Source organism: Rana temporaria, chromosome 1 (genome assembly GCF_905171775.1).
Source record: "Rana temporaria chromosome 1, aRanTem1.1, whole genome shotgun sequence".
Classification (NCBI taxonomy): domain Eukaryota; kingdom Metazoa; phylum Chordata; class Amphibia; order Anura; family Ranidae; genus Rana; species Rana temporaria.
This window is the reverse complement of record NC_053489.1, coordinates 531,052,444-531,196,622: the sequence shown is the minus strand read 5'-3', so window position 1 is coordinate 531,196,622 and position 144,179 is coordinate 531,052,444. Positions and strand designations below refer to the sequence as shown.

Below are 144,179 nucleotides of genomic sequence, written 5' to 3'. Positions count from 1 at the left end.
CATGCTGATTTTTTGTAAGTGTTTTAAAGTCTATATAGTTAATTCTTAGAAGGTGTCTCTCTCTTTGCTTTTATCTACATGTTTTGGAGTGTGCTTCTGCTACCCTGAAGAGACCAGCCCTGAGTTGTGGACTGTTGCATCTCCACCGCTGGATATCATCCAATTTGCCAGGCTTGTGCCTTTCCCTGGCCCGCACCTATATCAATATTACAGACTAAGGTCTTCTGGCATCATTTGAACTACAGTTTGCGCCAGAACTACCCCCAGGTGTAAGAGGGCACTTTGATTTGAACAGTTTATGTAAGGAGGCACTCTGATGGGGCAAATAATGCAATTCGTATAAGTGTGTACCCTGATGAGGACAACTGATGTAAGGGGCATTTTGATGGGCACAGTTGATGTAAGGGGATGCTCTCATGGGGACAATTGATGTAAGGGGACGCTCTCCTGCGGACAATTGATGTAAGGGGACGCACTCATGGGGACAATTGATGTAAGGGGACACTCTGATAAGGATATCTGATATAAGGGGGCACGGGTTCTGTTTACTCATCCTACTCTAATGACAGCCAAATACATGCTAGCATTTCCTGTTCACTCCTGCACTGCCTTTGCACTACCTGTCAGACATTACTTTTGGGTTGGTGACTCGTGGTAAAAAAGAAGAACTACATTGCATCTGAGCACCACAAACCAAGGACTTTATTGAATTTATAATTCAAAGCAACTCACATATCCATCCATGTTTTATTTAGTGGAAAAACACCCCCTAGCAGTTCTGGCCATGGCCATCTTGCATAAGGACAGATGATTCATGTAGCAGCTATTTTCTAGAATTCATCCGTCCTTAGCTCAGGAATGCAGGCAGGAGGGTGTGCTTAGCTGAGAAAACCCATCCTCCCCTCCTGGAGAATCCTAGGATGTACAACATGATTTGCCTACTCCTGCAAACCAGAAACTAAGTAAAGAAATAATAAAAAAAAAAAATTTAAACAAGTAAATATGATATATTTTCCTATCTATTTACTAATGCAAGCAGCATAAGGATTAAAAATAGTCAATGTTGATTGAGAGAGTGAAGTTCTGCTTTAATGTACAACTTACTATAGATTTCATAGTGTTGTGCACAAAGCATCCACCGATTTGGGCAGAAACAGTGGCGGTGCGTCCATAGTGGGCGCAGGAGCACCGCCCCCTCTCACAGTGGCAACAATTGATGGGCACAGTGGCGACAATTGATGGTACAGTGGTGACAATTGATGGGCACAGTGGCCACGTTTGATGGCACAGTGGCAACAATTGATGGGCACAGTGACTGCATTTGATGGCACAGTGGTGACAATTGATGGCACAGTGGCGACAATTGATGGGCACAGTGGCTGCATTTGATGGCACAGTGGCGACAATTGATGGCACAGTGGCGACAATTGATGGGCACAGTGGCTGCGTTTGATGGCACAGTGGCGACAAATGATGGTCACAGTGAGGCTGCAATTGATGTGCTTGCGCCCCCCCCAAAAATGTTGAGCACCAGCCACTACTGGGCACAAATGTAAATATTCTTGGTCATTTAGACATCTGGTGTGTGCTCTTTTTTGCTTAGGAACTTAAAGAGGAAGTAAACCCTTTACTTCCTCTTTGTTTCCCTGTAAAGTTAAAGCATAATTAGCTACTATGCATCGCATAGTAGCCTATTATGTGTCACTTACCTGAAACCGAAGCCTGCGATGTCCCCTATTTCCTTGCCTCCTCAAAGCGCAGAGGAGGCAGGGCTCTGTGGAGTAGCCCTGGCAATAGCAGTGGCCTGTACAATGGGACAGTGCCATCCAGTGGAATAGAAAATCTGCTCCCTTTAACTCTCTGCCCTTACACATGGATACAATCCTACTTTGCTGTTGTCTTGCCTCTTCCTCACTTTCCTCCTCATCATCCCCACCTACCTCATCGCTGGAACCCAATTGACAATGGGCCCCATCTGCAGTGACATCACTGCGTCATGCTGTTCCCTGTCTGATACTCCCTCCATCTATGTTCCTGGCACTCTCTTTGTCATCCTCAATATCTGTTATGTGTAATTCTTATGCATTCTTATGCAAGAAGTGACTGATTGTGTACTGAAATCATTTTGCTGACTCTTATGCCAGTTTGTAGGGCTATGGAGGGATTAGCAAAAGAGGAGGAGGAAGAAGATTACACATTTACAGTAGTTGCAGAAAATTAGCTGCTCTGCACTTGGGATTAATAGGAAGAAAAAGGCTTTGACATCCACTCCTCCATCTGCTCTGGCTGTATAGCATGGCCTCCCCCAGACAGAATAGGTCATGGTAAGGGATGAGCTTCGTATTCGAGTCGAACATCGTATGTTCGATCGTTCGTCAAATTACGTATGTTTTGGGCCGTTCGCGCCAAATTAGAGTGGTGTTTCATGGCCCATAATTCACTGCGGCATCGGAGTGGATTGCTGGCTGATGATTGGCCAAGCATGCACTATGACCCGCATGCTTGGCCAATCACAGCTTGCAAAAAACGGAGAGCCATAATTGGCCAAAGCCAGGGTGGCTTTGGCCAATTATGGCTCAGGGGGTTTAGTACACGCCCCACACTATAAAAGGCCGCCTGCAGGTCGGCCTTGTGTAGTGTGTTGCGGTGGTTAAGAGAGAGAAGACAGAGAGAGAGAGAGTGTAATTTTTAGTAGGTAGATAGAGCAGGCAGGAAGGCAGGCTAGTCAGTTAAAGTTACAGTGTGTAGAGGATATATATGCATCCCAGGTGTTGTATATATATGTATACACTGTATAGTTTAGCTAGATCCGCACTTCCTAATTTACTGGCAGGCAGGTGATTGTGCTAGCTGCAGTATTCTCACATGGTGTACTGCCTGTGTCCTCTGCAGTGTGCACCTAAAGCTGCGTGGTGTGTACTGCCTGTGTCCTCTGCAGTGTGCACCTAAAGCTACGTGGTGTGTACTGCCTGTGTCCTCTGCAGTGTGCACCTAAAGCTACGTGGTGTGTGTACTGCCCGTGTCCTCTGCAGTGTGCACCTAAAGCTACGTGGTGTGTGTACTGCCCGTGTCCTCTGCAGTGTGCACCTAAAGCTACGTGGTGTGTACTGCCTGTGTCCTCTGCAGTGTGCACCTAAAGCTACGTGGTGTGTGTACTGCCCATGTCCTCTGCAGTGTGCACCTAAAGCTACGTGGTGTGTACTGCCTGTGTCCTCTGCAGTGTGCACCTAAAGCTACGTGGTGTGTGTACTGCCCATGTCCTCTGCAGTGTGCACCTAAAGCTACGTGGTGTGTGTACTGTCTGTGTCTGTGCTATTTTTCTCAATGATTTTCATCCATATTGCAGGGACCAGACTTTACATTAACCACTAGAGTACCGGGCCATCGTCAAATGACGGCTCCACGGTGACTCTGAAAATTCAACAGGACGTCAATTGACGTCCTGTATTCTTGCGGCCACTGGGGGGCGCGCGAGCGCGCCGGCGGCGGCGCGTCCCCGAGATGCCGATGCGCGTGCCTGGCGGTCGCGATGTCCGCCAGGCACTCGGAATCGGCGGCTAGAGGGACAAGACGTGGAGCTCTGTGTGTAAACACAGAGCTCCACGTCCTGTCAGGGGAGAGAGGAGACCGATCTGTGTCCCTTGTACATAGGGACATAGATCGGTCACCTCCCCCAGTCACCCCCCTTCCCCCACAGTTAGAACACAATTTAGGTATACATATTAACCCCTCCCTCACCCCCTAGTGTTAACCCCTTGAATGCCAGTCACATTTATACAGTAATTAGTGCATATTTATTGCATTAATCGCTGTATAAATGTGAATGGCGCCAAAAACGTGTCAAAAGTGTCCGATGTGTTCGCCGCAATGTCACGGTGACAGTAAAAAAATCGCAAATCGCCACCAATACTAGTAAAAAAATTAATAAAATAAAAATGCCATAAATCTATCAGCTATTTTGTAAACGCTATAACTTTTGCGCAAACCAATCAATATATGATCATTGCGATTTTTTTTACCAAAAATATGTAGAAGAATACATATCGGCCTAAACTGAGGAAAAAAAACGTTTTTTTTTTTTAAAATTGTGATATTTATTAAATAAAAAAGTAGAAAATAGTGTTTTTTTTTTAAATTGTCACTCTTCTTTTGTTTATAGCGCAAAAAATAAAAACCGCAGAGGTGATCAAATACCACCAAAAGAAAGCTCTATTTGTGGGAACAAAATGATAAAAAAATTGTTTGGGTACAGTGTAGCACGACCGCAATTGTCATTCAAAGTGCGACAGTGCTGAAAGCTGAAAATTGGCTTGGGCAGGAAGGGGCGTAAGTGCCCGGTATGGAAGTGGTTAAAGCCGCAAGCAGTTTTAAATTACTTTTTTCTTATAGTAATCTCATTTTGTGCAAAGACAGTTCTAAACACTTGCCACTTCACAGGCATACTATAGACACCCAGCAGGTATGATATTTAAAGGAATTTTTCTTTTTTCTTTTTCACTTTAAGCATCATTAAAATCACTGCTCCAGAAAAAACAACCGTTTCTAAAACTTTTTTTTCCATTGATACATGTTCCCTGGGGCAAGACCCGGGTTCTCAAAGATGCTTTACGACAATAACTTGCATATTAGGCTTTAAAATGAGCACTTTTGAATTCGAACGTTCGAGTCCCATAGACGTCAATGGGGTTCTAAATGTTCGCGTGAACGGTCGGTCCGTTCGAAGGTTCTGGTGCGAACCGAACAGGGGGGTGTTTCGGCTCATCCCTAGTCATGGCTGCATTGTCCTGCAGGACCTGCTTACCACTAATTTTGTATGGGAAAACTCTGCCTACCCTTTAGGTCTGTCTGCCATTTTAAATATCAGGAATTGCCTAACTTTAATGTCAGATATTGCAATAGAGGGAATAAGGATGTGGCGTTTTGGTGTATACTTTACTGTATGGGTATGAGGTGATGTGCTTGCAAACATAGGGCAACTTTGCCTGTGCCAGTAAAAAGCTCAAGCTGCTGCTCTTGACGTAATGTAAAAAAGGCTCTAATAAAGTTAAATAACCTTTTAAAATTGTTCCCTCTCCCCACCTACTACCTCTGCTGCTTAACCTGCGTTAAAAGGATGTGTATACCTATGTTATACTTACATATTTGCTATCCACTCCGCTCTGTTAGACAGGATTTAAACTTAAATAAAGTAAAATATACCTTTGCAAAAAAATAAACACACCCCATCTAATTTTTTTGTTTTTTTATTTTTTATCTAGCAGAAATAAAAAAATATGACATATAGAAGATAAAACACAAAACAGCAAGTGGGGAGAGGGGTGCAACAGTTAGAAACTTGCTGATACAAACAAAAAGTTAGACCAAATAACGACTGTTGGGTCTATGCATTGTTAAAATGGGGAAACATACTAATATGTAGCCCATCATGCTACAAATCACAGAAATGTAGCATAATACAGCAATGTGTACTGCACTGTATAGTAGTAACTACCTCTCCCTGCAGCTCACTGTATCTACTCCAACATACACTGGCAAATGGCTGTCAGGAACCCTGCCTTTTATAGAGAGGGGGTTGACACATAACAAAGCCCCATTATTACCTATTCTTAGCCACTTTACCTAAGTACAAACAAATGGCAGCTACCCCAACCTATAACTGGCCTTTGCATGGAAGGACGGCGCATGTCAAAAAACAACAAAAAACAACAATTCCCGGCTCACCTACTCGCCAGCTTGCAACAAAACAAACTGTCCTGTCTAACAGTTCACATTAAAACCAGGGGTTTCATTTGTACTGCAGTCCTTACATTTTCAGAGTCTCCAAAGTTGGAGTACATTTATAACAAAGGGTAGATTGAGGACAGGTATGCCTGGAGGGAACCCACACTTTTTTAAAGGTATAGGGATGCTGTGTTTCCAGTGCCTGCCTGTTTCCTGCCATTGATTTATCAATTGTTATATATGTGCTCCAACTTTGGAGACTCTCAAAATGTATAGTTTTAGGACTGCAGTACGGTAAGGTGCTGTGAAGTGGCCCTGCAGCTTACACATATATTTGCAAATGTGTGCAAACTAATCCCCCGGTTTTACTGTGAACTGTTAGATAGGATGATTCGGTTTGTTGCAGGCTGGCTGGTAATTTTTCTTTGTTGTTTTTTTTTTTTTTTGACCTTACCTAAGTTCAAGGGCCGGAAAGTGCATTATTGGTATAGGAGCGAATGGCCATATTAGTTCACTATTTCCACAAACTGTAAACAAGTTGGGTTCACCTCAAACCCATGATTAACCCAAACCTGAAGTTCCTCTCTAATGCCCTGCATCATCCAACACCCCCTCCTGCGAGTCCAGGCAATTAACACACACTGGCTCGGGCTAACAGTACACATCAACATGACACATTATTCTGTAAGAGAGGACGGACCCTTGTTATCACATGACTGCCTTGAAGACTATAAGGTTTAATGTTTTTAAAAAGAGATCTTAAAAATAAAAAGTAGATGCAAGGGGTTGGCCCCAATTGCCCATGGTAGTAAGGAGGAGAAGCCTTGTCGAAGCTTCAAATCACAGCTTGTAAAGCGAACATTCTTTGTTCCTTTAGTAAATCAACCAAATTGACTCTAAAAAACTGACAGAAATATGAATTCTTGCCCACTGTATTAAAAGCTTAAAAAAAAAAACATTTTGGCTGAAACTGAACATTAGGCATGTGACACGAACTAAACTTCTTTGAAAACATTTCTTACAATTAATTAACGCTCAATAGCAAGTTCATGTTTTGATAAAAAAATAAAAATGAAATCAATGTTACTACATGCTATGAATTATTGTTCTCTGTTATTTTTTTCCACTGCTTAAGTATGTTTGAATATATTTTTATTGAAAGACTACTCCTACAAAAAGTTTCAATGTACTGTACATATCTTAATTATCTGATTTCTAGGGGAACTAACTATGAATCTCTGAAGTATTTATGTCTATGTAGCACCCTCTAGTGTAGAGTGCTAGGTGTACATAGTTAGTGTTTAGTGTAGGTAAATTTTAGCCTGGCTAGGAGCCAGGCTGGGTTGAATCTGGGTCAGGGTGACAGACTCAGGGAGGCTGGTTGACTCATCAGCTAGCACCTCTGGTACTTCCCCCTACTTTCTGGAACATTGGAGAAGCTTATAGAAGAATGGGAGGGAGGTTAGGAGGAACTGCCTGGAGTATTGTGGAGGGCCCCAGCCAATCCCCAGCAAATGGGCTTACAGGGGGGAGGCACCTCTTAAAGACTCATGCCAGCAAGGGGGAGTCGGGTGGAAGCTGGAGGTGGAGTGCTGAGGAGGCTGTATGTAGCCCTTGAGGATGCCCCCTAGTCTGGGGGAGGGTGACCTCTGGCCTGGGGCTCAGGTGCTGGAGGAATCCTTTACCAACACACAAAGGAGTCCTGTTCTGGATGCACGGTAGCAGGTGTGAGGACAGTGGGATAGAGTCAGCACGTCCAGGAGATCTCCATGGAGAAGACAGCCAGGTGGCTGGTGAGTGTGCAGTCTGGAAGGACTGTAAAGAAGTTGCCAGGTGGGCACATAAAAAGGGCAGCTGCAGCCAGGCATGGTTTGCTACACAACCCAAGGGCCTTAAAGGTCCTGCCTGTAAAGAGCTATTGGTATAAGATCTGAATATTGCCTTTTTGCCAGATCAATTATCAGTGTGCCAGCTAGGATTCTGCAAACAAGTGTGATGGAAGAATCTGAGGAGTGTGTATACAGACTGTATATAGGAGAATTGACCCTGAAGAGTTCTTGAAAGTCAAGTGGGCATCCCATAATATCACTATTCCCTATCCAAGTTTAAGTTCCTCAATAAAAACACAAAAAACAAGCACCGGACTTTTCTCTGACTCTGGAAGCCTGTAATGATTTGGTGTGCCTGGCTGTGCAGATTGGAGGATCCCTATTCACCAGCGGCTTCTACGTGGGGTGCACTACATCTATGAAAAATCAGGAAAAACAATTCAGTGCACTAATGTGAGTGCAGGATAACCTAAGCTGTATGCAAAGCTGTGTTGTTAAAAGGGCGGAAGGGAAGGGGTTAACAGTCTCCATGGATGGGAACAAAAATTAGCAGCAGAGTGTCAGTGAACAGTAATTGAAAAGTGACTCCTGGTGAGAATTCAGTTCCTTGAAAAATCGGAGAGTCTGTAGCCTAAGTATTTTACCACAGGGAAATGTAACTGACACAAAACAGGAGGCAGCACGCCGAAAGGTAGAAAAACCTTTACGAGAAATACAAAAGAAAGAAAAAAAAGCAGCGCCAACCTAAGAGCAGTAGTGTTATCACACGTTTTTAATTTTAGTAGAAATGCACTCACTCTGAGTAGAAAAAAAACAGACACATCAATAATGTTTCAAATGAAAGCCTTTAGGCCAGAGTCGTGCAATCCAGACTTAGTTCCATTGTTTTTGTTTTTTAATTATTTATATGGTGGAATAATATCAAAAGCAAGGTTGGGGGATAGCCTAAAGCAATTGCTTACAGATCAACTTTTAGTAGTTCTCCCAGACTGCCTAGTAGTTCCAGTTTACTGTGTATGACCTGATTGCCTTGGAACTGGTGTGTTGCCTAAAAGTCGAAGAGGACCATTGCAGAAGAAGGTTGACATAGATGCCCATCAAAGTAAGTCCAAAGATGGCAGATTTTGGGAACTGCAATTCGGCTGACATAGCTTCCTGTAGGCTACCAATTCAGCCCCAGAATGATTTACCTCCTTAATGACCAGGCCAATTTTTGGGATACAGCACTGCATTATTTTAACTGAAAATTGCGCGGTCGTACGACGCTGTACCCAAACAAAATTGATGTTGTTTTTCTCCCACAAATGGAGATTTCTTTTGGTTGTATTTGATCACCTCTGCGGTTTTTATTGTTTGCACTATAAACAAAAAAAGACAGACAATTCAAAAAATATATATATATTTTTTTCTATTTATGCTATAATACATATCAAAAAAAAAAATATATAAAAAAAACGATTTATTCAGTTTAGGCCAATATGTATTCTTCTACATATTTTTGGTAAAAAAACAAAAACAATAATCATATATTGATTGGTTTGCGCAAAAGTTATAGCGCCTACAAAATAGGGGATAGATTTATTAAATTCTTTTATTTTTTTATTACTAATAATGACGGTGATCAGCGATTTTTAGCGGGACTGCGACATTGTGATGGACAGATCAGACACCTAACTGACATGTTTGACACCTTTTTGGGAACCAGTGACATTAATACAGTGATCAGTGCTAAAAATATGCACTGACATTGTACTAATGACACTAGCAGGAAAGGGGTTAACATCAGGGGGCGATCAAGGGGTTAAATGTGTTCCGTGTTTGTGATTACTAACTGTATGGGGGGCTGTGTGACTAGGGAAACACACAGATCTGTCTTCCTGCTTAGCAGGAAGACAGATCTCAGTGTCATCCTCTGACAGAACAGAGATCTGCCTTGTTTACTTTGGCAGATCCCCGTTCTGTCTTTGCAGGGATTAATCGTGGGTGGCCGGTGGACATTGAGTCCACCGGACCCGCTGACTGGCTCCCCGCTGGCCAATTAGAGCGCACTGGCGCCCACGAATGCTAGTGCATGAATCGCCGTACCAGTACGTCAATTTGCGCAGCCGAGCCTCCTTGCCGCAGTACATCTGCGGAGGGTGGTCGGCAAGTAGTTACATTTTCTTGAAGTACAACTAAAGGCTCCTGTATGACAGTCTAAACAAGTACTAAAACCAGTTACTACTCAAAGACCTCTGCACTGCTCCCAGCAACAGCCTCCCACATAACAAGAAATTTCAACATGCATCTCAAGATGGACTCTTGGCTTACAATATCTAGCAGAGACATGGCCTTGGTATGGAGCATTTGATGGAACAAGACCCTAGTGTAACACTCCCTCAGAAGCCGCTTAGTAGATTGGGTTTTCTGTTCTTCTGCCTCAACTCTGAGAACCTCAGCCCCACTGACATAAAACAATGGTTACTGAACTGCTACTGGGAGCACAAATGGATACCCTGCACACAACTAAGGTTCAGTATCTAAAAACAAAATCAGATTGGTTAGTGGTAAATGATTCACTCTATATGAATGGCAACGATGAAATTTAAGGCTCCTAAAAGAGGTACCTCTTACTATGGGCAAAGGGCAATGTTCTTGTGAAAAGCTATCTGAATAAGCAGTCCCTAGTTCTTCAGCTGGCTAACGTTGGAGCTCATTCTTTATGGTGGTGCATATGAGTACAGTCCCAATAAAGTCTGCATGCAGTAAATAATGCTGCTAGTTAGATGGCCTGTCCCTATGTGATTTGTCTCTGCCAGCAGCAACAGATTCATGGCAGCAGTGTCCTCTTACCAGGCCCAATCATGCAGCAGCAGGGATCCTGCTATTCAGATGTCAGCTCACTTCTGGATCTGCTTGGAATGACTCCAGTCCACAGCACACAGTCACAGGCAGTTTGATGTGCACACATGGGCTGTGATGTGCACACCTCGGTCTCCTCCAGACAAAAATAAAGTCCCTCTGTATTCAGAAAAAGCAACTCTCTTTCCTTTATACCTGTCTTGCATTGGAAATTGTACTTCAATGGTCCATAGACTGCCATAGTAAAGTTTCTTGCGAGAACTTCATCCCCCATTATTTAATTCTGTCAAACATCAAGTCTCTTGAGCTCCTTCTGTTTGTCATCTCCCCCTGGTGGATGGAAACAAGGTAGTGTTAACCTATTCCGCTGAAGTCCTTTGGGAGCACAGAGGGCACTGCAGCACAGTGTCCTTTATTACTCTCTGTCTATTGCCAAGCATCCGGCTAAACTAGCAATAGAAACAGGGAGTATTTTCTCACCATCGTCCCCAAATGGTCCTACAAGTCATTGGATGAGTCAGTACAATTTTGTCCAAAAAAAATCAAATTAACAGTTTCAGGTGGATTTTCCAAATTGGCACATTTACTGCCTTGCCCAACAACTCCTGACATTTGGGGCCCTTAGCGTCAACGGGGCCCGAGATATCCCTTTGAGGCCAGTGTCACATAGTAGTTTTACACTCCACTCTTGGACAATCATGGTTCTCCGCAGAGCAATCGTTCAGGTTGCCCTTCACATAAAGTCTGCCATGCAATGAACACCATGCCAAATCCTGAAACTTTAAATGGATTCTCTTTAAATTGACCAAACGCAGACCCTCTATCATAACAGGGCCTGGGCAATCCCTCTAGGCCTGTGGCTCGCTAAAGGCAGATTCAACAGCCCTCCTCTTCAGGGCCTTTCTAAGAAGAGACTTAACTTCCTCCGCCATCACTTGCCACTGCTGAAGCATTTTCAGGCATGGAGCAACGTAAGTCGGAAACTCACCGTGTCAAACCCTCAGGCTTTTCACTGGCCCACCATCCTCCCAACTGTGCAGAAAAGGCCTAAATCCGAACTGAAATATACCAACCCACCCAGGTGGTTCCTCTGCCAGAAAGTTACCAAAATTCTGTTTCAAAAATATCAGAGAAAAAAATACCACCAGGTTGACCATACCTAGGCCTTCCATCCACCTATGAAGGTAGGTTACAGACCTCTTAACAGTATTCAGTTTGTTACCCCATGACGGTTGGAGGAAACAGCTGTAGATTCTCGCGTAGAGAGACACTGGCAAAACACAGAGAAAGCTGACATACAGAAATACTGGGATCAGGTAGGTTTTAATATGGTCAATCCTTTCCCTGTAAGAGAGTTTCCAATCCTTCTAGCTGGCAACCTTGGCATTGGCATCTTGTAGCCTGCTTATCCAATTTGTGAGGCCATAATTGCCAGGACAAAATGATGCCTAAAGCTTTATTTCCAGCGGGGCTTTGGGAAGACGTCCAGAATCTCGAAGCCATTGCTTTCCTCTCCCATCCAGAAAACCTCACTCTTATCCTGATTTATCTTTGAGCCAGATGCCTCAATATACTGCTTTACCACCGAGACTACCTCCTCCGCCTCCTCTGTCCCAGAGATGAAAACAGACACTCATCAACATAAGCCATGACCCTCAGAGGAGGCTCACCAGGAATGCCCAAAGGCACTCCATACAACGGTCTGCTTTCTAAACTCCTGATGAAGGGATCAATTGCAAAGGCGTATAGCAAAGGACTCAAAGGACACCCCTGATGCACACCCGAGTCAACCTCAAAAGGCCGTCCGAACCAAACATTCACAAGCATGAAGCTTTCAGCCCCTCTGTACAAGGTCTTCAGCCAATCAATAAATCTCCCCTCCAGGCCATACTTGCCAAGAAGCAACCATAGGTACTTATGATTGACCTGATCAAAAGCTTTAGCCTGATCCAACGCCAGCAAGTACTTTCTCCAGCCGGCAGCCCTGCAGTGCTCCAGGGCCTTCTGGACAGCTAACACTGCTGAAAAAGTGATTCTACTCTGAACATAACAGTGCAGGTGGCTGGAAAGTAGATTGCCCACTACAGACGATAAACGGCTTCTTTTTTTTTTTTTGCCAATATCTTCCTATCAACATTGAGAAGGCTAATGAGCCGCCAATTCAAAATTTTCAAAGAATCTTTACTCTTTGACAGAAGAATCACAGCAGATTGTTGCATGAAGGAAGAGAGCGAACACTCTCTCAGACAGCCATTAAAAACCTTAACCAAATACGGGGCCAGTGTAACCTTAAGGTGCTTATAAAACGTGTCTGTCCATCCATCTGGTCCAGGTTACTTCCTAATGGAAAGCCTATCAATAGCCTTAACCACCTCATCTGCTGTGATGTCCTCTGTCAAACTCACAAGAGAACTGCCATTTCCCAGTCATAGAATAGAATCCAGAAAACTTGAAATACCTGCAAGATTAAGGTCTCTCCCACCCAGGAGGTCAGCATAATACTGTAGCACCATCTAGTGTGCTAGAATAGATTTGTGTTAGTGTAGGAAAATTGTTCAGGCCTGGCTGGCAGCCAAGCCTGTGTTTTTGTTTTTTATCTGGGCCTGGGCATAGGCTCAGGGAGGGCTGGATGACTCACAGGCAGCACTTCTGGGACCTCCCCCTACTTCTGGAACTTGCTGGAAACTTCCAAAAGAATGAGAGTGGAGGTGAAGAGGATTGCCTGGAGTATTCATGAGGGCCCTGACCAATCCCCAACAGATGGGTTGGCAGCGGGCAGGCCCCCTAAAAAAAAACTGGGTTTAACCCTCCCTCAACTCTATAATTTAAAATAATAAAAAAAGTTTGATGTAAACGCTACTACTATAAAAGCGAAATAGCTACGCTGTAAAAGCAAAATAATTTCAACAGCACCATCATAGGGGCAGCAGGGAAGCCGCAAGTGTAAAAAAAAATGGTGGTAATAAAAAGCCATGGTGTACACTGCTCTGACTATCGCAGTGCATATATTATTTATATTTGTGCGCTTATGGGACCCAGCAATGCAAGTGTACCATAGTGATCTATCTCTGCTCAGTTCCATTCCTTTACTAGGCACTCAGTGAAAAGCCTCTACTGTATTAGGAAATAAACTACAGTGCGTTTTTACTCTAATTCTCTATAATAAAAAATTGTGTTGGTGCCGAACAGATCCCAAATGACAATCTGATACACACTATACAATTTTCTGTAGATTTTTTTTCCTTCAGATTTACTAAAACCATATAATATGAAGTCAAACCTTTAAGCCTCGTACACACGATCAGTCCATCCGATGAGAACGGTCTGAAGGACAGTTGTCATAGGTTAACTGATAAAGTTGACTGATGGTCTGTCGCGCCTACACACCATCGGTTAAAAAAACGATCATGTCAGAACGCGGTGACATAAAACACAACGACATGCTGAAAAAAACGAAGTTCAATGCTTCCAAGCATGCGTCGACTTGATTCTGAGCATGCGTGGATTTTTAACCGATGGTCGTGCCTACTAACGATCGGTTTTGTCCTATCGGTTAGGAATCCATTGGTTAAATTTAAAACAAGTTGGCTTTTTTTTAACCGATGGTTAAATAACCTATGGGGCCTACACACGATCGGTTTTGACCGATGAAAACGTTCCATCAGACCGTTATCCTCTGGTTAACCGATCGTGTGTACGAGGCCTAAGGCCCCGTACACACGTCCGAGAAACTCGACGGGCAAAACACATCGTTTTGCTTGTCGAGTTTCTTGTGAAGCCGCCGAGGATCTCGGCGAGCCAAGTTTCCTTATTGACTAACGAGGAAATAGAGAACATGTTCTCTATTTGGCCCGACGAGATCCTTGTCGGTTTCCTCGGCCAAAAGTGTACACACGACCGGGTTTCTAGGCAGAATACGGCTCTGATCGAGTTTCTGGCTGAATTCTGCTGAGAAACTCGGTCGTGTGTACGGGGCCTGAGAGTTTCAATTTGTATGCAATCAGGCAGGCCATTGCACTGCATGGTTTTGATAAATCTAAAGGAAACCAGACAACAAACGTTGTATAATGTGTATGGGGTCTAAGTGGTTAAATTGTAACATTTCTATTGTGGGTAAATTTCAAAACAAGGAAATGCGTTTGAAAGCAAGCATGGCAAAACATTCAGCGTCTGTTTATAAAGGTTGCAAATACAAGGATGGAAACAAATGATGTCCATCTGCCTTGTTAAATTCTAATTGAGGAACTGTATTTGATTATATGTATTGTTCAGTAAAGGAACACATAGATTATGCATGTGCTGTTTAGCTTATGTCTTTTTATTCGATTTTCCAGGTCAATATGTTTTGTTTGCTTGTTGTGTCTATTTATGTGAGGTCCATGTGACTGCTTCCCACATCATTTCCCAGGACTTGTGATTGCTAACATGTGTGTAAAGGGTGCAGATGTTTGGTTTGTTGCTTCCTATGTTTTATAAGAGTTGCACATGATGATTTCAAGCAAAACATTTCAGACATATCCTCCCCCAACTCTCTTGTTATCAGTAGTTTGTCCTCAGCTGTCAAGCATTAACTGGAGCTTTACAAATATATAGATTATCCAGTGCTGCTTCCGTTGACATTGACAAAATGTTTTTATTCTTTCACTTCCCTTGGTGTATACTGAATACAAATTACTACTATTTCTGTCTGCAGCGATTACGAGGCACATGCTTCACAAAGTTTGGGCACTGGAACCAGAAATCATGGGTCATACAGTCTACCTGACGGGGCCCCCTTCAGCTCCAACCCTGGCCCCGCCCATTATCCCTCCTTCAGTCCCACCCTGGCTCCGCCCCTGGCCCCTCCCCAGATGCCATATTGTGCTGCAGACAGTGCCACCCATTCCAAGCCACCTGCCAATGCCATAATGTGCTGCAGACAATGCCACCCATGATGCTAATGCCATAACACATTTGCTGCCTGCTGACAGTGACACCCATGCCGCCAATGCCATATTGTGCTGTAGACAGTGCTCACTATGTCGCCAATGGCATAATGCCATTGGTGGCATGGGTGGCACTGTCTCTGCAGGCAGCACATGCGTTATGGCATTAACGTCGTGGGTGGCACTGTCTGCAGCACATTACAGCATTGGCGGCATGGGTGGCACTGTCTCTGCAGGCAGCACATGCGTTATGGCCCATAGGGTGGACGGTGGAGGTTGGTTTGGGGGGGCTGCGGTTAAACATCTGTTAGGTGCTGGAAAATGTTAAGGGACCCTGATCGGTATCGGTCATTTTTTTTTTGTTCAGGTTGCCGGGCCCCCCTGCTGGCCAGGCCCGGTACAACTGGGCCAGTTGTACTGGCCTATCAGCGGCCCTGACTGGAACATGTGTGACCAGGTCCCTCTTGAAATAAGCTACATATTGAGTCGCATTATTGGTGGTATACTGTTGATTGACTATCAGTGTAGCACCCTCTAGTTTGCTTAGTTGTTAGTGTAGAACTGTTAGTATAGGAAATTTTACTTTAGCTCAGGTCTAAGGCTAAGGTGTGAATATGGGTCAGGGTTCAGTGACTCAGGGCTGGATGACCTATCCTAGCAACCTCACTGGTGTCTACTCCTGTTTTCTGGGACATTGAAGAATGTTCTAGACATAGTGGGTGGAGGCTAGGAGAAGGTGCTGGGATATTTATTAGAACCTCAGCCAATCCCCAGTAAAGGGTTGGCAAGGGGCAGGCCACCTCATAAATAGGCATGCTTCACGCCAGCAGGGGCAGTCGGATGGAAGATTGAGGAGATTAAGTGCTGAAAAGGCTGTCAATTGCCCTTGTGGGTGTCCCCTAGTCTGGGGGGGGGGGGGACTTTAGGCCAGGGTTTGGGTGCTGGAAGGATCCTGCCAAAACACACAGAGGAAGTCCTTCCTGGAGGCACAAGAGCAAGAAGAGAGGACAGCAGGAGCAGGTCAGCACGTCTGGGAGATCTCCTGAGAGTCACACGGGTGGGCTACTGAGTGCTAGTAACTACAGGAGGAATAGTACAACATGGACACGGGGGCCTCGGGTCCCTGCCTGTAATGGGCTAATCCAGCTAGGTTCTGCAAGCAAGTGTGTGCTGGAGGAAGAAGAGAAGCTGTATATAGAGACTGTATATAGGAGGTTGTCCCTGAAGTTGTTGAAGTCAAGTGGGCATCCCTTAACCTCCCATCCCTATCCAAGTTATTACCCTCAATAAATAAAAAGTCACAGACTGTTCTCTGTCTCAGGAGGGCCTGTGAAAATTTGGTGTGCCTGGCTGTGCAGGGTGGGGGATCCCAGATTAATTGCGGCTCCTTAGGGGGTGCGCTCAGTAAGTTTTTCTTTAGCTGGCAATACACGGTAAGATTTCTGCAGGGCTGAAAGAGAAATAATGTGATTCCCCCATCCACGCTAAACCGCATGAATGGACAGATCTGCAGTGTTGGTTATTGTACTCTGACAACCAGCACTGTTGGCTGTCAGAATACCGGAACAGTGGTTGCATCTGATTGGATGAGGGTACTGTTCCGCTAAGAATTCACTGCCCTGCTCCTTTGAAAAAAAATGATGGAAATACTAACTTTTTTTGAGCCATGTGGTAAGGCAAATCACTGGTTACCATCATGTAATCATTTTAAACTTTTACACCCCATTCACACTTATGCAACTTGTCATTCGACTTCGGGCATCATAGTCACATGGCAAGTCATACCCCATGTTTTCCAGTGATAACTATTCATATACACTATATTAACAAAAGTATTGGGACTTCTACCTTTACATGCACATGAACTTTATTGGCATCCTAGTCTAAAGCCCCGTACACACGGTCAGACTTTTACCGAACCAACTTCAAAATCCGGAACTTTTCGCATTTGTCCGACCGTGTGTACGTTGCATCGGACCAACTTTTTTTGGCTTTCATCGGACAAAAAGTTGGGTCTGTGAACTGACCAACTTTACGTCAACAAAAGTCCGATGGTGCAAAGTCCGACCGTGTGTACAGAAAACAATCGGACTTTTGGACAAAGTAAAAATGTGCATGCTCAGAAGTAAAAAGCAGCCGGAAGCCTTCTGTCTAGTAAAACTAGCGTTCGTATTTGAAAAAGCACATTCGTGACGCGGCAAGTTTCGAAATCTAGAAAGCACTCACACAAAACGTCAACTAACTCTAGAGTAGCTGAAGGAACGCAACGGGTGACGTCGGAGAATTGAACTTCCTCTTTAAACGCTCGGCAGTATGTTGAAACGTCACTATGTTTGTGTTGGTTGCCGAAAAAGTCAGAGCGTGTGTATGCTATGGGTGTGATCGGACAAATCAATTAGGACAAAAATCCAAGGGAAATTTTGTTGGATGTCCGACCGTGTGTACGAGCCTTTAGTCTGTAGGGTTCATTATTGAGTTGGCCCACCCTTTTCAGCTATAACAGCTTTAACTCTTCTGGGAAGGCTGTCCACAAGGTTTAGGAGTGTGTCTATGGGAATGTTTGACCATTCTTCCAGAAGCGTATTTGTGGGGTCAGACACTGATGGGGATGAGAAGGCCTGGCTCCAAGTCTCTAATTCATCCCAAAGGTGTTCTCTCAGGTTGAGGTCAGGACTCTGTGCAGGCCAGTCAAGTTCCTCCAACCCGAACTCGGTCATCCATGTCTTTATGGACCTTGCTTTGTGCACTGGTGCGCAGTCATGTTAGAATAAGCAGGGGCCATCCCCAAACTGTTCCCACAAAGTTGGGAGCATGAAATTGTCCAAAATGTCTTGGTATGCTGACGCCTTAAGAGTTGTCTTTACTGAAACTAGGGACCAAGCTCAACCCCTGAAAAACAAACTCACACCGTAAACCCTCCTCCACCAAAAGATTTGGACCAGTGGGTGGGCCAACTTAAACCTTACGGACTAAGACTGGGATGCCATTAAAGTTCATGTGCGTGTAAAGGTAGGTGTCCCAATACTTTTGGTAATATAGTGTATGTGCGATCTCAAAGTATTCATGCACTACTTTGTCTGACTTTCATGTAACTTAAGGGCCATAGACTTCAATGTTACCCTCAAAAGTTGCATGATAGCTGTACCTCAGTGGGTCCAACTTTGTAGAGTGACAAGTCACATCCAAGTTACACCCATCCAAAGTTGCATCAAAGTTGCACCAAAGTTTAAATCCAAAGTTATGTGACTTTGGAGTGAATGGAGCCTAATGCATTTGTAGAAAGTTGGATCTGACTTCTGCACTCAACATATTGTGACCAACGCTATATTTACACTAGCCTGCACAATAAAACGCAGCATTTTACCATGCGGGCAACTGTCAGCGTGAACATTGTCTGAGCTTTGGCAGGGAGCTGTGCAATGCAAATTTCAGCACGCACTACTTACTTTTTTTAAACTTTATTTGAAGTGTCACATACTGTAGGTACACTTCGTATTGCACTTCGTATTGCAGTACAGTGCTGTGTGGTGACATGCGGTGATATCCAGAGTGCTGTAAGAAAGGAATTTATTCACATTGCACCACACATTATACCAGCCTTGTGGTTTGAACTGAGCACAATGACAACAATTGTTTACTATGTGCCCAGCAGTGGCCTGTGTTTATCCAGTGTGGAAAAACGTAGGTCAAAACAGATAGTGTGAACAAACCTTTAATTAAAGGGATTGTAGAGGTAAAAAATGTTTTCCCTAAATAGCTTCCTTTACCTTAGTGCAGTCCTCCTTCATTTACCTCATCCTTCAATTTTGCTTTTAAATGTCCTTATTTCTTCTGAGAAATCCTCACTTCCTGTTCTTCTGTCTGTAACTCCACACAGTAATGCGACACTTTGTCCCTGGTGTGGAGAAAGCCTCTTGAGGGGGGAGGGGGCAAGCAGGAGTGTCAGGACGCTCTCTACTTTGCAGATATAGAAAGGAGCTGTGTGTTAGTGGGCATCCTGACACTCCTGCTCGCCCCCTCCCCCCTCAAGAGGCTTTCTCCACACCAGGGAGAAAGCCTTGCATTACTGTGTGGAATTACAGACAGAATAACAGGAAGTGAGGATTTCTCAGAAGAAATAAGGACATTTAAAAGCAAAATGGAAGGATGAGGTAAGTGAAGGAGGACTGCACTAAGGTAAAGGAAGCTATTTAGGAAAAATAAATTGTACCTTTACAACCCCTTTAATTATTAAACCTTAATTTTAAACACTAGCTGTTTATTTAAATGCATTTATTATCATCAATAATTCCTTTATTTTATTTATTTTTTATTACGCTTTTGTAAACTTTTACGGACATGTATATTTAGCTGCAGGATTCCAAAGGTTTTTCAATGGCCATTCAACATTTTTGAATGCTTGTGGCTTTTTCTTGTAAAAACTTTTTTGTGGCTTTGTACAAGAACAATTACATTTTTAAATAAGGTCTACTAATAGAATCTTCATCTAGGCATACAGTATAGTAAGCTTTTCTTCCCACGCTGCAGACATTAACAGGAGCCAATGCCATGGAGGAGCATGACACAGAATACACGGGTCTGTTGTGTGAAAACAGTGCCTAGGGCATGCAAATGATGAATGTTTTATTCCTAGTTTATTACTATAAAACCACCCACGTTTTGGCACTGCTTTCATTTTCCATCATTGAGATATCATGACCAAGGTGGGCATGGCTAAACAGGGTGGTGGTTTGGGGTTTTGGTACATACATGAAATGATGCTCAACATTTTCATTTGTGAAAGCTTTGTTATAGTATCTCTGGACTGTTATAGAGAACCTATACAGAGAAACTGAAATAAACATCTGTATATTTTCATATCCTATGAAAAGAAGATCCTTTATGTACAAAGTTTCGTTTTTAAAGTTTTAAAGCATAAGGAGCATTGGGGTTTATTTACTAAAACTGGAGAGTGCAAAATCTGGTGCAGATGTGTATGATAGCCAATCAGCTTCTAACTTCAGCTTGTTCAATTAAGCTTTGACAAAAAAAAGTGGAAGATGATTTGTTTCTTTGCAGAACTGAACCAGATTTTGCACTCTCTAGGTTTAACCACTTAAGGACCGCCTCCTGCACATTTACGTCGGCAGATTGGCACGGCTGGGCACAAGCACGTACATGTACGTCCTCTTTAGGTGCCCAACCGTGGGTCGCTGGTGCGCGCTCGCGGCACACGCCCACGACCCGGTCCGAAGCACCGCGGCCGCGGGACCCTTGGACCCAATCGCCGCTGGAGTCCCGCGATCGGTCCCCGGAGCTGAAGAACAAGGAGAGATGTGTGTCGCCGCCGTCGATAAACACTTATTGTGATTTTTTTTACCAAAAATAGAATATGTATCGGCCTAAACTGAGGAAAAAAAACTTTTTTTTATATATATTTTTGGGGGATATTTATTATAGCAAAAAGGAAAAAATATTTTATTTTCAAAATTTTCGCTCTATTTTTGTTTATAGTGCAAAAAATAAAAACCGCAGAGGTGATCAAATACCACCAAAAGAAAGCTCTATTTGTGGGAAAAAAAAGACTACAATTTTGTTTGGGAGTCACGCCGCACGACCGCGCAATTGTCAGTTAAAGCAACGCAGTGCCGAATCGCAAAAACTGTCCGGGTCCTTTACCTGCCTAAAGGTCCGGGTCTTAAGTGGTTATTAAATCAACCCTATTGTGACTACAAGAAGAAAAATAATGAATCTTTATGATGGTGGGCAGCTACAAGCTAAAGCATCCTTTTCGAGGACTTGAGCATTTCTTGGTTGTAAAACATATAGAAATAGAGTTTGGGGATACAGTTAGCTGACCTGTCTCTGTGAGTGTTTTTCTACTTTAGAAGAGGCACATGCAAATGATGTTGTAAAGCGCTGTGTAAACTGTTGTCGCTATATAAATCCTGTACAATAATAATGCAAATCAACTATTATGACTAGTCTAACATTCCGCATTTATCAACTAAATCTAAACATGTTAAAACAAATTTTCCCATCAGTGAAACTTGATAAATGGATAGACAACATAGACCTTTGGTTGCTGACATTATTTACTGTTATGCCTAAGTATATATATTTTTTTCATATACAGCTTTAAATGAGGATTGTCTTTTAGACATAATTTCAGTGTAAGCCATCTACAAAAATACATTTATAGTTGAAGAATGTCCAGAATTTGGGAACAGACCAGCAATAATGTAGTAGTGAAAAACATTGGCGCCATAATGTCAAGGGGAAGAGGCAGAGGCACAAGTAGAACCTTCAAGTGCAAGAAACCTTAAAGGGGCCCCCTGACCCACAGCCAGGAACCCCCATGGTGGCGGAATGCCAGGGCCCGGTCACAAGTGCGAACTTTGCAATCCTGGTAGTCTACCACGGGTGTCAGTAGTTTTTTATTTTTGTTATTTTTTTTACCATTTTATCTATTTACAATTATATATTTTTTTTCTAGGAGCCCCATAAGGGGGGTTTGGTGTAATATCAGGGGTCTAAACAGACCTCTGATGTTTCACCTTTGAGGCAGAAAAAGGAGGTTGAGGACACAGCCCTCAATCTCCATCCCTGCAGCCTCAGCAGTAAAGAATGAATGGACAAAAAAGCTATGTACAGAGTTTCCCGTTCATTCACAAACTGAAGCATAGTAAACAGTTTACTATGCCTTGGTTAGAAATGAACAGAGAGTTACTAAACGGTACAGATCATCAACTTTATTATCACCAAGGCCTCGTACACACGATAGGATAGCCAGAGGACAATGGTCTGAAGGACCGTTGTCTTAGGTTAACCTATGAAGCTGACTGATGGTCCGTCGTGTGTACACACCATCAGTTAAAAAAACGATTGTGTCAGAACGCGGTGACGTAAAACACAACTACAATGAAGTTTCTTCCATGCAGATTTCTCTCCATCCAGGAGAACAGTGAGCAGCAGACTAGTGACATCACCAAATTTTACAGGCAGCAGAACCCCTTAGATCAGGGGTGTCCAAACTTTTTTCAAAGAGGGCCAGATTTGATGAAGTGAACATGCGTGTGGGCCGACCATTTTGACTGACATTTTTTGAACCATTTAAATTCGATCTAAGTGTGTTCGTCCGAGCACTAATACACTACTCAACAAGAAATCTCTTGCCTTTGTGGCTGTGTGTGAGTAAAGAGAAGAGTTTAGGTGTATTATTAATTGGCATATAACACACTTTAAGAGGGAAGTTTCAGGAAAAAATAAATTTAAATAAAGAACTGTGAAGCAAAATAAGGGTCAGTGCCCATCTGCAGCCTCACAAGTGCCCACCATTGCCATGAATGTAGCCTCACCATTGCCAGGAATGCACCCACCATTGCCAGGAATGCACTCACCATTACCAGGAATGCAGCACCATTGCCAGGAATGCAGCACCATTACCAGGAATGCAGCACCATTGCCAGGAATGCACTCACGAGCGCCAAAGATTAATTACAGGAAAATCTCTTGTTTACACAGTGGCCTCTTTAATAGAAAGACCCGCCTCCTTTGATGAACAGAACAGTCGTCCACTGACAGCGTGGGCACTTTCTATTACAGAGGCCGCCCATAAACAAGAAATTCTCCTGTGTGTGTATGGTGCTCGTCCCGCCTCCTCCCTGTCCCGTTCCAAGGCATATACATCTTTGTGGCCCCAGCGCTGGGAGATCGTCTGGGGCCACAAAAGATATATATGTCCAAGTAACCAGGTGGGCCGTTCAAAACCGTAACGCGGGCCACGATTGGCCTGCGGGCCGGACTTTGGACATGCCTGCCTTAGATGATCTCAAACTGCAGATATACCAGGGGTCAAGTCCTGGGGAAAAAAGTGTGGGAACTCCCACCCAAGATCCACTCCCCCACCAGATATACAGCCCTGAGATATACAGTTATTAGATTGAAGGCACAGGTAGAAAGTGCACTGATATCTTTTATAAGTACTGCTTAGAAACAATTAACAGTTCTAGATGAAAATTTCTCTTTTTGGGTTGCTTTAAGTTACTTGCAAAATGTATGATTTTCCTAAGTCTATAAATGACAGTTTACTTAGTCATTGTGTGTTTCCTTTAATGTGTGCTATTTTCATTAAGATTCCAGGGGATAGTTTTAGGCAATCGTCCATATTTTATTGCTTCAGTAAGCGTGTTGAGTTCAGGAATAGAAAACTTGACCATTATACCATTTTTGATGTTTCCAGAGACCACAAATAGAAGAGCGTGAGAACATTTTCATTAGTGCACTGCAAAAGATCTGTCTGTCCTGGGAAACGTAGGCTGGATATACCCGGCACCTGGGAAACAGGCCAAAAGTTGCTAATGTTAACCACAGAGGATTTCATTCCCCACTCCCTTTAATCCAAAGAGGGCGATGATTGTGTTTCTTATGCTGGAATGTGATATAAAGACTCTGATATGATTTACATAGAAAATCTTGTAATCGCTTAGCTCACTATGTGGGGACAAAAACTGTGATGTTTGGTAAAATCTGTACATGCCTATAGTAAGTAAAATAAACAGTCCAACTGCAGTCAAAAATAACATACCAATCCGTTGTGTTTAAAAACACTCATAAATCACAGTAACATTCTAGAGAATAATGACCCTTTTTCTAGTGCCAGTGATAGCTCAGACACACACTATAAAAACAGCACTTAGACAATAGTAAATACATACACTGGGCAAGAAAACTGAGACATGTGGCCTAAACATGGCTTTGTCCAAGGACAACATATACCATATATGGCAAATAAAAGGCATGTTAAGCCAATGAAGCTCTGCCAATGGTATCTCATGTTTTATTAATGCATTACAATTATCTGATTAAAGTGGTTATGCAGAAAACTGAATGATGCTTGCCCAAATTTCTCTTATGGTGGGAATCCCTTTTATCTCAAATCTTGGGTTTTGAAGGTTCATGGCCCTGTGTGAGGTTAGACTACTCTCTTAATTTTCCTGAAAAAACATAGCAATACAAAAATAATGATAATTACATAACCTATACAATTGCTACATAAGCCATATTTTAATGTTGCCAACATTTCAAAACATTTTTTAGGGACACATTTTTCCAGACATCTCAAGTCTCCTGCGAGCCGCGGGAGTCTCCCGCATTTGGCTACGGGCTCCCGGACACCCGCGAGTGCAGGGCGATCCCCCATTTGGGTCTGTCACTCAGCCACACAGGGCTAGCGCTCCCGCTAGACGGCCGCCTAGTGGCGTACTGCTGCCTAGCTTGCAGGCCGACTCGGGTGGATCATCATGCGAGTGTGGCATGTCAGTGTGCGGGGCCCGGTGGCGGCCACGGCTCTGCCGGGATAGTACTACCTCTGTGTGTTCTGAACTCTGTGCATTGCTGCTGACCGTGCGGTGGGCACACTTCACGGTTCATCTGACCAGCACTGTCTGTGTCTGCCAATTGGATTGGAGGTGACACCGTCGACCGGCCAGACCCCGGCAATGCCCATCACGATTACAATTGAGGCCATGAATAAGCACTAACCAAGTGTGAAACGCGTCGGCTGTTTTTGATTCCTGCCGTCCATCCGTCCTTTGCTACTTTCCACGATTACAATCGGGCTGTTTCCTGTGTGCCCAGTGACACTTGCCGTGACAGCCAATGAGGTGCCCACCTCATCATGAAGTTGTTCCCTCCTCCAGTCCCACCCACAATGGAGCAGAGGAGCCTGCGCAGTGCCTTGGCTGGCTGTCCGCACTGTGGATTGGAGGCTCAGGCTGGAGCAGAGAAGAAGGTACAGACAGTCTGGTGTGTAAGTGTCAGTGTGGCCTGTAATTGGTACAATCTCATGTGTGTAACACAGTGGGGGTTATTTACAAAAGGCAAATCCACTTTGCACTACAACAAGTGCACTGAAAGTGCACTTGGAAGTGCAGGCGCATTAGATCTGTGGGGCATATGCAAGGAAAAAAAAAACAGCATTTTAGCTTGCACATGATTGTATGATAAAATCAGCAGAGCTTCTTCTCATTTCCGATCTTGCCCTCAGATCTACAGCGACTGCACTTCCAAGTACACTTTCAGTGCAAAAGTGGATTTGCCTTTAGTAAATAACCCCCATTGTGTCCTGAAATAATTGCTGCCTGGCTCAAGCTGTAGATAAACAGTCTGCAGCTGCAGCAATCATATGCAGACTTCACAGTAGTATAATGGCATCATATACATATTTATTATAGCAGCCCTCAAAATTTCCACTCGCCTACTAGCATTTGGCGAGTGGATTTAAGCTGGGGGCGAGTGATGACAGGGATGCATGACCAATCTCCCTCCAATCTGTGCCTACACTTAGAGTCCCGATGAGATTGGCGGCCGAAGAGGAAAGGTGCATGCTCGGGAAAAGTAGTCTGGTGAGTCGTGCACAGGCAGAGCAGTACACAGGTGCTCTCCTTACAATCCTCATTAAGCCATGGGACCTAACAGTATGACCTCTCTGAGCCTGCCCCCCTTCCCCCCGACCAATGTAGCTGGAGAGCAGGGAGCAGGGAGCAGGAAGTAATGAGTGAGGTGGAGGATTGCGAAAATTACCACTCCGGTGCAGCGCTCACTGAAAGTTGCCCTGACATGAGAGCGGTAGCCTTCCAGTTTGTGCAGTTTTCTTCTCCTTGTGCTCCATGTAAGTGTCCACCAGTTCAGCCTGAGCACTGGTCTCAATGTGTCTCAATGTGTGCTGTGCGCTGTCAGTGTGCGCTGTGCTATGGTGTTAATGGCTGTGCAGTTGTGTGGATCTCAGCGCTGGATTGTACTCCCTCCCACTGTGCTGCAGCTCCTCTCCTCACTGCCAGCCTGAATAAAAGGGGGAAGTGGGGACATGCAAGTGTGGAGCCGCACACACAGGCTCTGATGATGAATAGGAGAGAGAGAGAGAGGGTGGATGGATGGATGGATGGGAGTTGCAGAAGAGACAGCAAGAGAATGGGGAAGAGACCCAGTTCTAGTGCCCTGTCCCTCTGGTCTGCCCCCAGTGCCCTGTCCCTCTGGTCTGCCCCCAGTGCCCTGTTCCATTTTGTTAACTTTGTTGTTGGTAATATTTAATTGTGTAACTTGATTCTGCATAAAACATTTAACAGTGTCATTCTATGAGATAATCTACGAGGGCGTGTTTACAGGTGCAATTAGGCGCAGGGCAGTGTATGAATTAGGTGGGGCAACTGGTGGAGAGTAACTCTTAAAGCCTGGCTAGTAGCTCAGGACTTGAAATTTTGAGCCCTGTATTATAGTATGAAAAAATATTGGACACTGTATTGTGGGAAACATTGGCAAAACCGAAGGCATACTGCAAGCAAGTACACATAGATAATATCCACCCTCCAGCCCTCCACAATAGTCCCACTGCTAGGAGATAAAACAAGGACATTGGGCACACCGGCGGATCCAGGGGGGGGGGGGCAACAGGGAAATTCCAGGCCATGCACAGTGGGGCTTCATTCATATACAAAAGTGGGGCTGCATTCATATACAAAGTGGGGCTGCATTCATATACAAAGTGGGGCTGCATTAATATACAAGTGGGGCTGCATTAATATACAAGTGGGGCTGCATTCATAGACAAAAGTGGGGCTGCATTAATATACACAGGTGGGGCTGCATTAATATACAAAAGTGGGGCTGCATTAATATACAAAAGTGGGGCTGCATTAATATACAAGTGGGGCTGCATTAATATACAAGTGGGGCTGCATTCATAGACAAAAGTGGGACTGCATTCATAGACAAAAGTGGGACTGCATTCATAGACAAAGTGGGACTGCATTCATAGACAAAAGTGGGGCTGCATTCATAGACAAAAGTGGGGCTGCATTAATATACAAAAGTGGGCTGCATTAATATACAAAAGTGGGGCTACATTAATATACAAACGTGGGGCTGCATTCATATACAAAGTGGGGCTGCATTAAAGTGGAGTTCCACCCATAAATATAACATTACATCAGTAGTTTTAAAAAAAAATCATAAGTCCTTTACGAATTTTTTTTTTTTTTAGAGTTTAGTGTTGTTGCTAGGCAGAATAGTTAATCTTCCCACTTCCTGCACCTAGGTGCTTAATGCTTCCTAACCTACACCACACAGACTCCTGGGAATGTAGTGGGTGTAACTTTCCAGGAGTCTGTGCACTCCCCAGTCTCAAAAAATCATGTGACTTTGACAGCACAGGTGCTGAAACCTGATCTGACATTGCTTGTGCAGCACTGAGCATGTGCGAGATCTGCAAGGCTGAAATCCAGGAAGTCATACAGTCTGGCTTCATGATGCCCACACTTAAGATGGCCCCAGTCAATTTCTATTTTATAAAGTGTCTAAATGCTGTAACAACCTAACAAAACGGACCTTAGTTTACAGACTAACTTTACTAGAATACATTAGGCTTGTGTATTACAGGGGTATTTATATTTAAAAAGTGACATTGTGGCCGGAACTCCGCTTTAATATACAAAAGTGGGGCTGCATTAATATACAAAAGTGGGGCTGCATTCATAGACAAAAGTGGGGCTGCATTTATATACAAAAGTGGGACTGCATTTATATACAAAAGTGGGGCTGCATTCATATACAAAAGTGGGACTGAATTTATATATACAGTGGGACTGAATTTATATACAAAAGTGGGACTGCATTTATATATACAGTGGGACTGAATTTATATACAAAAGTGGGACTGAATTTATATAAAAAAGTGGGGCTGCATTCATATACAAAAGTGGGACTGAATTTATATACAAAAGTGGGACTGCATTTATATACAAAAGTGGGGCTGCGTTCATATATACAGTGGGGCTGCATTCATATGTACAGTGAGGCTGCAATGATGGGCACTGATGAGGCTGCATTGATCTCTTGTACCATTTCTTCAGTCTCTGACCATCTCTTGCACCATGTCTCCAGTCTCTGACCATCCCTTGTACCATGACCATCCCTTGTACCACGTCTGCAGTCTCTGACCATCTCCTGTATCATGCCTGCATTCTCTGACCATCTCTTGTACCACGTCTGCAGTCTCTGACCATCTCTTGTACCACGTCTGCAGTCTCTGACCACCTCTTGTACCATGTCCAATCGTCTACAAACTATGGGATAGATTTATGGCATTTATATTTAAATATTTTTTACTAGTAATGGCGGCGATCATTGATTTTTTAGCGGTACTGCAACATTGCAGCGGACACACCGGACACCTAATTGAGTTCTGTAAGCAACACCTTATTTTCTGGCAGTGCCCCTCCCGAGACTAGACTCCGCCCTTGATTGGGCAGTGGCAGACATAGTTATTAAAGTCCCCTTGGTAAGCAACATTAATAATCCAGCCTTTGTGGGTACTTAACCCACCTATGCGCACAGAGTAGAAAAGTGTGTGATGTCAGAAGTAAAATTATATAAGGAGCGGTGTGGCATTCCGGACCCTTGGCCCCAGCATCCAGACCCCTGGCCCCAGCAGCCGGACCCCTGGCCCCAGCAGCCGGACCCCTGGCCCCAGCAGCTGGACCCTTGGCCCCAGCATCTGAACCCTTGGGCCCCAGCAGCCGGACCACAGGCCCCAGCAGCCCAGCTCCAGCAGCCAGACCCTTGGCCCCAGCAGCCAGACCCTAGCAGCCAGACCCCAGGACCACCAGCCCAGCAGTTGTGTGATCAGGCTGCATTTCATGGGCACTGGTAAGGCTGCATTTCATGGGCACTGATATAGCTGCATTTAATTGGAACTGATATGGCTGCATTTAGATGGCACTGGTAAGGCTGCATTTTATTGGGAAGGGAAGAGGGGGTCTTTACCGGCGCAAAGCGTCACCTGCCTAAAATTATTTTTTTCAGGTTGGGATGTCTGTTTTTCTGTGTGTCCAGAAAGCTGCTGTAGGCGGAGCATGAACTTTAATTAGGGGTGGGGCATTTATGTAATATAGATGTGGTTTTACAAGAAGGTTAATCATGTGCTTTTATCAGGGATCTGACAGTAATGAAATAGTTAATCATGTCCGGCCACCAAGAATCTGCTAGCAATAAAAGGGTTAATAATATCTCTCACCACCAGTCATCTTCAGCATGAACCAGCCAAGATTCGGGAACGGTGTCCCGCCCCCCCAACGCCAGGACGGCTTGCGCATGATTGGATGATAAAATCAGCAAAGCTTCCCCTCATTTCAGATCTTCCCCTAAGATCTACAGCAAGTGCACTTGCAGAGCATTTGTAGTGCAAAGTGGATTTGCCTATAAATCCCAATAGGAGTTATTTACAAAAGGCAAATCCACTTTGCACTACAAGTACAAACTACAAGTGCAAAGTGCACTTGAAATTGCACTGAAAGTGCACTTGGAAGTGCAGTCGCTTTAAATCTGAGGAGTAGATCTGAAATGAGAGGAAGCTCTGCTGATTTTATTATCCAATCATGTGTAAGCTAAAATGCTGTTTTTTATTTTTCTTGCATGTCCCCCTCAGATTTACAGCGACTGCACTTCCAAGTGCACTTTTAGTGCAATTTTAAGTGCACTTTGCACTTGTAGTTTGCACTTGTAGTGCAAAGGGGATTTGCCTTTAGTAAATAGCGCCCACTGTTTCTGCAGGAGGAATTTCCCTGTCAGCGCTGTCTGTGCTCATGGGAGAATCGTGCAAATTTCTTTCCTGCAACCCGTGGCAGCAGGAAATAAATTTGCACCGTCTATGGCCAATCTTAGGCTAGTAAGATCTTTAATGGCTAGAGACATGATTAACCCTTGTATTGCTAGCAGGCTGTACATTCCTTTCATTGCTAGCAGATCCCTGGTGGGTGGACATGATTAACTATGTCATTGCTATCAGATCCCTGATGGAAGCACTTCTTCTAGCAGAGCCCTTGTGAAAATGTATGATTAACGCTTTGTTTAGTGCTGGAACTAGGTCATCCAGCTCCCAGGGGAAAGATCCCAAACTATGCCCCCCCCCCCCCCCATTCACCATTCATGATATGCAAGCTTAGGAAATTATATGCCCAGCAGTCACTTGCTTGTCAAAATCACTGCTGTTATCACTACTCCTGTCAGCCATGTAACAAAAGGAAGGTGCCCCCATCCCTACAGTAAACCATTGCACCCAAGGCAGCCGCCTCTCCCGCCCACCCCTTGTCCCAGCCCTGCCTTAGTTTCCCACAGACATGAATAAACCTAAGTACAATAATTTTTCAAGTGTATGTCCACTTAAAATTGTAAGGCTGCTTTCACATTGGGCAGTGGAGGTGCGGTGACGGTATAGCTATTTTTAGCGCCGCTATACCGTCGTATTTACCGCAATATTTGGGCGCTACCGGTGCGATATTAACCCCCGCTAGCGGCCGAAAAAGGGTTAATACCGCCCGCTATGTGCCTCTGCAGAGGCGCATTGCGGGCGGTATTACCGCGGTTTTCCATTGATTTCAATGGGAAGGCGTGGTATAGCAGCGGTAAACATCCCGCTCCTATACCGCTCCAAAGATGCGGCTAGCAGGACTTTTGGAGCGGTCCTGCTACCGCACTGCTTCAGTGTGAAAGCCTTCGGGCTTTCACATTGAAGCCTGCGGGGCATGATTTTTTCATGCGGGATATAGCAGCGCAATTTTTTAGCGCTGTACCGCATGAAAAACGCCTCAATGTGAAAGGGGCCTTAGTTTTTCGTTTTTCACAGACAGAGAAAAATAATCATTCTTCTCAGTAGATTTGGGAAAGGCTAGCAACCCTGTCAGATTTTAATTCCTTTTTCCCTGCTCCAGAAATTCCCCCTTACACACTGTCTGGTCATAACTATTTAACCCAGCTCGAGCACATATCATGTGCTTTGATCAACACAAGATCGGCAGTAAAACACCGATTAGAAATCCACGATTTCTTACTACAAAACGATCTAGACTGCCTCTTTATTACAGAAAGCTGGCTCTCAGACGACTGCAACACCATTCTCGGAGAATTGGTGCCAGAAAACTATCGCATTATAACGGAAAACAGAATAGGGCAAAGAGGAGGAGGCCTGGCGGTGATCCACAAGAATCGCATTACAATCACTAAGCCAGCCCTTCAAAATCCTCTTCCATTCATGGAAACCCTTACTCTTCAACTTCAAACTTCCCCCCAGGAGACTGTTCACATTCTCCTCTGCTATAGGCCACCTGGGCCAAAATCGCAGTTTTTGCCATCATTAACGGAGTTTATATCCACTTATACCCTTAACAGCAAACACCTTTTGCTGCTCGGGGACTTTAATCTGTGGGCCAACTCCGCACAGGATCCCATTGCGGACGCCTGCATTGATCACCTGGAGGGATTAGGGCTACAGCAACTTATATGCGGGCCAACACATGCTTCAGGTCACACACTCGACCTAATTTTCAGACAAAATCTGAAAATAAGCATTTTAGAAAATGAACCATTGCCATGGACAGACCACCATGCAATTAATTTCATAATCTCCAAAATTCCCCCAGTGATAAAAGCACCCAAGCCGGTGACAATACACTGGGCTAGATCTCAGAAGAAGCTCCATTCGGAACTCTTCAAATCTACCTTGGGAAACAGAATCAAAACAATCCATCCACATCAAACAGCCGCAGATACACTGGATGCCATAAACGCAGCCCTGCTACAGTCAGCCGATTTAGTAGCACCGAAACGCAAAGCCTGCATCCGAAAAAGAAAGTCCGGCTGGTTCAACAACCAGCTGTCGCTTCTGAAGCAAGAGCGCAGAAGGGCGGAAGCCGCCTGGAAAAGAAGTCCTGCAGAGGATAACCTCATCATCTACAAGGCAATAACAACACGATATCATAAAGAAATCTTCAAAGCCAAGAAACATCATTTTTCTATGGCGATTAACAGCGCCCTAAACCGCCCCCGCGAACTCTTCAAGATGGTCACCCAGACCATGAACCCAGGATGTCTTGAAGTCCCCAACTCAGACACCCAAGAGTTCTGCAATGAACTATCGGATTTCTTCATCAACAAAATTGAAAGAATCCGGGAAAGCATCATGCAAAACAATACCCCCCTCAACCCCACCGTCAATCAACCACAAAACACCCACAGAAACGCTCTACAATCAACAAAGTTCACTCTGGAACCGATCTCCATCGATACCACAAAAAATATCATTGGTGCTTTGCGGAACAGCACATCGCCCAATGATATCATCCCCACCAAACTGCTGAAGGAATGTGCCGACATCCTGGCACCACCCATCACACAGCTTATAAACCAGTCATTTAAGGAAGGCACAGTGCCATCCCTGTTGAAAGAGGGCACAATCCAGCCCATCTTGAAAAAACCTAACCTGGATCCCAAGGACCCAACTCACCGCCGTCCCATAACAGGCCTAAATGTTCTCTCCAAGATAATGGAGAAAGTAGTGGTACAACAGCTGCAACAGCATCTAGATACCCACAATCTACTGGATCCATTACAATCAGGCTTCCGTCCCGGACACGGGACAGAAACGGCCTTACTCAAAATATGGGACGATGCCCTCGAGGCCGCAGACGAAGGAGAATCTTGTCTCCTGATTCTGCTGGACCTAAGCGCAGCCTTTGACACGGTAGACCACAAACTGTTACTGATGCGACTAGCCAAGGTAGCAGAAGTCGCAGAAGGTGATTTACCATGGTTTTCTTCCTTTCTTGAAAACCGATCACAAACAGTTAAATTGGGTTGTTTCACGTCGGAAAAGCGCACAGTGTCATGTGGAGTCCCCCAAGGATCCCCCCTGTCACCGGTGCTTTTCAACATCTATCTTCGCCCTCTCTTTGATATTATCAGTAGCCAAGAACTACTCTATCACTCTTATGCAGACGATACGCAACTGTATTTTCGCATCTGCAACAAAAAGGATCATCATCTCAGTTTAGAGAAATGTCTCTCTTTGATAGAAAACTGGATGACTAAGAGTTATCTTAAACTCAACAGTTCAAAAACAGAACTCCTTATGTTTCACGCCAGCCGAAAGAGTCAACTGGCAACAACCTGGACACCCCCGCCCATTCTGGGCCAAATCATCACCCCTAGCTCCAAAGTCAAAAGTCTCGGGGTCATCTTCGACACCTTCATGACAATGGACGCACAAATAGGGTCAGTAGTCAGCGGAGCGCACCATCTGTTGCGCCTACTACGCAGACTTATTCCATTTATCCCCAAAGAAGACGTAGCAGTCGTGGTGGGAACAATCGTGAATTCCAGACTGGACTATGCAAATGCCCTTTACCTCGGACTCCCAAAGTACCAAATCTCTCGTCTGCAAGTCGTACAAAATACGGCCGCCAGACTTGTGACTGGGAAAAAAAAATGGGAATCAATCTCACCTTCGTTGAGAACCCTTCACTGGCTGCCAGTAAAAGACAGAATTGCATTTAAAGCACTCTGCCTGACACATAAGTGCATCCATGGGAAGGCTCCGCAATATCTTTGCGACAAGATAGAACCTCACAATTCGAATCGCGTTCTGCGATCCACCGACCAAAATCTGGTCAGGGTACCAAAAACCAAATACAAGTCCAAAGGAGAAAGAAGGTTTGCTTTTCAGGGTCCTAGACTATGGAACGCTTTACCAACCAGCATTCGGTTGGAGGAAAACCACCTGACTTTCAGAAGACGAATCAAAACTCTGCTCTTTTGATGTCATGAGACACGAACAACTAGCGCCCAGAAGCGATTCAGTTCGCATGCGCCGCGCTTTATAAGTTTTTCATTCATTCATTCATTTCATTCATAAAGACAGGGATAATCACCTTAAAGTAGAGCTCAACCCAAAAGGGTTACCTGTCACCACCACCAAGGTTCCCTGGAAGTTTGTCCCCCCTCCTCCTTCCCCCACTGATGCGCAGTAGGGAACCAGTTTCACTGCCGGTTTCCCTTACAAGGAGTGGCAAAAAAATTGGCTGGGATGCTGACATCTCAGGAATCCTGGATAGGTAAGGCCGCGTACACACGATCAGTCTACCCGATGAGAACGGTCCGAAGGACCGTTGTCATCGGTTAACCGATGAAGCTGACTGATGGTTTGATGTGCCTACACACCATTGGTTAATGAACCGATCGTGTCAGAACGCGGTGACGTAAAACACAACGACGTGCTGAAAAAAACGAAGTTCAATGCTTCCAAGCATGCGTCGACTTGATTCTGAGCATGCGCAGGTTTTTAACCGATGCTTTTGCATACTAACGATCGGGTTTGACCTATCGGTTAGGCGTCCATCGGTTCAATTTTAAAGCAAGTTCTCATTTTTTTGACCGGAGGATAACTGACCGATGAACCCAAACCACATTCCAAGCCGAGACACACTTACCCCACTCCACAGATTGCTGATGAGTGTCCTCTTTTTATTGGAATGGTAGTAAAGAAATGATGCGCTTGGAAATAATGGGATAATATAAAAACATTTATTGCTATGACATTTACAGTTTACAATTAGAGTTGAATAAATCTACAGAGCACATCTAAATGCTGTAAGCCTATGCTTGTCTCATAACAAGTACATTCCAGGGACCAACTAGTGAAGCACATTCCGCCTGAGCTGTGACAATATATAAGCCGACATTAGAAATCATTATTACACAATAATGTGCTTTAAACATTTCTTGGTGACACATAGGTTCTACATATATTTGTTTATTGTAGCGCTACATCATCTATCAAGAGATAACAGAAGGATCACACTATGAAGTATACCACTAGTTGTTTTTTAAAGACTCTCCAATTAAAATACTGCTACAAGATGTAGAAACAACAGTATCACGGCATTCAAAATAAAATACAATTTTTTAATGGAAGCTGCTTATTGTATAAGTATTTGGCAACATGAGCAGGAAGACTGTTCAACGGACTTCTGCATAATCTCTTACACCTATATAATTATCATATTAATTATAATGCTTACGTTTTGACATTTATAAGTTAATGAACTTTTATTAAAGGTTTTCATAAGAAACACATAAAAATATATTCTGTATATGTCATGCACATGTGACATGTTTATATATATATATATATAGATCTGTGTAACAAATTAAGTGAATAATATCACAAGAATCATGTTTTATAAATAAAGTTACATTTTAAATGAAAAAAAAAAACAAAACAAAAAAACAAATGGCACAACCTTAGACATAAAAGTAATGTGGACATCTTTCTGTGAGTAGCACCGATAACAAGCTGGGACCCTTTTATAAAATGTGGAATCATTGTAGATATTGAAAACAGCAAACAATTGTATTTGATATTGTTGTTGCTGTGTAGATTTGTATGCAAATCTAATACTGGGAAGATACCTATGAGACAGATCTGTTTTGGCTCCAGTTCTTCAAAAAAAGCTCCACTGTATCAGTACCAAATACAGAAAGGCTTCTTCACAGTAAGAGCTGTGAATATGTGGAATAGACTCCCCCAAGAGCTGGTTCTGTCCAGCTCAGTAGATTGCTTTAAAAGAGGTCATAATTCTTTCCCAAATGTACACAATACAACTGGATACTAATATTTTTAGATAAAGTTGATCCAGGAAATATCCAATTGTCTCTTGGGCCTCGTACACACGACTGAACATGTCTGCTGAAACTGGTCCGTCGGACCAGTTTCCGCGGACATGTTCGGTCGTCTGTACGGCTGACCGGACAATTTTCCGGCGGATCGGACAGGTTTCCAGCTGACAAATGTTTCTTAGCATGCTAAGAAACATGTCCGCTGGAAGCCTGTCCGTCGGACATGTTCGGTCGTCTGTACGACTCACCGGACATGTCCGCTCGGCCGAAAGCCCTCGCATGCGTCGAAGTGATTCGACGCATGCGTCGGAGCATTGGCCTTCCAGGGTCGCGCACGTTGCCGCGGCCACGTCACCGCGCTCGCTGTCCGCGGGAAATTTGGTCTGATGGTATGTACAGCCATCAGACCAAAATCCGCCAGCGGACATGTCCGATGAAAACGGACCGCGGACCGTTTTCATCGGACATGTCCCGTCGTGTGTACGAGGCCTTGGGGGATCAATAATTATATTTTTCCCCTGCTGGAGCAATTTGGATCATCCTTTGCTGTTTTTTGCCTTTCTCTAGATCAGGAGTCTCCAAACTTTTTAAAGGAAGGGCCAGTTTACTGTCCTTCAGGCTTCAGGGGGGCCAGACTGTGGCCAGTGGGAGCAGAAAATGCCCCAACATCAGTGCTTCATCATTAGTTTTAATGGGAGTAATAGTCCCCTATTGTTGACATCAATGGAAGAATAGTGCCACATGTATGGTGTCAGTAGAGGGAATGGTACTCCATCATTGGTGTCAGTTGGTGAAATAGTGTCCCAAGGGCCAGGTAAAGGTAGGCAAAGGGCCACAAATGGCCCCCTGGCCGCAGTTTGGAGACCACTGTTCTAGATCAACTGTGGGTACAGGCAGTCCCTGAGTTACGAGCACCCGAGTTACAAACAACTCCTACTTACGAATGGACAGGGCGCTTGTGCTCGATGCTGGTCCTGGATACCTCCGAGCAGCTATCTTGCAGTGCCAAACACATCCCACACTGCAGTACTGCATGTACTGCATGGCCAAAAGAGCCCCAGATAACATAACTGCATGCCCAGAAATGCCCGAAACATGCCACATCCCTGCACAGGCTGAAGTTACACTTAAAAATGCACTGTTCCAACTTACACAAAAATTCCACTAAAAAACAAACCTACAGTCCCTATTGTGTTCGTCACCGAGGACCGCCTGTAAAGGATTGTGTATATAGGATTGTAGAAAAATGTTTTTCCCTTTTATTGGTTGAACTAGATGGACTTGTGTCTTTTTTCAACCTAACTATGTAACTATGTATGTAATTACGTTAAAGTTTATTAACCAAATAAAAAAATGTGGGTTAATAGGAAAATAGTGTTACCCATAGCCATCAGATGTTTCATATTTCTACTCCTGTTAGAAAAATTACATGGCCTGGTGGTTATGGATAACCATGGATATTATTGAGTATTAAATGGAAACACAGATTTACCTTATTTACTAACAGTTTGTTACAAAAAAGCCTCTAGCCTCAATGGCTGATGTGATCTTGTTGGGTTCTTCAAAAACCATGGCATACAATAAGTAGTATCTATTTTGTCAACACTATCACTGCATTTTGCAATGGCACTATAGGCTTAAAGTTAGGGTAGGCAAGGTCTGAGAGGTACAAACAAATGACAACCACCTCAACCTATTACTGGCCTTTGCAGCAAGGAGCACATAGAAGGATGTCAAAAAACAACAAACAAAAATTCCCTACTCACTTAGGAGATAGCCTGCAACAGACCAAATAAACCCTGTCTAAAGCCTCGTACACGTGACCGAGGAACTCGATGGGCGAAACACATCGTTTTCCTCGTTGAGTTCCTTGTTAGGCTGTCGAGGAACTCGACAAGGCAAGTTTCTCCATTCCCATAAAGGAAAAAGAAGACATGCTCTCTTTTTGGCTCGACGGGATCCTCAACAGTTTCCCTCGTCGAAAAATGTACACACGACCGGTTTCCTCGTCCAAAAAAAAATCCCAGCAAGTTTCTTGCTGGTTTTTGCAGAGAAACTCGGTCGTGTGTACAAGGCCTAACAGTTTGTTGCAGGGTCTGAGAGTTACCTGCTCTTAAAACACCTGCTCACTAACCACCCATTCTTCTGTTAGCTATGTAAACTTTGTCCCTCTTCTTCGACAATTTAGTGCTCCCAGCCTAGTAAGTTTACTTTTAGGTGATGGAGCATTTTGCAAATGCAGTAGAATTGATCAAGGTAGCAGGGATAGGGGAGCCTAGAGAACAAGAATAGGAGTCAAATATTTAGGTTATTTTCAATGTCTATTGGGAGATTTTTCTCTGGGTACTCTTTCTACTGATTTAGAACATTTAATAGGTGTGCAGAGTACAGCATTGGAGGAAGGAGAGGTGGCATAAAGCTAGATTATCTAAACTAAATTTCAGATTTGCATATGAGAGTGCCCTGAATTTCGGGGCTCCTATGGGTACCTGCCTTACACTATAATTAAAGTTATACATGTTTATTATACTTTATACCCACTCATCAATTACTGTATTTATTGGCGTATAACACTCACTTTTTTACGTTGAAAATAGAGAGTAAGATGTGCCTGCGTGTTATACGCAGGGGGCTGTGGAAAGTTTTTTCCCTGAAAAGTCCCTCTTAAAGTTAGGGTGCGTGTTATATGCCGATAAATACGGGAATTGCACTCTTAGAGCCACTTAGCTTTTCACTGCCACACAATTCAAGCTTAAACACCAATTTAAATCCCTTAACTTGTTTCCAGACCAGCTCAGAGCATTCTAGTAATATCAAATTTGCTTTTTTTATCCAAAAAAAAACATTACTTATGTGTAGAAGTCAAAGACTGCAGACCTTACCATTCCATCTTATCAATGGATAGATAGCTTTCCTAGGTGTAATCTTCATACAGGTTTGATTTACAGTATTGGTGGCTCTGTGTCTCCAGGTTCAGAAGACATAAATCCTGACCCTATAGCTCAGCGGTCTCCAGACTGTAGGCAAAGGTTCAGATGTAGTCATGTGCTTGCCTTATCAGGCAGCACTATTCTTTTCACTGATAGGAGACACTGTTGCTCCCACTGACACCAACAATGGGGCATTATTCCTGCCATTGACATCAACAATGGGGTGCTATTTCTCCCAATGGCACCAACAATGGGGCATTATTCCTCCCCATAATACCTAAGATGTACTTTTTACTCCCAGTGACACCAGGACAATTTCCACGTCCACAGGCCACAGTCTTACCCCCCTAAAGTCCCTTCTTCATGGTGTATATAGGATTCATTTGGGGGGGGGGGGTTGCTATGTCTTTTTAGATTATTATCTAAAGTAAGGTTTTACATTTATGAAAATACACCGTAATGATACAGTGGGAAGATACTGAAACCCATTTACCCTAGATCTATTAATAAATAGCATTTTATTTATTTAATTGTTATGCAAATAGCTATCATAATGACGTTTTAGGTCAGCGGCCGTGTGGTCGAATTGACAATGCTTGAAAAACACAGTGGATTTGAATTTTCAAATTTAATAAGGAATCACTTTTTTGGATCTGTAAAACTGGTTCTTGTGTGCAGTTAACATTATTACTGTGAATAACAAGTCATTCATAAGAGAGATGTTTGACTGAAGAAAAATGTCAAATCAAAGGAAGACAAGATTATCATTTACACCAGTATTCATTTTCTACACAATATAGTACATTATAAATGATACAGCAAAATCGTTTATTTCACTTTGTTGAAATGTGAATCAAAATGTGAATCTTCGAGAGTCTTTTTTTGGCGCCATGTCTTGGTCAGCAGATCTCGATCAGAAGCTTCGAGAAAGTAACAGATTCCAGGAATGTCTGATGGAAAGTTTGGTGGAAGATCTTCTCTGGACCGAGGGATACATCTAAACCCTTTGAAATCCTTAAGCAAACTGCAAGAATATTGTAAACAAAAATGTAAATATAAAGCAGCAATGCACAGTTATATCAAATATAAGAATAACATTTTTTCATATATTGTGGCAATATAGCAACAACCAGTGGTGGAATTAACAGAGACCAAACCTATGGCTCTAGTCAAGCATTGCTGAGGGTACAGAACATTCTGTCCCTTTGTTAGTTTATTATCTCTTCTAAAGCTTACATAAAGTGGACACACAGCTACTGTGATAAAACAAGAGGTTTGTAGACTCTTGTCAGCGATCCGATTCTGCAAATCCCTGTATGGTAATAAAAATAGAGTTGTGTATCTTTGCCACTGCCTATTTTCCATCTATGTTTAGGAATTAGAAGGAATTTTTATATTTCTAGGTGGATAGCATGTCTTTAGCATTTTCCAGGCAGTGGCAGGAGAAGGGAACTGCATGGAAGATTTTCTTTTCTTAGTGCTGCACCACCTCAAAGCAAACATGGACAGCAATAAACAGTATGGGGAATTTGCTACACCCAAACTCATAAGCACTTAAAGGGTCACTAAAGGAAAAAAATGTTTTGCTGAAATGACTGTTTACAGGGTATAGAGACATAAAAGTTAACTGATTCCTTTTAAAAATGATTAAAAATAGATAAAAATCAATCATATAATGTGCCTCACTTTCACTTTTAAACTGGTTTCATGTTTCTGTGAAGTAGAGAGAGACACAGAACAAAAACAAACAAATCCAGGGCAGTGTTTTGTTTTTAAAATGAATCTGATTGGTTCTGAGGAGTTTTAGACACACAGCTTGGACCACAGTAAAAAGCTGCCATGAGATTTTTCATAAGGAGCCAGACAAGCAGGAAGTGTGGAGATCAGAGCAGAATTACAGCTACTTCAAAGCAAAAACGAACAATGAGGACATGAAACCAGGACTGCAGTAAGGTAAAGGAAGCTATTTAGCTAAAAAAATATTTTCCTTTAGTGATCCTTTAAGTAAGTGACTGCCTGTATAGGTCTTTTGACTCAATACAAATGCATACAGGTTCAGGAACACATGTCAACAATGCAGTGTTGGGACAAGGCCATTTGGTGACCAGGGCGAAGATGGCAAAATGCGCCCCCCCCCCATTTTTAAGAAAGAATCAATGTCGTTTCAGAACAAGAATATACTACAATACAAATTCAATTATCATCCCACGCACAGTATTTCGCCCTTTACATGACCCCCCCCCCCACACACACACAGTATTGCCCCTTTACATATCCCCCACACAGAATTTCTATTTAGTAATGCCCGGCATAGGATAATGATACACTTATGCCTGCTAACAACCCGCCCAGGGCTGTCTTTAATATTGTTTGGACCCTGTATACCCCCCTTCCACAGCCACCTCTGTATACCCCCCTTCCATAGCCACCACTTTATATCTCCCTTCGATAGCCACCTCTGTATACACCCCCTTCCATAGCCACCTCTGTTTACACCCCCTTCCACAGTCACCTCTGTATACACCCCCTTCCATAGCCACCTCTGTATACACCCCCTTCCACAGCCACCTCTGTATACCCCCCTTCCATAGCCACCTCTGTATACACCCCCTTCCATAGCCACCTCTGTATACACCCCCTTCCACAGCCACCTCTGTATACCACCCTTCCATAGCCACCTCTGTATACACCCCCTTCCATAGCCACCTCTGTATACACCCCCTTCCATAGCCACCTCTGTATACCACCCTTCCATAGCCACCTCGGTATACACCCCCTTCCACAACCCCCTCTGTATACCCCTCCTCCATAGCAACCTCTGTATACACCCCTTCCATAGACACCCCTTCCATAGCCACCTCTGTATACCAGCCTTCCATAGCCACCTCTGTATACCCCCCTTTCATAGCAACCTCTGTATACCCCTCCTTCCATAGCCGCCTCTGTATACACCCCTTCCATAGACACCTCTGTATACCCCCCTTCCATAGCAACCTCTGTATACCCCCCTTCCATAGCAACCTCTGTATACCCCCCTTCCATAGCCACCTCTGTATATACCCCCTTTCATAGCCACCTCTGTATACCCCCTTTCCATAGCCACCTCTGTATACCCCCCTTCCACAACCCCCTCTGTATACCCCCCCTTCCACAACCCCCTCTGTATACCCCCCCTTCCATAGCCACCTCTGTATCCAACCCCACCCCCCAATGTCCATCCACAGCCACCATTGTAATCCTCCCTTTAAAGAGTTCCCCACTCTTTTCACAAATTCCTCCCCCTCCTTATTACAGTTCTAATCTTCACCGCGACACTGCACCTTTCTGGTATGTGTGTGTGCTCTCAGATCTGTAGCATACAGTCAGAACACTTCACTCTGTTCTGTGCTGTGCTATAGAAGTCTGAGGGGGGGTGACGGGACGGGGGAGCACAGACGACCGCTCTGCCTCACTCCATGTGACAGGTCAGCCACTCCGGTCCTGCAGCTCCTAACACAGGGAGAGGCAGGACGAGTTGGCTCTTGAACACACAGCCCACAGCTGTTCTCCTCCCCTGTCAGTGTGGCCGCTTGTGTTAACCCGGCCGGGAGAGCAAACGGGAGAGGACAGACGGCACAGCTGTGTTCGTGACCGCGACAGCAGGAGAACTATTCTAAGGCAGCGTGGGCTTCAGGGGCAGCTACTTTTGCTCTGCGTTAAAGACAACCCTGAACCCGTCCCCTCTCACACTCCGCCCAGGGCACCCTCCCGCCCACCCCTTGTATCGGCTCTGCAACAATGCACACTAGATGCTCCCTTCAGACAGTCCTGTGTATTAGGATTGACATGCAATTCTTCCTCTAAATGAAGTATGTATAGATTAGAACAGCCTTTCTCAACCAAAGTTCTGTGCAGAGTGCCTCCAGAGGTTGCTAGAGGTTCCTTGAGCAATTAGCACATTTTGGCTCACCACTTGACCAATTACACCAGTGATCTTTTTAACAGTAATTATTCCCACTGGCTAGAAATGAAAGAAAATTATTTCCAGTGACCTTCACACGAATGAAAGGTAAGCTATATATGTAGTTATTATTAGCATATCTTCCCTGAGATCAGAAAGTTATTTTATGGGTTCCTCTGTGTTAAAAAAGTTGAAAAAAGGCTGGATGTGCTCTACGGGTCTGCATAAGTATATTCTATATCAGTGGTTGCCAAACAGTGATCTGTGGACCAATGATGGCCCACAAGGAACTTTTGGTGGTGCCCAGGGGTTCTGCCGCAAATCAGAATTGTGGTGGATGTATACTGCCCAGTGTTGTTTCCCGTGTCGTTTTCAATGTGCGCTGACAGTCAATTTTATCAGTGTGCATTGACACCTGATGCCTCCTCTGTAATTCCAGCTCCCTTGAACTCAGAGGGAGGCGCCGGGAGTAGTGCAGAGAGAGTGGGAGCTGAAGAAGGAGGGAGCTTCCAATGGCAGCGCTAACCACAGACTGTGGGAGGGAGCGCGGAGCTCAAGCACATGGCTGGATAAGGAAGTGAGATCCAATGATAAGTATGTCTAAAAAGCAGTGTGATGCAAAGTGCTGGGAGGGGCGCAGAGAGCTGTAGCATTGTGTGTATAAGGCATGTAAAATTTATGTTAGTGGGATTCAAAATTTTGAGTTTAATGGTCCGTGAGGTCTGAAAGGTTGGCGACCATTGTTCTAAATGGCCAATGCTACCTGTCCAGGCTTACTGAGAGCAGCACAGATTGGGAATACATCTGGTGGCCCTCTTAGACTAGGTTCATACACATTCCCAACTTCCAAAAAAAAACATTGCACTTTAGCATCGTCGGATCGTAACTCCCCCGGCGGAATGCAAATTCCGCGGCTAGGGGGAGTGTACAATTTAAATCAGGCGCGTTCCCGCGCCGATTTAACTGCGCATATGCCGCCGGCGAAATTTCCCAGTGCGCATGCTCCAAATGACGTCGCTAGGACGTCATTGTTAGCGGCGGGTACGTCAATTGCGGCCATCCGTATTTCCGATCGACTTACGCAAACGACGTAAAAATTTGAATCTCGGCGCGGGAACGACGGCCATACTTAACATTAGCTACCCCTCATATAGCAGGGGTAGCTATCTGCCGGAAAAAGCCGAACGCAAACGACGTTAAAAAAAAGCGACGGGCGGGCGTACTTGAATCGGCGGTTCTACTCATTTGCATATCCGACGCGGCCGGCGGTAGATTGCAGCCTAAGATTCGACTGGTGTAAGTCACTTACACGAGTCGGATCTAAGGGAGATCTATGAGGAATCTGATTCTATGAATCAGCCTCATAGATCCGACCGTCGGCTCTCACAGATACGACGGCGGATCTCAGAGATACGACGGCGGATCAGGAGATCCGCCGTCGTATCTCTTGATGAATCTGTCCCTGTGCATCTTAGTGAAAACAATAGCTTGAACTGGATGGACTGTTTTCTTTATTCAACCTTACCAACTATGCATCTATGCAAACAATGAGGATGCAGGCATCTCCCCAGCTGCACAATTAAATTCTGACAATGGTGACTGACCCCCGTCAGAATTCACATATCAGAACAGCAGTCATTTGCTGCAGTGGCTGATCGAATGCTGTTTTTCCAGCAGGACCATTAGACAGAAACTGATCTAACACCTGGCTTCTGTTTAACAGACAGGGCTACACACAGATCGAAATTCGTCTGGTTCCTGTTGAATTTCGAGATGTGCATACCCAGCTCAAGATTCCTAATTTCTTTTGAATACTTCACTGTCTTTCTTGTAACAACTACTGACATAGGACAACAGTTGTCGACTTGCATTTTGGAAGGGAGCAACAAAACAAAACCATTGAGGTTGATTTACTAAAGATGTATTGGCTGATTCTTTTTCCAAGTGCAAAGCAGGATCTGCTTATGTAATGAGCAAATTTGGCTGCCCCTATGTGCAAAATTAAATTACAACTAAACAAGCTTTATAACACACTTGGTTATTTTCATCAAGATGATTTTTTAAACATTTCTATAAAGAAACCACATAATTATTGATTTTATGATGTAAACTGTAGTGTTCTAAAGAAGTTAATTAATAATATGTTACTACAAAATAATATTTTTTTCAGAGATATAGTAAGCAAGTAACCCAATTATAGTACATTTTTAGTTGAGTCGCGTTATTTTTATCAGTTTTAGCTTTCAAAGGAATGAGGAAGTTACTGCTGTGCAAAATGTATTGTCAAAAAGAAAAAAATATATATAAAGTACAATACAAAACCCTACAGCAGTGTGGTATTTTCATACACAAATTAACTATTTGAATAAAAAAACAGAACCTTGTACTAACACCTGACTGGCAAAATGAATAAAGGAAGTGAACTGATGAAGGCCTTCATTAAACATCTTGTGAAACCTTGTATATCCTTTAGGATATTTATAGTCAGGGACTGAAAATACTTTATTTTGATAAAGAACTGTTCCAATTTCAAACCAATATATCAGCGATGTTGTCAGACTTTTCAAGATTACCCCCCCCCCCCCCCCACACACACACACATATAATTCCTGCTGCAGCAGGGATCTTTTCACTGATCCTGCTATGTTTAAATAAATGAAAATTAATTAAAAGATTAAATAAAATAAATATATGAAAAGTCATTGATGAGAATATAGCTTCTTTGGTTCTGACGAGGGGCCGTGGGGGTCCTCAAGAGATAAAAGAATCCAATAGGCTCTTTTTCATCCCACCAGTAGCTTTGAAAGATTGAAAAATCAGTATGGGGTGAAAACGATACTTAATATTTCTTAGAGTGACAGATTTTTTATATATTTTTATATATATTTATTTATTCTTAATTTTGATTTCCAGGCGTCTATCTGTGCTTCTCCCGAAGAAGCGAGACGCCTCTCGTGATATGTGTCGAGACCTAGCACAGTCATCCTAGACTACTGACAGTTACCTGCATGATACATTCAGATCTCATGGAAAGGTCTATGACAAAAATGCAATATTGATTTATATTTTGATATTTAATATGTTGTTTTTCCTGTATTAATTGTGGTTTTTAAATGTTTGTTAAATAAATCATTTATACATATTTAATATGTTGTTTTTCCTGTATTAATTGTGGTTTTTAAATGTTTGTTAAATAAATCATTTATACATGAGGTGTGCTTTTTAAAATACCCATGGGCATTTTTGATTTTTTTGTTGTGTGCTTATTTTACCTTACATGTTTTATTTGGCCTTCTTGGTTTTTATACTTCTTAGTTTAAAGCGGGGGTTCACCCAAAAATCAACTTTCTGCCAATAGATCCAGCATACTGCTGACATCTGCAGTATGCTGTTTATTTTTTTGGTACTTATCGTTTTATCAGCCTATGTTATCCGGCTCCGAGCGGGGATTCCTTCCGGGTATAGGCGTTCCTAAGCCAAGCGGAGATGATTGACGGGCTGCTAAAGCGCATCACACCTTCCGAAAATACCCGAAGTGCTGCTCGAGTGTTTACGGCGCCTGCGCAGTCAGCTCTACACGACAGGCGCAGGCGCCGTAAACACTCGAGTGTCACTTTGGGTATTTTCGGAAGGCGTGACGCGCTTTAGCAGCCCGTCAATCAAATCTGCTTGGCTTAGGAACGCCTATTCCCCGAAGGAATCCCCGCTCGGAGCCGGATAACATAGGCTGATAAAACGATAAGTACCAAAAAAATAAACAGCATACTGCAGATGTCAGCAGTATGCTGGATCTATTGGCAGAAAGTTGATTTTTGGGTGAACCCCCGCTTTAAACTAAGAAGTATAAAAACCAAGAAGGCCAAATAAAACATGTAAGGTAAAATAAGCACACAACAAAAAAATCAGAAATGCCCATGGGTATTTTAAAAAGCACACCTCAAGTAACATGCATAAATGATTTATTTAACAAACATTTAAAAACCACAATTAATACAGGAAAAACAACATATTAAATATCAAAATATAAATCAATATTGCATTTTTGTCATAGACCTTTCCATGAGATCTGAATGTATCATGCAGGTAACTGTCAGTAGTCTAGGATGATTGTGCTAGGTCTCGACACATATCACGAGAGGCGTCTCGCTTCTTCGGGAGAAGCACAGATAGACGCCTGGAAATCAAAAGTAAGAATAAATAAATATATATAAAAATATATAAAAAATCTGTCACTTTAAGAAATATTAAGTATCGTTTTTACTGATAAAACGATAAGTACAAAAAAAAAAAAAAAACAGCATACTGCAGATGTCAGCAGTATGCTGGATCTATTGGCAGAAAGTTGATTTTTGGGTGAACCCCCGCTTTAATCGAGTAATGTATGTCCTTTTTGGCTCTGATAATTACTGCATTAAGGCATTTGTACTTTTATAGCTGTATATTTCCATTGCTTTTAACACATTTTAACCACATCAATACTGGGCACTTTTGCCCCCTTCCTTCCCAGACCAATTTTCAGCTTTCAGCGCTCTCGCACTTTCAATGGCAATTGCGCGATCATGCTACATTGTGCCCTAATGAAATTTTTATCATTTTGTTCACACAAATTTCTTTTGGTGGTATTTATTCATGGCTCCGTTTTTTTTTTTTTTTTGCAATATAAGCGAAAAAAGAGCGAAAATTTGGTTAAAAAAAATATATTTCCTTCATTCTATTTTAAAAGTAATCCATTAAAATCAAATTTTGTCATGAATTTAAGCCTAAATATATTCTGCTACATGTTTTTAGTAAAATAAATACAGTTAGGTGTATAATAATTGGTTTGTGTGATCACGGACATATGCATGCAGATGATCATGTACAGATGTGCGCAGGTGATCACGGACATATGTGTGCAGATGATCATTGGGACATGTGCTTTTACTGTTACATGTGTGGGGGACAGGTGTTTTTACTGTGTGAGGACATGTGTTTTGGGGACTTGTGTGTTAACATTGTGTGTTTACACTGTGGGGACACTAGGCTGTTGATTTGTGTGTAAAAAGCTGTAAAAAACAGCTCATACTCACTGATCACCAGCCCGCTGCAGCGATCTGCTCTCCTCACTGACAACTTCTGTGTGAGGAGAGGAGAGCCTATCGCCTAGCAACCGTCTCTATTTACATCACATGACGGCTGTGATTGGACACAGCCATTGTGTCTTCAGGAGGGCCAATCACAGAGCCCTCCTGCTGATCGGAGATGAGCCGTATCCGGATAAAAGGAGCACATCGGGATCGCGCCGGCTGTGCGGGCACACGCGCAACCCCCCTTCTTCTGAGGGATGTTCTTGAACGTTTACTCAGAAGGAGGAAGCACCCACCCGGCCGTACCATACCGGGCATTTATACACCCTCCCGCCCAGACTAATTTTTAGCTTTCAGCGCTGTTGCACTTTGAATGACAATTGCACGGTCGTGCTACACTGTACCCAAACTAAATTTTTATCATTTTGTTCCCACAAATAGAGCTTTCTTTTGGTGGTATTTGATCACCTCTGGGATTTTTATTTTCTGCAAAAAAATAAATAAAAAATGACCGAAAATTTAGAAAGAAAAAAGTTTTTTTTGTTTCTGTTATAAAACATTGCAAAAAAGTAAGTTTTCTCCTTTACTGATGGGACTTCACTGACGGGCACTGATGGGCACCGATGAGGTGGCACTGATTTGGTGGCATTGATGGGCACTGATGATCGGCACTGATAGGCGGCACAGATGGGCACGGATAGGTGTCATGGATGGGCACGGATAGGCGACACGGATGGGCACCGATAGGCGGCATGGATGGGCACAGGTAGGCGGCATGGATGGGCATGGATAGGCGGCATGGATGGGCACGGATAGGCAACACGGATGGGCACAGATAGGTGGCATGGATGGGCACGGATAGGCGGCATGGATGGGCACTGATAGGCGGCATAGATGGGCACTTTAATGTGTTGCACTAATGTAGGATGCCAATCAGTGCCAAACAATGCCTGCCAATCAGTGATGCCCATTGTGGGCACTGATTGGCATCCATTGTGGGCACTGATTGGCATCCTTTTTTTGTGTTTGTCATCCCTGGTGGTCTAGGTGGGCATCCCTGGTGGCATCTGTGTTGGGCATCCCTGGAGGTCTAGTGGCATCCCTGGTGGTCCAGTGGGGGGGGACTGCGCTGATAATCAATCAGCGCAAACCCCCCTGTCAGAGGAGCAGCCGATCGGCTCTTCTCTACTCGTGTCTGACAGACGCGAGTGAGGAAAAGCCGATTACCGGCTTTTCCTGTTTACATCGTGATCAGCCGTCATTGGACACGGCTGATCACGTGGTAAAGAGTCTCCGTCAGCGACTCTTTACCTAGATCAGTGTTGCGGGGTGTCAGACTGACACCCTACAACAACGATCGCCGCGATGCGCGCCCCCGGGGGCACGCAGCGGCTCAATATCCTGAGGACGTCATATGACGTCCAGTCAGGATATTGAAACCACTTTGCCGAAGTCAATCTGTCATTGGCGGGCGGCAAGTGGTTAAGGATGATTCTTTGTATATTCTTTATTGTCTAGTTTTAAGTCCCGATGAAGGGTGAGTGCTGAGCCCCCGAAACGCATTGGCTGTTCCAAAATAAAAAAGTCTGTACAAGCTGGTGTGGCGCTCCCATCCTTTCAAAACTTCATTGATGAAAATGAAACTCCTTTGGTTCTGCTGAGGGGAAGAGAGGGCCCCCAAGAGATAAAAGAATTGAATGGGTTCTTTTTCATCCCACCAGTAGCTTTGAAAGATTGAGAAATCAGTACTGGGTAAAACTGATCTTTAATATTTCTTAAAGTGGTTGTAAAGGCAGAAGGTTTATTTTACATTACTGCATTCTATTCTTTAAAGTGAAAAACCTTCTGCATGCAGCTCACACCTCAGCCCCCCCAAATACATACCGGAGCCTGATCTCAAACCAGCTGACTGCACAAGAGCTGAGACTCTCTCGTTCCTTATTGGCTCAGCTACATCACCAGGAGCCATTGGCTCCTGCTGCTGTCAATTAGAGCCAGTGAGGAGGAGTGGGGGGCCAAGACGAATCCTGCACTGTGTGTCATATGGACACACAGAGAGGGGCTCCTGAGCAAGGAGCGCCGGCGGGGGACCCAATAAGAGGAGGATCGAGGCTGCTCTGTGCAAAATCACAGCACAGTGCAGGTAAATGTAACACGTTTGTTATTTTTTAAAATTTTTAAAAATGCTTCATCAGTTTTTGCAAGTTTTTGGAAAACTGAAAAGGAAAAATTAGAACTGAACCTGCAGAAAAAAACTTTTAGAAGATCTTTGCCTGCTTATGTTCTGTAAGAGATAATGTAAATTTATATCCAATACTTTTTCTTCTGGTTTTGGATACAGTAGGAATAGTTAGTACTAGGGCTGTTACTGATCAAATTTTTTGTGTTCGATTAGTCTATATTTTTTTAATCGATTAATCAACTAATTTTGATTAATTATAACTGCAATGTCGCCATCTCCCCCACTGTAATATCCACAGAGATATCCTTCACTGTAATATCCACAGACATCTCCCCCACTGTAATATCCACGTCATCTCCCCCACTGTAATATCCACGTCATCTCCCCCACTGTAATATCCACAGTCATCTCCCCCACTGTAATATCCACGTCATCTCCCCCACTGTAATATCCACGTCATCTCCCCCACTGTAATATCCACATCTGCCCCACTGTAATATCCACGTCATCACCCCCACTTTAATATTCACATCTGCCCCCACTGTAATATCCACGTCATCTCCCCCACTGTAATATCCACATCTCCCCACTGTAATATCCACATCTCCCCACTGTAATATCCACATCTCCCCACTGTAATATCCACATCTCCCCCACTGTAATATCCACGTCATCTCCCCCACTGTAATATCCACATCTGCCCCCACTGTAATATCCATGTCTCTCCCACTGTAATATCCACGTCATCTCCCCACTGTAATATCCACGTCAGCTCCATCACTGTAATATCCACATCTCCCCCCACTGTAATATCCACATCTCCCCCACTGTAATATCCACATCTCCCCACTTCTCCCCCACTGTAATATCCATGTCATCTCCCCCACTGTAATATTCACGTCATCTCCCCCACTGTAATATCGACGTCATCTCCCCCACTGTAATATCCACATCTCCCCCCACTGTAATATCCACATCTCCCCCACTGTAATATCCACATCTCCCCACTTCTCCCCCACTGTAATATCCATGTCATCTCCCCCACTGTAATATTCACGTCATCTCCCCCACTGTAATATCCACATCTCCCCACTGTAATATCCACGTCATTTCCCCCACTGTAATATCGACGTCATCTCCCCCACTGTAATATCCACATCTCCCAAGTGTACAGTACCTGTCGCCGAGAATGTGTTTCCAGCACGACGGCATTGCGCTGATTCTCGGCGACATGGTGCCGACATCTCACACTCGCTGGAATAGGAAAAGCACATTCCAGCGAGCGCGTCGTAGAAGCGACGGGGATCCGACTTGGATTCCCGCCAATTCTAGCCACAGTGTTTGGTATGAATCATGGGGGGGGGTACTCCACGTCAAATTTTTAATAAAAAAATGGCATGAGTTCCCCCCCAGGGACATACCAGGCCCTTAGGTCTGGTATGGATTGTAAGGAGTCCCCCTACACCGGGGGTTCTCCCACAATACATACCAGACCCGTATCAAAGCACGCCGCCCGGCTGGTCAGGAAAGGAGTGGGGACGAGCGAGCGCCCCCCCCTTACTGAGCCGTACCAGGCCGCATGCCCTCAACATGGGGGGGTTGAGTGCTCTGGGGCAGGGGGGCGCCCTGTGGCCCCCCCACCCCAAAGCACCCTGTCCCCATGTTGATAAGGACAGGGCCTCTTCCCGACAACCCTGGCCGTTGGTTGTCGGGGTCTGCGGGCGGGGGGCTTATCGGAATCTGGGAGCCCCCTTTAATAAGGGGGCCCCCAGATACCGGCCCCCCACCCTAGGTGAACGAATATGGGGTACATTGTACCCCTACCCATTCACCTGGAAGAAAAATGTCAATAAAATAAACACACAACACAGGGTTTTAAAATAATTTATTAGTCAGCTCCGGGGGTCTTCTCCACTCTCCGGGGGGTCTTCTCCACTCTCCGGGGGGGTCTTCTTCCATCTTCTCCGCTCTCCTGTTGTCTCAGCGCCACCCGGTTCTTCTTCCGCTCGCTCTCCGGTGCCTTCTTCGGGGCTGGCCACCGCTATCTTCTTTATAGCTCTCTTACTAGCAGCGGCGCAGCCCACTCTTCTTTGCCGTCTTCTGCCTTCTTCTTATGTTGACGCGACGCTTCCTCCCGCTGTAATGATGGGTACGCGACTCGCACCGATTTATATAGGCCTCATGGAGTTCCCCCTCATGATTCATACCAAACGCCGTGGCTAGAATTGGCAGGAATCCAAGTCAGATCCCCGTCGCTTCTATGTAGGCTTTTTCCCATCGCGGCGAGCCGGCTCGGTGCTGGCTCCCGCAACGGGGCTCGTAGGTGGTCAATCTCGCCGAGAAAGGGAGTGAGATTGACACAATATCGCGGTCACCTACTGTAATATCCACGTCCCCACCCTCCCCCACTGTAATATCCACATCATCTCCCCCACTGTAATATCCACATCTCCCCCCACTGTAATATCCATATCTCCCCTACTGTAATATCCACATCTCCCCACTGTAATATCCACGTCATCTCCCCCACTGTAATATCCACATCTCCCCACATCTCCCCCACTGTAATATCCACGTCATCTCCCCCACTGTAATATCCACATCTCCCCCCACTGTAATATCCACATCTCCCCCCACTGTAATATCCACATCTCCCCCACTGAAATATCCACATCTCCCCCACTGTAATATCCACATCTCCCCACTGTAATATCCACGTCATCTCCCCCACTGTAATATCCACATCTCCCCACATCTCCCCCACTGTAATATCCACGTCATCTCCCCCACTGTAATATCCACATCTCCCCCCACTGTAATATCCACATCTCCCCCCACTGTAATATCCACATCTCCCCCACTGTAATATCCACATCTCCCCAACTGTAATATCCACATCTCCCCCACTGTAATATCCATACAGTAGGTGTTTGTGATATTGTGCTTTTAGCACGACAGCGTCGCGCTGATACTCGGCGACAGGGTGCCGAGATCTCCCCGACACCTCGCACTCACTGGAATAGTGACAGCACATCCCAGCAAGCGCGTCATAGAAGCGACGGGAGATCCGACTTGGATTCCCGCCAATTCTACACGTGTGCGGTGTTTGTTATGAATCCTGAGGGGGAAGTCCCCGCCGGATTTTAAATAAAAATCCGGCATGGGTCCCCCCCTCAGGAGCATACCGGGCCCTTAGGTCTGTTATGGGTTGTAAGGAGAGCCCCCCTACGCCGAAAAAAACGGCGTAGGGGGTCCCCCTACAATCCATACCAGACCCGTATCCAAAGCACGCTACCCGGCCAGCCAGGAAGGGAGTGGGGACGAGCGAGCGCCCCCCCCCTCTCCTGAGCCGTACCAGGCTGCATGCCCTCAACATGGGGGGGTTGGGTGCTCTGGGGCAGGGGGGCGCACTGCGGCCCCCCCACCTCAGAGCACCCTGTCCCCATGTTGATGAGGACAGGGCCCCTTCCCGACAACCCTGGCCGTTGGTTGTCGGGGTATGCGGGCGGGAGGCTTATCGGAATCTGGGAGCCCCCTTTAATAAGGGGGCCCCCAGATACCGGCCCCCCACCCTAAGTGAATGAGTATGGGGTACATCGTACCCCTACCCATTCACCTGCAAGAAAAGTGGTAAAAACACAAATAAACCACACAGGGTATTAAAATATTTTATTTTTCTGCTCCGGAGGCCTCCCCTGTCTTCTTTATTAGCTCTTTTACCAGGGGAGGCTTCTTCTTTGACGTCTTCGGGTGGGTGGGGGCCGCCGTCTGGTTCTCTTCCACCGCCGGGGGGGGTCGCTTTTAAAAAAGCCCCCACCCCCCGGCGGGTTTCCTCCGGCGTCTTCGGCGGGGCTCTTCTTCTTCCGCTATCCCGACAGGTCTTCTCAACTCTCCGGGGTTCTCCTTCTGTCTTCGCCGCTCTCCGTTGTTGACTCGGCGCACCCCGGTTCTTCGTCTCGCTGTCCGGTGTCTTCTTCCGTGCTGTACGTCTTCTTCCGCGCTGTGATGAGTTCTTCTTCCGTGCTGTGACGTCATGTTCTTCACTTCTCTTCTTCTCCCGATGTTGACTCGCCGGTCCTCCTCGCTGAAATGACGGATGCGCGCCTTGCATCGGACCTATATAGGCCTCACAGTCCCATCATGCTCTGTACCTACCCATGTGATACCTACCCACGTGGACCGATGCACCCGCGCACCCGTCATTGCAGAGAGGAGCCGGCGACGTGTCAACACCGGGAGAAGGAGAGAAGTGAAGAACATGACGTCACAGCGCGGAAGAAGAACTCATCACAGCACGGAAGGAGAAGACGTAAAGCACGGAAGAAGACACCGGACAGCGAGACGAAGAACCGGGGTGCGACGAGTCAAGAGCGGAGAGCGGCGAAGACAGAAGGAGACCCCCGGAGAGTTGAGAAGACCCGTCGGGATAGCGGAAGAAGAAGAGCCCCGCCGAAGACGCCGGAGGAAACCCGCCGGGGGGTGGGGGCTTTTTTAAAAGCGACCCCCCCCCGGCGGTGGAAGAGAACCAGACGGCGGCCCCCACCCACCCGAAGACGTCAAAGAAGAAGCCTCCCCTGGTAAAAGAGCTAATAAAGAAGACAGGGGAGGCCTTCGGAGCAGAAAAATAAAATATTTTAATACCCTGTGTGGTTTATTTGTGTTTTTACCACTTTTCTTGCAGGTGAATGGGTAGGGGTACGATGTACCCCATACTCATTCACTTAGGGTGGGGGGCCGGTATCTGGGGGCCCCCTTATTAAAGGGGGCTCCCAGATTCCGATAAGCCTCCCGCCCGCATACCCCGACAACCAACGGCCAGGGTTGTCGGGAAGGGGCCCTGTCCTCATCAACATGGGGACAGGGTGCTCTGAGGTGGGGGGGCCGCAGTGCGCCCCCCTGCCCCAGAGCACCCAACCCCCCCATGTTGAGGGCATGCAGCCTGGTACGGCTCAGGAGAGGGGGGGGGCGCTCGCTCGTCCCCACTCCCTTCCTGGCTGGCCGGGTAGCGTGCTTTGGATACGGGTCTGGTATGGATTGTAGGGGGACCCCCTACGCCGTTTTTTTCGGTGTAGGGGGGCTCTCCTTACAACCCATAACAGACCTAAGGGCCCGGTATGCTCCTGAGGGGGGGACCCATGCCGGATTTTTATTTAAAATCCGGCGGGGACTTCCCCCTCAGGATTCATAACAAACGCCGCACACGTGTAGAATTGGCGGGAATCCAAGTCGGATCTCCCGTCGCTTCTATGACGGCTCTGTCTCCATCGCGGCAAGCCAGCTCGGCGCTGGCTCCCGCGATGGGGCTCGTAGGTGCTCAATCTCGCCGAGAAAGAGAGCGAGATTGACACAAAATCGGGTTCACCTACTGTATCTCCCCCACTTTAATATCCACGTCATCTCCCCCACTGTAATATCCACATCTCCCCCCACTATAATATCCACATCTCCCCACATCTCCCCCACTGTAATATCCACATCTCCCCACATCTCCCTACATCTCCCCCACTCTATATACGATTATCTGCTTGCTTACCACTACACAAGCAGGTCCACGAGCAGTTGAGGCGGGTGGTGATGACGTCAGTGCACCTCTCACCTAGGCCGAAGCCACAGCATTTCCTATGGGCTCAATCCGCGGATGGAGTGGTGTGCCGATCCGCGGAGAGGTGAGTACCGTTCAAAAGAATTTTGATTGATCAAATAATTGAACGATTAATCGAGGAATTAATCATTAATTTCTGCAGCCCTAGTTAGTACCCATCTTAAATACTGCTTATGTGCTCTTTGGGAAGCAGAACAAGGATCCAATCAGTTGTGCAAAAAGCATGCTAATAGGAGGAGAGAGCAAGATAACAGAGATATAAGCTCATCAGTCAGCTGCTTCTCCTTCACTGTCCAATCATAAGGAGGGTGTGAAAGGGAGACTTGTTAGTGACTGAACTGCAGCGGAATGAAATCATACCTCCTACCCTACCATGCAGATTGTGCTGTATAGCACAGTTATGTCATTCTCCAAAAAATTGGATTGACAGAATACAAATAATTTGGCAGGTAAAACAACTCCCATATATTTTTCATCTTTGTATTTAGCTGTTTGCCTGGAGATCAGTTTAAAACCTTTACCCCCACTTTCCAAGCTTAGACTGGCCATACATTATACAGTTTTCCTTTTTGATTTTCCAAAAACCATATAATATGAGGTCAAACCTAAACACTTTTAATTTGAATGCAATCAGGCCGGTCCTTGCACTACATACAATAGTTGAAGGTGAATCTAATGCCTCGTTTCCACTGAGCGGATCAGTACGGTTCGTTACGGTACGCTATTTTGGATGTTTCCATTATGAAAGTGTGCCATAAAACCGAACCGTACCACACCATTCTGGGTCCTGCTTCAGATGTGGGGCCATAGAAAATGGAACGGTTCGGTCAGGGCGGAGCAACAATACATTCCACTGATTGGTGGACACGCTAGGCATTTTTTCTAAACCCTGTATGGCCCCTGACGGTCCGACTTGCAGTGGAAATGCTCACCAGAATAGATCGGACCATTCTAAGCGTTCCAAACTGTACCAACCCGAACTGTTCCGCTCAGTGGAAACAAGGCATAAAGGAACTTGAATAAGAAAATTGTATAATGTATGGCCAGCCTTACTGTTACCAGAAAATAGGAAAGTTTGAATTAACTAGGATAACAACAATCAATAATCAGTGACAATTTAATCTTATGGAGTTTTTTTCTCGACCTGGCAATGAGTTCAGTACCAGGTATGTGCACTGGAATTCAGGGGACTATGTTGGTGCAAGGTAGGCCTGATGTGAGTTGTTTTATATAATAAAAGCTGAAGTATTACTATATTGGTTATTTACCTGTACGTAGTAGGACTGATGTTTATCTTCCTTGGCTCACTGCATGACTCAAATTTATTGGCAAGAGTCACATTGTTTCCAAAAAGGCAATAGCGTGGCATTTTTACTCCTACGACTCCAGCAAACACTGAACCAGAATGCAGCCCAATACGCATCTATTGTAGATAAACAAGAAGCCAATAAGTAATACATTTATAAAAGCATATTTAAAACTCTAACTTGTATATTTGGTATTTCCTATTTAGGCTTTTAAACAGGTTTTTACATTTTGCAGCAGTTTTAACTCAACCTCAGCACAGGTGGTCTTTTGAAATAATAATTGGAAGCAAAACTGTTTAGCCTGAAGTGTAATAAATGCAGCTGTCAACAGTTTCAATTCATTTCTCTCTTGCATCTTCCTCTGCACAATATGTTTGCATCTTTCAGACCCTTTTTAACACCAAATCTCTGTGTAGCGTCCAGCACTGAGCCCTACTCAGTGAAGCAGCAATGTATTTTTTAGGTCAGGTCTAACCAACTGTCCCCTTTATCTCCAGCAATATTTCAGGTTGCTATTGAAAGACTTTGCTTGGCAAACTGCCCTCCTGCACCTGCTTGTGTCAGGGGTATCCTGCACCCTCATCCCTCTACCCACCTGTGTTCAACTACTACAATAAATAAAAAGACTGTGGACTTAGCTTTTGTTATTTGCTGTAATGATTAGATAGTGGTGTGGATCTACCTGATAATACAATGTACTGCTTTGATATTCTTATTGCAAGAGTACCTGTCATTACATGCCTGACTTCGCCTGTGGCAATGTTTTTGTTATGTGTTCTGAAGTCCTTCTTTATGCAAAACTTTATTTACTATGTTATAACTGTTATTGCCTACCCATTGCACCCCAACCTACCCCTGTAAATCAGGATACTCTGCTCTTGGGGGCAAGAGCAAGTTTTTGGCAAATGAGGACAAAGCCAGTTTTTAAAGTGGGGGTGCATGTAGACACCCCTACAATGAGCTTGTGTTTCTCTGTGTGCTATGGAACTGATATCTGGGCTTGGCCTCCTAATAGGTAAGGTAGATCTGCTTTATTACCCCCTTTAGGGGTTATCGCTACATGTAAATACACAGATCCATGCATGGCAGCACCTAAAAGACGATCTATGTCATGTTTTGACTATTGTTCCACAGCAGTTCATAATTTCTGCTTATGTATGAAATGGTGTAGCAGTTGTTTGCACCAGCTACAATATACCCATAGTCAGAGTTGGTTTGAAGTGTTATTAGTGGGACCAGCTGAACTTCGATCAGTGTGTCAGCTTTTCCTTAATCGACTTCTGTCAAAGGAAAAGTTGAAACATTTTTCCGTTGATCAGTGGCTGCAGCCACTAGTCAGTGTATTCTAACAGCAGAAGATACATGTAACATTCCTGGATAAGTTACGCATTATTATTATTATTGAGAAATAGATGTTTCTAATATATTGCTTTTGATATACAGATGATAACATACCTTGATGGGCTCACCATGAGGAGACGTTACTGTATCTGAGAGTTCCATCATGTTTAATGCCATCAATGCAACCTGAAAAGCATGTGTCTCACTTTCTTTATGTAATCCTCCTGCCACACAGTAAGCATCCCCAATAGTTTCCACCTTGAAACAGAAAATGTTATTTGATAATGTTAATATCTGCTTAAAAGATATATATCAGTATTGGCTTAAAAGCTACTACCTAAAATCTATGTTGTAACGTGGGGTTTAGAGCTCAGTACCTCTACCAGCCAATCAAAATTGATTATATAATTTATATAATTTATATAATCATTCTATATAAACTGCATGTATGCAAGTAAAAATAACCACACATGTTATCATATCTAGTGCTTTTGATCTTGAGCTGATCTATTCACAGCACAGCTCTGCAAGTCTCTGCCTATGTGAAGGGGGGTGTGTGCCTTTCCTCCAATCAGCTGTCTCACAGTGTATGGCAAGACTCCCCTCCCCCTGCTGAAACAGGAAGAGAAAAATCTAACACAATGTGCACTTTCTTAACAGTATACAGTATTTAACTGAAGACAGAAGTTATACATGCAAAACTTATGTAGGGAGATTTGTTTCATCTCTGTGTATCATCTGAGGCAGTTCAATTCACTGGGTATATGGAGAGTTTACATCCACTTCAATTCCCCTGTTTGAATTTTAATTTCTTTTACATTATCTAGAATATGCCAGGAGATGTCAAAGTTGAGTACTGTCTGCGATGCTGTTTTCATGTGCTCCAATGTTTAAATTTTCAGGACAAGCATTTAGGGGTCTAGCATGTCTAAGCAGTATTGGTACACAGAAGTTTAACAAACTGCTATGGACCTAACATTTTGCTAAATCTCTGTGTATTAGTACTGACTGGGCTTAAAAGAAGAGGGTAGACATCTAAAAGCTTGTCCTGAAAAATTGCATTTAAAAAAGTACTGAGAGTACTTAATTGTGTTGTTGTTGGTGCAACACAGTATCATTAAGCAACTTGTAAAGAGTAGTGATGAGCTTCGAGTCGAACCCATGTTCGACTCGAACATCGGCTGTTCAACCGTTCGCCGAATTTTGAACATTATGGGCCAATCACGCCAAATTAGAGTGGCGTGTCACAGCCCATAATTCACTGCGGCATCACAGTGCATTGCTGGCTGATGATTGGCCAAGCATGCACAATGACCCACATTCTTTGACCAATCACAGCGCGGAAAAAAACAAAGCCAATATGTCTCAGGGGTTTAGAACACACCCCACACTATATAAGGCTGCCTGCGTGGCGGCCTTGTGTAGTGTGTTGCGGCGTTGGTTAAAGACAGACAGAGAGAGACAGTGTCATTTATTTTGAGTTAGATAGAGCAGGCAGGCGAGTCAGTTAGCTTCAGTTACAGTGTGTAGAGGATATATATGCATTCCAGGTGTTGTATATATATTTATACACTGTATTCAGTTTGGCTAGATCCGTTCCTGTATTCTCTTCATAATATACTGACAGGCAGGCAGGTGATTGTGCTAGCTGCAGTATTTTCACTTAGTGTACTGGGTCCTTTGCACAGTGTGCAGCTAAAGCTTACCTGAATAAAATTGCTGGTGTTCTCATACAAATACAGGCAGGGACCTGCAGTATTTTGATTTACAGTCCCTGTCTTATTTTCACCGCCTGCATACTGCTGTTCAGAGTATATAGGGCCTGGGGGCCCCACGTCTTTCTTTTTTTAAATTTGGGTGCAGGGTTTCCCTTAATATCCATACAAGACCCAAAGGGGGTGGTAATGGCCGGGGGGGGGGGGACATGTGCCACTTCACAGGCATAATATAGACATCCAGCAGGGGCGCTATTTAAAGGAATATTTATTTTTCTTTTTTCACTTTAAGCATCATTAAAATCACTGCTCCCGAAAAAACTGCAGTTTCTAAAACTTTTTTTTGCATTGATAAATGTCCCCTGTAGCAGGACCCGGGTCCCCAGACCCTTTTTAGGACAATAACTTGCATGTTTTGATCGTTCGAGTCCCAAATACTTTAATGTGGTTCTAAAGTTTGCGTGAACTTTCGGTCCGTTCGCAGGTTCTGGTGCGAACAGAACCGGGGGGTGTTCGGCTCATCCCTAGTAAAGAGGAATCCACATACTCACGAAAATAGATCTTGTCATTGGAGCTTCCTAAAAATTTAAGGTCAGCAGTGATTTGTCCAACCAACATCATTTTTTTCCCTAAAAGCCTTGTTAGGGCCATAATTACCCAGCCCTGCTCATATTGTAGCAAAGCTATTAGCATTTCAGTGGTCAGCCCAATCCCTCCAGAGTTTCAAGAAAATAGGCCACAGTGGAAAAGTGCACTGTCGTTTACTGCAATTTATCAGGGGAGCAGAAAAATGAAATGCAAAACTCACAGTTCAACTAGGTCAAGAAATATAGATGATTAAATTATAATAACATTTATCAGGTATGCTACTTGTACTGTTGGTTGAGGGAACACTTTGTGACTAATCTATCATCATTTTGTACTAAAGTATTACACTTTTTCCTTATAGTTAAAAATTGCCTCCACTTCAGCTGATTACAAGATATGCTGCTCATATATTGAATGAACACTCTGTGATTAATCAGTCATTATTTTGTTCTGAACCATGAGACTTATATCATCAATAAAGATTCCTTTTATTTCCTATTCTGATGGCAGTAATCAGCGAAACAGAAAACAAATGAAATTTCCACAGGCAGATGCAGACAGCAATAGTAACATGAGAAGTTCTTACTTTTCCCCCAAAAAACGAAAATATAAAGTTATATCTAGAATTAAATTTTCATCTCTACTGCTAATCCACTAGATTATGCGTTATAAGAAATATTTTCTTAAGAAAACAGTATACAGTAAAGCATAATTATATACATACTGAAAAATATCTTTAGGATTTATATACACATTAAGAAACCAACATAGATTAGAAATCACTTCTACATACAATATATCTCTCTAGGCCCATGCATCCCTGTATATGGCACCAGAATTATGCACTATATCTTATTATAGTAGAGCTTACCCATTTAGTGATTATATCCACACCCTCTACTGCTGATCTTCCCCAGAAGTAGCACAAAACAATAATTTTTGCTTATTAGCACCAGAACAGGGAAGTTAAAATAGGCATACCTTGTAGACATCCAGGTCTCCACAGTGGAAGTCAAAAAGTGTATAGAGTTCATTAAGCATGGTAATAACTTGCATGGGTGAGCAATGAGAACATATTGCAGTGAAGCCTACAATGTCAGAAAAAAGCATTGTCACATTGCTAAATTTCTTGGCTTGCACAGTCTGCCCTTGCCACAACTGCTGGGCAACTTCACCAGGAAAGATAGAAAATAAAAGGTCAACAGTTTTCTTCTTCTCTTCCTCCAAAGCCTGATGAGCAAGTTCAAGTGTACCTTTCAGCTTCCCCAGCCGCTTCTTCAGCCCATCTTGTGCCCTGGCTTGTTCTCCAATCAGTACAACATCTCTCAAGGCATTGTGGATGGGAATGTCTGAAAGGTAAAGACCGCGTCCTGTAAAATCCTCTAGCCGATCCACACATGGTGACCCCATGAATAAAATGGCACTGGATTCAAAGACATAGATCATCTGGCCTTTTAAATTCATTGTCTGTAAATATAAGACAAAGACATTGTGAACAAAGTGGTCACCAGTATTAGATGCCCCAATTTTTATAACCATCCTAAATGAAAGGTTATTTTTCCTGTCAGATATACATGTACTCCTGGAGGCTGCAGCCACTAGGAGTGTACGTAAAACCCCCCGTTGTCAGTTCCATACGATGTACAGACCTGGCAACAAAAGGTTTAAAGCCTACATTTATTTAAAAAAAAACAACACAAGGGGACATTACTTACCTTCAGTATTATGCATCCCTTGTACTGCCGTGCCCTCATTAAAATGAAATCTTCCTCTTCCAATGCCTTCCCCACCCCTGCCATTACAAACTTCTGGTGAGGCAGGATTTAATACAGCTTAAGAAACTGTCACAGGCTCTCATCAAGGAAAATCAACTATGCCCACACTTTCTGCCAAGATCCATCACTCATAGAAGCTATACTACGGCTTTTATGAATGGAACAGAATCTAAGACTGAAGGATGGGTAGATGATTGATAGCAACAACCACTCCATTCATAGGTCACATTTAATTTATAGAAGCTTTAGTATGGCTTCTATGAATGGCAGATCTGGGTGGAAAGGGCTAACTCATTTGTAAACAAGATGAACTGACTTTCTCTGGAATTGCTCTGGAAAAGTCACAACGCAACTAGTGCAAATGGGTCCTAAGAACATTTTTGTCAACTACAGAAAATACGTGTTGATCTTGCCATAAATGCAATGTCCTTGTCACTTACTGAGGGTCCAACTGAAAGCAAAAACAATGCTATTCATTCTATGAACTATTATCACCACCACCTATGCAATGGAGATGAACAAAGGCAGAAATATTTGTACCCCAGTTTTGGGTGGCAACAATGGCTCCCACCATAGACACAGTGGAAGAATATACATTGCCACTAAATAATAATTGTGTTATTTGCAACATTACTAGGTGAAAATAAAGGAAAACAAACTTGAAAACTTAAAACAAATGAAGCCATCACATCGAAGAACTGATAAGGTGCAACACATTCATTTTTGTTTTTTTTAGTTTGGATATATTTTAAAGCACTTGCAACTTTCAGGCTCTTACCTCTTCACTTAGAAAGTCCTGCTTTCTTCCTTAAGCATAACAAAATCAACACCTTGTACTGTGCATTTTTAAGTGCCTTTTGGATTGTGTGTTATATTTAGAAATAGTCTAATTTTAAATTAGGAAAAAGAATATAGGGCAGTAGACTATATATTTATAATTTATCAAATATTGCAATTATTTTATGAATTACCGTATATGAATATAATTATATGAATTATATTTTACAGGCAGTAGGAGTTCCAGTAAAATTGGTAAGACCAGTCAAAATGAGACTTAATGTGACCCATATCAATCCTCTGATAAGCATTTTTTTTTGCTCCATATCTTCTATTACAGAATGAATAGCAGACAGAAAACAAAATAATAAATAATCCCAGTCACTAAAGCAGGGATGAAGGAAGCCAAATTGAAATTAAAGTTGATTTTTACATTGAGTTTTTTTGAGTTGGGGGCTGTAACATAAAAAAGAGAGCAAAGAGTTAACAAGCCTCTATGCATTGGTACTGTTAAATGAGATAGCAGAAGAAATGGCATGTGTCACTTTAAAGAAACAAAAGTGACATCACTGAGGCCTCGTACACACGATAGGTTAACCAGAGGACAATGGTCTGAAGGACCGTTTTCATCGGTCAAAACCGATCGTGTGTGGGCCCCATAGGTTATTTAACCATAGGTTAAAAAAAGCCAACTTGCTTTAAAATTAACCTATGGATTCCTAACCGATAGGTCAAAACCGATTGTTAGTAGGCATGACCATCGGTTAAAAATCCACGCATGCTCAGAATCAAGTCGACGCATGCTTGGAAGCATTGAACTTCGTTTTTTTCAGCACGTCGTTGTGTTTTACGTCACCACGTTCTTACACGATCGGTTATTTAACCTATGGTGTGTAGGCGTGACGGACCATTAGTCAGCTTCATCGGTTAACCTATGACAACGGTCCTTTAGACCGTTGTCCTGTGGCTAACCTATTGTGTGTACGAGGCTTGAGACTTCTAAACAGATCTCTTCTGAAAGCCAGAAGCCCTATTTCGAACACAACATTTATGTCCTAATGAACAAAATTCCATTAATTCTACATTCACAATCTCCATACACCACATTGAACCTTGCTTTATTAAAATACAATACTCATAGAGAAACATACGGCTCTGTAGAGGTCTTGTCTCTCTATGAGTCAGGCCTCGTACACACGACCGAGTTTCTCAGCAAAAACCAGCAAGAAACTTGCTGGGAGATATTTTTTTGCAGAGAAAACCGTGTGTACATTTTCGTTGAGGAAACTGTCGAGAAACTCGACGAGCCAAAAAGAGAGCATGTTCTCTATTTCCTTGACGGGAATGGAGAAAATTGGCTTGTCGAGTTCCTCGACAGCCTAACAAGGAACTTGACGAGAAAAACGTTGTGTTGTGTCGAGTTCCTCGGTCGTGTGTACGAGGCTTCAGAGAAATACAGACAACAAACAGACAGCAATACAGGGCAGCCACAAAGCAGCAGCTTGGACACTCATGCCTGTGAGCCCTGATGAACTATGATCATTATTGTTTTCCTCCCAACTCAAACATAAATGTAGTTGGATAAATACTATAAAACAAACAAATGCAGGAAAAATTCTTGAGCTTTTTAAAGAAAATCTGACAATTAATTTTTCATTCATTTTTGTTCCTTTCAGTTTTTATGGGACAAGATTTGTGACATCAACTAAAAGTTAAATACTCCACTGGGTTAACTTTTATATGGGCAAGTGCCGGGATGACACGTGCAAACATTTCCAGTCCTGTACAAATAGCTTAACCATATAAAGGAATAAACAGTGCTCCAGCACAGTTAATTATGTGATACGCGGTGTCATCAGGTGCCATACTATATACTATCTTAACATGTCAGAAGAAATGCCATGAGCCGCATAGCAATGATTTCTACTTAGAGAGAGAAAATACCCCTTCTCTAGGGAATCTAAAACCTGTCAAACTGGTAGTACAAATCTGCGATGTACAAAATATTCATTTTCAGGTATGAGAAATATTTCCATATTCTGACTACTATTTCCAGGGAATGTCATTTTCCTCAGCCTTTTTCATAATGACTATACCACCCAAAAATAAAAAATCTACATACATTTTAATAAGCTATGCCAGAAAAGAAAATCACCTTATAACTTACTAAGAAAAACTGTCACATTTCATTAAGATTTTTGTGTATATCAAACCTAATGAGGTGATGAGTTACGCTTTCAATGATAAGCATAGAAATGAAGCATGAAATTCAGCTGAGCCATATTACTTTTGCATAAAATTAAGGAGTAATTTTGTCACCTAATTTTCACATCTGCCGTTTATTAACTGCATAATCCAAGCATTGGAACCAATGTCTGTGCCATTATTTTTAGTTAGAAAGAACCAGTTCTAATCATTTCATTAACTTAATACTGACAACTTTAAAACTGCAGATGTATTAAGAAAAGCCCAGCAGAGAGCTATTCATAATATGGAAAATGAAACATAAATATATTATACTAAAGCAACATTTTAAAAGTGAATTGTTGATATACAGCATCTCAGCATTCTACACAATTATTTCCCACAAAACAGAATTTTTAAAATGTTTTATTATACACTGAATAATAGCAAGATGTACTAGATAAACTAGCTACTTTATACATGAATGATCAAAAGGGGTGAGCCAATGGATTTCTAGTTAATTTAGAGCGCCTGCTGAGCGCACGCAATATATTCTATTTGATAATGGTATGGAAAGATTTTACTTCTCAACTAAGTGCTGTGGGTCATTTGCTTTGCTGAAATGATTTATAAAAATATTTCTAAAATATTTAGTTTACATATTAGGCTGCATTCACATGGGCAATGCGGGGAGGATAATTTGTTGTCTTCACAGGAGGCTAAACATTGCCTCTGGATACAGTTGCATTCTGTGCTATGGCCACATAAAAACTGGCCGATTAGCTGTGTGGCCAGTTTGCTGCTAGAAACTAGGCACACTTTCTGAATCCAGGGCTGATAGTAGGCTCTATATACATGCGAACAGCATCAATCTTGACCATTAATCTGTACAGAGTACAAATCAAGGCGTGCATGCAGTGTATAGAAATGCCAGCAAGATTCTAACAAGTCTCATCGGCAGCTGCCCCTGACCACCAGTTTGCGTCCATTTGAATGTCTAAGGCCGAGTACTCACGGCAGGACATGTCCGATGAAAACGGTCTGCAGACCGTTTCCATCGGACATGTCTGGCCGGGGACTGCCCGGGGACTTCTGTTCGATGGCTATACACACCATCGAACAGAAGCCCGCGCGTAAACATTACGCGGGGCGTGTCCGCGGTGTCGCCGCGTCGATGACGCGGTGTCGCCGCGACAATGACGCGGCGACGTGGGCGGGCCGCCCTAAAAATGCTTCCACGCATGCGTCGAAGTCATTCGACGCATGCGAGGGATGCGGGCGGCAGGACATGTACGGTAGGTCTGTACAGACGACCGTACATGTCCGGGCGGACAGGTTTCCAGCGGACTGTTTTAAAACAAGTCCGGGAAACAGTTGTCCGCTGGAAACCTGTCTGATCCGTCCCAAAATGGTCCGCTCGGGCCAACACACGGCCAAACATGTCTGCTGAAACTGGTCTGCGGACCAGTTTCAGCAGACATGTTTGGTCGTGAGTACGGGGCCTTAGGCTCATCATACACGGTCGAATTTCAAAAGAATTTTCTTTTGAAAATAAGAAATGTTGTGTGTTTTGTGATGCGATGGTGCCACCATTGATTTTGAAATTCAACCAACCAAGCCTTCGATTTCACCTCATGTTGCTACGGAAAATAATTTTTGTGGCTGGGAATCTTCTTTTCTTTACGGGAATTTTCTTTTCTTGTACATTTCTTTTTTGATTACATTTCTCGCACGATTCTCCCATCATTTATTAGAAAATCTTTTATTTATTTTTTTCCCAACATGCTGATTACTCAAATCGGCTGTTGCTGCAGCCCACTAATGGTGCGATATTCAAACAAAAATTCTTAGATAAGATTTTCAAAATACTTTTTTTTTCGAAATTCGACCCATGTATGGCCAGCCTTAGGCAGATTCCATCACGTGCCCATGGGAATGCCAAAACATGAATTTATCCCCTACAACCTGATGACTTTAAATGGTACTAATCGCAAATCAAAAATATCATATATGATGCAGTTTAGAATTAAAGCGGTTGGAACCCTGAAACAAAAACAATACTGTTCCTTTTAAGCATGAATTCCAGCACAGTGCTTGTGCTGTGCGATTTGTCCCTTTCTATAATCTAAAATACCTGGTGCTGCTCTCCCCTCTGTAAACTGACCACGTTTATCATGGCTGCTGATCCATGATACCATGGTTAGTTCACGTGCCTTCATCAGCCCTTTGCCTCTCCTCTCTCCGGCCTACCCTGCCTGTCAGCTAGTCTCAGTGCCGATCTGCTTCCCGCCCCTCCCCTTGCTGCTATAATGCTAAAATAACTTTGTTTTATTCCTAGAATTCCATGTGTTAGATGAAAAAAAAAGTGTGTGTGTGTGTGTAAAGCCCTGTGTATGTGCTTTATAAAAAATATGCAGCTTCATACTCTATTTACGCTTGAATCTCATGTGACTGCCTGCCACTCTCCTCCTCTCCTTCTGTGTCAAGTCAGCAGGGGATAGTTCTCAGATCAGGGGAGAAGAGCGTCAGGCAGTCACGTGAGTGTGTCACGTCAGTGGATCGCAGGTGCAATGTCAGGCTCCTGCAGACAAGTCCTCCAACTTTCACACTTATACTTTTATACAGGCTTTCTGTTTGAGAGCTAGAGTGTCAGTGAACTATGAGGGCCCCTACCGAGGTGGAAGACCGAACTTGTAGTTTCTTCATTCACAGCCGCACCGATTTTAAAATGTGACAGTGGCAGCAGGGAAGAGGAAGTCTCGCCTGCTGTCACAGGAAAGGGGAGGGGGTGGTTAGAGGAGAGGAAGGTCTGCGTGTTACATCCTAAACATTTTAAAAAGGTGAACCTATTCTTTAACACTGACAGTAGTGCGTACATAAAATCCATATAAATCTACTAGTGCATCCAACCTATCCTTTCAGGTAGTGCTGCTGTCCAAAGAATTTTCTGTTGCTCCACCATAGAGGAGCCACCTAAGAAGGAAGTGTGCTTATGACTGGATCACCAGGTGTAAATAAATTAAACAAAGTCTAAAGAAAAGTAAACAAATGCAGCCACCACAATTTAGGTTTGGTAAGCTGTCATATATAACATTTTTGTTTTTAAGTTTAATACTGCTTTAAAGTTGAAGTTTAAACTGCTAACTCGAGTAGAAGCCGACCCGAGTATAAGCCGAGGTACCTAATTTTACCACAAAAAGCTGGGAAAATGTATTGACTTGAGTATAAGCCGAGGGTGAGAATGCATCAGCTACTGTAAGCGGAAAAGATGGTCAACAATGCCCATTTGCAGGTTCACTATGCCCATTTGCAGGATGACCTCACTGTGCCCCTTTGCAGCCTGACCTCACTGTGCCCATTTGCAGCCTGACCGCACTGTGCCAATTTGCAGCCTCACCTCACTGTGACCATTTGCAGCCTCACCTCACAGTGCCCATTTGCAGCCTCACCTCACTGTGCCCATTGCAGCTCTTCAACTCGACCATGGCACGATCCAGTTTGTTCCCCCGGCAGGTCCCGTTACCTTTGCAGCCTGACCTCACCGTGCCCATTGCAGAATCCGATCTGTGTACTCGAGTCCCTGACATACTCAGACGGCCAGCCATGCAGTTTTAAAAACTTGTGCTCCTCCTTCTGCTGTTCCGTGATAGGCGAAACACTCAGTTTCCCAGCAAACACTGTGTTCAGTGTTTCGCCTATCACGATCGCCCTCTCGTCTATCACGAACGAGAGGGCGATTGTGATAGGCGGAACACTGAACACAGTGTTTGCTGGGAAACCGTGTGTTCCGCCTGTGTTCAGTGTTCCGCCTATCACGATCGCCCTCTCGTTTGTGATAGACGAGAGGATGAGAGGGCGACCGTGATAGGCGGCACTGCACTGCAATGGGCATGGTGAAGTCAGGCGGCAATGGACTCTGACACGCTGACTCGAGTATAAGCCGAGGGGGTCATTTTCAGCCCAAAAAAAAGGGCTGAAAAACTTGGCTTATACTCGAGTATATATGGTATATTTTGCATTTCTGGTTCCTCCCTCATCAGGATGCTAATTGCATTTTTAAATAAAACCTTTCCTTTTTTTTGTGCTTCTCTATGCAATGGCAGATCACGGCTGGAAAGTGGAAGGTGCCTGCAAATAGCAGTAGGTTTACTCTTTGGAGGCTTTATGAAAATGAGTTATAGTCAGTATGTAAATTCCAAAATGTACAAAGCCTGTTTAAACCAGGTTATCCTACCTATCTACAAGGTGAATATTGTAACTACGGAACAGAAAAAAACAAGGAACTGCAAAGAAGAGTCCTAAAATGATTTAAAAATATATATAGCTGACTCTTTTTTTTTCCTACTTCCTTGCACAAGCTGGTCAGATAAATAGTGATAATAATATTAACGCACACTTCCTGTGCTTCCTCTTGCAGTCTCTATGATTAACTCCACCTGACTTTCCAAGCCTTGAAGGCTCTATTTCTGCAGTTACCAAAGAGACAGTCACGCTGTTCCAACTTTTAAGGTCAATATTGATTATTGAACTAATGCTGCCTGCATCATTCGTATAATCAGACCAAATCTCTTAGAGAGTAGGATAAATTTCACGTCTAAATACACACTGAACAATTGATTCATGACTTTGTGAGCCTAAGAGCTCTAATCCTTTGATTTAGCTAGGGGCTAAAAAATAAAAAAAGAGGAGTTGCATCCTAGCCTCAGAGTAAAAGACTAAAAAACCCTTACATAAAAAAAGTAATGGCCAAGCTCACCAAACACTATTGTTTTACTGGTAAGTATTGGTCCATTTACAAATGGGACCAATGATGCTTTCCAAAATATGATTTACTCAAAGTAAAACTCCAGCCTGGCATGATTATGTGTTTTTGATAGTATAGACAGTGTTCAAATCTCTGTCAGGTTTCCATTGCTATATATGTCAAAAACTGAAAAGATTCTTTTCACCTCCAGCATGTTCACCAGAACATGAAGGAAAATTGCCTCCAGAGAAAAGAACAGCAATAAACACTTTATGAAAGCTTAGGAGTAGCCCTTACGTATTCTGCACATCTAACACCTGTACTGTTGGGATGCCATTCTGCTTGGTACATGCTATTGGAGCTGTTAATATGAGTAAGAAGGTGGTGTGGTGATGTGCTTGCCAGGGATGAGATATGCTTGCAAAGTATCTTATTTAAGCAACCACTTGAACTCTTCCAAAGGCTAATCAATTCAGATATAGTTCAGAACACAAAACTTGTTTTACTTATCAAGTAATGTTTAAGGTCAAACATGAAACTTTACAATTAAAACATACTTTATTGAAGTTGCATGCTTGTCTCACCTTAATTATTTTACTTAAATGGCAATTTTGCCACATAAATCCAAATAATCACTGCTCTAAACCAGTCTGAATCTAATCTAAAATGTAAACCCATATTCTCCAGTAGAGAATCTAATCTAATCTAAAATGTAAGCCCATATTCTCCAGTAGAGAATCTAATCTAAAATGTAAGCCCATATTCTCCAGTAGAGAATCTAATCTAATCTAAAATGTAAGCCCATATTCTCCAGTAGATTGTCTTTACAGGCTTCAATGCAGCACACACATTGGGACATGACAGGGAAGTTGTACAGCAAAAGATCTTAAAGATGAAATTTCAGGTTATTCCTAGCTACTGTATGCTTAAAGGATAATTCACCTTTTGGGAAAAAAATAAATAAATGCACATTGCAGGAAAAAAAAAAGTGCATTTATTATTTTTTCACCTAAGGAGTCTGGAAAGCATTGCACCCATGATTAGTGGATCACGGGTGCAAAGCAAGACTTCTGTAGGAAATCCCTGCAGCTTTCAGCCCATACCTGCATATGTGCTGACTGTTTACAAGCTGCAGGGCTTGTGAATGAACTACGAGTCCATTCAGAACTAAAAGCAGTCGGGGGCATTGTAGTTACCTCTCCTCCCCTCCTTCTAAATCCCATATTAGCCACCATGTGAAGGGAAAATGCTTATACGTAACTATTCTAAGGGTGTTCTGGTCCGGTCATGTGATTGGCTCCCAGCGGCAGCTTCAGGTGAGGGGAGGCACAACTGACTGAATTGACGCCCCAAAGCAAGTCTATGGGTAATGTCAGCACACAGGCATTGCAGCTGTTGTTGGCGATCTCTCCTCTCACCTGTAGCTGCCACTGGGGGATCACGTGACTGGACCTTAGCGCTCTGAGAAAAGATAAGTATATGCATCTTCCTTTCACAGGCGAGATAGTACAGGATTTAGAGTGGGTGGGAGAAGGTTTAAGCATAGTTAGGAATATCTTCTACTTTAGGACAGAAGGTTGTAGTCCCATCCATAATCATCTTCCCTTTTAAATAACATATTCAAATATACATGTATTGTCAAAAAAAAGGTAAACTAGCCATTGTGCAATAGTAGACACCATCAACAGATCACACTGAATAAATAGCTGCAGCTTTGTTCTGTAAAAATGTAATAGTTTTAGTTTTAACTTTGCAAGCACAACATTCTCCCATTGCGTTTAACAGTGCAGAATCAAGGTTAATTAGGATCAAGCAGGCTTTAGCCAACATAGCTAAATTTGAGTGCTGAATCTGGAACCCCATTGAAGTCAATGGGAGCCCAATGTTAAAAAACAGTTCTAGCCATTTTCTGGAATAGGCATGGGATTGTGGAATGCCTTCCAACAGAAGGCCCTTTGTACAGAGGGTCTAGACCAGTGTTCCCCAACCTTCGGTCCGCGGCCCACTACCGGGCTGCGGCACTTCTGCAGCCGGGCTGCGAGCAGGCGGCATGAGAGAGCCCCACATGCGGACCGCGGCACTCTGCCATTCGGACCGCAAGGAGACTTTTCTTCCTCCTGCGTCGCTCATAGAGCCGACAGCGGGAGGCGGAACAATTCTGGGTGGAGGGCGGAGCTGCCCGAGGTTATCAAACAGGCGATTAGCTGCTAGGACTGTCCTTCATCCTAGCAGCCAATCACCTGTTTGTTACCTCGGCCCTCCATCCAGAACTGTCCCGCCTCCCTCCCTGCAACTTTTCTCCTCATGCTGTGCCTCCCTCCGATCTGTCCCTAAGTGTGGGGGATGGAACCGAGGACTGTAATGTGTGGGGGACGGAACTGAGGACTGTAATGTGTGGGAGGGAAGGCTGAGGACTGTAATGTGTGGGGGGGAAGGCTGAGGACTGTAATGTGTGGGGGGGAGGCTGAGGACTGTAATGTGTGGGGGGGGGGAAGGCTGAGGACTGTAATGTGTGGGGGGGAAGGCTGAGGACTGTAATGTGTGGGGGGGGGAGGCTGAGGACTGTAATGTGTGGGGGGGAAGGCTGAGGACTGTAATGTGTGGGGGGGGAAGGCTGAGGACTGTAATGTGTGGGGGGGAAGGCTGAGGACTGTAATGTGTGGGGGGGGAAGGCTGAGGACTGCAATGTGTGGGGGGGCTGAGGACTGTAATGTGTGGGGGGGGGAAGGCTGAGGACTGTAATGTGTGGGGGGGACTGAGGACTGTAATGTGGGGTTATGATATAAATAGGGGCAGATGACAGTACTGTTAATGGGGGAGCCCAGAGTATGACAACACTACCAGTGACAGGGTTAGTGTGAGCAGGGCCTAGTGGGGGCACTAGCTTCATCTGTTGGGGCCTTACCACATCTGGTGGCAGGCAGCATGGCAAGTGACACACTCAAAGCTCCCACTGATTCTGCATTATGGTGGGTTTAACTTTATTTTTTACTACAATGTAATAAATACAAATAATGCGCTGACAAATTGCCCGCGAAAAATCGCCTACCCCGCGCATGCCATCCCCAACCTCCCCCCAACCGGGCCTTGGAAATTTTTTTTTTCCATGCAGCCGGTCCCCGGTGCCAAAAAGGTTGGGGACCACTGGTCTAGACAATATGAGAGGGCACAAAGAGAGTCCATCAGGAGTCTGAGTATGTCCGAGTATCATGTCCTCCTAGACCAGTTTGGTACAATAAAAATCATCAGAACATTCTCTATCTCAATCCTGCAGAGAAGCCGAAGGAGAACCTGTAGTGGAGGAAAGGCGTAGTTCCTTTTAACCAAAAACATGTGTGTGTGTATATATATATATATATATATATATATATATATATATATATATACACATATATATTGTGTATATATATATACATTGTAACTGTCTTCACAATATATAATAAAATGTCAAAGGTCCCAATAATTGTGTGTAATAAATCAATGTGAAATAAAAGTGAAAATCTTCTTCAAATAATCAATTTATGCAGTCCACTTGGTGATCAATTGCCCACATGAACCACACTCACCAATATTGTGACCTCCAAATTATAGGTAGGTAACCTCAAACCTGAAGTCATCCAAGGCAATGTAAAGTCACCAGATCTTGTACCCGTAAGTTCTTTTAACCACTGAGTCACTCAGGAACAAGAAATGGAACTCCATCGCTGCAACACTGCATTTAAAGTGTAGCACTCTACTATAGCCACTCTGCACTTGAGCATCAGCACACTGGGTTAGAGAAGGGTGAAAGCCCTAAGCAACTTACTGAGGCAGATGTCTACCATTCTGGGCAGGACAATGTGGGCAACCCCCAAAGGGTTCTCAAGAGACAGGGATCCCCCACAGGTAGACTATGGTTTTGGACCTATATAGCAACCCATGGCTAACTCATCACAATGTGCCAAGATGAGCATCCACACAGGATCCAGAGCTGAAGTGACTTTTCAAGCCAACACTTAATCTTGGACCAATAGGGGTATGAGTGCAGTCCCCCAAAGCTCAGCTGAAGAGTCAAGTACAGATACAGAAAGTTTTGGAGCAGCTAGAAATTTCACAGAAGTATCTTGAGAGAAAAACCTCAACATAAAAGAAGTAAGCTTCTCTCAGTAGAGAGAGGATATCTCTTAAGGCCACTAGCATAAGACTAAAGCCTTGTACACATGATCGGATATCTGATGGAATCTAATCCGATGGATTTGTCATCGGATATCCGATGAAGCTGACTTTCATCAGTCTTGCCTACACACCATCAGTCAAAAATCCAACCGCGCCAAAACGCGGTGACGTAAAACACTACGACGTGCTGAGAAAAATAAAGTTCAATGCTTCCGAGCATGCGTCAACTTGATTCTGAGCATGCGTTGATTTTTGACCGATGGACTTCCACACAGACGATAGTTTTTTCTATCCGTTTTATATTCAAAGGAAAAATGTAAAACATGTTCTATTTCTTTTCACCGATGGAAAACAAACCGATGGGGCCCACACACGATCAGTTTGTCCGATGAAAACAGTCCATCGGTCTGTTTTCATCGGACAAACCGATCGTATGTACAAGGCTTAAGGCAAGCTGGGAGGGGTTATTTAGAGCATGCCCCTGCAGATTTTGTTGCCAATCAACTGAAGGTAGCTGTATATAACCCATGACTCAGACCAAAGCCCAGTACATACTATTAGAAAAGTGGACAAAAATATCTGTATTCAGAACGATCGTTCGATTTTCTGTTCATTGGTACAATGCTTTCACAGGCTGATATGGACTATTTAGATGAAAATTGTTCTAGGCGTAAGATCCTGTGTCCTGTCCTCGCCCCCTTACATGCCACATTTGGCATGTCATTTTTTTGGGGGGGAGTAGGTAACTTCCTTTTAGTGGGACTTCCTGTACCACTTGCTTCTTCCTCTTTTCGACCACCTAGGCAACTTCTCCTCTCGCCCTGGGTGGCCCCTCCCTACCAGCAATTGTCACAGGTCTGAGAATATTGACTGGCTATTAGCAGAGTGCAGCGCGGCTGTGAAGCCTTAAGCTGTCACGGCCGGGTGCCCACAGTTGCTATGACTGTGCCACGAAGAGGATCGGAAAAGAAATGCCGGACCGTGGGGCAGGTAAGTGTCGGTTTATTAAAAGTCAGCAGTTACACTTTCTGTAGCTGCTGACTTTTAATAAACTAAAAACGGGTGGAACTCCGCTTAAAAACATTTAATTTATTTCACATGTACATATTTAGATTTACCTGAAAAAAATTCTGTTGGTTGGACTTGAGGACAGGTTGGAAAGCAAAGGGTAATAACAATTCTATGAATGTAAAGAGGGCACTTGCAATTTGCAACAAAAGTTCTACACCAACCAAATAAAGCAAACCATAAAGTACTAAAGTAGTCAGATAACCACATCTTAGATTTCTGTAACTGATCTCACCTCTGATGACTTCTCAATGGTTGTGTCCCATCTTTTAACTCTTATAGTAAACTGCATATTCAACATAGTCATGATCGCACTAAAAGTTCTGCTTATCTTTGGAGAAATGATTTCAAAATTTTCTTCGAAGTTGGTTTTCCCAGGAATGTCCTTCCGGTTGAGAAGTTTCTTTACTCCATCACCAATTTGTAGCATATTCATGTCTGTGTCAAACATAAAATGGAAAGGGAAAGTCTTGCAGAAGATAGCTGCTGAGATAACCACATACGACTGTGGTTTACATGGAGACAAGGATGGTTTGGTATTTTTGACCTCCACAGAGTATAAAAGATAAGGTTCCTTAATAAAGTCATTACTATCATTATCGCAACGTGGTATCGGCTGCACTTCAACACCTGTTTCATACAGTGTATATGCTGATGCTTTAATAATCCCTGGTAAAATCAATGCTGTTATATTATTTGGGAAGAAATAGTAGACATTTAAGTAATCCGGATCTTTTTCTAGGCACAAGATTGACCCTTCTTGAAGTCCACCCCCATCTTCCTGAGTTCTGCTTTGTCCACTTTGCTTTAAATGTGTGTTAAAACTGTTTAAAAAGTCTTTCAATGACCCTCCAACAACTTCCAAAACATGTTGATCTTCTTCATAACATATTTTGAAAAGTTCTTCTCCAATAGATTTTTTAACATCTTCCACTGGAACTCCTGAAATGATAACATTTAACAAGATGAGACAGGAAAGGGAGGACTACAAATGTTTACAGAGGAAACCACATAGCATGGCAATTTAGGAGCAAAGGCCCTACACAAAATATGACCTGTTTATGAGAATTAATATATACCCTAGCTTTACTTTAATTTTACAGGATTGTAGCAATACCACTGTAGACAAAAAGGCCTTTTTGTACAACCACAGGCATACATTGGACCTATGAACTGTTGGTATAAAGATATGAAACCGCCCCTTAATATCCTGTACCACCACTGTGCCAAAGAAAAAAATGTGAGATAAAAGCTGCCACTTAAAAAATAATGATAAACTGAATTTCAACCTATAAATCAAACTGTCAAAATAGGACAAAAATGTAGCGCTCATGAGATCAGTACCCATGTACCAATATCTAAATAACTGTAAACAAATCACTAGTGGTAAATCGAAAAAAAAAAAAAAAAATATATATATATATATATATATATATATAGTCCCACGTGACATGTGACTAATTAATAAATAAATTAATAGTCCATAAAGTGAAGTGATATTCAAACAAGTTTCAATCTTCTTAAAATCTTCCACCACACCGCCGTGCTTGTGACACCATCCCTCTGGAATCTCACTCACCAGCTAAAATTGCCTCCCACTCTCGTATTCGGCTCAAGAGCTTGTTAATTAGAACTCCAAAGGGTTAAACGACCATCCACTGTGTGTTTTAACTCAGGACAAAACGACCATCCAATATATAACTGTGTTTCAACTCAGGGTTTATCCACGCATGTAAATAAGAAAAGGTGCTCCAATCGTGTGAAATAATAATGACCAATTTATTAAAATCCACACTAATGCCGCGTACACACCATCAATTTATGTGATGAAAAAAAACAACGTTTTTAAAAACGTCACTTTAAATGACCGTGTGTGGGGGAAAACGTTGTTTTATGTCTTGTGAAAAACGACCAAAAAAAATTGAAGCATGCTTCAATTTTATGTGTCGTTTTTCAAAACGTCGTTTTTTACTTCACAGAAATTGACCGCGTGTAGCAAAAAACGATGTTTTAAACGATGTTTTTACACCCGCGCATGCCCAGAAGCTAGTTATGAAGCGAGCTTCAATGGAAAAACGTGGTGAACGTAACCTCGCTTTGCTAGAGCATTGTGAAAAAACGACGGTGTGTAGGCAACTTCGTCTTTGAAAATGATGTTTCAAAAACGTCGTTTTTTTTCATCACAAAAAACGACCATCTGTACACGGCATAACACTTCGATCATTGAACTCACATGACGAACTTTAAAAACCAGCCTTGAAAAATCACAGCAAACATGTGTATATGATGGCTCTGCAGTGCTTTGCGGTCACAGCGGACCCAACATATGCGCTCAATCAAGGTCTCTTATACCCTTCTGGATCCCAGACTGTGCTGATCATATCCCATGCTTAGCTACGGCGTCTCACGTCAGTGTAAATACCTGTCATGCAGCCACGCCCTCAACGTTTCGTCATTTGGACTTATTTATGGGATTGGTACTTGGGTACTGATCTCATGAGCGCTACATTTTTGTCCTATTTTCACAATTTGATTTACAGGTTGAAATTCAGTTTATACATCGGACCTATCCCTTATAATACCATATTTGAAACTTATGACTGAATAAATATTTTTGTAGCATATATTCATAAAATATTTACTACTATACTATATTTGTGATTCTGTATTCATTTGTTTTCAGAACACTTTTGTCAACATAGATGGTTTGCTGCACTATTAAACATTTTCCGGAGTCCCTAAAAATATGGGGGTAGATGAAAAAAACATGAGATAATGACTATACATTTGCTATGTGTTGAACACTTAAATAGGTTGACATGATCTTCCCAATTTCTCTTACCTGCTGAATTTGACTGGTTTATCAAAATTTTCTCAAAATCCTCTTTCCCAAGAACCTTTCCACACACTGGCATGCCAGGCAGCTTAAATGTACTGCAACCAGATCTACAGAGAAACAAATGTACAATCATTTTATTCAACAGCCAGAAAGCATTTCATACTTTGGTATGAATCTATTAAATTAATCGGTCCTCTTTAAGAACCTTTTCTGTGTTGAATTGCCGAGCTTTACTTGGCATTGGTTTTATGAGAAAAATGTGAAATCTCATCTATTTGGGGTCTCAGACCTATGACACAGCTAAAGTCTCAGCCTATAAAAGTTTTATCACAGAACTGACTGGGAGTTCGGTAACTCTGACAGGTACTAAAATGCCTGATGGGCATTAGTGTATTTTTGTTCTAATTTGTGCTTCTGATTCTGTCTTAGTCACATTTTGTACATGACCTTCAATACTTAACTGTGCCTATGGTGATGTCTACTAATAACCTTTTTTTTTTTTTTTTTTCATTTTTCGGAATATGAAATACAGAAACATATGACAATGCTCACAAATTTAGGATGACATGTGCCATTGCTGTTTTAATTCCCAGTCTGGGACTATTTGAGCACCTCTGGCTTAGACAGCACCATAGTGATTTTATTGACCTTATATAGCAGAACATCATTCAAGCAGGCAGTGGAACATTCTGCCTCCCGGACATAAGGCATCCAAGAACATTATTTCTGTTCAGTGGGTTCCACTTACAATACAAATGGCATATGCCTCCCATAGAAGCAGTGCCCAATACTCCTACCATCATAACTTTTTGCACTTACATTACTTTAAATTAATTTATCTATACGTCATGGCAGTAGTATGTGTTACAGAGTGCCATTAATTTCCAGAAACACTACTGATGTTCTCAGAAACAGCTGTTACATGTTCTCAGCTTTTTTTTTTTATTGTGTCCATATTGTTTTTCATTAAAACGGAACATTTATCTTTACTGTATATTATTCAGATCGGCAATGCATATTTGTGTTTAAAAAAAAAAAAAGAGATATGTGTTTAGGGGTTGTTATCAGGATACTCATAATGCATTAACATCTAGATCAAAAGTTAGCTTTGAGACACTACTGCCAGCGGTAGACACTGCCTACAGTATGTTGGGTTCACGGAGCACATCTATCTTAGTGCATGCAGTGCTTGAGATGCTTTCAGCAAACAGAGTCAATATGTCATGCAGGCTATAGCCAAGGCAGAAAGCCTCAATGATTTCCCCTGATATAAGGAAAGACTAAAGTCTCGTACACATGATCAGATTTTCCGAAAAACAAATGTGTCATGGCGGGGTTTTGTCGGAAAATCCGACCATTTGTATGCTCCATCGGACAATTGTTGTCAGAATTTCCAACACCAAATGTTTCATAGCATGCTTTCAAATTTTCCAACAGCAAATGTGTCTTGTCAGAATATCAGATCGTGTGTCCAACGTAAAAAAATCCAAAGTACAAACACGCATTCTCCGAACCAATGCTAACCATAGCACAACATTAGCAGAAGTTGCCCAAAGGGTCGTTGCTAAAGAGCTGAAAAAACACGTAGTTTTGTGTATGTTGGCCGAAAAAGTTCTTCCGTCTGTACGCAGAACAAGTTCATGGTCAACGCCTTTCACACAAAATTCCACGGATTTGTCCAATGGAAATCCAATCATGTGTACGAGGCTTAAGGATCATTTTAAGTGCAAACCACTCTCATGGTGACACATGTGCTCGTTGCATCTACAGTGGGGATCGAATGTTTGGGCATCCCAGGTAAAAATTTGTATTAATGTGCATAACGAAGCCAAGGAAAGATGGAAATATCTCCAAAAGGCATCAAATTACAGATTAGACATTCTTATAATATGTAAAAAAAAGTTAGATTTTATTTCCATCATTCAAAATTACAGAAAACAAAAAAATGGCGTATGGAAAAGTTTGGGCACCCTGCAGAGTTAATATCTTGTACTGCCCCCTTTGGCAAGTATCACAGCTTGTAAACGCTTTTTGTAGCCAGCCAAGAGTCTTTCAATTCTTGTTTGAGGTTTCTTTGCCCATTCTTCCTTACAAAAGTCTTCCAGTTCTTTGAGATTCCTGGGCTGTCTGTCACGCACTGCTCTTTTAAGGTCTATCCATAGATTTTTATTATGTTGAGGTCAGGAGATTATGAAGGCCATGGCAAAACCTTCAGTTTACGCCTCTTGATGTAATCCTCCGTGGATTTTGAGGTGTGTTTAGGATCATTATCCATTTGTAGAAGCCATCCTCTCTTTAACTTCAGCTTTTTCACAGATAGCATCAAGTTACCATCCAAAATTTGCTGAAATTTTATTGAATCCATTTTTCCTTCTACTCGTGAAATGATCCCTGTGCCATTGGCTGAAATACAACCCCAAAGCATGATTGATCCACCCCCATGCTTAACAGTTGGACAGAGGTTCTTTTCATTAAATTCTGTGCCCTTTCTTCTCCAAATGTACCTTTGCTCATTCCGGCCAAAAAGTTATATTTTAACCTCATCGGTCCACAGAACTTGTTTCCAAAATGCATCAGGCTTGTCTATATGTTCATTTGCAAAGTTCAAACGCTGATTTTTGTGGTGAGGACGTAGAAGAGGTTTTCTTCTGATGACTCTTCCATGAAGACCATATTTGTACAAGTATCTCTTTATAGTGGAATAGTGTACCACAACTCCAGTGTCTGCCAGATCTTTCTGGAGGGATCGTGCAGTCAAACGTGGGTTTTGAATTGCTTTTCTCCCAATCCTGCGAGCTGTTCTGTGGGATATTTTTCTTGGTCTTCTAGATCTTGCTTTAACTTCCACTGTTCCTGATGACTGCCATTTATTAATTACATTCCGAACAGAGGATATTGACATCTGAAAACGCTTTGCTATCTTCTTATAGCCTTCTCCAGCTTTGTGAGCGCCAACTATTTTCAGTTTCCGTTTTCTAGACAACTGCTTAGAAGAACCCATGGTGCTGATTGTTGGGGCAAGGTCAGATGAGTCTTAGCATTTAAAACCTTTGAGATTGACATCACCTGGTCTTCCCAGACGATGATTGAGAACAATCCATGAAACTGGCAGGTCTCAGCTTTGCAAAAGGCATGCTATAAATTCTGCAGGGTGCCCAAACTTTTGCAGACGCCATTTTTTTGTTTTCTGTAATTTTGAAAGTGTAAATGATGGAAATAAAATCTAACTTTTTTTGACATATTATAAGAATGTCTAATCTGTAATTTGATACTTTTTGGAGATTTTTCCATCTTTCCTTGGCTTCGTTATGCACATTAATACAAATTTTTACCTGGGGTGCCCAAACTTTCGATCCCCACTGTAAGTGTAGGTAGCGTGGGACCTTGAAACCACCTTAAATGTTAGCAATTAAGGAAAGGGAACATTTGTCTGCTTGCTCACAACTGGTGCACAATCGCTGGATAAATTTCTGATATTTATTACACAACAAAAATAAAGTCAGAATGTGCTGGAATGTATTTAGCTATAGGAGGCAGCAGGTCTGTAGCAAAGGAATGAATAATGTTTGGTCGGCTCTCCAATATCTATGTGGATCTTTATTGTTTCCATTGGACAGATATCCATTGCAAATACCGTAATCAGATTTGCCAAATCAGATTGCATAGCCCATATATTGTCAGATGTGAACAGCTGTAAAACTTTAATAATATGCAGTAGCTTTTAGTGACTTGGTGAATAAGGAGAGAGCAAGCTGCTTAAAAGGGTGATTGATTACAACTGTCTCTATATACATAGACACTTTAGTCTTTCTCTTGGTTTCTTTTCTTTTTGGGAGAAACAACTTTTTTTATAAGTTTCAAATGTACTGACAAACCCATACATGAAGGATTAATCCCCTGCCGCATTATGAACGTACAAATACTGACATCATCTTAAACCTAGTACACACTAGGGGCCGGATTCTCGTAGAGCCGCGCATCTTTCTGCCGGCGTAGCGCATCTCATATGTGCTACGCCGACGTAACATAGAGAGGCAAGAACAGTATTCACAAAGCACTCGCTCCCTACGTTGCGCCAACGTAACGTAAATTATTTGGCGTAAGCCCGCCTAATTCAAAGTAGGTGGACGGTGGGCGTGGCTGAAAGCAGTGGGGACCATTGGCTCCTGCTGTTGTCAGTCAAAACCTGTAGGAGGGGGGGGGGGCTAAGTCAGGCTGTGTGTCTGAATAAAGGCAAAGGGAGCGAGCATGCACCAGTGCTTCTATAGGAAGTGGCTTTCTAAGAGCCAGGAGGGGGACCTGAGAGGAGGAGCATCAGGGCTGCTCTGTGCAAAACCAGTACAATATGTTTGTTGTCTTAATGAAATTTTTTTTAAAGCTTTACAATCAGTTTAACATTCCCTACTCTATCCAAAAAGAAATACATAGGCTTTAAAGTGATTGTAAAGTCTTGGTTTTTCTTTTCAATAAAATGTTATACTTACCTGCTCTGTGCAGTTGGTTTTGCACAGTGCAGCCTGGATCCTCCTCTTCTTGGGTCCCCTGTCTGTGCTCCTGGCCCCTCCCTCCTTTTCAGTGTCCCCACAGCAAGCAGCTTGCTATGGAGGCACCCAAGCTGAGTCACAGCTCCCTGTGTCCATTCAGAAACGGTGCTGCCGCCTGGCTCCACCCTCCTCTCTCCTGATTGGCTGACTGACTTTGATTAACAACAGCGGGAGCCAAAAGCGCCGCTGCTGTGTCTCAGCTAATCAGGATGGAGAGTCTCGGATGGCCGAGACACTTGTGGACATTGCTGGACAGAGATAGGGCTCAGGTAAGAATTAGGGGGTGCTGGGATGGCTGCTGCACACAGAAGGCATTTTATCTTAATGAATAGAATGCATTAAGATAAAAAACCTTCTGTCTTTACAATCACTTTAAATCTGGACTGAGGGATCCATACTCGCAAAAATGCAGGGTGCTGCGTGCCAAAGTCGCACCTGGCGGGCACCGGAGACATCTAATCTGGGAGCTGTGGGTAAAGGATCCAATGATGGGCCAGCAAAGCAAAAACAGGCAGATGGAAAACAGGCAAACAAAACTGTCCTGCCAGGATGGTGGCTAGAAAAAAAATTATGGAAATAATGATGCGCACTACTGAATTGAACATTTTTTTAAATAATGGGGAGGTAAAAATTGGTGAAAAAATATTAAAGTATGATAGAATGGCCAGAAGCAGCCACAGCTCCCGGGTAAGACGTCTCCGGCGCCGGCCCTTGCGACTTTGGCATGCAGCACCCTGCTTCTTTGTTAGTATGGATCCCTCAGTGTGTGGCGCCTCATCCAAAGTCCCAATGAGCTATACTCTGTATTTGTATGTTAATGGCAATGGAGGCACACCACAGGGTACTACCAACCATATCCTTTTTCTTAGGAAACTTCACTTACCTTATTGCGAGAAAGGAAAATATATATTTTTTTCCTTGCAGTGATTGCTGAAAGTCAGCAGAGCTTTATCTCATTGCCTACACTCTGGGGAAAATTCTCTGTCAATGTGCAACTTCCTTAGTAAAAAATACTGCCTATTTGCCTTTAGTAAAGCGACTCCACTGAGTGTGCAGCTTGACATGTGCCTGGGAATCTAAGCTTTGCAAGACTAGGAGTAGGAGGCTGTTGGTGGCTGTACATTCCCAGAATGCTGGCTCATGTAGAACAGATGATCACTGCTGCTGAGGAAGCAGCACGATAAGATTGTATCTTTTGTCAGCTGAATTCTTGTTCCTTCTCAGCAGCAGCAGTAGTGCGTGTTCTGTCATCGCTCTTACTCCCACCTTTCGACCTCTCTCAAAACAGTCTATTAGCCAGATTCAGAAAGACTGGCTTAACTTTGTGCAGGCGTAGTGTATCGCATATACGCTACGCCGCTGTAAGTCAGAGAGGCAAGTGCTGTATTCACAAAGCACTTGCGTCCTAAGTTACGGCGGCGTATCGTAAATGGGCCGGTGTAAGCGCGCCTAATTCAAATTGTGAAGATGTGGGCGTATTTTATGTAAATAAACCATGACCACACGTAAATGACGTTTTGAACGAACGGCGCATGCGCCGTCCGTGGACGTATCCCAGTGCGCATGCTCCAAATTACGCCACAAGGAAGTATTGGTTTCGACGTGAACGTAAATGACGTCCAGCCCCATTCACGGACGACTTACGCAAACGACGTAAAATTTTCAAAATTCGACGTCCATACTTAACATTGGCTAGGCCAGCTTTTTGGTGGAATAACTTTACGCCTGAAAACGCCTTACGTAAACGGCGTATCTTTACTGCGACGGGCAAGCGTTCGTTCGTGAATAGGCGTATCTCGCTGATTTACGCATTCTAGCCGTAATTTTTTTTTCTTAACCATCTTTTTTCTGTATTTAACATACAGTACCTAGTTATATTTCACTCTGAGGAAAGTTTGCCATCCCCTATGTTCATTTAGTTTCCCCCTTCTTTGTTACAAAGGCATCATAGACACATTTTCTAAAACTTCAATGCAAAGGTTTTCCATCCCCCCTTTATTATTTTAGTTGCCCGCTAGTTTTATTTTCCAAATACAAAAAAAAAAAAAAATCCATCCTTCTTTATTAGTTTAGTTGCCTGTTACTTTTTCCAAACACAACATATCAAAGGTTTCTAATATTACACTGTAAAGAAGATTTTCCATCCCTCTTTATTAATTTAGTTCCCTCATTTTTTCTCAAAACAACATACACAATATTCCTAATATTTCAACATAAAGAAGGTTTTCCAGCCCCCTTTATTAATATAGTCACCTGCTAGTTTTTTCCCAAATACAACATATCCAATTCCTCAAATATTTTATTGTTAAGAAGGTTTTCCATCCCTATTTTTTCTATTTATTTAGTTGCCTGTTACATTTTCCAAACACAAAATATATATTTTTTTCTAATATTTTACAGTAAAGAAGATTTTCCCTCCTTCTTTATTAATTTAGTTCCCTCCGTTTTTCATAAAACAACACCTAATATTTATATTATTTCAATGTAAAGAAGGTTTTCCATCCCCCCTTATTATTATAGTTGCCCGCTAGTTTTTTTCCAAATACAACATATCCAATTTTTACATTTTTTTTTCCATCCTTCTTTATTAGTTTAGTTGCCTGTGTGTATATATATATATATATATATATATATATATATATATATATATCTATATATATATATATATTGTGACAGAAAGTCAGGTAAATATATGGGTGTTGTCACAGACGGGAGATACATTTCTGCCTTGTTTAGACAATACACCAATTATTATCGGGCGTCGGCTGCAGAAGTAGCCAGAAAGGTTGGAAAACTTCAGCTGTTCAGAATGAAGCAATTAAGGCCTCTATAAGTAATCCAGAGGATTACTACTGAATGCTGCATCCTGAGGCTTTTTGAGTGAAGTAGAGCAGTAGCAGAAATACTTCTGAAGAGGTGAGGTGCTATTGATTTTTCTGTGTGATAAAAATCAAAAAGACTTTTGTTTTCTGCTGTATGATCAGCAGTGTCTACCCAGCAGTAGGCTGTGCTAGACTCCATAGATAGGTTCCTGTGTGGTGAAGATAGACGCCCCAAGTGGCCAGGGTTTATTTTATGCTTGATTTTGTTTATGCTGTTTTCAACAGTCTTCGGCTGTTTCTCTGTATAATTCAGTGTGTAGTGAACCCATCCAGAGGGTCACACACCCCCACTACCGAGCTAACCCCTTACAATATATATATATATATATATATATATATATATATATATATATACACACACATACAGTATCTCACAAAAAGTACACCCCTCAAATTTAGTAAATATTTTATTATATCTTTTCATGTGACAACACTGAGGAAATGACACTTTGCTACAATTTAAAGTAGTGAGTGTACAGCTTGTATAACAGTGACAATTTGGTGTCCCCTCAAAATAGCTTAACACACAGCCATTAATGTCTAAACCGCTGGCAACAAAAGTAAGTACACCCCTAAGTGAAAATTTCCAAAGTGTCAATATTTTGTGTGGCCACCATTATTTTCCAGCACAGTCTTAAACCTCTTGGGCATGGAGTTGACCAGAGCTTCACAGGTTGCACTGGAGTCCTCTTCCACTCCTCCATGACGACATCACAGAGTTGGTGGATGTTAGAGACCTTGCGCTCCTCCATCTTCCGTTTGAGGATGCCCCACAGATGCTCAATAGGGTTTAGGTCTTGAGACATGCTTGGCCAGTCCATCACCTTTACCCTCAGCTTCTTTAGCAAGTCAGTGGTCGTCTTGGAGGTGTGTTTGGGGGTCGTTATCATGTTGGAATACTGCCCTGTGGCCCAGTCTCTGAAGGGAGGGGATCATGCTCTGCTTCACTATGTCACAGTACATGTTGGCATTCATGGTTCCCTATATGAAATGTAGCTCCCCAGTGTCAGAAGCACTCATGCAGCCCCAGACCATGACACTCCCACCACCATGCTTGACTGTAGGCAAGACACATTTGTCTTTGTAATCCTCACCTGGTTGCCGCCACACACCCTTGACACCATCTGAACCAAATAAGATTATCTTGGTCTCATCTGACCACAGGACATGATTCCAGTAATCCATGTCCTTAGTCTGCTTGTCTTCAGCAAACTGTTTACAGGCTTTCCTGTGCATCATCTTTAGAAGAGGCTTCCTTCTGGGATGACAGCCATGCAGACCAGTTTGATGCAGTGTGCGGCGTATGGTCTGAGCACTGATAGGCTGACCCCCACCCCTTCAGTCTCTGCAGCAATGCTGACAGCCCTTATACGTCTGTTTCCCAAAGACGACCTCTGCATATGACGCTGAGCACATGCACTCAATTTCTTTGGTCGACCATGACAAGGCCTGTTCTGAGTGGAACCTGTCCTGTTAAATCGCTGTATGCTCTTGGCCACCATGCTGTAGCTCAGTTTCAGGGTCTTGGGAATCTTCTTACGGCCTAGGCCATCTTTATGTAGAGCAACAATTATTTTTTTCAGATCCTCAGAGAGTTCTTTGCCATGAGGTGCCATGTTAAGCTTCCAGTGACTAGTATGAGAGATTGAGAGCGATAACATCAAATTTAACACACCTTCTCCCCATTCACACATGAGACCTTGTCACTTGGGGTGTGCTCACTTTTGATGCCAGCGGTTTCGACATTAATGGTTGTGTGTTAAATTATTTTGAGGGGACAGCAAATTTACACTGTTATACAAGCTGTGCACTCACTACTTTACATTGGAGCAAAGTGTACTTTCTTCAGTGTTGTCACATGAAAAGATATAATAAAATATTTACAAAAATGTGAGGGGTGTACTCACTCTTGTGAGATACTGTATATATATATATATATATATATATATATGCACAGTATATACAGTATGTATTATAATGTTGGTACTAGCTTTAAGCACTTCAATATGACGTCCAAAAAGGGGATCTCTTATCCCGGATGGACGTCATATGACGTCCTGTACTTTGTGCGGTAATATCTGAATGATGCCTTCACCTAGAGGCATCATTCAGATATCATTTTGTTCCTTCGGCGATCCTGCGCACCATAAGAATGATCATAGCAGTGGTTCCGCTGCTTGATCGTTCTTATAAGTGGCGGGAGGGGACATCCCTCCCACCGCCATCCGGTGCTTTTCCGGGCTCTCCCGTGCCATCGGGGGCCCGGAGAGATGATCGCCGTGCGCCGGATTGGAGGCATAGAGATGACTGGTGACCAGATGGTCACCAGTCATCTTTATGACTGTCGGAGGCCTGGGCGCGATGTGATGACGTCACGCCCGGGTACCCGTAAGTAAACAAACCGCAATTGCGGCTAGTAAGAATGAGATCTGTGAATTTTTTTTCACAATCTCATTCTTTCCAGCCTGGAGGAGAGATGTGGGGTCTTATTGACCCTGCATCTCTCCTAAAAGAGGACCTGTCACACACTATTCCTATTACAAGGGATGTTTGCGTTCCTTGTAATAGGAATAAAAGCGATCAAATTATTATTTTTTTAAATGAAAGTGTAAAGAATAAATAAATAAGTAAAATAATAATGTTCCCGGTAGCTCGCTCTCAGAAGCAAATGCACACGTAAGTCCAGCCCACGTATGTAAACGTCGTTCAAACCACACATGTGAGGTGTCACCGCGTGCGTTATAGCGAGAGCAACAATTCTAGCACTAGACCTCCTCTGTAACTCTAAACTGGTATCCTGTAAAAAAAATTAAAGCGTTGCCTATGGAGATTTTTAAGTAACGAAGTTTGGCGCCATTCCATGAGTGTGCACAATTTTAAAGCATGACATGCTAGGTATCTATTTACTCGGCGTAACAACATCTTTCATATTTTACAAAAAAATTGGGCTAACTTTACTGTTTTGTTATTTTTTTATTCATGAAACCATTTTTTTTTACCAAAAAAAGGCGTTTGAAAAATTATTGCGCAAATATTGTGCAAGATAAAAAGTTGCAATGACCGCCATTTTATTCCCTAGGGTGTCTGCTAAAAAAAAAACATATATAATGTTTGGGGATCTGAGTAATTTTTTTAGCAAAAGAATGATGATTTGTACATGTAGGAGAGAAGTGTCAGAATAGGCCCGGTATGGAAGTGGGTATTGAAGCCAGGTATTGAAGTGGTTAAACATTGTTTCAAAGTTCTTTACTTCCATAAAACCATTAGAATCAGCCATTTTCACTCAGTAGATGCAATACAATCATGATAAGAGAAGCCTCTATGAATCTGCAGGTGGATTGCTTTTGTTACGTTATCTAATGGAAACCAGAGCCAGCGGTCTTTCTCATTTTCTCACATGCCACATTGAATAGAAAGGGAGGCTTCAACAGAATCTCTGTCTGAACAGCTGAAGAGGAGACACTATTCATGGCAAGTGCTTAGCAGACAAAGCCATAAAGATAAGAATTGGCTATTTTTTTTTTAATAAGGCAGTGCAAAGATAATATGCAGGGTGTAGTAACCAGAGGCAACCAATCAAATGTCACTTCACTGATGTCATATCATTGAAAGATAAATTCCAATAGGTTGCTGTGACTTACTGCACTTTGCACCTTGCTTTTTTCATTATTAATAAACCTAATAGATTCATGGCTAAGTGTTTTATTAAGGCTGAACATTCCAATTTCTTCTGGCATAATGAAAATGATTGAAGCAGCTGCAAAATACTGCCTGTGTACAACATGATGGTTCGTTTTTTAATATGATTAGTTTTAGCTTACATGGTTTTGAAAGACAGGTCAATGGTGGAAGCATTAAATGGACTTATGCGGTCTATTATTAGACTGTCTGTATTGAACAAAACACCAGGCAGATCAGTGGATGCTGAAAGGTCTTACCAGCTCGTCCTAGGCAATAATGTGACTCTTCATATACAAATAAATGTGCTATAGTAAATATGCAACCGGGCTTACCTGTTGGTGGTACATTTTGGTTTATGTCTTGTGATTGTTCTTTGAAGAGCAAGGTTCAGTCTGTCAAACTGCAAAAAAAGTGCAGGTAAATCAGTAAGAAATTCTTAATACTGACTACGAAAAGGATTTACACATATGTGATGGTTTATGACTTGTGGCAGCAATAAAGCACATGGGAAAACATCTCATTATAGCATTATTGTGGTAGTGCTGCTTTACCCCGTACAAGCCAAGCCATTATTATGTCAGTTGACGCAGATACCCATTTTATATTTTTATTTGTAAAGAATAATGTTTTATAACAAGAGAAGTGTAAAGAAATAGTAAAACAATACAAGTAAATTAACTATGAAACTTTGAAAGACAATAGGAACAAATATTATTTGGGCAAGAACATTTAAACGCGTAAGCAGGTGCCTCCAAAATATTCTGTGCGCTATGTTTTCTTCTGTTGTGTTATATGCTTTGGGTCTGGTTATTTCTACCGAATCCATGTGTAATGCCGCGTACACACGATCAGATTTTCTGTCGGAAAAACCTTAGATGGTTTTTCCAACGAAATTCCGCTCAAGCTTGGCTTGCATACACACGGTCACACAAAAGTTCTCTAAACTTTCAACCGTCGAGAACACGGTGACGTACACCGCCACGAGTCGGGAAAATTAAGTTCAAAGCTTCTGAGCATGCGTCAAATTGTTTCCGAGCATGCGTCAAATTTTTGCGCGTCGCAATTGAAACAGACGATCGGATTTACCGATGGCAATTTTGGATTTTGGGAAAATTGGAGAACCAGCTCTCCATCTTTTGTTGGTGGAAATTCCGACAGCAAAAGTCCGATGGAGCATACACACAGTCGGAATTTCGGACCAAAAGCTCACATCAGACTTTTCTTGTCTGAATTTCCGATCGTGTGTACGCGGCATTAGAAGCTTTTGCTACAATGTAGGTTTAGTGCACTGTGTCCTGGGTTGACCTGTTAAGCTGATGGATCCTGAGAAGGAAGGGTTAACACTGCTATTCAGTTTTCCCTACCATTTTCATGGAAGTTATTGCCCCCTGCAGGCCACACCATATAAATAGGGGCTCATTTGTGCCCCAGGAGACGAGGGAAACAATCAAGACATATAGGCAGATTCAGAAAGATTTAGGCCGGCGTATCAGTAGATACGCCGGCCTAAGTTAGAATCTGCGCCGACACAAATTTAAGCGTATTCTGGTAACCAGATACGCTTAAATTAGGCTAAGATACGAGCGGCGTAAGTGTCTTACACCGTCGTATCTTAAAGTGTAATTTTTAGGCTGGCCGCTAGGTGGCGCTTCCATTGCGGTCGGCGTAGAATATGTAAATCACTAGATACGCCGATTCACAAACGTACACCCGGCCGACGCAGTACAGATACGGCGTTTACGTAAGGCATTTTCAGGCGTATAGTTATTCCATCAAATAGCTGGACTAGTAATGTTTGGTATGGCCGTCGTTCCTGCGTCGAAATTTGAAAATTTGACGTCGTTTGCGTAAGTCGTCCGTGAATAGGGCTGGACGTAATTTAAGTCCACGTCCAATAGGTCCTTGCGGCGTACTTTGCCGCAATGCACACTAGGATATGTACACGGACGGAGCATGCGCCGTTCCTAAAAACCGTCAATCACGTCAGGTCAACCCATATTAACATAAAACACGCCCCCTCAGCCTAATTTAAATTAGGCGCGCTTACACCCGCCGCATTTACGCTACGCCGCCGTAACTTAGCAGGCAAGTACTTTGTGAATACAGTACTTGCCTTGCTAACTTACGGCGGCGTAGTGTAAATACGATACGCTACGCCGCCCGCCTACCTGAATCCAGCTAATAGTGATTACTCTGTTGCACTGCCCTGCTTGTGGGAGTCCAGTTGGGGGACCAGGGGTTGGTACATGGGAATTCTCAGTTTGTGACCTGTGGCATATCCTCTTTGCTGTTGGACATTGACTGTTTTGACCTTGTTAAAGGGGTGCATGCATGCAAGGTGATGAAAAGGACAGGGCTTATTCAAGGGGACGAGAGGAAGATACAGTGCATAGGTCTATCAAACGAAGAAGCTATCCTAAGGAGGCTAGATTGTCATTGCCAAAGACTTTTGTATTTGTGTCACATGCTAAACCAACCAACCAGGAAACAGGTGACATGGCCGGGATGATGGATACTCTGGTAGTGAAGAGGTGCTATGCTTAACCCTATCAATGGCAACCAGTTCCCCACATATTGGGACCAGTCTCACGGCACAGAGCACCTAGGGACCTAGCCTGGAGTTATAGAGAGCGATATAGACGGAGCCCCAGAAAAAGAACAATCATGGAGCTACGGAGAAGTGGGTTTCCTGTGTCCAATAGTAACATATATGGACATTGTCACTGGGAGTGAGCTGACAGGACTGCTGGGTTGGTAGAGACCAGTACAATCTCTGTGGTTCTAACTCAGGAATGCTGCACACCCGGGTGCTCTCTAACCAAAGTTGTTTCCTCAGGGGAGAAGTGTCAACAGTGTATGGCCATCAAATACAAGGTGTTAACTGTGCAAGTTGTCCGGCTCACTTCTAAGTTTGGACTGCCGCCTTAATGCTGAATTCACATGACCACAACTTCCACCTGCTGTACAGGCGTTAGTGAGCGTTTTTTCACAGTGTTCCCACTGGGCACGTCAAGTACCGCCGACACATGTCATGCATTTTCCAGGATAATGATAAATTATATAGACAAATTTAACGTATTTTCTTTATTTAGCGGACACCACAATTTTAATTTCTGTGTTTCTTTTCTATTGGCATTATTCTTTTTATTTCAAGATCATTACTGAAAATAATGTTCTTGTATAAAACCTAGTTTGTAAAAAAAAATATCTGCCCTAGACGTCAAATACTCCAGGAAAGACACATTATTTTACTTAAAACGTCCTATAATTTAAAGATCATGTTAATGTACTTTGAGCCGTTGATATAATCATTTTTGGTAGGGATTTACTTAGACATGATTATTATTTCAAGGGTTCCTCTGGGGTAAAACAAAGTTGTGTTAAAAAAGGCTTCTCTGAGGGAATCAATACACCAGGTAAATTCTGACTGGCAAAGAACAATTATCACAAACAAACAAAAGATTTCCCAGTACACTTACCAGCCAGCCTGCACAGCAACCAAGCTGACCCTGTCTAACTGTAGTCCTAACTTATAAAGTTAGGACTGCAGTTTACAGAGGAGCCTTGACGTGGGCACTGCAGCTTATACATTTGCAAATGTGTGCATGCAAAACCCTGTTTTTAACGTAAATTGTTATACAGGGTAAATGTGTTTGTTTTGCAGGCGTTATGGTAAGTGTGCTGGTTTGTTCGTGATGCATGTTGCCTTTCCATGTGCCCCTTACTGCAAAAGCTACGGTACTTATACTGTAGATTGGGGTGGTTGCCACTTTTTTTTTACATGTAAAAGAACAATTATGCCTAGTTTTTCCCTGACTCATCAGCAGATGGCCCAATTCTCATCGGAGTTGCACTGTGATTTTGGACTGAGGTGGGGTGCAACTGTTTAGGCCATGTCTATTGTCCACATGGTCCTGAAAGTGTCTCATAAACGGACACAAACATATCTTCACAGCAATATTACTCATTCTACAATTTTGTTATAAGTAGCCAAATAAAAAGCTAAAACACACCTTTTATTTTATGCATCTTCCCCCTGGAGACTCCATCCCCATGAGTAAACTCCAGAGGGGCCCATGCTGAAACCATCATATACTATTACACAGCAGGTCTTGACTTGATGTGAGGCTCCCCGGGACTCCTAGTCACTCGCTACCAATGTCTGGTGCATGGATGAGATTCCTTCCTGGCTAGCACTCACAGCAGTCGGCACGGCTCAAACACATATGCTTGATTCGCAATGATTAAAATGTTACTATGCAAAAGGTCTCAATTTCTGACCAGTATTATACAAATACACTGTCAGGTAATTATTGCCCATGGTTTTGGAATGAGATGTCCAACAGCTTGTATAGGTTTGACGGTCTGGTGTCCATGCATTTTGGCCCAGATTCACAGAGAGCAAGGCGCACATTACGCCGCCGTAGAGCAAATACTGTACGCTACGCCGACGCAGCGCAGAGAGGCAAGCATTGCATTCAGCAAGCCAGTGCTCCCAACACTGCGCCAGCGTGGCGTGGGTTTTCGAAGGCGTACGCCGGCGTAGGTGGAAGTGGGCGTGACACCATGCAAATGAGGCGTGACCCTATGCAAATGATGGCCCAAGCGCCAGACAGGTACGTATCACGAACTGCGCATGCGCCGTGACGTGGATGCATGCACAGCACACCCCCTTGCGCCTGCTCACAACCACGCCAGCACAATTGCCTAAGCTACGCCGGATCACTGCGTACGCCGTGAACAAAACGTACGCCCAGCCAGACACACGTCTAACGCACAATACGCCGGCTTGTGTTCCCTGGTGCAGACCTGAGCATGTCTGTTGCTAGGTTGCACCTCCTTTATGGGGAATAACTTCACGCCGGACGTACAACTTACGCGTATCTCGCGTAGAATGCGCCGGGCACACGCACGTTTGTGAATCGCCGTATTTCCCTCATTTGCATGTTTGAATGGCTAATCAATGGGAGCGGCACCATGCACCCAGCCTAAATGTGCGCCCACCCTACGCCGGCGTAAGCAAGTTACGTCGGCGGGGTGTAGCCTGTTTTTAGGCGCATGTCTGTTCGTGGGTCTGGCGCACAGATACAACGGCGCACATTTGCACTTATGTCGGCGTAACTTGTTATACGTCGGCGTAAGTGCTTTGTAAATCTGGGCCATAGTCCATATGGTGTATATGGCCAGTACTTACACAAAGTGGACTGGAACTATACATCCAGTAGAGCTGCACGATTAATCGTCAATAATCGTAAGCGTGATTTTTTCCCGTTGCGATCTTGACAAAGTATTTCCTGATCTTTTGTAGGCAGAGAATTCTCTCTGCTGTTAGCTGTCAAAAGTCTGGGCAGTCTGCCAAGTTTTACAACATTCTTTATCAGTGGAACTTTAAGCCTAAACATTATAACAATTTGTCTTTTACATCAAAGGAATAGACTTCTGTATGTTAACCACTTAAGGACCGTCTCCTGCACATTTACGTTGGCAGAATGGTACGGCTGGGCACAGGCACGTACCTGTACGTCCCCTTTAAGTGCCCAGCCGTGGGTCGCGGGCTCGTGCCCGTGACCCGGTCCGAAGCTCCGTGACCACCCCCGCAGGACCCGCGGACCCGATCGCCGCCGGTGTCCCGCGATCGGTCACAGGAGCTGAAGAACGGGGAGAGGTGTGTGTAAACACACCTTCCCCGTTCTTCACAGTGGCAATGTCACTGATCGTCTGTTCCCTGATATAGGGAAAGGCGATCAGTGATGTCACATGTCCAGCCCCGCCCCCCTACAGTTAGAAACACATATGAGGTCACACATAACCCCTACAGTGCCCCCTAGTGGTTAAAGCGGAGTTCCAACCACAATTAGCATGTTTAAAATATATGTCATTTCATCCTGCGTTTTTATAATATAAATCTGGTCACTTACTATTTTACAATCCGTCGCCGATCCGCATAGATATTCAAAAAAGATAGTTTATAAAACTATATCTACACCGTTGTCATTTTGCTTGTGGGCATTGTGAAGCCCAAAAGCACTTACTTCCTGGAAGTCTTGGATGGGGAGTGATAATTGGACAGCGCACTGCATCCTGGGAAATGATGACACACATTTCCCAGGAGCATTAGAGGGAGATGATGTCAGAATCCTAGGTGGTTTCAAAGGCAGATTTCGTGGGACCGCATAGCAACAGGCATTTCCAGATGAGTAAAAAAAAAATGTTCTTTTTTTTTTTCTTTTTTAGTCGTAAGCTACAGTTTAAAGCAAAATAGTTTTTTTGATGGAACCTCCACTTTAACTCCTAAACTGCAATTGTTATTTTTACAGTAAACAATGCATTTTTATAGCACGTTTTGCTGTGAAAATTACAATGGTCCCAAAAATGTGTCAAAATTGTCCGATGTGTCCGCCATAATGTCGCAATCACGAAAAAAAATCGCTGATCGCCTCCATTAGTAGTTAAAAAAAAATGCCATAAAACTATCCCCTATTTTGTAAACGCTATAAATTTTGCGCAAACCAATCGTTAAACGCTTATTGCGATTTTTTACCAAAAATAGGTAAAAGAATACGTATCGGCCTAAACTGAGAAAACATTTTTTTTTTTTTATATCTTTTTTGGGGGATAGCAAAAACTAAAAAATATTGTTTTTTTTTTCAAAATTGTCGTTCTATTTTTGTTTATAGTGCAAAAAATAAAAACTGCAGAGGTGATCAAATACCACCAAAAGAAAGCTCTATTTGTGGGGAAAAAAAGGACGCCAATTTTGTTTGGAAGCCACATTGCACGACCGCGTAATTGTCAGTTAAAGCGACACAGTGCCGAATCGCAAAAACTGGCCAGGTCCTTTACCTGCATAATGGTCCGGGTCTTAAGTGGTTAATTAGGAAAGTTTAACCACTTAAACACTAAACCTTTTTCTGACATTTGTTGTTTTCAAGTTAACCACTTAAGCCCCGGACCTTTAGGCAGCTAAATGCCCAGGCCAGGTTTTGCGATTCGGCACTGCGTCGCTTTAACAGACAATTGCGCGGTCGTGCAACGTGGCTCCCAAACAAATCTGACGTCCTCAAATAGAGCTTTCTTTTGGTGGTATTTGATCACCTCTGCGGTTTTTATTTTTTGCGCTATAAACAAAAATAGAGCGACAATTTTGAAAAAATGCAATATTTTTTACTTTTTACTTTTACTTTATTTTTTACTTTTTGCTATAATAAATATCCCCCAAAAACATATATATAAAAAAAATGTTTTCCTCAGTTTAGGCCGATACGTATTCTTCTACCTATTTGTGAAAAAAAAAAAAAAAAAAAAATCGCAATAAGCGTTTATCGATTGGTTTGCACAAAATGTATAGCGTTTACAAAATAGGGGATAGTTTTATTATTTTTATTATTTTTACTACTAATGGCGGCGTTTAGCGATTGTTTCCGTGACTACGACATTATGGCGGACACTTCGGACAATTTTGACACATTTTTGGGACCATTGTAATTTTCACAGCAAAAAATGCATTTAAATTGCATTGTTTATTGTGAAAATGACAGTTGCAGTTTGGGAGTTAACCACAGGGGGCACTGAAGGAGTTAGGGTTCACCTAGTGTGTGTTTACAACTGTAGGGGAGTGTGGCTGTAGGTCTGACGTCATCGATCGAGTCTCCCTATAAAAGGGATCACTCGATCGATGCAGCCGCCACAGTGAAGCATGGGGAAGCCGTGTTTACATACGGCTCTCCCCGTTCTTCAGCTCCAGGGAGCGATCGCGAGGGGGCGGCTAGAAACGAATAGCCGCGCCCTCGTCCCGGATCGCTCCCCACGAGTTTCTGACTGCCGCATGTACCAGGGGGGGTCCCGATCGGACCCCCGACCCGCGGAAAGGCGGGGACGTACATGTACGCCCATATGCCTGTACGTGCCATTCTGTGGACGTACATATACATGCGGCGGGCGTTAACCGGTTTATTAATATTTTTTTTTTGCTACAAAATTACTTAGAACCCCCAAACATTATATATATATATGTTTTTAGTAGAGACCCTACAGAATAAAATGGTGGTTGTTGCAATATTTTATGTCGCACTATATTTGCGCAGCGGTCTTTCAAATGCATTTTTTTGGAAAAAATTACTTTAATGAATTAAAAAAAAAAAAAAAACTAAACAGTACGGTTAGCCCAAATCTTTTTTGAATAATGTGAAAGATTTTACGCCGCGAGAATCTGGAGAGAATTGTGATCTTTATTCTAAGCAAAAAAATTGTGATTCTCATTTTGGCCAGAATCGTGCAGCTCTAACATCCAGTACTCAAAAAGAAACTTTATTAGGTGGACTGTTATTATGTGTTCTTATAATAGCCAGGTTGAAGATATTGTATATGTTCAGATTACAGCACAGAATGGTTGATTTTGGGTGGATTGGGTTAAGATACCCATGTTCAGCACCAATAATGGTACTAACTAGGTATTAATGAAAGACATTGTAGGACACAGAGAATACCCATGTTACATATTCTTTGCTGGTCATTTTTGTTTTTCTCCCTAACATTAGATGGCACAGAGATGTTACATTTTTAACCACATTTTAATCAAATATCTCACTTATAATTGAAATCTACCATTAAGACAAGATACAAGATCAAGTTTGCATTTAAGCATAGCCAGAGGATTTCTTGTTTATGCATATATGGCAATGTGCATGGTATTCGGATTTGTTACATTTTCTCTCTTGGTCCGCATTCTTCATATTGTAACATTTTTGAAATCCGTATTTTCACAGTTGTTTGCTGCGTCTTGTGTATAAATGGCATTTGGCAGTATGTGACTGGATAATTGCATTCTTCTGTCTGGAAATAGCCATGAGCTGGGTGAGCCCCAGCTACAGTCTACTAAAAAAGGCACCAATGCACAGGAAAAAATGAAAAGTTAAAGATAATGAAAGGCATGTTGTAAATGAGGAGGGTGCTTTTGTCCCAGTTTGGAGTTTTTAGTTTACCTTTAGTGTTTTACAAAAAAAAAAGCCAGCACCCACAGGTGTCCTGACCAGTGACTCTTCCTCCCCCTGGGACATTCATCGGGGATTCCTGACTGCCAGGTAAAAGAAAAGACACAGAAACAAGAAGACAAACAAAAACAATGTTTGTAGTGCCCGAATATCCATATCCTTATGTGCACTTGCAGTCTGATTCCTGAACTATACCAGGCCACCTTGAACAAATGTTGATGAGAAAAGGGGCCTCTGCCTCACAACCCTGGCCTGTTGGTTGTGAGGGTTTGTAGGAAGGAGGCTTATCAGGATCTGGAACACCATTTACACATAAGAGGGTTCCCAGATACCACCCCCCTTATGTGGGTGAGTATTCGTCAATGGTAATTTAACACACACATCATTTTTGACAAGTCCTTTTATAGAACATAAAAATACCAACAAAATGTACCACAATGTAAATCAGGGACGGGCAATTTATTTTCTCAAGGGACCACATTATTATCATTATTATACACGATTTATATAGCGCCAACAGTTTACGCAGTGCTTTACAATGTAGAGGGGGGACAGCACAATTACAGTACAGTTCAATACAAAAGGGACAGTTGGGCCCTGCTCGTAGAGATTACATTCTAAAGGGAGGGTGTGGTGGTACAAAAGGTAATTGAGGCGGGAATGATTTGATGGGGGTGGCTTGGGGACAGTTGTTAGGTGGGTGTGGGATAGGCTTCCCTGAATAAGTGAGTTTTCAGGGATCTCCTAAAGGTGGACAGGTTAGGGGCTGATCGGACACACCGGGGCAAGGAGTTCCAGAGGATGGGAGAGGCTCTAGAGTATATTAGTACACATGATTTATATAGCGCCAACAGATGAGAAACTGGGACTGTTGTGGAGGGCCGCACCAATAAGCTGAACCTAATTCTGCACAATTATATATCCCCGGTGCATAGCTGCCTATAACTAGACCTGAAACCTTAAAACAAATATAAAATACAAATCCATCTATGGAACAACCTTATGTAATAATGTACGCTAGCACCTCCTTGGGCCAAACATGCATAGAGTTAGCAGAGCAGCCTATCTATGGGAACCCCATGAGGGTATTTATATGTTTATTGCACTGTTATATTCTCCCCCGGCGTGTGACTTTCTAAATCTTGAACTCCTCTGTGCACAAGAGCAGAGGCTCTCTCTGTTCGCTCCCTTCTCACTGGGCAGAATGTGGGAGCCATTGGTTGTCAATCAGATTATGTGATGGCAGAGCTGCGCTGTGTGTGTCAACAGATGCAGACTGGGTGGCTCGGATGCAAATCCCACACCAGTGGCTTTCTATGGGGGCATTTGTCGGGGGGGGGGGGTTGAAGAGCTACGAGGATCAGGACTGTTCTGTGCAAAACTGTTGCACACAGCAGGTAAGTATGACATGTTTCTTATTTAAAAAAAAAAAAAGAGATAAAGCTTTACAATCACTTTAAGTTTAGTACCCCTGCCATTATAGCATGCCGGCTGACAGCATAACTTCCACAGAACAGAATAAAATATCACTGTTTTATGGATCAGTCTATAAAAGAGGCAAATGGAAAAGGAGGAATTGTTATGTTTAATTAATTCAAGTCCCTGAATGTGTGAACAACAGTTATGAAGACTTTAGAGGTAAGCTTTCTTGTACAAAGATAGTTGTGTTTTTTCTAAAAGTATAATGTTATTTTACATAGATGACATTGATTAGATATAAATCTGAGTATGTATATATATATATATATATATATATATATTGTGACAGGAAGTCAGGTAAATCTGTGGGTGTTGTCACAGACGGGACATACATTTCTGCCTTGTTTAGACAATACACCAATTGTTATTAGGCGTCGGCTGCAACAGTAGCCAGAAAAGGCTAAAGGCCGTTGAAAAACTTCAGCTGTTCAGAATGAGGCAATTAAGGCCTCTATAAGTAGTCCAGAGGATTACCACTGATTTACTGCATGCTGAGGCTTTCTGAGTGAAGGAGAGCAGTACTGAAAGTCTTCTGAGGAGGTGAGGAGAGGATTGATTTTTCTGTGTGATAAAAATCAAAAGACTATTGTTTTTCTGCTGTATGACCAGCACTGTCTGCCCAGCACTAGGCTGAGCCAGACTCCATAGAAAGGTTCCTGTGTGGAAGGTAGACGCCCAAAGTGGCCAGGGTTTATTTTATGTTTGATTTTGTTTATGCTGTTTGGATGCTTGCACTTGTTTCGAGCAAGATGAAAGAATAAACCAAAATCTTTGTTTTCAACCGTCTTCGACTGCCTGTCTGTATAAATTCAGTGTGTGGTGAACCCATCCAAGGGGTCTCACACCCCGCTACCGAGCTAACTCCTTACACATGGTGGAGTGCCGCGGGCAGTTAAAATAAACCCTGGCCACTTTGGGCATCTACCTTCCACACAGGAACCTATCTATGGAGTCTGGCTCAGCCTAGTGCTGGGCAGACAGTGCTGGTCTCATCAGATCACAGAACATGGTTCCAGTAATCCATGTCCTTAGTCTGCTTCTCTTCAGCAAACTGTTTGCAGGCTTTCTTGTGCATCATCTATAGAAGAGGCTTCCTTCTGGGACGACAGCCATGCAGACCAATTTGATGCAGTGTGCGGTGTATGGTCTGAGCACTGATAGGCTGACCCCCCACCCCTTCAATCTCTGCAGCAATGCTTGCAGCCCTTATTAATCTATTTCCCTATCTATTTCCCAAAGGCAATCTCTGCATATGACGCTGAGCACATGCACTTAACTTCTTTGGTCGACCATGGTGAGGCGTGTTCTGAGTGGAACCTGTCCTGTTAAACCGCTGTATTGTCTTGGCCACCCTGCTGCAGCTCAGTTTCAGGGTATTGGCAATCATCTTATAGCCTAGGCTATCTTTATGTAGAGCAACAATTATTTTTTTCAGATCCTCAGAGAGTTCTTTGCCATGAGGTACAATGTTGAACTTCCAGTGACCAGTATGAGATAGTATGAGCGATAACACCAAATGTAACACAACTGCTCCCCATTCACACCTGAGACCTTGTAACACTAACAAGTCACATGAAGCCGGGGAGGGAAAATGGCTGATTGGGATCAATTTGGACATTTTCACTTAGGGGTGTACTTGCTTTTTTTGCCAGCGGTTTAGACATTAATGGTTGTGTTTTGAGTTATTTTGCAAGGACCTCAAATTCACACTGTTATACAATCTGTACACTCACTACTTTACATTGTGCTGTATATTAATTTGCACTGGGATCCATTTCTATATACAACTGTAATATTGTTTTTTATATATACTGTATTTTTCAGAAAGTATATATATAGCCTCAGTGACACAGTCACGGCAGCCGTTGGCATTTTATTTTGAATGTCACTAATATGCGAATTCATTCTGCGAACATGACTGCTTGTCATCCTGGGAGTTGAAACCAAAGGTTCCCAGAGAACGTAAAACTGCTGAGATGCATGTCACCAGGGCACAATGACATGTAGTGGAAATCTTAAGCTTTTCTTTTTGTTCTGTCAAATAGATTGAATATTTGGAATGTACAAGTCTGTTCTCACACAGCAGATTTATATTGGTCTTGCAATGGTTTCAAGATGTGCTATAACGTGTGCATAGTCTGTGTTGACATGTAAGAAATTAAAACATAAAATGAGCAAGACAGCAATTGTCAGGGCCGGGGGTTGGAATAAAAACAGCAATGACATACCAGGGGTCTAAACGTGGAATAAACATAAGTGATAGCAATCATTGCTGGTCATATGTATGCAGCCTACGAACACCCCTATACAGCCCAGCCCTTCTGCCACCTTCCAGAGTGGTCAGACTGCTGGTACTAGACTGGCACCTGCTGATTTGTACCCCAGAACCACATATTTAGAGAGCTATGCAGTCAGATAAAGGAAAGCTGCAAAAAAAAAGCTCAGTATCTCGGCTTTCACACAGCAAGGCATCTGACAGCAGCTCAATCTGTAGAAATACAGAAATAAGCACCAGACCATAATCAAATGAGAGTCCTAAATAATTGTAATTGTTGGTAAATAAAAACAGCCAATATGTTTTGGGGGCAACACCACTGTCCCTGCTCATTTGCAGGCAGCCCAAATGACAGTGCTATACAGTGTTGTAAACTTGTCCCAACATGCTCAGTATGGCATTTGACAAAAACAAATCTGAAGAAGCCCTTGTGACCTGATCCTGCTAAGTAGCCTACAGACACTAGGCCACATTTAAAACCTAGTTTCACATACAACTATGAACAACTCCCTATCAAACCTGGGATACTCTCTACTTTTTCTAGGGACCTAAATCGAATTTGAATTAAGACCCCGCTAACCAGTTCTCAGATTCAACTCATGCATTGACCAGTCTTTCTCAACAGAAGTTTTCTGGAACCCTAAGTTTCTTTCAGAAATTGTTATGGGTTCCTTTAGTAGTGGTTTATTGATTTCCACTGGATGGCACTTGCAGAAATTCTGCTCTCAATATATGAGGCTCTGCACTGGCCACCAGCGTAACAGGACATTTCTTTCACTCACTGCTAAAGTAAGGGGACACCTCTCATACTGACCATCAACGTAAGGAGACATATCGCTTACCGACCACCAAATTAAGGAGACACCTCTCCAACTGACCACCAAAGTAAGGAGACACCTCTCCAACTGACCACCAAAGTAAAGAGACACCTCTCCAACTGACCACCAAAGTAAATAGACACCTCTCCTACTGACCACCAAAGTAAGGAGACACCTCTCCTTCTGACCACCAAAGTAAGGAGATACCTCTCCTTCTGACCACCAAAGTAAGGAGACACCTCTCCTACTGATCACCAAAGTAAGGAGACACCTCTCTAACTGACCACCAAAGTAAGGAGACACCTCTCCTACTGATCACCAAAGTAAGGAGACACCTCTCTAACTGACCAATAAAGTAAGGAGACACCTCTCTAACTGACCAATAAAGTAAGGAGAAACCTCTCCTAATGACCACCAAAGGAAAAGAGACACCTCCTCAACTGACCACCAAAGTAGGGAGACACCTCTCCTACTGACCACCAAAGTATGGGGACACATCTCCTGCTGACCATCAAAGTAAGGAGACATGTCTCCTACTGACCACCAAAGTAAGGAGACACCTCTCCTACTGATCACCAAAGTAAGGAGACACCTCTCCTACTGATCACCAAAGTAAGGAGACACCTCTCTAACTGACCAATAAAGTAAGTAGACACCTCTCTAACTGACCAATAAAGTAAGGAGACACCTCTCCTAATGACCACCAAAGGAAAAGAGACACCTCCTCAACTGACTACCAAAGTAGGGAGACACCTCTCCTACTGACCACCAAAGTATGGGGACACATCTCATGCTGACCATCAAAGTAAGGAGACATGTCTCCTACCGACCAACAAAGTAAGGAGAAACCTCTCCTACTGACCACCAAAGTAAGGGGACACTTCTCTTACTGATCACCAATGTAAAGGGAAATTAGCCTATAATTTCCAATGTAAAGGGAAATTGGCCTCTAATTTCCAATGTAAAGGGGCCCTTTTATACCAACCACCAATGTATGAGGGTACTTTTCCACTCCCTTCTTTCCTGTTCGAGGGACATTTTTCCACTGACCATCAAATTGCACACTACAATCTTCGTAGACTGCATTTTATTTTCTTGCCTGCCATTATTTCTTCCTCTATTTTCCTCCTCTCTCTATACTGTATATGTATATATTGTATAAAACAAGTAAGGCCCCATTCACACTAGTGTGATTTCTCCTGTTGTTGCAATGCAATGCACAACATTGGGAATCATATTCTCTATGGTGCCCAATCCCATCAATGCAACATGGTGCAGTGAAACTTTTGAAACAATACAGGTGCGTCTTTTGGTGCAGCATACTGCGTTTTTGAAACCCATAGACTTCAATTAAGCATGTGCATGTACATGCCTTTGTTTTTGTGCATTGGATCGGGCAGCGGGTTGTGGCTTATGTTTAAATGCCCAGCTGCACGAGTAGACTGAGCTCACTGACAAGGACATTTTTTAAAAGTGTTTTACCCACTGTACACAATCTCTGCACTTGCTTGCCTCCCTGGAAACCAAATCTCACAATGAAAGTGTGAAAAGGAGGTGGCTGGTGATTTTTGGTTATATAGCCACTAACAATATTCACACTGACAGCACAAAATCCAGATTCTCTTTATAAGAACTGGAGGAGGATGTACAGTAAGGGGGCACTTTTGGAGGTACTTTTATAGTACTTACATCCTCCTCCAGAGTGCCCCCTTAGTACTATTGTTAGTACTATTGTAAGGTCAGTGGCACAAGGGTCACAAAGGTGGCACTTGCGAACAGGCACTGTGGGGGGTCCCAAGATGGCAAGAAGGTGGCCTGCTGCATAAAGGGCCCCGCAATAGGCATAAAGGGACGTGAGAAGGGCCCCGGGCTCAGAGGAAAGGCACTGGGACTGATGGAAAGAGCCCTGGGACAGGGTCAGGAGGGCCCTTCATGGTTTCTTGCATAGGGGCTCTGGTTACACCGTTGTTAGTGCTATATTAATAACTCAGATGTTAGAAACATTTCCCACCTATCTTTGGGTGATAATTTCATGCAAAACTCCATAGCGTCGTGAGGTGTAAAAGACCACATATTTTTTTATATTCAGGTGCAAATTTTGAATATATATTCCTTTACTAAGGCTTTTTTCTGAAAAGGTCTATCATGGCTGGTTGGATCGACAGCCTTGCATGACCTCTTTAATTATAATAATTTTTCATGTAAAACCATGTAAAGGCCATTATTGCAACATATCATTATTTCTAGTTACCTGAGTGCCCTGTTCATTATGACTCTATACCAGTGATGTTCAACGGTCATGATGCAGGAGGCCTCAAGTGCAGCCCGAAGGGCCACCCATAACATGTAGTGAATGCATTGTTACAGATAGCTGTCAGGACATTGCAGATATGTAAAAGAAGCTGATCAAAGACTATCCCTAGAGCCCCCTTAAAAATGACTTGTGCTATTTTTGATATTTCTTCCAACAAGATCTATTATAAATAATTACAGGGAAAAAAACTTAAAAAGTGAAACGACTAGGAAGCATGACAAAAAGTAAGACAAAGGCGAAAAAATGTTTCTCAACCTTTTTTTTAGTTTTTTTAAAAGTGGAAAATCTCGAGACACCCCAATCTAAAGTATAAAAAAAGGTAAATGTTACCCATCAATGGGAAACCTGAATATGGAACAATGCACACAACCCTGATGAAACTAACTTCACATCAGAAGCCCCCATTTACATCAAAAGCCCCCCCATCACATCAGTCTCCACACTTTTCACATCAAAGAACCCCCATCACATCAAAGGTTCCCCATCATATGATAGGTCCCTCATCAAATCAGTGTCCCCCTTCATGTCACCCATTCACCTCAGAGCCCCCCACCCTCCATCATATCAGAATCCTCCCTTAATGTCAGAGGCCCCCCATTACATCAGAGTCACTCCTATATATTGAGACTGGGTTCATACTAGTACGAATTTCCCCGTTTCCAATTCGCACAGCAGGAGATTGTGACTGGCTCTCTGTGGAGCCGGTTCACATATCTGCGATGCGACTCTGGTGCGATTTGCACAGGGGCCATGTGCGTCTTTTGACAAAAAATTTGGCCTGAAATCAGACCTAAAATGGTGAACGAGGACGCACCAGATTCCTGCTGGGAGCCTCTGCGTGATCATATGTGAACCCAGCCTAAAGGCATCCCTATACATGAGAACCCCACATCATATCAGAATCATTCCAATACATCAGAGGCCCCTATACATAAGCCCCCCCCCATTTTACATCAGAGTCCTCCCATCATATCAGAGCCTCCCCATCATATCAGAGTCCATCCATCACATCAGAACCTCCACTTTACGTCAGATCCCCCCCATAATACAGCCAGCCTTCTCCTCAATGCTGGGGGTGGCCCTGCATCCTGCCTGCCCTGGACCAGAGTCACTTATTGCCATAGTACAAGTGAGCTGGTCACCATCACCATAGCAATGAATGGCGCCATGTGTCCTGACCCTAGAGCTTCATTAATTGTTATGGTGGTGGCTGGCCTAACCACACCATGTCAACTCAAGACACTAAACCAGAGCAAACTGGGTCCTGTGCTTGAAGCACCCTGGCGCAACCTAGGGAGCATCCCAGGGTGCTGCGGATCCCCAGGGTAGCTGTGGAACCCCAGGGTGTTGTGGATTTCCAGGGTAGGTGTGGAACCCCAGGTTGCTGCGGAACCCCAGGGTAGCTGTGGTACCCCAGGGTAGCTGTGGAACTCCAGGGTAGCTGAGGAACCCCAGGTTGCTGTGGATCCCCAGGGTAGCTTTGGAACCTCAGGGTAGCTGTTGGAACCCCAGAGAAGCTGTGGAACCCCAGGGTGCTGCGGAACCCCAGGTTGCTGCAGAACCCCAGGGTAGCTGTGGAACCCCAGGGTAGCTGTGGAACCCCAGGGTAGCTGCGGTACTCCAGGGTGCTGTGGAACCCCAGGGTGCTGTGGATCCCCAGGGTAGCTGTGGAACCCCAGGTTTCTGCGAAACCCCAGGGAAGCTGTGGAACCCCAGGGTAGCTGTGGAACCCCAGGTTGCTGTGGATCCCCAGGGTGCTGCGGATCACTATGGTAGCTGTGGAACCTCAGGGTTCTGTGGATCCCCAGAGCAGCTGTGGAACCCCAGGGTGCTGCGGAACCCCAGGGTAGCTGCGGAACTCCAGGGTGCTGCGGAACCTCAGGTTGCTGCAAAACCCCAGGGTAGCTGTGAAACCCCTGGTAGCTGTGGAACCCCAGGTAGCTGTGAAACCCCAGGTTGCTGTGGCACCCCGGTTGAAAACACTGGTCTAAAGAACATATTTTCTTCACTGAACTGAGCCAGCACCTAGGCAGACTGTTGTCAGCAGGGGCCCTGAGGTCTGCACAATAAGGGCCACAGGTTCCATACTAATGGCAAAACAACCCATTTGGATGAACATAGATCCAACCTAAAACCTGCGCACTCCTCAATCAGCATCTGCTACTTACTGACCAGAACAAGATCACATTTCACATGACAAACGACATCAGGAAAGCGGTGTCAGGCAGGCAACACTAAGAACATCTGGTGTAAATATTACAGCACACTGTGTAATCATAGGAAGGCAGCAGAAAGTGTGTTCCGTTTATTTTAGGAGAGATCACTTAGACATAATGAACAGTGCACCCGAACAGACTGGACTTGTAGAAAGCAGTGTACATGTAAATGGGCACAGTGCTGCCCGCTCAGACATTTATCACACAAAAAAAATGTTAATTAAGAAAAGGCAGATAGATCTGCACAATGACGTCACCCATGCCAATAGGGGCACATCACTTAGTGCGTCTGCTCTGGGCACCGCTGTATATTGATTTTTCTGTGATGGTGGAAAACTCATCTTTCTTAATTCGGAATGGACAGAATACACAAAACAGCTGACATGCATCACCTCCATAGAGGTGCCTATGGGTATAATCATACCCTGTGGACCAATGATGGATAATATACCTACATTATCCACAGACACCATCCAGGCAGGGAGCTTGGCTACATTGTCTGTTTATACAGCTGAGAAAGACGTTGGTGCTGGCTGCCCGAGTGTTTATTTCTCCCTTTCAGCAAACTGCCTGAAGTGTAAAGTAGATGGAAACCCCAACTGAATGACAGCGACTATCACAAACCATTACTATGTTTGACATACACTATTCCTTCTCATCCTTTGTTACATCCCAGTGCTGCTGATCCCCTGCACATTCTTTGCAATCACTTCCCATCTAGAGTCATTTCATTTCTTAGGGTGGCTTTCCTGATGGTGACAACCTGTGGGGGACACATGCCTGACAGGGTGCCAACGCAGTGGCATGGTTGGGAAATTCCTGCCTGAACATGGAACTCCATGGCAGCAGAACCAGACATTATTTTACTGAGAGCTGTAGGTTTAAAAGGATTAAATAGACTGTTAAGTGGAATTAAAGTTCTGCTGTTATTCACTGCAAGCAGGCAGGCTCTTTATTACAGAAAAGACTAGAAGAACATGCATCTATGTGCCTGCTCTCAGGCATGTAAACTGAGCTATGCATGCGCTACCCAGCTTCCAGAGCCAGCCAGATCCCTGTGTGCCCGGATGACTAGCCCTTGTGCATGCGCAGCTCAGCTTCCAGAGCCAGCCAGATCCCTGTGTGCCCGAATGACTAGTCCTTGTGCATGCGCAGCACAGATCCAGTGCCGGCCCGATCCCTGTGTGCCCAGATGACTAGTCCTTGTGCATGCGCAGCTCAGCTTCCAGTGCCGGATCGATCCCTGTGTGCCCAGATGACTAGTCCTTGTGCATGCGCAGCTCAGCTTCCAGTGCCGGCCCGATCCCTGTGCACTGAGATGACTAGCCCTTGTGCATGCGCAGCTCAGCTTCCAGTGCCGGCCCGATCCCTGTGCACTGAGATGACTAGCCCTTGTGCATGCGCAGCCCAGCTTCCAGTGCTGGCCCAATCCATGTATGCCCGGATGACTAACCCTTGTCCATGCGCAGCCCGGCTTCCACCGCCAGCCCGATCCCTGTGTGTCCGGATGACTAACCCTTGTGCATGCGCAGCCCAGCTTTCAGTGCCAGCCCAATCCCAGTGTGTCCGGATGACTAACCCTTGTGCATGCGCAGCCCAGCTTCCAGTGCCGGCCCGATTCCTGTGCACTGAGATGACTAGCCCTTGTGCATGCGCAGCCCAACTTCCAGTGCTGGCCCAATCCATGTATGCCCGGATGACTAACCCTTGTCCATGCGCAGCCCGGCTTCCAGCGCCAGCCCGATCCCTGTGTGTCCGGATGACTAACCCTTGTGCATGCGCAGCCCAGCTTCCAGCGCCGGCTCGATCCCTGTGTGCCCGGATGACTAACCCTTGTCCATGCGCAGCCCGGCTTCCATCGCTGGCCCGATCCCTGTGCGCCTGGATGAATAGCTCTTGTCTATGCACAGCCCAGCTTCCAGTGCCGGCCCGATCCCTGTGTCCCTGGATGACTAGACCTTGTGCATGCGCAGCCCAGCTTCCAGCGCCGGCCCGATCCCTGTGTCCCTGGATGACTAGCCCTTGTGCATGCGCAGAAGTGATATCATCCTGTGCTGGCCTGGCCAATGAAGATGAACCAAAACTGGCACACAAAGATGATGGAGCCAGCAAGAAAAGGTGAATATAGCTCCTCCTGCTTTAAAACTGCCTATACAATATGCAATCAGATTGTACAATCTCAGCGAATCCTCCATAGATTTACCAAAACTATGTAATACAAGGACAACCCTGAACAATCCATTCAATTTGTATCCAATCCTTGCATTAGTTGGTGGTAGATCCAAAGATGATTGTACAATTGAATTGTATAGTGTATGGTCAATTTTAAATGGCATTAAAATGTAAAGGCTTATATGAGATTTTAGTGATTGGTATTAGATCTACTTTATTAGGACTGCTGGATCAGTTGTTTAAACCTCAGTCTCAGCAATACATAATGTTCCTATTAATGCTAGGAAGTGGAAGTAAACCCTTTTTTATCTTGTAGCTACATGTAAGACTATAATAATGCTTACCTATAGGTAAAGTAAATATCTCCTAAACTTGCACCGTTTAGGAGATAATCACACTGCATGCAGCCTGTGACATCACTGGTGCTTTGTCTGTGACCCCCGTGCGTCTGCGCAGGAGTGACGTCATTGCGGCGCAGCCTATCGGATGGCTGGAGGACGTGAACACAGAAGGAAGACAGGGTGATGATGGAAGCACCTTCAGCGGTGACAGCGTGCCGCTGGAGGGCTTTGTTCTAAGGTATGTATTTCATAATGTGCTAGCATGCTATACATACTAGCACATTATGCCATTGTCCTACAGGGTAAAAAAATGTGTTTTACTACCGCTTTAACACCTATGCCTTCAGTGCGTCCTGCGTTTGTGTGGGCATGGCAGCCTATTTACTTGATCTAGCTGCTGTACCTGCGGGAAACACAGGAAAAAGGTCCCTGCGTCTTTTTCAAATCGCAGTCGCAGGGAGATCGCATGGTGCTTTTGCATCGTACGGTTTCTCGCAACCAAAAACACGCTGCTTTTTTTCAGAAGCGTAAGGGGGTGTCTTCCAAAGAGCAGCTGGTTTTGGCGGTTGCAGGAACAACTGCAATTTACACGCTGTCCCACAACCAGCCGCACAAGTGTGAACCTAGCCCTTCTGAAGCACAAAAAAATTTGCTGACCGAAAGCTGGCCATAACTGAAGCGAATTCCGTCTGATTCTCGATGAAACGGCCAACATTCGCGCTCTGTCGACACTCCACCGACCCGTTCCAACGATCGTGCAATTAAAAAAACTGAAGGGATCAGATGAAAAATTGTCGGCCGGACAGCGCCTGCGTCCAATCAGATGCTGATTGCGCTGACTTTCGTTCTCCAGTAGTCTCGGTGGGAGATCCATCTATCTACACTGTTTAGTGTGGTTGGAGAATCTGTTCGATTTTTGTCGTTCACCCTGCCTGTGTATGGCCAGCTTTGCAATTACTTGTTCCCCTCCTTTGACCTAGATTGTATAAATATTGATAATTCCACATACTTATAGAGAAATAAACAGAAGCATTGTAAATATGTCAGCTTTAACCCCTTCGCTGCCACAGAGAAGAGTTGCTGGTGTGCCCTGTGGAATAGATGGAATTAGTGTGGATTACCTCGGGGAAGATTAATTTATGGATGCTCTCAGCTAAGGTGTGCAGGTAGACCCTGGTGCGGCTGCTCTTCCTCTGCGGAGGCTCCTCGGCGGCTCTTCTGTGCCGCACTACGCCGGACTCCTCGCTGCAGATCGGGGCTCCAGCTGCGGCAGTGGCCGGCACTTCATCGTCCTCCGGCGGCTGGCTCAGCATAGAGAAGGGACATTCTCCCGACAATTTCAGCTCCTTCAGCTTGGTGCAGAACATGTTGGAGCGCCGCTGTCAGCTCATGTGCCGCTCTCCGATCTCCTCCGATGTCTAACAGGTCCCGCACTTCATGCAAGTGTTCAGAGGAATGCTGTGTACAGAGGGCGGAGAGCGAGGAAGGGAAGGGAAAGGGAGGGAAGGGGGGGCTCCACACTGCATGAGGAGGACAGGACCACCCTCACCACTTCTCACAGGGAACTTCCACTGCTCTCACCTTCCTTGATTGTTATCTGTCTCCTTCCACTGCTCTCACCTTCCCCGACTGTCACCTTCCCTGGCTGTCACCTTCCCTGACTGTCACCTTCCCTGATTGTCATATGTCACCTTCCCTGGCTCTCACCTTCCCTGACTGTCACCTTCCACTGCTCTCACCTTCCCTGACTGTCACCTTCCACTGCTCTCACCTTCCCTGGCTGTCACCTTCCACTGCTCTCACCTTCCCTGACTGTCACCTTCCCTGACTGTCTCCTTCCACTGCTCTCACCTTCCCCGACTGTCACCTTCCCTGATTGTCATCTGTCACCTTCCCTGGCTCTCACCTTCCCTGACTGTCACCTTCCACTGCTCTCACCTTCCCTGACTGTCTCCTTCCACTGCTCTCACTTCCCTGACTGAAACCTTTCCTGATTGTCACCTTCCCTGGCTGTCTCCTTCCACTGCTCTCACCTTCCCTGACTGTCACCTTCCCTAATTGTCATCTATCACCTTTCCTGACTGTCACCTTGCCTGACTGTCACCATCCACTGCTCTCACCTTCCCTGACTTTCACTTCCCCTGTTACCTTCCACTGCTGTGACCTTCCCCGACTGTCACCTTCCCTGACTGTCAGCTTCCACTGCTCTCACCTTCCCTGCCTGTCATCTGTCACCTTCCCTGACTGTCACCTTCCACTGCTCTCACCTTCCCTGACTGTCACCTTCCCTGATTGCCATCTGTCACCTTCCCTGACTGTCACCTTCCACTGCTCTCACCTTCCCCGACTGTCACCTTCCCTGACTGTCATCTTCCACTGCTCTTACCTTCCCTGACTGTCACCTTCTCTGATTGTCATCTGTCACCTTCCCTGACTGTCACCTTCCTTGATTGTCATCAGTCACCTTCCCTGACTGTCACCTTCCACTGCCCTCACCTTCCCTGACTGTCACCTTCCTTGATTGTCATCTGTCACCTTCCCTGATTGTCATCTGTCACCTTCCCTGACTGTCATATGTCACCTTCCCTGATTGTCATCTGTCAACTTCCCTGACTGTCATTTGTTACCTTCACTGGCTATCAGCTGTCACTTTCCCTGACTCTCACCTTCCCTGACTGTCATTGTCACCTTTCCTGACTGTCACTTGTCACATGCCTGACTGTCATTTGTACATCCCTAACTGGCTCCCGTCAGGGCCGTCTGCCCTGGGGCCGCTTTGAGTTGCGGCTGCAGCGCTCCCCTTCCTCCCTATCTCCTCCTCCTCCTCCTGTGTATCACGGAGCTGGCTGGGTCTGTGTTCAGCGGCCGCGCTGTAACAATGACAGGCTCGTGTGATAGTAGATAGAATCAGTGTTCCGTCTATCACATGAGCCGGTCTAGAAGGGTGGAACCTTGTTACAGCGCGGCCGCCAAACACAGACCCAGCCAGCTTCGTGATACACAGGAGGAGATGCCCGCTGTGTGTGTTACCAGGCGATGGTGAGGCTGCATTCATGGGCACAGTGAGGCTGCAATGGTGGGCACAGTGAGGCTATATTCATGGGCACAGTGAGGATGCAATGGTGGGCACAGTGAGGCTGCATTCATGGGCACAGTGAGGCTGCAATGGTGGGCACAGTGATGAGAGATTCTTGTATGAGGGAGCAACTACTGAGCACCGAGGCTCTGATGAAAGAGGTTCGCCTCTGAAACGCGTAAGCCATAGATGTCGGTCTGATGCCATCTGATCCGTGTTGTTACCGTGGTCGCTGGGCGATACTGTATACCAGTTCAATTGTCTGATAAGCGCTGTCTTTCAACTCCGCATTCCTGGACACAGTGAGGCTGCATTTGACGGGCACAGTGAGGCTGCATTCATGGGCAAAGTAAAGCTGCATTTGATGGGCACAGTGAGGCTGCATTTATGGGCACAGTGAGGCTGCATTTATGGGCACAGTGAGGCTATAATGATGGGCACAATGAGGCTGCAATGGAGCGCACAGTGAGACTGCATTTGATTGGCACAGTGAGGCTGCATTTGATTGGCACAGTGAGGTTGCATTTGATGGGCACTGACTGCATTCACAGGGACAGTAGAGCTGCATTTGATGAGCACAGTGAGGCTGCATTTATGGGCACAGTGAGGCTGCATTGATGGGCACAGTGAGGCTGCATTGATGGGCAAAGTGAGGCTGCATTGATGGGCACAGTGAGGCTGCAATTGATGGGCACAGTGAGGCTGCATTTGATTGGCACAGTGAGGCTGCATTTGATTGGCACAGTGAGGTTGCATTTGATGGGCACTGATGAGGCTGCATTTGATGGGCACTGGTGAGGCTGCATTTGATGGGCACTGGTGAGGCTGCATTTGATGGGCACTGGTGAGGCTGCATTGAGCTTTTGTATCATGTCTGCAGTCTCTGAGGGAGTCTGGAGAGGAGTCAGGAGTGGGAGCACCGCCGGGTTGGGGGTCATGGGAGAAGTCAGATGAGTTTGGACTGTGGAGAGGAGACTTTATAGGATAAAACCAGAGCTACCGAGCTGGAGCCGACTGACTGAGCCCTGCATGGTGCACCTGAGAGGAGGTCAGTGACAGCGCCTCCAGTCCAGTCTGAGGGGGGGTCACTGATGTAAGGGGGGAGTGAATACGATAATGTAAGGGGGCACTGATAAAAAAAGTTTCCCCCTTATATCATTAACCCACCCCCCCCCCCCCCCTTTACCTTAGTGTATTCTTTCTGCGGAAGGTGCCCCCCCCCCCCCACCCAACGTTCTGAGTTCCTGGGATCCGCGTTGATGATTGACCACTTTTACCTGGAATTTGCTTTTATATATATAAAGCCCTATGTGATTTCATATCTGTCTTATCTATATATAATACACTCTTAAAATGTGCTTTAAAATACATGGTCTTCCCTTTCATGAACAAGAAAATGATGACGTTATGCTGTTGGACTGGTATAATAATACTATGGGGCTGGTATGATTTTTTTTCCAGGGGTGGATTTTATTCCCAGTCCGGCCCTGGCTCCCGTGAAATCTCATCCATTTCTATGTACCACTGCTAAGGCGCGGCATGGAAGCAGACAGTGACCACATTTTCTGCAATGCACTGCAACCTACTGTACCTCAAAGCAGAGTTGCGATGAAAACAAGGCTCCTAGGAAAAAGCATTTGTCTATGTGCCCATGCAGTGACCAATCAGGTGCAGCAAAATTCCAGTCTCTGCAAATTGTTTGAACGAGCCCTAAATGTGCGTTGTTTCTCATACTGACCAATCAGGTTTGGGATATAATTGTAAGACTGAGGCCTCGTACACACGGCCGAGGAACTCGACGTGCCAAACACATCGAGTTCCTCGGCGAGTTCAGCCCTGAAGCCGCCGAGGAGCTCGGCGGGCCGAGTTCTCCCATAGAACAACGAGAAAATAGAGAACATGTTCTCTATTTTCTCGACGAGTTCCTCGGCGGCTCCATCGGGCCGAAAGTGTACACACGACAGAGTTTCTCGGCAGAATCCGGCTCTGACCAAGTTTCTCGCTGAATTCTGCCGAGAAACTCTGTCGTGTGTACGGGGCCTCAGGACTTGATATTCTTCACTAGAGCCAGTAGACACACAACCTCTGCCACCCAAAACAACACTGCTCCATTGCTTATCGCTGTTACATTGTCTTGTTTCCAGGTCATAACATGGTACACTGGGACCATGGAGAACAAATGTAGCCACCGTCTAATAGGAAGTGAGATCACAGCAGCAAAACACAGGAATTTGGAAAAGGCTGAGAGCTACAGAAGGTACTTTTTTGAGTTAGGAATACATATTTGAATATAGGGATGCGCCAATACGTTTTTGTGCGAGTATCGGTACTCACCCAAATGCTCCCGATACCGAAACGGATACTTTGCGGTGTATGTATTGTGAGTTCTAACATTTCTAAATTGTGCACTAGATGGTGCCCCCCCCCTGGCGGAAGAGAACCAGACGGCGGTGAAGACCGACACCCCCCCCCCGCCAAAGACGTTGAAGAAGCCCGAGAGGGGGGCCGCTGTAAAAGAGCTAAAGAAGAAAGCGCCCCCCGGCGGAAGAGAACCAGACGGTGGTGAAGACCGACCCCCCCCCACCCCCGCCGAAGACGTCGAAGAAGCCCGAGAGGGGGCCGCTGTAAAAGAGCTAAAGAAGAAAGCCCCCCCCCGGCGGAAGAGAACCAGACATCGGTGAAGACCGACACCCCCCACCCCAAGACGTTGAAGAAGGAGGTCCCCCCTCTTAAAAGAGCTAAAGAACAGAGGGGGGCCCCAGAGCTGACTAATAAATGACTTTAAAAACCCTGTGTTGTGTTTTTTTTTCTTGTACACTTTGCCTCCAGGTGAATCGGTCGGGGTACGATGTACCCCATATTCATTCACCTAGGGTGAGGGGCCGGTACATGGGGGCCCCCTTATTAACGGGGGCTCCCAGATTCCGATAAGCCCCCCACCCGCAGACCCCGACAACCAACGGCCAGGGTTGTCGGGAAGAGGCCCTGTCCTTATCAACATGGGGACAGGGTGCTCTGGGGTGGGGGGGCCGCAGTGCGCCCCCCTGCCCCAGAGCACCCAACCCCCCCATGTTGAGGGCATGCGGCCTGGTACGACTCAGGAGGGGGGGGGCGCTCACTCGTCCCCACTCCTTTCCTGACCGGCCGGGCGGCGTGCTTTGGATACGGGTCTGGGACCCCCACTCCGGTTTTTCGGCGTAGGGGGATTCTCCTTACAATCCATACCAGACCTTAGGGCCTGGTATGCACCTGGGGGGGGGGAACCCATGCCGGTTTTTTATTTAAAATTTGGTGTGGAGTTCCCCCTCATGATTCATACCTTTTACCGCTTTTTCTATTTCAGCGAGTGCGAGATGTCAGCACCCTGTCGCCGAGAATCAGCGCGATGCTGTCGTGCTGGAAACACATTCTCGGTGACAGGTATAGAACTTGAATACATATTTTTTTAAACCAGGGTTTAGTGTCATGTTAGGGATGTTGTGGGTAATGTGTGCTATAATTTCCTAACTAGTATGTCTATTTATGTGATTATATTTTTAACATCAACCAGGAAAATGCATCATAGGTTTTGTTTTAGTATAGTTTTTTTTCAGTATCACTATTGTCATGGTGTTCGTTTTCAGCATCTGAAAATAGTTTTGTTTTATTTTGCTCCTGGAGTTTATTACTGTTAAAAGTAACACTTTTTTATGTGTGATACATATCACATAATCACACCTGAAAAAATAAAATATCATTCTTGCAAAATTAGTAGGTACTTGATCCTTAAAATGGGTGTAAACCCACTGGGCCATATTCTGAGTAAAGTTACGATGGAGTAACTCAGGATACTCCATCGTAACTCCCTTTTTTGACCCGTGTATCTATGCTCCTGATTCTCAGAATCAGTTTTGCATAGATACACTTAAGATCCGCCATCTGTAAGTCACTTACACTGGCGGATCTTAAATGCAATGACGCCGGCCGCCGCTAGATGGCATTTAAGTGAAGGAGTCATTTGCGTATGCAAATGATCCTTCTACGCCGATTCACGAACGAGTTCGCGTCGCGTAACCGTCGCTAACGTCGTTTGCGTAAGCGGAAACTTACCCCTGCTATATGAGGGGTAAGTTTCCGCAAGTCTCGCGTAGGCCATGTTACGGATGGCGTCGGGTCCCCGTCGTGTTTTTTCGTCGGATACGTCGTTTACGTAAGTCGTTCTTGAATACGACTTTACGTCAATGACGCACACGTCGGCGTCATTGACGTTTTCCGCCGAGAACTGGAGCATGCGCACTGGGCTTTTTGCAGCCCGGCGCATGCCCAGTTCTTCTGTATCGGGGGCGCGCTTCATTTGAATAGAAGCCGCCCCCTTGGAGATCCGCCAGGCTACGCCGGGACACTTACACTCCGCTGTCCCAACTTATGGAGCAAGTGGTTGGGGAATACAACACCTGCTCCAGTAAGTTGGGACAGCGGAGTGTAAGTGCCCTAAGCGAAGCTGGCGGAGATTTACTCAGAATATGGCCCACTGTCATCAATTCTAAACTACTGCCATAGTGCTGATCTATAAGGATATACATGCCTCCTGCATGTATCCTTACCTGTCAAATGTCTCCAGTTTAGGTGTTTGAAGACCCCCAAAACTGCAGATTCAGTGGGCGGGTCGGTTTTTCAGCACTCGGTGGGCGGAGTTGTGACGCCAGCAAACTCCCCACCCACCTCTACACTCCCCTTGGCCGGAGCGTGCAGGAGAGGCAGAGCGCCAGGGGCGTCGTTAGGCCCGGGCTTGGGGGGCTGGAGCCCCGAATGGGACCCCAAAATGCCCAGAGTCTATTGAACGATGCATTGTATTGTTGGCCCTGAGCGCCGAGGCCGGGACAGATCTGATCGCAGCTGGGGCCGAGTTCGGCCAAGTGCGGCTGGGGCTGAGTGTGGCTGAGTTCGGCCGAGTGCGTCCAAGTTCGGCCGAGTGCGGCTGGGGCCGAGTGTGGTCAAGTTCGGCCGACTGCGGCTGGGGCCGAGTCCCACCTTCTGGAGCCTGCAGCGCCAATGCCATGGGACGTGTGACATGCGTCCATCGTAGCCTGCAGAGTCTCCAGAAGGTGGGAATTTCAAATGCAGATGCCAAACAATATCCCTGCTCGGGCGGGCGGCTCTCCTCCCTCTCCTCCTCGGCTCGGCAGCTCCTCTCCTCCTCGGCATGGCAGCTCCTCTCCTCCTCCTCGGCATGGCAGCTCCTCTCCTCCTCCTCGGCATGGCAGCTCCTCTCCTCCTCTGCAGCTCCTCTCCTCCTCGGCTCGGCAGCTCCTCTCCTCTCTGACAGTGACGAGTGACTGACTGCCTGTTCCCTGCTGTGACCGCACACCACAGCTGAGCTCAGGTAAGTCAGTGTGTGTATCTATGCCATTGTCAGTAGGTCAGTGTGTGTTAAGGTCATGCAGGTCACTAGTCAGTGTATGTAGGTCAGATAGGTCAGTGTAGGTATGTCAGTGTAGGTAGGTCAGTGTAGGTATGTCAGTGTAGGTAGGTCAGTGCAGGTATGTCAGTGCAGGTAGGTCAGTGCAGGTAGGTCTCCATTCATCTTCAATGCAGAGAAAAGGACTGGGGAATGTGTCCTCTGTCCCTTTCTCAGTCTCAAAGGGGAGATGTCAGGGGTCTCGGTTTAGACCCCTGACATGTCACCAAAGCCCCCAACAGGGCTGATAAAAACAATATATAAAGATAAAAAAAATTGTTAAAAAAAAAACACTGATACCACAACCACCTCCCCCCCAATGCTCTACTGACACCAACACCGACCACAACCCTACTGACATTGACACCAACCACTGCCCTACTGATACCAACCAATGCCCTACTGACACCGACCACTGACACTGACCACTGACACCGACCACTGCCCTACTGACACCGACCACTGCCCTACTGACACTGATCACTGCCCTACTGACACCGACCACTGCTCTAGTGACACAGACACCGACCACTGCCCTACTGACATTGACACCAACCACTGCCCTACTGACACCGACCACTGACCACTGCCCTACTGACACCGACTACTGACACCGACCACTGCTCTACTGAAACCATCCACTGTCCTACTGACACCATCCACTGCCCTACTCACACCGTCCACTGCTCTGCTGACACCGTCCAATGTCCTACTGCCACTGTCCTACTGACACCGACCACTGTCCTACTGACACCGTCCACTGCTCTACTGACACCGTCCACTGTCCTACTGACAACGTCCACTGTCCTACTGACACTATCCACTGGTGTCCACCATAGGTACCCTGGACACCAAGCGTTGCACACTTGTAGAGGAGGACTATGGCTACATGTGGTAGAAATTTGGGAACTGAGGGGCCTACGGCTGGCCGGTAACGGCTCCCCAAATGGACCGGTAAAACTACTATTTGACACTGGCCTCAAAGGGGTAGGTTGGTCAGCTTGGGAACGAATATCTCGGGCCCCGTTGACGCTAAGGGCCCCATGGCAGAGGAGACTCTATGCTACCTACATGCAAAGTTTGGGGTCCTGCGGACCTACGGCTGCCCGGTACTGTGAGTGTTTTGACTCAGCTTGAGCGCATTTGGGGCCCCATATTTCGAGGCCCCTTGATCCCACGGATACCCATATCCAAAGCTGGTGTTCCTAGCATAAACGGTTCATAAAATGTAATTCTCTGCTGCAGAAAATAGCTTGACTTTTTTAGGTTGGAGTTTTTTCCAGAAATTATATTTTGGGACCCATTGGGTCTAGAGACCCCTAATTAGATAGAAGGGGCATTCAAACCCTTAACTACCAAGTTTGAAGTTCAGATAACTTATGGTTCCGGAGATATTAACGGAAACCCCCCGACAAACTGAAAATTTCATACTTTCACTTTGTACACATGATGTGCCTGTCACAAGCTAGTGCATGTGATATGTAAATCACCTGTCACTCACAGTAAGGCGGAGGAAAGGACAAAATTTTCTCTGTTTGTCCATTTTATCTCACTTTACAAAGAAAAGAGGATTGCTCAGCGCTGGATTAACTCTTTGTGACAAGACTGGGCACAGATAATAGGATATCTTTTACTCTACATTGTGTCAGCAAAAAAAGTTTTTTCGAAATTACATCCACTTTAACAACTTGCTGGCCATGTAAACCATATGTGTAGCAGCAAAGAGGGTGAGGTTAAACACCCACACTCAGCACGTACAGGTGTATCTCATAAAATTTGAAAAACATCAAAAATCATTTATTTCATTAATTCATTTCAAAAAGTGAAACTTATACAGTATATTTTATGTAGATGCGTTACACACAGAGTGATATATTTCAAGCATTTCCTTCTTTTAATTTTGATGATTATGGCTTACAGCTAGTAAAATCCCAAAATTCAGTATTTCAAAAAATTTGAATATTACAGAAGACCAATAAAAAAAATAATTTTAAATACAGAAATGTTGGCTTACCGAAAAGTATGTCCATATACATTACAGTATACTATGCAATACTTGGCCTCTTTTTGCATGAATTACTACATCAATGTGGTCTGGCATTGAGGCACCTGTGGCACTGCTGAGGTGTTATGGAAAACCAAGTAAGAAGCTGAAATGAGGGGAGAGAAGAGCTGCAGACATGCACAGCACGGTTTAGAATAAGGGATCAAGTAAGTTAAAGGGTGAGGGGGGATACTGATGCCTGAACATTTTTTACCTTAGCCAGTTAAGCCCCAGACCTTTAGGCAGCTAAATGCCCAAGCCAGGTTTTGCGATTCGGCACTGCGTCACTTTAACAGCCAATTGCGCGGTTGTGCGACGTGGCTCCCAAACAAAATTGGCGTCCTTTTTTCCCCACAAATAGAGCTTTCTTTTGGTGGTATTTGATCACCTCTGCGGTTTTTATTTTTTGCGCTATAAACAAAAATAGAGCGACAATTTTGAAAAAAATTCAATATTTTTAACTTTTTGCTGTAAAAAATATCCCCCAAAAACATATATACATTTTTTTTCCTCAGTTTAGGCCGATATGTATTCTTCTACATATTTTTGGTAAAAAAAATCGCAATAAGCGTTTATCGATTGGTTTGCGCAAAATTTATAGCGTTTACAAAATAGGGGATATTTTTATTGCATTTTTATTATTTTTTTTACTACTAATGGCGGTGATTAGCGATTTTTTTCGTGACTGCGACATTATGGCGGACACTTCGGACAATTTTGACACATTTTTGGGACCATTGTCATTTTCACAGCAAAAAATGCATTTAAATTGCATTCTTTATTGTGAAAATGACAGTTGCAGTTTGGGAGTTAACCACAGGGGGCGCTGAAGGAGTTAGGCTTCACCTAGTGTGTGTTTACAACTGTAGGGGGGTGTGGCTGTAGGAGTGATATCATCGATTGTGTCTCCCTATAAAGGGGATGACACGATCGATGCAGCCGCCACAGTGAAGCACGGGGAAGACGTGTTTACACGCGGCTCTCCCCGTTCTTCAGCTCCGGGGACCGATCGCGGGACCCCAGCGGCGATCGGGTCCGCTGGTCCCGCAGTCCCGGTCCCAGGGGTTCGGACCGGGTCGGGGTTCGGACCCGCGGCCCACGGCTGGGTAGATGTACAGGACGTGCCGGTACGTCCATCTGCCCAGCCGTGCCATTCTGTGGATGTATATCTACAGGCGGCGGTCCTTAAGTGGTTAGTGCAAAATATTAGGGCTTTAGAACAACTTTAAAATTGTTTACTTTCCTCTGAAGGGATGTGCTGGAGAGAGTCCAAAGAAGGGCAACGAAACGAATAAAGACCTCAATTTCGAGGAATGGCTGCAAACACTAAATTTTATTCTCGCTGGAGAGAAGACGCTTGAGAGGGGACATGATAACGATCTACAAATAGCTCAATGGGGATCCCAGCATAGGAAATAAACTATTCAGTCCTAGAGAGTGTAAAATTACATGGTCACACAATGAGACTGGAGGAGAAGCGGTTTAACCTTAAACTGCGTAGGGGGGTTCTTCACTGTTACGGCAATAAGGATGTGGAACTCTCTCCCACAATTGGTGGTGGATGCAGGGAGTATGGATATCTTTAAAGTGGTTGTAAACTCTTACAATCCACTTTTTGCTACAGGTAAGCCTATATAAAGGGTTACCTGTAGCTGCCATGGATATCTCCTATACCTGCATGGTTTAGGAGATATGCTTTGTATATCCCCTGTATATCCCTGTATCCCCCCCTGTATGTGCCGTTGCTTCAGTGAGTGTGCCGTTACCAGCAGCTCCCATGCGCATTGCGGCTTCGATCTCAGATGAGTATTACATAATGAGCTAGTATGCTATGGGTATGTGAACATTCCCAGCATTGTTGCAGGGCTTCCCAAAATGAAGCCGTATCCCCTATAAATAAACAATTGCCTGACTTTCCCCCTAGAAGACAGAACAAAAAGAAAGTAGGGAACCTGATTAGTTTAACTAGGAATCTAAGAATAGGTGGGGCATCTAGGGGTAGAAAGTGAGAAATTCTCACTAGATGGAAACAATGTGAGACTTAGTCCACACCTTAAAGCAGAGTTCGAGCCTTTTTTTATGTTTATTAAAAGTCAGCAGCTACAAAAGGCATAGCTGCTGGCTTTTAATAAACATTTACCTGATCCACTGTCCAGCGATGCGACGCCCGGAGCTCCGCTACTCTCCTCCCCTCTCCACCGGCACCTCCATCCTAACTGTGGGCACCCGGCCATGACAGCTTTCGGCTTCATGGCCGGGCACTCACTGCACATGCACGAGCGGCGCTGCGCTACCTGATAGGACAGGCGATCGCATGGGACCTGTCACGTGTCCCAGGCGATCGCCTACAGGGAGGGGCCGCCGTAGGCTATATGACGTATCGCCTAAGCAGTCCCTGGGCGGAAGGAGGAAGTGGGACAGGAAGTCCCACTCCTCCTGAAGCCCCCACTCCCCCCCCCCCCAAAAAAAATGACATGCCAAATGTGGCATGTAAGGGGGCGAGGAGTGGTTTAAGCAAACGTTCCACTTTTGGGTGGAACTCCGCTTTAAGGAACACAGTCCCTGGCATTACAGGTTACGAAATGCAGTCCCTGGCATGCAAACAAAAGAAATAACAGTGTTACACAGATAACAAAACAATTAAAGTGACATAGTCAAAATACTTTTAAACATTGAACACAAACTTAGACATCGCTTTGAAAACAACTGGTTTCCTATAGCACACTGGTCTGTGTATTTGACATGGTTATACTAACCGTGAAAAAGAGTATGAAGATCCCTAAAAAACAATTGTTTCCTGTATATCTCCAAGAAATGCATTCAGTTATTTTCAAAGATCAGAGCCTACGCTGAAATTGTGTTGGCTACAGGCTTTGTAATTCTTAAGAGAGTGGAGCACTTGTGACTTTCTACTGTATATTATAGCAATAAAAACCTGGCAGGGTTATAATTTTTTCCTAATCAATCAAAACATGAAAAAAAAAAAAAGAGTTTGGCTTTCAGATGCCAATTAAATCAAAAAGCATTGTAGCCGGTGACAGCTATGTTGTTCAGAAGCTACAGAAGTTGGATTTGGCCGACACAGACTAAAATATTTCTGTAACATAGACAGTGTATTCAAACACATTATTCACTTTACTTATTTATTATACTGCTTTGTATTTTACCCCTTTAATATTATTGCACATTCACATGAACAGGCAACTTCAGAACACTTTGCCGCGTACACACGATCGGTTCGTCTAATGAAAAAGGTCTGATGGACCGTTTTCATCAGACGAACCGATCTTGTGTGGACCCCATCGTTTTTTTTTCCCATCGGTGAAAAAACTTAGAACCTGTATTAAAATGATCTTAACAAATAGAAAAAAACGATCGTCTGTGGGCACGTCCATCGGTTAAAAATCAACGCATGCTCGGAATCAAGGCGACGCTCGGAAGCATTGAACTTCATTTTTCTCAGCACGTCGTTGTGTTTTACGTCACCGCGTTCTGACACGATCGTTTTTTTAACTGATGGTGTGTAGGCAAGACTAATGAAAGTCAGCTTCATCGGATATCTGATGAAAAAATCCATCAGACCGTTTCCATCGGATGAACCGATCGTGTGTACAGGGCATAACAGAGCACTTTTCCAACAGAAGAAGGAGTGATAAATCCTTGCAATTGAATAAAGTGTGAAGCACCCGGTGTTGAGTCATGATGTCCATCATTTGTATGCCTCTGGGAAGTACATACTTCTCATTTATCAGACAGATATGGAACAGAATAGCAAAAAGCTAAATTCCTGCATTAATCAGTAAATGGATTTTGAATGCTGTGCCATGTTGATGTCATTATTCCCGGCTGTTGGCTCCTGAAACCCTTACTCTGTCTTGCCTTTCTGTGCAAAGGACCAAATCAGCCACCTGTTTGTTTGTTTAGTTAGTATGCATTAGGATGATTCATAAACTTACATTTAATAAATAAACATTGCATTAATGACCTGGCTGTGCAAATAATCTGAAGGTATTTTGGTTTACATCACATTAATGCAAATTTCATAATGCATAGCATTCTATCCTAAAAGGTAGCAAAGATAAAATAATGTGCAGCTCTAAGGGTGCATTCACACCACGATTTTGTCATCCTACTTTTACTCACGATTTTAGGTTTTAAATCGTCCAAATCTGTATGGCAAAACGTATCCATTCACTGCCATTCATTAATTTAGGTCCCCAAGTGCATCCGATTTGATCCGCATACGATTTGATACGATTTAAAATCGTATCAAAAAACGTGTTTGACCACATTTTTTGGTCCGGATTTGAAGTTGTATTGAAATCGTGTCCGATTTTGTGTTAAAATCGTGTCCATTTTTTTTCTCTGGTGGTACATCTAAATCGTACTAAATCAGATGACTGATCCGATTACATACGATTTTGTCAGATACGATTCCATCCGATTTAACGGTCCGTTTATCGGATGTTAAAATCGTGATGTGAACCTAGCCTTACCAATTAATAAAACAAAGCAAACTGCTGTCATATATACAACTACTCAAGCTGTTTTCCTGGCCACAGGATGTGAAAAATGCAAACCTAAAATACTTTTTCATATAACTTCTTCTGCTGGAACATATGTATGTGACAAAACGAATAAGGACCTAAATTTTGAGGAATGGTTGCAAACACTAAATTTTATTTACCGCGATTTCGCAGCTGCAATTTTGCCGTGATTTTGCCGCGATTTCGGCCGCAATTTAATGTAAATCGCGGCCCGAAATCGCAAAAAGTAGTACAGGAACTACTTTTTGAAATCGCAGAAGCGGCGTCGCACTGATTAGGACAGTGCCATTGCCGACAATTGCCGCCTATTTGAGATGCGATTTGACATGTCAAATCACATCTCAAATCGTTCCAAATCGTACCCAGTGTGAACCAGGGCTCAGGCAGCTAAAGGACCCGGCCAGGTTTTGCGATTCGGCACTGCGTCGCTTTAACTGACAATTGCGCGGTCGTGCAACGTGGCTCCCAAACAAAATTGGCGTCCTTTTTTTTCCCCACAAATAGAGCTTTCTTTTGGTGGTATTTGATCACCTCTGCGGTTTTTATTTTTTGTGCTATAAACAAAAATAGAGCGACAATTTTGAAAAGAATGCAATATTTTTTAATTTTTGCTATAATAAATATCCCCCAAAAATATATAAAAAAAATTTTTTTCCTCAGTTTAGGCCGATACGTATTCTTCTACCTATTTTTGATAAAAAAAATCGCAATAAGCGTTTATCGGTTGGTTTGCGCAAAATTTATAGTTTTTACAAAATAGGGGATAGTTTTATTGTATTTTTATTATTATTATTTTTTTACTACTAATGGCGGCGATCAGCGATTTTTTTTGTGACTGCGACATTATGGCGGACACTTCGGACAATGTTGACACATTTTTAGGACCATTGTCATTTTCACAGCAAAAAATGCATTTAAAATGCATTGTTTACTGTGAAAATGACAATTGCAGTGTGGGAGTTAACCACAAGGGGGCGCTGAAGGGGTTATGTATGACCTAATATGTGTTTCTAACTGTAGGGGGGTGTGGCTGTAGGTGTGACATCATCGATTGTGTATCCCTATAAAAGGGATCACACGATCGATGATGGCGCCACAGTGAATAACGGGGAAGCGGTGTTTACAGGCAGCTCTCCCTGTTCTTCAGCTTCGGGGACCGATCGCGGGACTCCAGCGGCGATCGGGTCCACGGGTCCCGCGGTCCCGGAGCTTCGACCCATGGCTGGACAATAGCACAGGACGTACCTGTACGTGCATGTGCCCAGCCGTGCCATTCTGCCAACGTAAATGTGCAGGAGGCGGTCCTTAAGTGGTTAATGTCATTAAAAACGATCGTGTGTGGGCTTCAGAGCATTTTTTACGACGTTAAAAATGGCCATTAAAAATTTAGCACATGCTCTGAATTTTCGTTTTTAACGTCGTAAAAAATAGTCGTGTGTGGGCTTTAACAACGTGAAAAAATCGCGCATGCTCAGAAACAAGTTATGAGACGGGAGCGCTCGTTCTGGTAAAACTAGTGTTCGTAATGGAGATAGCACATTCGTCATGCTGTAACAGACTGAAAAGCCCGAATCGTCTCTCTCCAAACTTTTACTAACACAAAATCAGCAAAAGCAGCCCCAAGGGTGGCGCCATCTGAACGCAACTTCCCCTTTATAGTGCCGTCGTACGTGTTGTACGTCACCGCGCTTTGCTAGAGCATTTTTTTTTCACGATCGTGTGTAGGCAAGGCAGGCTTAACAATAATTGGGTTGAAAAAAACATTGTTTTTTCTAGACCGTTAAAAATGGTCATGTATACACGGCATCACACTCCACTTTTTGCTACAGGTAAGCCTATAATAAGGCTTACCAGTAGCTACCATGGATATCTCCTAAACCTGCACGGTTTAGGAGATATCCCCTGTATCTGCATGTGCTGACGTAATCGGCCGCGTTACCAGCGGCTCCTGTGCCGGTTCTTCACTAGGGGGTTCTTCACTGTTAGGGCAATAAGGATGTGGGTGCCATTTTTACGCAGGGTTTTTCAAAATGTTTAGTGATTATAGCTGTTGTATTGCACTTGTAACAACACAGTCGGGTGCTGAATAGGACACTTTTTATTTGTATTGTGACAGTCAGTCCCAGCTGGTCTAAGGCATGGTACGAGATAGAATTTATGTGTCACCCAAACTCTTAAATTTTATCAAATATAATGTTTGGCTCTCTGCAATCTGGCTGTTGAGGTATAGACAGGAGGTTGATATCTGGACACTTCCTGCCACACCTGATTATTAAAGTGTAGTTACGAGAGGATGGGGAGAGTGTGATGGAGTCTGTGTTATTAATAAACTGAGACTAGGTACATAAGAAACAGCATAGTGAACAGCCAGAGTGTCATTTACCTGGTGATGGAGCCTGACATGGAGAGGAAGGCAATCTCTTACACCTCTGGCTCGGTACCCCTGATAAGGTAACATGAGGTACAAGAGCCTGGAGTAGCATGAGTGCCTGGCAGTTCAGGTGATGGTGGTTGCAGATGAGAGGTCTGTGCGCACTAGGCGCAGTAGGTGCAAAAGGCTGGAAGGCAGTCAGCAGGCACTTGGCAGGGTGGCAGGTCATGGACAGCAAGCACCCTGCAGGTCGGGCGGTGGCAGAAAGCAGGTACTTGGCAGGTAGCAGAACATTGTAGACCATAGGGCAAGGTTCTAATGCAGCAGAGGTGCGCAATTAGCCTAATTGGCGCCTATCTAGTGGCGGGCATGCACACTTACGCACATATAAATTTGCGGCTCTGCCTAACAGAAATTTGCCATTCGCGCATATTTATGCACCTATGCACATTTGGTCTTTGAAAATAGGTTTGGCTAATAGGAATTCTCCGTCTGTGCATACCTATTAGCCTGGGTATATTTTGTCTTTCCTGACACAGAGGGTTTTGTTGCTATATATTGTTTTAACTCTCCCCATTAGGATGACCGTGATGCCAGATTGGTTGTGTAAAAAAAATAAAAGTGTGCTAGAAGCCCCTAAACCCACTTTGGCATCTGTACCCCTACAGTACTTACAGTTACAGTAATTTTCAAAGATTTTGGGAGATCTTCTCTTTTTTACTAGTCCAAGCAGTACTGATATAGACTATGGGGCAGATCCACAAAGAGAGTACGCCGGCGTATCTACTGATACGCCGGTGTACTTTCAAATTTCCAGCGTCGTATCTTTGTTTTGAATCCTCAAAACAAGATACGACGGCATCTGGGTTCGATCCGACAGGCCTACGTCTTCTTACGCCTTCGGATCTTAGATGCAATTCTTCGGCGTCCGCTGGGTGGCGTTCCCGTAGTTTTCTCGTCGAGTATGCAAATTAGCTATTTCCGACGATCTACGAACGTACGAGCGGCTGTCGCATTTTTTTACATCGTCTCTAGTCGGCTTTTTCCGGCGTATAGTTAAAGCTGCTATTTAGTGGCATACGCAATGTTAAGTATGGCCGTCGTTCCCGTGTATAATTTTAAAATGTTTATTTAGTTTGCGTAAGTCGTCCGTAAATCGGGATGGACGTAATTTACGTCCACGTCAAAACAATGACGTCCTTGCGACGTCATTTAGGGCAATGCACGGCGGGAAATTTTAGGGACGGCGCATACGCAGTTCCTTTGGCGCTGGGACGCGCTTCATTTAAATGAAACACACCCCTACTCGCCGATTTGAATTACGCGCCGTTACGCCGCAAGAGATAGACTACGCCGCCGTAACTTACGGTGCGAATTCTTTATGGATTCGAAGCAACCAAAAGTAAGTTATGGCGGCGTAGCGTATCTCAGATACGCTGCGCCGGGGCAGATCTTTGTGGATCTGCCCCATAGAGGTTTAGCAAAATGACAAGACAAATGATATTGTAGTATTTGTCTTCTCTGGATAGTTCAGGTTGACCCCCAAGATGGTGTGGCAGGCTGGCACGTAACATCTTAGGGTGGAATCCTTGACTTATTGTGGGGTAGAACAAAGTTGGGCACCAGTCAATTTAGACTTTTCTTGGATTTAGTTGTTCAATAAACTCTGGTGAGGCATAGGATACTCAAAATTAACAAGATAGCTCAGGTCTTCTAGAAGCCTTTAACATGGTTGACTGCAATGACTCTTTTACTGTCTGTAGTTAAACATAAAATAATCTTCTTCTATCTCTAAGTAGTTTCTAGGCTCTTGATCCTATGTGAGCAGTCACATGTAGCTTAGCTGATTGCCACTGGGATCTTCATCCACTGTCCTCCTGAAGCAGCTTTACAAAAGCTCATAGGCACACTGTTCACCACAGAAAACTCCCCCAAAGAGGCTCCATTCTGGCAGCCATCTTCCTGCTGCTTCATCTGGATTGCTAAATGCCATTACTTTGGTGTGGAGATCCAGCAGGAACCACAACGATATGTGTCTGATAACCTCAAGCCACTGCTTCACACGTTTCTCCAGAAATGCTCAGTGTGGACTTCACTCCCTAGCCCTATTGGTTGTGTAAAACGTATTAAAATGGTGTACCTACCTAAATTCCTTTATTTTTTCAGACAGACCCCTAAACCTGTGCCTAAATACTTTTTTTGATAAAATAGATAAAACGATTACCTCTTTTGTGTGGGGGCAGGGAAACCCCCTAGAATTGCCAAATCCATTTTGCAATTGCCTCTTGATCGCAGGGGACTAGCTCTTAGGGTTGCCACCTTTTCTTCAAGCCAAACCCGAACACTTTACTGGCGCAGAGCATTTTTTTTTTTTTTTAGTATACACTATAGACGATAGGATTGTTAAAGACCTTGGCGTGGGAGTGGACAGGGGGGGTAGTGAGATGGAGAATTCTTCTAAAAAAAAATAATCAATGAATACTTTGCAAAACAGCTTGTTTAAATGTTAGGTTAAAGGGGAGTTCCACCCACAATTTCACTTTTTAAATATAAATACCCCTGTAATACACAAGCTTAATGTATTCTAGTAAAGTTAGTCTGTAAACTAAGGTCCGTTTGGTTAGGTTGTTACAGCATTTAAATAGTTTATAATCTAGAAATAGACCATGGCCATCTTCAGTGTGGGCATCATGAAGCCAGACTGTATGACTTCCTGGATTTCAGCTTTGCATATCTCGCACATGCTCAGTGCACAAGCAATGTAATAGGTTTCAGTCAGGTTTGCAAGGACTACTGGGAACATGATGCCTATCCCAGAAACCCTTGCAAATAGCCTAGGCAAATAAGTAGGAGGAAGTAATGAAGGACTACAAAATAAAGGTATTTACAAGCAACAAATTAAATAAAAATTGTCCATTCTGAACACTATGAGATTAGAGCATGCAGCACAGACAAACATAAAAAAATGGGTGGAACTCCACTTTAAATCAGCCCAGGAGTGGAGTATTGCTTACCTCATGGGGTTGGTGGGCCTGGGTATAATACAGGGGTGTTGCTAGAACTATACAAGACCTGGGGCACCTTTGGGCACCCAAACTTGAGCAGTAATGTGGCATGCACAGCACGTCACGGTGAACACTGGGTGCTGGCCCTATTACAGAGAACAGTTAATGGGCATAAAGGAGTATGGTTTAATAAATCATAAAATAGGCTTTGATTGCTGTGCCACAAGAAGTAGTCTCACAAATATGCATACCCATCAGCACTATTATTTAAAAAAAAAAATGAAACGCTACCATTACATATAATTTTATGTGCACTGAAAAAAAACAGACAGCTAACTCTTTGTCTGAGCCTACCTTAACCTCCCTGGCGGTATGATTCTGTCTGGAATTACGTACCAAAAGCGGTACAATTATTTTGCAAGGAAATTTGGCGTTTTATACTGTAGGCCTGTAATTTTTAGGAATAACTCACTTAAATCTGACCAAGCAAGAGTCTTGTAGGCATCCCGGGTATGATTTTTTTTTTAAAACAAAATTATAAATTGTAATATAATAAATAATTATAAATAATTATAACAAATAATAATATAATTATAATAAAAATTATTCAATAATGTAATCAACTCAAAATCACTGAAATTTGCTCAGTTGCAGAATTGTCGCTGTCATTATTTTTTTTTTTTTATGCCGAATTTCCCCACAAATCGCTATCGCACATTTCTGCAAGTGATTATAATTTATTATCGCTGTTTTCTAGCTGATCTAAAACCATTTTTGACATAAAGGGACACTTTTGGACAATCTACAGTTTTTAGGCAGAAATGACATTTTTTTTTTTTATAAAAGTACATGCAGGGCACTGGGCAGACCACTAGGGACAAGGGGGGTGTGTATTTTTTACATACAGTACTGTAATCTATAAGATTACAGTATACTGTATGTAAAGTGTTTGTTTACTTTTTTGAATTTGGCGCCGTTCTCCGCTCCCGTGCGTCGTAACGTCGCAGGGAACGGAGATCGGCGGCACACGGGGAGACTGTGAATCGAGCGAGGAGGTCCCGCTCGCTCACACAGCGGGGTGGCATCGCTGGATCCAGGGACAAGGTGAGTAACTTGCCTGTGGATCCAGCAAAAGGTAAGCCGCGCCGCTGCACGTCCACCCCGAGCGTGACTCGGGGATACCGATCCTAACATTGAAAACCAACCCCGAGTCACGCTCGGGTTTACCGCCAGGGAGGTTAAAGAAGACCGTCATTAAAATAGCCAGGGACTGATTAGCAACCAGCAACTGTGGAGACAATGATCACTTTGGTCAGAGGTATGTAATGTACAAGAGTGTGAATAGTGCAGGAGTCTGTTGAGTTGGCCATACACAGTTACTTTTCATTCAGCCAGCGGGCTGAACAAAAAAAAAATGTACTCGATCCAAGCAAATGAAGTACTGTATATGGAGGAATCTCCCTATTGGATTCTGACAGCAGCACTAGACCCTGTCAGAAAATGCTAATCAGCAGCTGTCGCTCCCCCACATTCTACCATCTAGTATAACCCCCTCCCAGTCCCCCCCCCCCCCAGCACAAATATTTTCCCACCCACCCAAAATCAACCTTAGGACAAATCCTTCCCCCCAAAATCCCCCTCCTAGCACAAGCCCTTCCCCTACAAATGCCCCCTCCCCAGCACAAATCCTCTCCATCCAGTCCTTCCTCTAAGCCCAAATCCTTCTCCCACCAAATTCTATCTCCCAGCACAGCCCTCTTCCCCTAGCACTGGTTTTACTACCCCCTGGTCACTAAAATGAATGGCTGAGTTCACCCTTCTGAACAAGTTACATGTTACACCCGTATTTAGGGCATAACATGCAACATGTTCAGCATCCACCCCTCTCCCCCCAATACCCCCCCCCCATAACAGTGTGCATCCACAAGGCTCAGTGTCTTTTATTTACAGATTTCTTAGAAAAAAAATATTTGCACATTTTTTACCTGCAAAAAAATGTACTTTAAAGCGGAGCTCCACCCTCAAATTGAACTATGCATCAGTAGTTTTAAAATAATGTCATTAACAGAGTAAAAAAAAAAAAAAAAATTGACATGCCTCTTAATCCTTGTTGCTAGGTAGAATAGCTAATCTGCCTTCTTCCTGCACCGCGGTATGTTTTCTCCTTAACCTATACCGAGTGTCATCCAACAATCGCGTTATTTCCATAAAAGAAATGACACGATCACAGCGCCATTTTCAAAAAGGGCACAACGCCCTTAGTTCACAGTAGCCTTGCTGACAGACAGAGGGAGCTTCAGAGAATCAAAGAGCAGCGATCGCGGGACTGCAGCAGCTGAATTAAGGGAGAAGATTGTCACAGAACAGGTAAGGTTTTTTTTAATAACGAAAAGCAGCTATAACTGTGCTCTGTGTATGTAGTCATTCGATAGGTGCATCCTAGTTACCCAGCATGCACCTCTCCACCGTAAACAGGGAAGAAACAGGAACTGGGCAGCTGATGCCCACACATGCAATGGAAACGGCCAGAAAATGACATGCAGCATAAAGGCAAGTGATTACTATAATTTGCTGATCGATTGGGGAGCTGTTAGTATGCTTAAGGGAATATGTTATGTATATAATTTTAACTTAAAAAAAAAAAAAATATGACTGGAGCTCCACTTTAACCTTAAAGCGGAGCTCCACTGTAAAAAAAAAAAATATTAAAATCCAGCAGCTACAAATACTGCAGCTGCTGACTTTTAATATTAGGACACTTACCTGTCCTGGAGTTCAGCGCCGTCCGCTCGTCACTCTGCTGCCCCCCCCCCGCCATCCTCGGTGAGGGAACCAGGAAGTAAAGCGCTCCGGCTTCACTTCCAGATTCCCTACTGCACATGCGCGATCAGCGCTAAGCGTCTTTCACTGGTCCCCGTTATGTTCTGGGAGCCGTGTGTTTCCCAGAACACAATGGAGGGGGGGGCGGGAAGTGATGCATTACCCGCAGTCTACCCACAGTGTGTATTCCCGGAAGTGGGTGCAAATACCTGTCTTAGACCCCCCTCCCCCTGAAAGGTGCCAAATGTGACACCGGGGGGGGGGGGAGGAATCCGAGAAGTGGAAGTTCCACTTTAGGGTGGAGCTCCGCTTTAATTAACAATTCTTCCCATATATACATAAACCTAAAAACAATTAACACACTATTCCATATATATTGTATATAGTAAATTACATAGATATAGAAATATGTTCAGTTAATAACATGCATATACACTCAAATACATACAGATACTGAGACATATACACACACACTCAGATATATACATATGCTCAATTACATACAGTACATGCACATATATATATATATATATACACACACTCAGATACATGCATATACACATGCTGTAAAGAAACTAAAAAAACACTAAGATATATATACTAAGAAGCATGCATACATACCTATACACACACTCAGGTACATGCATACAGACTATATATATATATATTGTACATGTGCACAATTATATACATACACACACACATATATACACACACTGAGATACATACATGCACTCAGATACACACAAACAGACATAAATACACTTGACAACATACTGTGAGATGAATACTTACATGAATAGTTTGGTAATGTGCAGCTAGCTTCTCTCTGTCCTGCTGTCCCCTCACACACCGTGCAGCTCCTCCCTCTTCCCGCCCACTCACTCACAGCTCTCTCTGTAAACAGTGAAGAGTCCTGGCAAGGCTCCAGTAGCCGGGACTAGAAGCAGAGCATTGGCTTATGCGGCCAGGAGGTTCTGTATCCCTCCACAGAGAGAAACAAGTCCCTTGTAATTAGGGCTGTTTCCACCCAAACAGTTACACATATGTAAAGATAGGTCACATTCTGATACAGGTTATGGATCCTGAATTCTAAATACGTTTTTATGGGGGTTTTATAAGACTTTTTGAGGGTGCCCAGGTGGCTGGTGTCCGGGTGACAGGCAGTCAGAAACCCGGGCAGAGGATGTAAAAACCGGACTGTCCAGGTGAATCCCGGGCAGGTGGCAACCCTATTAGCAACCCTATTAGCCTGATTTGTTTGCTTTACTACTGGGCAGCTGTTCTTGTGATGGTCCGCTGGTGGTTGGCGCACCCTAGGGATACTGCATAGGTAACGCTTGAGGCTGGTCTGCTGGGCTCAGATGTTGAACTTAGCAATCTAATTTTCGTGGACCCTAGTCTAATCCGGCGATTACTATCTCAATGAACGCTCTTGGTTTGGAGCCAGGCCAGGGCCCAATATGGCTGATACATACTGTCTTCCACCCTTCCCCACTATTCTGGATACTGCTGTTTGGGCCAGACATGGTATGGCACTGTTCAAACATATAATGCCAAGGGGCACCTTATTATCCTTTAATGCACTTCAGGATGTTTACCACCTACCTACCACTATATTCTTTATTCTTCAACATGCGGCCTTTACACGATTACTCTATTATCTCACCAGCTGGAGACATGTTATCATTTCAGGATTTGCCTAAGCCCTTGTCGGAGATATGCTCCAAACTGCTACTTCTGACCCTGCCTTAAATGACTGAATTGTATGCTAACATTCCCACCCTGACAGAAGATGATTGGGAGGACTGTCTGCTTCAATTCTTGAAGAATATGAATTCCTCCAAGGATCGGTTTCTCTAAGTGAAATTTATCCACAGAGTCTATTAGGCCCCGTACACACGAGAGGATCCATCTGCTGGAATTGATCCACGGACTGGCTCCAGCGGATAGATCCCCTGGTGTGTACAATCCAGCGGATCTGTTTCCGCGGATTTTTATCCCCTGGGATGGATTTCAAGCGGATAAAAATTTGAAGACATGCTTTAAAATCTATCCGCTTGAATCCATCCCAACGGATTGATCCGCTGGTCTGTACAGACTCACCGGATCAATCCGTCCGAATCAATCCCCCGCATGCGTCGTAATGATTCGACGCATGCGTGGAATTCCTTATATGACAGCGTCGCGCACGTCGCCGCGTCATCATCGCGGCGACGGCGCGACACGTCATCGCGATGGGATTTCGGCGCGGATTTCGATCCGATGGTGAGTACACTCCAGCAAATCAAAATCCGCGGAAATCCTCGAGAGGATTTATCCGCGGATACGGTCCAGTGGACCGTTTCCGCGGATAAATCCTCTCGTGTGTACTAGGCCTTACACCTCTCAGTGTTTATCTATTATTTATCCCGTGGGCTTGCTACAGGCTCCTTCTTTCATGTTTTTTTGCTCTGCCTTAGGCTGCAAAGCTTTTCTTGGGGAATAGTAGATGCTGTCAACACCATGGGTGACCTTTGCATTCTGCGGGACCCTACCCTCTGGTTGCTGGGACTTGTGGAGGGCGTGGTATCAACTAGATACAAAAGGCTTTTTGTGCTCTACTCCGCCTCCTATGCTAGAATTCTCCTGAAATGGAAGTCCTTTGCCCCACCTCTTACAGTGATCAATTGGAAACTGGCTATTAATATTAATCTACCTTTGTACAAGCTTAATTATGCTAGTAGGCATTGCCCTCACAAGTTTGGTAAAATTTGGAATTGTTAGGTTGATGCACAAAGGAAATATTTAAGTAAGACCGATCTTGATCAAGTGACATGCACAGGCTCCCCCGGGTCTCTCCCTCCTCATTGGCTGAGATTGGCTGAGATGCAGCAACAGGAGCCATTGACTCCTGCTGCTGTCAATTACAGCCAGTGAGCTAAGGGGGGCAGGGCTGAGCCGCGCTCTCTATGTCTTATGGACCCAGCGAACCAGCTCAGGATCGAGCATACACAAGTGCCCCATAGAAAGCGGCTTGCTATGGGGGCAGTCTGCAAGGGGAAGGAGCCCAGAGCGCCAGTGGGGGACCATAGAAGAGAAGGATTTGGGCCGCTATGTGCAGGTAAGTATGAAATGTTATTTTTTGTAATACATTTTTTTTTTCCTTTACAATCACTTTAACCTGATGGCTCAATGTGATGGCCAGCAAATTTAACTCACTTTCTTTGAGAATGAGTCATCCTGGACCTGCCTTAACTTGTGACTGGACATTGAAAGGGTAAGTGGCACCCTGATTAGCTCATCTCTCTGCCATTCTGCTTTCTCTTCCTGTCAGCATGCTTCATATCAGCACATAAACTTATTGGTTACTTGTGCTGCTACTTCCTCTCACACTCTAATGCCGCTTACACACGATCGGTTAAACCAATGAGAATGGTCTGATGGACCGTTTTCATCGGTCAAAACCGATCGTGTGTGGGCGCCATCGGTTATTTAACCATTGGTTAAAAAAAAGCCAACTTGTTTTAAATTTAACCGATGGATTCCTAACCGATAGAACAAAACCATTTAAAAATCCACGCATGCTCAGAATCAAGTCGACGCATGCTTGGAAGCATTGAACTTCGTTTTTTTCAGCATGCCGTTGTGTTTTACGTCACCGTGTTCTGACACAATCGTTTTTTTAACCGATGGTCTGTAGGCTCGACGGACCATCAGTCAGCCTTAACGGTTAACCGATGAAAGCGGTCCGTTCTCATCGGATGGACTGATCGTGTGTACGCGGCATAACTTTTCTATACAGAGACTGCAACAAGCTGATACCGGGCCAAATTCAGGCACTCATGCTGCTTGCAACTAAAAAATAAATTTCCCACAGTGTTCATCCTTATGCCAGAGGTACCAGTAGCAGGAAGGATTATGTTGCATATATTCAAGAAATGTCCACTGTTATAGGGTCTCTGGGTTTCTGGGACAAGGTGAAAAACATTTTCTGTAAACTAGCTGACATCCAACTGAGGAAAGACCCAGCTGCCATTTTTCTTGACCTCATTTCTTTACCCTTGAAGCGTTACTATCGTTACTCATACACTCACTTACATACAAAACTAATTTGGCTGTACTTCGCCTGTGGCTCACAGGAGTGTATTTTGTTCTGCACTCATGTGACCCATTTACAGCAGACAGTGGGGTGAAGCCTGCTGTCGGCTGATGTCACAGAGCTGGTCAAGGCTCAGGCAAGATCACGACAATGAAATCTGGATTTGCCCACATACCTGGACTAGCACCCGGCTCAGACTCCCAGCAAGCCGCTGAGAGCCTGAGCCAGCCACTCCCACCCCTTCACAGCCCAGTGCTCCAGTGAGTGGGGGGAGGGCAGAGAGCTGCTGACTGACAGTCGCCAGCTCTCTGCACACGGAACTGTGAGAACTAAGCGATCAGCAGTGTTTGATCCATCGGTTGTCACTGTTCGAGGCAACGGGGGACAGATGCAGCATCGGACAAATCCTGCATCCACCTAGGTAAGTATGTAGCTTAAAAAGAAAAAAAAACATACATCCCTGGTAACGCTCTTAAATGAGCATAAACGTGGCATAAACTAGCTTAAACTCTTGTGCAATATGAGCAGCTATGTGCATTTTTTGTAATGCCGCTTTTTCTACCAGATGTTCTGGCATTTTTTCTGTGCCTAGTGTGCATGGACCCTGCATGGTAGACATGTGCACTGTCAAAAAAATTGTTTTTTTTCGTTTTACTTATTTTCGTTTTTTTTATTTTTTCGTAAATTCGGGAAATTCGAAAAATTCGTTTTTTTTCGTTTTTGTTTCATTCGTTGTTTTTTTTTCGGAAATTCTGAAATTTCGAGAAAAAAAAATTTTCGTTTTATTATTTTTTTGCTTTTTTCGGAAATTCGTAAATTCGGGAAATTTTCGGATTTCCGAAAAAGCAAAAAACGGAAAAAAAATGAATGAAACGAAAAAACGAATGAAACGGAAAAAAAAAAGAATTTTCGGAAATTTACGATTTTTCGAAATTTCGAATTTTCGCATTTTTAAATTTTCGAAATTTCGAATTTTCCGAATTTTCAAATTTTTCGATATTTCGAATTTCGAATTTTTCAATTTTCGAATTTCGAATTTTTCAATTTTCGAATTTTTCAATTTTTCGAATTTCGAATTTCGAATTTTTCAATTTTAGAAATTTCGAAAACGACGGCCATTCTTAACATTGGCTGCGCCTTATATAGCAGGGGCAACTATACGCCGGGAAAAGCCTAACGTAAGCATCGTAACTTTACTGCGTCGGCCGCGTGTACGTTCGGGAATTTGCGTATCTAGCTAATTTGCATACTCAACGCGGAATTCGACGGAAGCGCCACCTAGCGGTCAAAAAAAAAATGCAGTTAAGATCCGACGGCGTAAGAGACTTACGCCTGTCGGATCTAATGGATATCTATGCGTAACTGATTCTAAGAATCAGACGCATAGATACGACAGGTCGGATTAGGACTTACGATGGCGTACATGGCACTGCGCCGTCGTAAGTCCTTTAAGAATCTGGGCCTTAGTCTTAATTGTGTGAACATGAATTGAACAGCATCTTACCAAAGTGAGTTAACATTTCCTATCAATAACTATACAGGATACATATGTGAGTAGCAAAGACAGCATGGATTGTCTGTAATTGTGACAAGCTTTGTATCTGTTAATACCCTTTTGTGCCCTTTGTTATTCATTACACTGTATATAGAGCACTTACTTGCATTAAAAAAAAACTGTGCTAATAGATTTATTACATCCACTCACAACATTCTCTGTACAGAGGCTACTAATAAAGATGCGAGTCCAGGCTACTGCAGCACAATGCAGGCTCCCCGGGTCCTCATTACCCAGTGCCATTTTACCTTATGTTTCTCCCTTATTGAGCCTATCATTAGAATTTTCTTGCAGAAGTTGGTACTGGTGTATGCAGCAGACTTGTTTTCTTAATAAACACTGTGGCGGATGAAGACGAGTGTTAGTTGTTATCACTGACATTGTAACAGATTCGTTTTGAGAGAGGGTCCATGGGAGGAGTTGGGAACCCCAAAAGACTTGTTTAAGAGAAAAGTGTACAACAAGCCTTTAGAATGTATTTCCAAAGCTTTTAGCCAGTTTCAAGCAAGTTTCTTGAAGGCTTTAACAAGGAAATAAACTTCCTCTGCAGACTTCTACCTATGGGTAAGCCTATATTAAGGCTTACCTATAGGTATTGAAAATATATCCTAAACCATTACAGTTTAGGAGATATTTCCAGTGCATGCAGCCGGTGACATCACTGGCACATGCGCTCTGAAGGAACGGTCTATGGGTGCCGTTTCTTCCAAGCTGGTGCCGTGAACGGCGACTCCAATGCCGGACCCATGAGCCTGAAAGAACCTCCAGGAAAGATGTCGACTGCCTTTGGCTTGCAGGTTTTTTTTTGTTTGTTTTTTGCGGAGGTCTCTTTAAACACAGGCTGTCACTTAAAACAACATGGTTTGCCCCCTTAGCACACAGCTTGCTGAGGCAGCACTCAGAAGAAGAAAGATCAAACAGCATCTTCAGGGGACCACCAAAGAAGAGGTAAGGGGCCAGTTTGTGCAAAACTGTTGCACAGAGCAGGTAAGTACAGTATAATTATTTGTTTATATTAATACAAAGATTGACTTTAGGGGATAAGTTCACCTTTCGTAACATGTTACACCAATATTCAGGGTGTAACATGTAACATCTTATGAATGGACCGGCCCCCACTCCTTCCTGATCCCCCGTTGTGAAAGCTAGCCCAGTTCTCCCCCCGCAGCGGGTCTGCGGTGGTTTTTAATGAACTATTACGGTGCTGTGGAGCACCATGGTAGTTCATTTGTGCTTCCTGTCAGATTTACCCATACATCTCGTTATCACATCCTTCCTGATACAACAGGCATGCATGCATTCAGTTAAAACTCATCAAAGGCAGTGAGTGCCCACTGTAATTGCTGCAAAACCTTTGAAAATATTTTCCTCCTGCAGCAGCTGAAAGCCAGCTTCTCCTCCTCTTCCTGTCACCAGCATTCAGCTTCCACAAGAGGAAAAGGATGTAGCCTGACAGGCCAGGAAAGGAAGGGGGGACAAGCGAACGACACCCCACCCTCCTGAACCATACCAGGCCACATGCCCTCAACATTGGGGAATTGGTCCTCTGCTCCCCTGCCCCAAAGCACCCTGTCCCCATGTTTATGGGGACACGGGCCTAATCCCCACAAGTTGGGCTGTGGTTGTGGGGGTCTGAGGGCAGGACACTTATCAGAATCTGGAAGCCCCCCTTTACAAGGGGGGGGGGGCAGATCCCGCCCCCATGTGGATGAGTATGGGGTACATAGTACCCCTACCCATTCACCAAAAAAGTGTCAAAAAGTAATAAAAGCACAGTTTTTGACAATTCCTTTATTAAAATATTATGTAGCGCTACCCCCGCAGGAGCCGCTGGTTGTTGTTGGGATCGGCGTATTTAAGTTACCTCAATGTTGTCTAGGGGTGCAGTTGATGAGCAGAGTAGAGTAGAGCAGTGCGCGAATGTCCAGGCAATGAAGGAAGGTTTTCAAATGCTTTATTTTCAGCCCAACATAGCTAACATCAACATGAAATAGGAAGGAAAGGTTGAAGAAGCGATAGAGAACTTTGCGGTATCAGGCTTGGATACGAACAGAGCAATCCTGCTCTCAATAGCACAGTAGTAGTAGTTATAGTTCGTCGCCACTCTAGCCAGAGTGGGTGAAGTGCCTCCGGACAGACCTCTGCCACAAGAAAAAAAAAATAGCAAATTGTGAATGGGAGCAAAATAACTCTCCCATTCCCCACTAACTTTAGCGTAGTGCCCATACTGAAAGTAAAGGAGGCGCTACAATTAAAAAAACGCTCATTCCTCTAGGAGTCTTAAAACACTTAACACCTGACATCATCGTACTATCCCACTGGAGCAGTAAAGGGATCCTGTGTATTCAAAACCTCTTCTCTTACTCAAAACTAAAAACCTTCTCACAACTCCAAAAATAATTCACACTACCTACCACAGAGTACTTTTCCCACCTACAGGTGGTCCAGTGTTTATCCACTATACCCAAAAATAAATCCTGCTTCACCCTACCTTCTATTGCCTGGTAATTTCCAACTCATCCATCACTTAAAATAAAGGCATCTCTCTATTCTACAATTTACTACACTAGAAGCGCAACTTTGTTAGGTCCGCTTCTCACCTTCGTTGGGAATCTGACATAGGAAAGTCCTATTCAGAAAAGTAATATACAAATCCACAAGTAGTGCATCACTGTGGAAATTATCCCAAAAAATCTCCCAGAGATGTTACCTAATACCCGTTAGATCGGCCTCCTTTAACCCCCCCCCCCCCCCCCCCACACACACCTGATACCTGCTGGAGATGCCAAAGACAGAAAGGTGACTAAATACACATTCTATGGTCATGCCTTGCTCTACAATCTTACTGGTCCCATATTTTCCTGATCTTGAGCAACATATTACAATGTCATGTCCCCCTCTCCCCTGTGATAGTACTTCTAAATGTAACCACGAAAACATACTAGCAGCTAAATTATGCATAACGCACATGTGGAAATCAGTTTGAGCCCCTTCCATAGAAGAAACCCTTGAATTGGTGAACATACATTGTAATTATGAGGTTATGATGGTATCCAGCAGAGAAACATACCAGAAAGCCAACTCCTCCTGGAAAATGTGGACACAGTGGGCAAATGCGCCACTATACTGCACCTGAAGCCAAAAAAAAAACTGACTGATCTAGGTTGCCTTTGACAGTCATGACACGCCTTCCTGTTATTCCATGAAACGAAATCCTTAGCACTGGAAAAACGAATACCGTATTTGCCGGTGTATAAGGCGACCAGGCGTATAAGACGACCCCCTAATTTTACATTTTTTACGATTTTTTGCCTGTTCTCACCGTATAAGACGACCCCCCTTCCGACGCTTTATATTTCTTCCTTCTGGAGCCAATCACAGCAAGCAATGTATTTTATTAATGAATACAAAGCCTGCTTGGATTGGCAGAGGCTGTAACATCATCAGCCCACGCCTCTCTGACTCTCAAAGCCAATCCGAGCAGGCTCCTATATGTAGCCTGCTCGAGTTTGGCAGAGGTTGTTGCTCCAATCCGAGCAGGCTCTGTATTCATTTGAATACATCGCTCACCGGGATTGGCTAAGCAGTATATACTGTATGTAGCCGAAGCTACATACAGTATTACCAGATATCCAGCAGGCATCCGAACAGCTGACCCGGCGTATAAGACGACCCCTAATTTTTGGCCAGTTTTTTTAAGTGTAAAAGGTAGTCTTATACGCCAGCAAATACAGTATATGTTTATTATGTTACTTAGACAGGTTCTCATGTTGCTCAGACTTATTGCCAATTTACTATCACCCTGGCGCATGTACCAGTTTACTTACCTGATCCAACCCTACACTTTCCCCACAATTCACTTTAGAGTACTGGAACAACTCCTCAACAAATCTAGAGGTGTCCCTCAATCGGATTAGAATGCTGACATCTACCCAGCCACAGCATGCTCCCACCTGGGGTGGTGGAGTAGATGCAGCATCAGTTAACATCTGCTACCCAAATATTGGGGAAAATTCCACTTTATCACTTACCATGCTAGAAATCCACTAACATTGAAGTTATAATTTTTCTGCATCCTCTTCTTTACTGTTGTACAGTATAATAAAAATATTATTATTACTGGGGGACTGGACTGGGGGGGACCCCACACCCTTTTTTTGAAAACATTTTGCTATTGCCGGCAAAGGTGTTGTAGGCAATTTAAAATGCATTTTCTTTCTTTAGAAATTACATTTTTGTTGTGTTCCTGAATCTTAAAGTATCCAGGTATATATCCCTAAATTACATAGAATAATCCCACAAAGGGAAAGAATGGGGATGGTTGGTGGGACTATACAATGCCATACAGGAGAGGAGGAGGAGAGGGCAGAGAGATGTCTTTATTAACCTGCTGCTGTCCCTTTACTGTCCAATGAGCAACTTACCGGTAAATGTAAGGAGATGAGACCATTGTACTCATTTATAACATTCTCATCCTCAGGGTTGTGTGGTGTGCCAGAACGGTGTAAAACTCAGGGAAGAGCAGACTGAAATTAAAATCATTTGGCTGGCAAAACAGCTCATTCTTATGTGTTCCATCGTGTTTTTTATGCGTATTTAATTGTTTGCCTGGAGTTCAGCTGTAAAGTGGCACAATGAAATTATGCTTACATGACTGTTCAGCAAACAGAAAACATTGTGAACACAGATGGCTTGCATAAAGGAATGTATTTCCGTCTGTTATGTAAAAAGATGCGTACACAGAGCAGCATTTGCAGATACATTTAGGAGCCATGGGAGTGGTGGCGAACGTGTCTTCATTACAAAGAACTTTTTAGAAAAATTCTTAGGCCTCGTACACACGATAGGTTAACCAGAGGACAGCGGTCTGATGGACCGTTTTCATCGGTCAAAACCGATCGTGTGTGGGCCCCATAGGTTATTTAACCATCGGTTAAAAAAAAAGCCAACTTTCTTTAAATTTAACTGATGGATTCCTAACCGATAGTCAAACCCGATCGTTAGTAGGCACGACCATCGGTTAAAAATCCATGCATGCTCAGAATTAAGTCGACGCATGCTTGGAAGCATTGAACTTCATTTTTTTCAGCACGTCGTTGTGTTTTACGTCAACGCGTTCTGACACGATCGGTTATTTAACCGATGGTGTGTGGGCGCGACGGACCATCAGTCAGCTTCATCGGTTAACCGATGACAACGGTCCTTCAGACCGTTGTCATCGGATGGACCGATCGTGTGTACGAGGCTTTACACAGTCCCAGGGCCGTCTTTAATGTTGATTGGACCCTGGGCAAAAAAAATCTTGCCCCCCCATGCAATTTTGCTCTCCACCTGCTCTAAAACATACAATAAATACCCGCTAGACTTAAAATCAGTTTACTGTATCAGCTCAGGCAGTGATTGCGATCGGTTGCCACCAGAGGTTACAGCATGTCATTACCACTTACTGACCGGTTTCTAGAGGTTACAGCACACATTACGGCTCACTGATTAGTTGCTAGAGGTTACAGCACATAAT

General features: G+C 44.0%; 1 protein-coding gene across 1 annotated transcript; it reads right to left on the bottom strand.

Moving 5' to 3' along the window:
• Window positions 1–39,229: 39,229 nt before the first annotated feature.
• GUCY1A1 (guanylate cyclase 1 soluble subunit alpha 1) lies at window positions 39,230–111,210 on the bottom strand. The gene is made up of 8 exons (XM_040332149.1): window positions 110,847–111,210; window positions 89,453–89,520; window positions 78,017–78,120; window positions 75,410–76,116; window positions 61,453–61,938; window positions 58,283–58,426; window positions 56,789–56,943; window positions 39,230–39,754 (listed from the first exon to the last, which is right to left on the bottom strand). Exons 1-8 carry the CDS (start codon window positions 111,090–111,092, stop codon window positions 39,559–39,561), a joined length of 2,106 nt encoding a protein of 701 aa, XP_040188083.1. The 5' UTR covers window positions 111,093–111,210; the 3' UTR covers window positions 39,230–39,558.
• Between the last annotated feature and the right edge of the window lie 32,969 nt (window positions 111,211–144,179).

Excerpts from the sequence above, each read along its gene's own strand:
- GUCY1A1 (XM_040332149.1), bottom strand. The coding sequence starts at position 111,092 with ATGTTCTGCACCAAGCTGAAGGAGCTGAAATTGTCGGGAGAATGTCCC. Across the intron at positions 89,521-110,846 it reads ATAAATTAATCTTCCCCGAG|TTTGACAGACTGAACCTTGC; the intron begins GTAATCCACACT and ends CTTTTTTTGCAG. Across the intron at positions 58,427-61,452 it reads GAGACCTGGATGTCTACAAG|GTGGAAACTATTGGGGATGC; the intron begins GTATGCCTATTT and ends TTCTGTTTCAAG.